The 124,818-nt window shown below is 40.4% G+C and overlaps 2 protein-coding genes and 3 long non-coding RNA genes across 24 annotated transcripts; 4 read left to right on the forward strand and 1 right to left on the reverse strand.

The window, feature by feature from the left end:
- Nucleotides 1-8,523: 8,523 nt before the first annotated feature.
- On the forward strand, nucleotides 8,524-8,951 carry LOC146501423 (uncharacterized). The gene is made up of 2 exons (XR_014869166.1): nucleotides 8,524-8,802; nucleotides 8,838-8,951. It is a non-coding gene; the product is annotated as an uncharacterized LOC146501423 (long non-coding RNA).
- A 15,256-nt stretch (nucleotides 8,952-24,207) lies between these two features.
- On the forward strand, nucleotides 24,208-30,867 carry LOC146501424 (uncharacterized). The gene is made up of 3 exons (XR_014869163.1): nucleotides 24,208-25,124; nucleotides 27,324-27,511; nucleotides 29,606-30,867. It is a non-coding gene; the product is annotated as an uncharacterized LOC146501424 (long non-coding RNA).
- epb41l2 (erythrocyte membrane protein band 4.1-like 2) lies at nucleotides 29,964-82,397 on the reverse strand. Of its 19 annotated transcripts, none has more exons than XM_085131831.1 (26): nucleotides 82,197-82,392; nucleotides 64,602-64,840; nucleotides 64,244-64,429; nucleotides 62,440-62,691; nucleotides 59,838-59,942; nucleotides 59,637-59,679; nucleotides 56,329-56,404; nucleotides 53,970-54,066; nucleotides 53,671-53,795; nucleotides 52,732-52,819; nucleotides 50,863-51,015; nucleotides 50,657-50,754; nucleotides 50,109-50,281; nucleotides 49,194-49,279; nucleotides 45,302-45,352; nucleotides 45,102-45,137; nucleotides 44,312-44,371; nucleotides 41,498-41,662; nucleotides 40,183-40,398; nucleotides 38,824-38,892; nucleotides 37,767-38,435; nucleotides 35,524-35,652; nucleotides 35,132-35,230; nucleotides 34,864-34,944; nucleotides 33,533-33,644; nucleotides 29,964-33,251 (listed from the first exon to the last, which is right to left on the reverse strand). In XM_085131831.1, the coding sequence occupies exons 2-25, from the start codon at nucleotides 64,824-64,826 to the stop codon at nucleotides 33,543-33,545; spliced, it is 3,384 nt and encodes a 1,127-aa protein (XP_084987957.1). In that variant the 5' UTR covers nucleotides 64,827-64,840; nucleotides 82,197-82,392; the 3' UTR covers nucleotides 29,964-33,251; nucleotides 33,533-33,542. The 19 variants fall into 19 exon arrangements, with proteins under 19 accessions (XP_084987957.1, XP_084987958.1, XP_084987959.1 ...); XM_085131832.1 differs by lacking the exon at nucleotides 82,197-82,392 and adding an exon at nucleotides 81,570-82,187; XM_085131833.1 differs by lacking the exon at nucleotides 82,197-82,392 and adding an exon at nucleotides 68,585-75,685.
- Nucleotides 35,973-37,445, forward strand: LOC146501426 (uncharacterized). Its single transcript, XR_014869165.1, has 2 exons — nucleotides 35,973-36,197; nucleotides 37,262-37,445. It is a non-coding gene; the product is annotated as an uncharacterized LOC146501426 (long non-coding RNA).
- A 3,254-nt stretch (nucleotides 82,398-85,651) lies between the features above and the next one.
- itpkb (inositol-trisphosphate 3-kinase B) lies at nucleotides 85,652-120,517 on the forward strand. Of its 2 annotated transcripts, none has more exons than XM_085131852.1 (12): nucleotides 85,652-85,757; nucleotides 97,649-97,821; nucleotides 98,168-98,318; nucleotides 98,670-98,954; nucleotides 99,987-100,910; nucleotides 113,613-113,712; nucleotides 114,962-114,999; nucleotides 115,146-115,321; nucleotides 116,043-116,247; nucleotides 118,148-118,249; nucleotides 118,815-118,886; nucleotides 119,448-120,517. In XM_085131852.1, exons 2-12 carry the CDS (start codon nucleotides 97,781-97,783, stop codon nucleotides 119,649-119,651), a joined length of 2,298 nt encoding a protein of 765 aa, XP_084987978.1. In that variant the 5' UTR covers nucleotides 85,652-85,757; nucleotides 97,649-97,780; the 3' UTR covers nucleotides 119,652-120,517. The 2 variants fall into 2 exon arrangements, with proteins under 2 accessions (XP_084987978.1, XP_084987977.1); XM_085131851.1 differs by lacking the exon at nucleotides 85,652-85,757 and adding an exon at nucleotides 93,031-93,733.
- Nucleotides 120,518-124,818: the final 4,301 nt, after the last annotated feature.

Raw genomic sequence — 124,818 nt, forward strand, 5'->3', positions numbered from 1 at the left:
ACACGATCACGAAGGATAACTTGATTTGTACATAAGACAGCCGTGAGCAAAATGATCACAATAAAATGACATGTGAGAATAGAGTGAGTTTGCACAAACAGAGTGAGGTTACAGCAACACACTATTATTAATAATCGCTAGAAAGAAGCATAGTCATAGCATCAAGCTGAGGCAATGACGATAACAATTAAAAAAGTACTACCCTGGATGTTACTGTGGAAACAAGGTAATGGACAAATGACATTGCTGTTATACTTCTTTGAAATCTGCTGCACAGTTGATGCAGCGTATTATGAAATATCTGAGACAAGTCTGAACAATTTCAATAATTAGCAGGCATCTCCACACAGACCCTTGTGCTCATTGTCTGATGACTTGGACACCACTCAGAACCAAGCAGACACCAGCAGACCCTTGTGGATTCACGGACACGCAAAGTATAATCGCAACTGAAATCAAGTTTCTTTGAACTGTTTTCCAGGGTGGAATGATTGCGTCCTATCTTCCTCCCCTCACCTCAACCCGTTGTGGCAGATGGCGGCCCTTCCCTGATTGTGCTTCTGCCAGACGTTTTTTTCCTTGTAAAAGGGAGGTTTTAGTTCCTGCCGTCACCAAAAGAGGGCATATGATTGTTGGGGTTTTTTCTGTGGGGTCTTTACCTTACAATATAAAGCACCTCGAGGCAACTCTTGTTGTGATTGGACGTTATATAAATAAAACTGAACTGAATTGAGTTAATTAGTATAGCAAACATCTTTAGTGAATAAAAACAAGGATTAGATGCACAAATTTGAATTTGATCATTTATCATGGATTTTCTCTAATGTACACAGGGTCAAAAGTATACATAGACCCCCTATCACAGTAAAGTTCTTTCCAGAAAGTGTCATCATTTTCCATGTATATAATCTGTAAAATCTGAGCTTCTGCACTGACTCATTGAAATGGTGATAAAAACCAACAAAGTTTGTACAACTGGGTACAACATTTGTACCCAGCCATGCAATGTTCATACAGAAAACTAACACGTAATGTGTGATACGTTATATATTTTTTTGATTAATTTACCTAAATCTGCTTTTGATGAGCATCGCAAAGGTGAGAATAGCGAGTAGAAACCAACCATAAGCATGCTCAGTACAGCAAACTTTAAAACTTAAAATGTCTTGTTAAAAAATGTCTGTTGATCATTTTGTTCTTTTTCTCCATATTTTTACTCACCAACAGCAAAAACAAGCGTATTTAAAATACATTAACTGAAGGTAAATTATTTGAAGTATGAAGTATGTTCACCATTAAAACCCAATTTCATTAAACATATGGCTCAATTTGAAAATCCAAGATGAAGCATATGTGATTCCATCATCAGAGCTACATTTCCCATCAACCAAAGTAAAAAAATAAATAAAAAATCCTAAAAATCCTAAAACATATCCCAATAACGAGAGAACTCAATTTACGGCTGAGCTTAAGCTATAATGGTTCATGATTTTTTAAATGTTTAAATGAAAACAAATGGTGACGTCATGATTTTGTCAAATGTGATAAAGACAAAAGCTGTGAATGAAATACATATTTTAAAAAGTATGTTTTTTAAACGTTCTTTGGTCTATTCATAAGGGGCTTGGGGGTTTTCTGTCTAACTGCTTTTAAAATAAGACATCTGAGCTCAGCAGTAGATTTTCTGTGGGCTGATATCATCAGGCTGGATCCACATTACACTGATGTTCAACACCTTTATCTGACACTTCCCTCTCAAGAAATACAACATTATTCACTGCAGTTGAGCTAATATTTTTTTAAAGAATCATGACACAAAGATAACAGGTAACAGAGTCGACAGCAGTCGCTGGGCGAAAAAAAGAAACACATTTTATTTCCTCTTTGTGTTCAGAATCAAGATCTGGTGCTGCTTCTCAGTAAAGGATAACCTCATCTCCCTAAAACATAAAACACTTTGTTTAATAGTGTACAGAGCACTACGGGTGAATGTAACGATTTAAATGAGCGCTCTGCGGTTTTCCAGCATTTTTTTGTGGATCGAATTACACAAATATCAGCAGGAACCCATCTGACTTATATCAAAATCGCTGTTTCATTGATACAAGCATTGCTTAAGGTAATACAGATGATGTTGAAAGCAAATGCTCCTTAATGAGATAGGAAAGTCTAGTATGAATGGATTTATCTATTCAGTATAATCTCTACGGTGCCTAGACAATATAATGGCGTTTATATCAGCTCCATCAATCCTTTCTAAACGTATCATGTGAATCACACGCTTTTATGTAATTACTATGCAAGTGTACTTAGTGTTGCATAGTTTACCATATACTTTTTGTATAATGATAATACTACAAATTATGATAATAATAATAATAGTTAAAGTTTTTAATTAAAAACAATGTATGTATAATCTATGACAATAGGCCTAAACCCTGAAACACACTGGCAACCCTGTTACCCAACTTTTACAGGGTTGCCAGGTAACAGATATTTTAGACCATTGTGGTAACTGCTAGATACTAACATGTCATCTCATGACCTTAATCAACTTGTGTTTAAAAAAAACGTTTACTTTTTAGTAAAATTAAAGGTTTGTGCAGACAAAGACAAATTATTGAAGGGAAGAAGAAACTTGATACATACTGCATTTAAAAATCTCCCCACCAAAACGCAGCTTTGGGGCAAACTGTTGCTGAATTATAGTGTTTCATAGGGGTCAGATTTCTCAGACACAGATAAAGGGGATAACTAAATTCATATTATTGACCCAAATAGTTAATGGTGAAATTTTAACATACAAAAACATGCATCTTAGTTTTAATTTGAACATTTAGAAAATCAGGCAACATTCAAAAAAAAAAAAGAAAAAAGCTAATCTTTGCATAGCATGTGCATTTTCTCCAACATAAATGTTAGAAGATGCAGACCTTTAAAACAAAATGTTCCCAAATATAAAACTGCTAATTGGTTGAAGCAGCTGTTGAGTAAAATTCATACATACAACCTGTGGACATGAAGCGTACGCCACATATGATCCAGTTTCACCAGATTGAAATTTGTAACAAGACAAGGAGTTTATAGCCATGCTGGATGCTGTGTGAGGCTGTGCTAAACAATAGTAGATGACATATGTTCACTGCTGTAATGTTTTCAGTAGCTTAGATTAGAGAGTTAATACGCTAACATGCTAAACTCCAAGTACAGCAGAGACTCGTAACAGATTCTCCGTTCTCATATCTGTTGCTCTACCTTGTTACTTATACATCGTCTTGGCCTTTCATCTTCACAGATGATCACAACGTTCAAAGAAGAGCTTCCTTGTTTTTGCTGCTCTCCTTTTCACCCGCTTCATCTTCCCACTCCGTCTGCTTCTCTGGTCTCTGCATTTAGGCGTCCTTCCTTCTCTCTCATCTCCTTTATTCCTAAAAATCCTCTAGCACCCCTCTGTAAATCCTCTGCCGAATTAGTAATAACTGAAACAGAGGATTAGAGACACTGTGATCCTCTGTTTAATCCTCAATTTATTCTTAAAGGGATACCTTCATTAGGGGGATGTTTCCAAAGCTTTCCATTTCAAAGGCTAAACGTAAGAAATCCATTTTCAAAAAAAAAGAGGGGAAAAAATGAAGGACAACTGAGGTGCGTGTGTGTTTTTGAACTTGCACAATATGGTTTCAATTCAACCACAGTGGTTCACCGGATGCTTCATCATTTAAGTGTTTGCAGTTACAGCTACACAAAGCCACATTTCATGCACGTTTCCAAAGAGAAATCAGAGACAGCTACTTGGAAAGCCACCTGGTTTCTACTGACTTAACAACACCAAGGGAATGTAAGCAATGAGAGGAGTAATGACGCGTACACGCAAAAAGAGCGATTGTACGCTTTCAAAGAAGCCGTGATTCATTAAAATAATGCGTTCATGGAAAGTAGTTGATATTTCACTCGTTGGCCTCATCGTCTCAGCACGTCGTGGACCTCAGCAGAGAAACATGTGTCTTACCATAGTATCAACAAACATGATTTCATCCTATGATTAAAAGACATCATTACTAAAACAATAACAACATAACTCATCTGTTTAACATCCAAATAAGTTCAAACAGGAACATCTAACATCTGCTAACATCTGTTTATGGCCCTTAATGTACAATAGTAGACTCCCATAATGTTTTAATGTTTTGTATTTATTCGTTTATTTTTGGTGAAATATAGCAACTCAAACATGAAATGACAAGGAGGAAGAAAGGAAACGAAGATGTCCCACTGTAGATAGGAGTCTTTCCTGACTTGGATCTATTATAATAATCAATAAAGGGTTCCCATCTTGCATAAAATAAATCAATTTTATTTTTTCTTGATGAGAATTTGATCTTTTCTGTAAGTGGTTTATTCACTTGATGAGCTGGTGGTTTCTTTTGTTTCCAGTTCAACGAAATGAGTCATCGCGCCAGCATAAACACAAATCAGACCAACATGTACTGATTGTTTGACAGTTTTCATGTGGCTGCTTTTACCCCAAATAGTGCCAGGACCAGGTCCAAAATAATCTGCTTCTAAAGAACCTCAGAAAAGGTCTCAAATGTTGAATTAGTATGATTTAGTCCAAAAGCTTGAAATGTTTGGGCAGTTCCAGAATGTATGAGCTACAGAGACTGATGTTTGTCCACACGTCTTTTGCACTTTTCTTTAAACTTCTTGTTTTTTTATCTTCTTCCTTTATAAGATCCTTACAGCAGATCATCTGCTTTTATCTTCTTCTGTCACACCAATCCTCTTCATGTCCTCCTTCATTAAATCTTTAAACCCCCTTTGTGGACTTCCTTTTTTCCTTCTGTCGGCAGCTCCATCTTCAACATCATTTTCCCAAATTATCCACCATCTCTTTCTTGTACACACCCAAACCATCTCTACCTTGCCTCTCTCACTTTGTCTCCAAATCACTGAACCTGACCGTCTCTCTGATGTCCTCATTTCCAATCCAGTTCATTCTGGTCACTCCCAATAAAACTCTCACATCATAGCAAGTCTCTGTACCGTCTTATAAACCTTCCCTTTCACTTTTGCTGTTTTCTCTTTCATTCATAAATCTCCCCAGGTACTCATCTCCACCCTATCAACCCTCCCTCCACTCATTTCTTAACTTCTCTTGTGCACTTTCTGTTGCTTTGATCTCTGGATAATCCCAGATATTTAAACTCATCAACCATTATTACCTGTTCTCCTTGCAACTTCAACTTTTCACCTATCTCTCTCTCTCTCATTCACACACATCTTTTCTCTCTTACTTAAACAGACTTTCATTCACTTTCTCTCCAGTGCATACCTCCAACTCTCCAGGCTGTCTTCCACCTGCTCCCTAACTCACCACAGTGTCATCTGCAAACATCATAGTGCATGGAAGATTCCTGCCTGACGTTATCTATCAACCTACCCATCTCCACTGCATATGAGTTATATTTTAGCAGCTAAAACATGCATGACACTACAGACAGACCTTTTGTCTATTATTATCTAAACCTGCCCCTGTAATTATTTAGGTGAGGATGGATCCTGATGATTTTAGTAATCTCTCTTTTTGCCTCTTTCTGTCAGCTGCTAACATTTTTGGTTTTTAATTAAATGTGCTGACAACTATTGAGCTTCTGCTCAGATTGCTACATCCCACAACTCAAACTCAGATAAATGGATGGATGGATGGATGGATGGATGGATGGAAGTTATATGTTCAGGAGTGATTCAAATGGCTCCATCCTGTTTATGCCAGCTTTTTTCTTCTCTTCTGGTGTTTGCGAACCCTGATTTTGCTGTACACAACAATAAACTCTTTTTTAAAGCACGATCATCGCTGTGATCATGTAAGCATACTGATCTTAGAGTGGGCCTGTTATGTTAATGTCTAACTCCACATTTCCCATCTTTCTCTTGTACACTAGCTTTGCATAATTCATAGTCCAGAGTAATCCATATTTATCTTCTCCAGGGCCTTGATCCAGTCTCTTTGTCAAGACATTTTAGCTCTCTTCCCCCCTCCCTTTAAGCCAACAATCTTCTGATTGGCTGCCTATTGTAAGCAGGCTTTTAACAATAGGCTGGTCGGGCTTCTGTGGTCTTTCCCGTAGCTGTGTCCCTGAGATGACTACATGAAAGATATCCACGCTCACTGACATCATACAGATCCAGGAATATTAAAACTGTCTGAAACTAAGTGTGTAATTCAGTGTAAAGCCAGAGTTTTTGTTTTAAACTTTAACCATGTTTAATAGCATATACATGACAAAAAATAAGGAAGCATCGCTGCCACATCATCCATAACTCGTTATCCAACATCTTGTCACTGAGTCTTCAACGTGGCAAAGCTTACATGGTGTCAAAGGCAAAGTCATGCTGGACAAACTGCCAGTCCACCACAAGCTGCGAGTCAGTGCTAACCATTGCTCCACTATGCCCCCCCTAGCTGTTCTCGCCTGCAGTGGTTGTTGCATAAAATTAATTTCAAATATGAACATAGTGTAAAACAGGCAGGGGGTAAAAGGACAACAGGGACTCAAATGGTGGATAAGAAGAGACAGGGAAACAAATGAAAGTGAAACTGAAACAATGGCGCGCTAAACCCATTTCCATTTTCCTCACCCTCTTTATCTCTCCTTGCTACCATTGTAACTTCCTCACTTCAGCTGGGAAACTCTTCCCTCCTCTCCCATAATACCCCTCGCTCCCCCCCTTTTGTCTGAGGTTCAATGACCCCACTCAGTACAAGAGCATCATCAGGGGGATGAGATAACCTTTTAGTCCATCCTTTTAATCTCTCTCACACATATCCTCTCTTTGTCTATGTATTTCTGTTTCCATCCATCCCCCTCACGCTTCTCAGTTCCTGCCCCACTGCGTGCGCATAAATGTACAGCAGACTCAAATGTCAGAGTAACTAATACAACAGAATTCAATTACAACCCACCTCTGCTCTCTCGCTGTCTGAGGTGAATTAATGTTCGTGCATATTAAATAAAATTTGTACGTAAAAGTTTTTTCTCTCACTATCTCACCCGTGTCCTCCCTCTCCTCCATAAAGAGCCTTCTTGGCTTCTTGGCAGTCGATGTGGCTGTGTCAGAAAAAAATATCAAAGTTACTGCAATCCTTAATGCAGCTTATTGTTTCTTTGTTTCTGGCAAGCAGCATGAGTCGTTTTGCTTTACACCTAAATGCCTTGTTAACCTTTCTGCTGTCAAGTCTCACAGGGGCACACACGCCCATTTATGCACAACTTTGTTCTCCTGCAATTGCTCTCCACATGCTGCCACTTAATATATGAAAAGAATAACTTTCTAAATTTAGGAAACCATGAGAAGTCAGGCCAGGGTTTCCCTAAATCTAGCTCCATGCGTACAGTTTATGAAAGGGGTGTAGCTGGTAAATGACCTGATGATCATAAACATGGATGCTAAGGGTACCTGCAGCAGAGTGGGCAATCTTAAAAAGATGAAAACTATGATATTAGAAAAAAAGATTATAGTAGTATATAACCGAACATTAGTTACAGTTATATACTACTATAAGTGTGCCGTTATGAGTGCATGTCTGATGCAGGGGCGTTAATACCTTTCTTATATCACCACTCTGAAGACTACGGAGCCCCGCAGGGGACATGGGAGAAAAAAAAAATTAAGACGGACTTTTGCGAGATCTCGCAAAACTAACTCGGGATCTCGCAAAACAAACTCGGGATCTCGCAAAACTTTTGCGAGATCTCGCAAACGTTTTAGCCGCATTCTTCGGACGCTGGCTCGAAGCCGACCGGGAGGTCGAGGCACGATGTGCCGGGAAAGCGGTGTTCCTCCCGGCTGTAGTAGGTCTCGACCTCCCGATAGCTCGAAGCTAACGGGACGTCTCGACCTCCCGTTAGCTTCTCGCAAAACTTTTGCGAGATCCCGAGTTTGTTTTGCGAGATCCCGAGTTTGTTTTGCGAGCTCTCGCAAAAGTTTTGCGAGATCCCGAGTTTGTTTTCCGAGCTCTCGCAAAACTTTTGCGAGATCCCGAGTTAGTTTTGCGAGATCTCGCAAAACTTTTGCGAGATCTCGCAAAAGTCCGTCTTAATTTTTTTTTCTCCCATGTCCCCTGCGGGGCTCCGTAGAAGACCGATGAGCGTTGTCAACACGTTTACTGACATTCAAAAGGGTAAAACTAAAAACAAGACAAAAAAATACAGTCATGACATACATATGTGCAGCATAATATACATTTATATACCACAATGCTACTACATAGCATATGTCTAATTGTGTAAACTTTTTAAACTACTACTGATGCTATCCCAGACGACCTCCAAAATCGCGGGTAACTAGCTTAACAAACAGACTAGCTTTACAGCCAAATACGGCATTAGCGGGCAACATATTGTATAAAAAACAAAGTTGCAATTTATACTTTAAGTACATACCGGCGATACAACCATAAACCAAAGATGTGGACAGTATTTTTTCCAACAGGACAGTATTTTTTCCAACAGGACACCATAAACTACGGAGCCCCGCAGGGGACATGGGAGAAAAAAAAATTAAGACGGACTTTTGCGAGATCTCGCAAAAGTTTTGCGAGATCTCGCAAAACAAACTCGGGATCTCGCAAAACTTTTGCGAGAGCTCGCAAAACAAACTCGGGATCTCGCAAAACAAACTCGGGATCTCGCAAAAGTTTTGCGAGATCTCGCAAAACAAACTCGGGATCTCGCAAAACTTTTGCGAGATCTCGCAAAAGTTTTAGCCGCATTCTTCCCATTAGCTTGAAGCTAACGGGAGGTCGAGACGTCCCGTTAGCTTCGAGCTATCGGGAGGTCGAGACCTACTACAGCCGGGAGGAACACCGCTTTCCCGGCACATCGTGCCTCGACCTCCCGGTCGGCTTCGAGCCAGCGTCCGAAGAATGCGGCTAAAATGTTTGCGAGATCTCGCAAAAGTTTTGCGAGATCCCGAGTTTGTTTTGCGAGATCTCGCAAAACTTTTGCGAGATCCCGAGTTTGTTTTGCGAGATCTCGCAAAACTTTTGCGAGATCCCGAGTTTGTTTTGCGAGCTCTCGCAAAAGTTTTGCGAGATCCCGAGTTTGTTTTCCGAGCTCTCACAAAACTTTTGCGAGATCCCGAGTTAGTTTTGCGAGATCTCGCAAAAGTCCGTCTTAATTTTTTTTTCTCCCATGTCCCCTGCGGGGCTCCGTAATAAACTGTGTGCCGATGTTTCCCTTCTTTTTGCTCACTTGCTTTTCTTGAGCCGACTTTCTGTTCAATAAAGTTGTTTCAAAATAAAGCCGTTTCTAAAGTGCATTACTTGAAGCAACCACAGAGGGCGTTGTAAACACATAATATCTGTGAAGGTTCTCAGTCATCCAGGTCATCGTAGTCAAAGGAGCTTGCAAAGAAAAGCGTCTGGACTTCTTTAAGTTACTTGAAGACGTTTCACCTCTCATCCGAGAAGCTTCTTCAGTTCTTAGGTCAAATGGTGGAGAGTCCCAGATATAACCCTATTGGGAGTGTCCCCCCACAGAGGGACAAAAGGACCCCCTGATGATCCTCTAATCGCCTGAGCCAAGGTGTGGAACTGGGTGTGGGTCCCAATCAGCCAGAGTTTCGGGTGATTTCATTGTGAAACCTGGCCCCACCTTATCATGCGAATTCCTGAGGTCAGATGGCCCAGGATGTGAGTGGGCCTTAAGGCGTCTGGGAAGGGATCTCAAAACTGGATTATAGATGGCAGAGAGTTGGTGTCGTAAACCACCGCCTCTGTTCAAAGATGGTCGCTCACAGTGGACATAGATGGCTTCTTTCACTCCTCTTTCAAACCATCTGTCCTCTCTGTCCAAAATGTGAACATTGGCATCCTCGAAAGAGTGTCCTTTATCCTTAAGATGCAGATGGACAGCTGAATCTTGTCCTGTGGAGGTCGCTCTTCTGTGTTGTGCCATGCGCTTGTGAAGTGGCTGTTTGGTCTCTCCAATGTAGAGGTCTGGGCATTCCTCGCTGCACTGTACGGCATACACCACATTGTTAAGTCTGTGTTTTGGCGTTTTGTCTTTCGGGTGAACCAGTTTTTGTCTGAGTGTGTTGCTGGGTCTGAAGTACACCGGGATGTCATGCTTGGAGAAAACCCTCCTGAGTTTCTCTGATACACCGGCTACATAGGGGATGACAATGTTGTTGCGCCTGTCCTTCTTATCCTCCCTCGCTGGTGTCTGATCTTCTTTTCTGTGCCTCTTTGCTGACTTTAAAAACGCCCAATTAGGATAGCCGCACGTTTTGAGTGCTTCCTTTACATGTGTGTGTTCCTTCTTTTTCCCTTCAGGCTTAGAGGGAACATGTTCTGCCCGGTGGTGTAGGGTCCTAATTACTCCAAGTTTGTGTTCCAGAGGGTGATGGGAGTCAAACAGGAGGTACTGGTCCGTGTGTGGGCTTCCGGTAAACTTCGATGTTGAGGTTGCCATTCTCTTCAATGTGCACAGCGCAGTCCAGGAAAGGCAAACAGTCATCCTTCGTGTCTTCCCTGGTGAACTTGATGTTTTTATCCACAGCGTTGATGTGCGCAGTGAAGGATTCCACTTCTTGTGTCTTGATTTTGACCCAGGTGTCGTCTACATATCTGTACCAGTGGCTGGGTACTCTTCCTTTGAAAGAGCCAAGAGCCTTCCTTTCCACTTCCTCCATGTAAAGGTTGGCTACAATAGGTGACACGGGGGAGCCCATAGCACAGCCATGTTTTTGTCTGTAATAGCCTTCGTTGTATTTGAAATATGTAGTGGTGAGGCAGAGGTCTAACAGTGTGCAAATCTGATCGGGTGTGAAGTTGGTCCTGTCCTCCAAGGAGATGTCTTCTTGTAGTCGTTTTCTGACAGTCTCCACTGCCGCCGTGGTGGGTATGCAAGTGAAGAGAGAGACTACATCAAAGGACACCATGGTTTCATCTGGATCCAGGGTAAGTTTCTGGACCTTGTCAGTGAAGTCGGTGGAGTTCTTGATGTGGTGTGGGGTGTTCCCCACGAGAGGAGCAAGGATGGTAGCAAGGTGTTTTGCAATGTTATAAGTGGCTGAGTTTATGCTACTGACTATGGGTCTGAGTGGGACAGCTTCCTTGTGGATTTTTGGAAGTCCGTAAATGCAGGGTATGGCATCCCCTGGGTAAAGGCGGTGATAAGTAAGGCGGTCAATGATTTTGTCCTTTTCCAAGTCTTGAAGGCAAGCTAGCCAACCTTTACATGGAGGAAGTGGAAAGGAAGGCTCTTGGCTCTTTCAAAGGAAGAGTACCCAGCCACTGGTACAGATATGTAGACGACACCTGGGTCAAAATCAAGACACAAGAAGTGGAATCCTTCACTGCGCACATCAACGCTGTGGATAAAAACATCAAGTTCACCAGGGAAGACACGAAGGATGACTGTTTGCCTTTCCTGGACTGCGCTGTGCACATTGAAGAGAATGGCAACCTCAACATCGAAGTTTACCGGAAGCCCACACACACGGACCAGTACCTCCTGTTTGACTCCCATCACCCTCTGGAACACAAACTTGGAGTAATTAGGACCCTACACCACCGGGCAGAACATGTTCCCTCTAAGCCTGAAGGGAAAAAGAAGGAACACACACATGTAAAGGAAGCACTCAAAACGTGCGGCTATCCTAAATGGGCGTTTTTAAAGTCAGCAAAGAGGCACAGAAAAGAAGATCGGACACCAGCGAGGGAGGATAAGAAGGACAGGCGCAACAACATTGTCATCCCCTATGTAGCCGGTGTATCAGAGAAACTCAGGAGGGTTTTCTCCAAGCATGACATCCCGGTGTACTTCAGACCCAGCAACACACTCAGACAAAAACTGGTTCACCCGAAAGACAAAACGCCAAAACACAGACTTAACAATGTGGTGTATGCCGTACAGTGCAGCGAGGAATGCCCAGACCTCTACATTGGAGAGACCAAACAGCCACTTCACAAGCGCATGGCACAACACAGAAGAGCGACCTCCACAGGACAAGATTCAGCTGTCCATCTGCATCTTAAGGATAAAGGACACTCTTTCGAGGATGCCAATGTTCACATTTTGGACAGAGAGGACAGATGGTTTGAAAGAGGAGTGAAAGAAGCATCTATGTCCACTGTGAGCGACCATCTTTGAACAGAGGCGGTGGTTTACGACACCAACTCTCTGCCATCTATAATCCAGTTTTGAGATCCCTTCCCAGACGCCTTAAGGCCCACTCACACCCTGGGCCATCTGACCTCAGGAATTCGCATGATAAGGTGGGGCCAGGTTTCACAATGAAATCACCCGAAACTCTGGCTGATTGGGACCCACACCCAGTTCCACACCTTGGCTCAGGCGATTAGAGGATCATCAGGGGGTCCTTTTGTCCCTCTGTGGGGGGACACTCCCAATAGGGTTATATCTGGGACTCTCCACCATTTGACCTAAGAACTGAAGAAGCTTCTCGGATGAGAGGTGAAACGTCTTCAAGTAACTTAAAGAAGTCCAGACGCTTTTCTTTGCAAGCTCCTTTGACTAAACACATAATAAATAACAACTGACTGAGAATGATATTTTAGTGATACAACATTTTAAAACTTTTAGTGATAACAGAACAATAAGACCCTCCAGTATTCCAGTAGTAAGACTAGGGGATCTTCGAGCAGTATAGTATTATGCTCTATATACTATGTACACAGTGTGAATGTGTGTGCAGTTTAAGCACTTTGGTCAGTAACACTGGAAAACGCAACTATAATAATACTGTTTAGCATTTTTGAAGACAGGAAAGAACACCATCAAAAATGGCAACTGTGATACTTATCTATAACAGCACTATGATTTACAAACAAGGCAATCTCATAGATTACGATCCTTATTTCATTAAATTAATGTTTAGCTCACAACGCCTTCTTTCAGCAGCAGCCATGGCGGTGTTTCACAGTCTGAAAGCAAGTGAAAAAATAAATATAAAAACAGAATTCAACACCAGGCTTAGTCTACATGCAAATGTAATATAAGGTTCACAAGCACAGATAGATTTCCTGTTTTGAAACAATTTTTTAATCCTTATAAACACGTTGCATAGTTATTTGTGGCCCGTGGACCAAAATCAAGGAATAAAGTTGTGTTTAAGAATCTATGTTCATTGCTATTTTCGGGAAAGAAAAAACATTTTAGATGCACTTAAAACCTTATGACTTTCTCAGCACTGAGGTCAGGAGATTTTCTAGGTATGGTGACGCCATTTTCCAGAGAACTGATTGGTCAGAAGGCTTTTTTTTGTTTTCATATCTTTTAACGAAAATCTCAAACATACCCTTCTCTGGAGCAGGATAGGTCTGCAGCATGAGTTACCATGGCAATGTACCCCAGTAAGAATGAAACGCCGCTGTGATACTGAAAACCAAGGGTTTATCCTGAAGTTACCTCCTTCATATTACAGGCCTCTGTAGTGGTGCGACAATGTATGGGCGGATGTTAGACGGAGGTACATGATTGCCCAGTGGCTAACTAAGGACACCTGATCAGATTCTTAAACCCAGCCCATCAGATTAGGTTCACCTTTCATCAGCTAAAACGTTTATTAAAACTAATCTGTACTTCAGCTTTCTCAGCAACTCACCATTAAAATACTGACCACATAGTTTGACTCAAGCAGACGTTAGCAGACTTACAGTTGCAGTAACTGTAACGCAGCCGATATGTTATGGCGATGCCGAACGCCATAAATCAAGGGCGTTCCTCGGTGTGTCAGCCAAAAGGCCACAGTTAGCATTTCATTTGGATTTTAGTGTTTTGTTTTGCTTTGGCTGACTTAACAGCTGATTTTTATTTGCATTTAAATCTACAGACATTTCAACAACCTGTTTCAGAGCAGCGAAAGAAACAAACAATAAAAAAGAAAAACAGGAGTTTGCAGACATGTTCGGTATTCTGAGCTGAAGCTTGAAGAAAACCTTCAGGAGCCATGTGAGAATTAAATAAAGGTGTAGTTTTGGGTGCAATGTGTCTTTGTAATCACTTTACAGTTTTCAGTAACGCAGCAATGTAATATGTTACTGCACTAAATGAACTAATCGCTGTACAGTTACAATTATGTGCTACAGTCAGCTGATTTTGGTTTGTGTGCGGAAGGAGGAAAATGGTGAAGCCGTCTAAAGCATGACCATGACTTTTATTTTTCATACAGAAAAAGACAAGAGAGGAACGGTTAAAGTGCAAACTCCATTCAGGATGAAATCAGCTGCATTATAACTAATGACACAACTTTATTGCAAGCACCTGCAGAGACAGCATGCTAACGCAAAGAACCCAGAGTGATGTTGAAGCCGAGTGTATGCAGACCCCAGCCCAGCAGCCAGAGCCTGAACTTCATCAGGTAACAAAGGCAGTGTTGGGAGGTCAGGTTCCAGCCTGTTTCTATCAGTTCATGATTTTAAGTAGCATCACCATGGAGATAGTTTTAAAGTCTCATGTCACGTTCACGTTGTATTCATACATAAGTACTAAAAGAAATATCTATTTGTGTCCTTATTATTAGGGATTTGTGTTGGTGTTTGGAACTGCAGCTTGTAAGTGATGATAATTACGTTACATCCTGGTCATTCAACAGAACGTCCTGTATTACTATTAAAAAAGGTAACGAGTAATGTGTAATACATGTTACCTTTACGTGATGAAGGAGCCATTAATACTTATTCATACAGTAAAAATACTTTTATAAATTCAGCAATCGAAGCGACACAGAACAATGGATCAGAATTGGGCAGTTTCTCATACCAGCTCATGCTGATCCATTTAAGACACACATATCTCCTCCACATCTCTCCCGGAGGCAATATTTCCATTGTTTCACATTTCCAGCCGGTATATTATATCCGTTTATCTGCGCCACAACTGTAATTAATCACAGCGATTAGAAGGCTGCAGCTCTGTGTCTACGAAGTGAAGCTTATAGGATTAAGTCGGAAATATGAAGTTCTAACTTCATCTCAGCTCTGAGGTGTTTTTGTGTTTGTGTGTTGAAACAATGGTAATGAGCTGATAAGGCGCGTCACCGCCTCCATGTTTGTGCATGTAAATATGATAAAGGACACTAGTTACTTTCAAGCTGCTCCTGATGCTAAATTATCAACAGTAGTGAGGATTAGCTGATATAATGGTTTTCTCTTCCTGCTTCCATCGTTGGTGTCAGCCTCTCCTTCTGTTTTATTACTCTCTGTCCTCACCTTTGTTCTCTCCTCACTTTTAATTCAATCTAAATGAGCTCCCCTAAACTAAAAAAGATGTATGAAAGTACACTCTCAGCCTCATCTCCTCCTCTCTAGTCTACTTTCCTCACTTCCAATTGTTTTCTCTCACCCCTACCTCCTCCAATTCTTTTTCCCTTGGGTCTATTTCATCACATCTCTCCTGCATCCACCCACCGAGTCTCTCTAACACTCGCATTCCCAGTCTTTCCTCGCTGTCTGGTCCAGCCTGTTCTGACTCCTCCTCCTGTCTCTCCTCTTGTCAATCACTTCCCTTTTTAAAAAACCAGCCTAATAAACACATTAATTACCTCCATCAGTTTTCTGTCTCTCTCTCGTTCCCCCACCCCATGACTGTGCGTTTGTCTCTCAGCGTCTCTGCCTGACAAAGCAATAAATTAAATTAGCAGAAGATAAAATGCCAAATATTCTCTGCATGTCGTTCATTTCATCTTCTTTCACTTCCATCACTTCTTCCTCTCACTCTGTCTCACACTTCCACCCACCATCGCCTCTTGGTTTTTTTTTTTCTTCTTGCTATTAGTCTGTGCTGCACATCTAATCTCTCTGAACACACTTCCTCAATCCTCTTTCCCATTACTGGTCATTGCCATATTAAAAAAAAAGAAATAATTTTCAGCGTGTTCTTTTTTGCATTTCCCTTGGACCTGTCTGTCCAACTGCAGACTAATTCTTGTGAAATATACCTTCATGCCACCGTTACATTAAAGCATCAAAAAACAAGAGCGACCGAGCAGTAATGAAATGACCTGGACTGTAGGTGTGTGTGTGTGCACGTTGGCAGGAATAGCTGCAGTATCTGTTATTTGTCGGAAAAACCATCACCCTGCATGACTTTGCTCTTACTATTTTTTATTTGTCTGACTGCTGCTGACTCGCCTCAATTTTCTTTCACTCTTTTCAATTCCGAAAGCCTGCTCCGCTCGCCTCTGCTCTTTTCTTCTTTCACACTCGGCTGAAAAACAGGCATCAATAACCAGAGGCAAAGCAGACAGTGTGTACAGTACGGTGTGAGATTTAAATAAAAACAACAAATGTACACTCCCCGGTGACTCCATTAGGTACATCCATACAGTGCATGAGGTAGTGAGCGGTGGTGTGGTACTGGACATGAATTAATCTCCCGCTCGGACATTTCAGTAAAAGCAAATATTATTGTTGTGAACATCGAACTAATGCCTGAGCTTGTATTTTGGATTTTGTTACACTGTATTTCTAAAGTAGCGACTGCTCAGCTTGCATGACTCAAAGACGTAACAGTCTCCGACTATGTATGTTTCACTCTGACAGGTAAGACGACGCCTGGACGATTTGAGCGATGTGATTTCATCTGTTTTCATCGCTAAAACATGGATAATCGCGTTCGGGATGGGAAAGCGGTTTGATCAGTGCAAGAAAATAACAAAGTGGAGCTACACCAAAATTGAAACAGATCAAAGAAGGGCGTTGATGAACGGCTGTCTCCACGGTGCTTGATGATGTAATTTGGGGGATTTTTCTTATCAAAGAGAAGGAAGTTATAACAGTGTCTGCAACCAGAAGGACAAGATGCAAAATAATAAAATCAGGGTACAGGTGACAGGGTTTAATAAGGCGTTCTAAAATCCCAACCACTGCATGACAGAGTTACCGGATATCCTTACTAAATGGGTCAAGCGCGGTGCAGTTTTATGGTCGGCAACAAGAAAACTGCACTCAGTTCATTTCCTTGCTTCACATCCATAACAGCGTCTTTAATACACAACGCAGGAGCAATTTAATCCTCTGCAGCTCCACAGGAACTGATGTTCACTGCCTCAAAACTGTAATCACAGTTTGGCGGCGATACTGAGGCAACAAGCGAAAAGCCACAAATACTGAGACTGGACTGTGGAGGTGGCTTGTGTGTTCTCAAAAATGTTAATAATGCCAGTGGAGATCCCATAAAGATATACTTAAATTTATCTTTGAAAATAATATGCAGTGTGACTCAGAAAAATATGTCGAGTATGTGTCAAAATAACTGTCAGGGAGGTCTTTTTTTTAGCTTAGTTAGAAAGCTGACAAACCAAGGCATTGCATCATGTTGATGCAAAAAAAAAAAAAATCTGCTCATCAGTAGTGCCCCCAAAGACACAATCAGACAAAAAGCACTACAAAAATCTCTCAGTGACACATTTGTGCTGTTAAGTCATTCGTGAACTCAGAAGTCAGAGGCTCAGTAATCTGTTCCTGAAATTTAAATATTGTGGTAATATGACAGTCGCCAAGTTAATTCCCGTGCCGGAGGGGTTCACATAAAGAGAGCGCCGTAACACCTTGATGCAGAAGCCTAAATCCATCTCAAGCCCATGAGGCTTTTCCTGGCAGCCGCACTACTGTTGATATTTGAAATCAGTGAGGTTGGTGTTATTTCCTCCCTTCTTTGTGTGCGTCAATACACATCGATATATTAGTGAATACACACTGCAGCGGAGTGATCCGAGGTAAATGTCACACATCTTACATAATGCCCGAAGCTTTGAATCTCATTAACAAAGCCCCAGTAACTATGGCGATGAGCATCATCGGAGACCCCCGATGTAACTTATGCTAAAAAGGCCAAGAGGTTGCCATGACAACTAGAACAAAAACAAGGGTGAGAAAGTTGGAGCTGGTTTATTGAAGCCACGATACGTACACAAACACACACACGGACACTCAAAGGCCTTTATGCTCAAATGGGCACTAATGTCAATAGTGTACAGAAAAAAACATGTTTAAGATGTTAGTCTTTTCCTTCCAGTTCCTTTTTATCATCATCATCACTCTCTGCTGAAGGCTCATCCCTCAGCATGTGAACACCCTCGCTCTCTCTCTCACACACACACACACACACACAGTGGGTCTGTAATGACAACCAGACTAGAGCTTGTTAGCACAAATTCACATGAATGTTAAACAGCATGAATATCACTACCAACGTGAGATCATATAAATACAGGATTATCTAAATATGACATGTTATGTCCTGTCATCTCAGTCAATTTATAACAACAACATTATGGCTCATGAAGGTTTTCACTACACTTAAATGCAGATCGACTTTAGACTGTATATAAAATATGAACACTGTGAAGCCAATCATTAGTTTGCTCTCTTTCCCGCTTTGTCATTTACTTTTTTTCCCAAGGCGGCTCCTTCGTGGTTTCCCTGCCACTCAGTGAGTTGCTCACCTGTCGGCATTCAGCTAGTCAACTCACCTGCAACTCATCAGTAGCTCTGGAAGCAGAGTATTTAAGAGTGAAGCACAGACTCAGTTATCAAAAAATCCTTGCATCAGCCAGGTAACATCCTTGCCCGCAGTCTGTTCCGTCCGTCCGTCCTAACCTGTTTCTCATTCCCTAAGCCGAAGATAAACCCATAAAAACTTTTCAATGCTCAGCATGTGGGTCCATCCTTCTATCCTTTTATGACAGATATGGCATACTAAACTACCCCATATGGGCAGATCTACTGGGCCACCTACAAAAGCTGTTCAGCCATGGAAACCCACGCCACAAAGCTCCCGGCTCACAGTTTTGGTGTTGATGTTAATGCCAGAAGAGGTTTGTAACTCTGCAGAGAGCTGATGACTTTCATGCAGTCTAAGACCTCGCTCGGTAACTTTAAGTGGTCTGAGATGAGATAAAGGAGGGAGAGAACTGTGTCCTTTCATAATAAACGGTAAATTGTAATGCTGCTACGCTGGTCATTTTAAACCACTTCAAGGTCACTTTAAATCATTCAACTGTAAATTGTAAATTTAGATTGTTATTGATCCTTTTACCTTTAATTTAAAGTGTATATTTATTTCTTACGCTTCTTATATTTATTGTTTTCTTTTGCACTGAATGGAACTGGAGCCTCCTCGTCTCATCTCTCTATATACTGTTCTGTATATAGCAGAGATGACAATAAAGTTTACTTTGATTTTAATAATGGAATGTAATCAAGCAAGCCATTATCTGCTAGAAACAGACTGTTGTGTGTTCCACCTAAATAAAGCCAACTCCACTCCATAGTTGAGCTGAACCTTAGCAGCTCGGTTCAAATATGATATGTCTAAAGTGAGACGCAAAGTGTTTTGAATTTTGCTCTTATGAAAATACATTATATTTAGTGATGTAAACTAATTGGTGGGGAAAATGAATGTAGAAAATCGATGGCATTAAATTACTGTAATGGATTCATAGACAGTAGAGGTCATTTAAAGTAAAATATCATTACAATGTTGGACATTAAATATTTACCACCTTTCTCTTTATTTTAATGCATTTATTTAACTGAATGAATACTTGAGTGGAAGATTGATGAATAATGACTAGCAACTTACCATTAGTGATTATTATAGTCAGTATTAACCCATACTGACTATGGGTGGCTCAAGAGTTGGGAGTTCGCCTTGTAATCGGAAGGTTGCCGGTTCGAGTTCAAGGCTCAGAGTCAAACTAGCTTCCAGAGGCAACAGGCACATCAAGGCAGCAATTCACTGGAAGGAAGTAAACAAGTGGGGGATGTGCAATATTGTAATATATCGGTTCACTTTTGAAGGGTTTAACTGATGTCTGCTTTTAGATTTCAAAGGGCAAGCACTGATTTCCTTGCTTTCCCACACTAAATGCAACTACATTGATCATTTGGCTGATCTCCTGGAACTGCAACAGAAAAGAGACACTGATGATAAGGTGCAATGATTAATCGTACTTTTTTTTTTTAAATTTCCAAACATCATTGCCAAAAGCAGCAATAATATCTGCTTTGTGCTCAATTCAGCCTCGAGGTTTAAATCTTACTTTTGTTTTAATGCCAAGGGGAGAAAAAAAACTGTGGGAGTTATTGTTCTCCCGGCATTGATTATGATAATATACTGTATACGCCTGACATCTTTATTCAGTTTGTCATGCATCTCTATGTTTTGTTACAGCAACAAAATCTCTGACTCATGTCTCCTCTCTTTACCTTCTGATGGGCGTTTGTTTTGTTTTGGATTTTTTAATCTATAAAACAACACTGGATTAACTTACAGTTTTTCTCAGTAACTTTCTCTGTATCAGCTTGAACAGTTACCAGCAACGCTCCTCCAAATGGTTGCTTTTAATGTGCCCAGGGTGTTGACAGATTTTCTTATTATGCACCTTGGACATAAAACACTGCAAAAAGATCAGAGCTTTTTTGTTTTGGATATATGCATATTGCATATCATGTTGTATGTTGCATTTTAAGTTGTTTGCATTTTTATTATGTTTGGAGTTTGTGTTTCTGCTGCCTTGGCTAGGTCTCCCTTGAGAAGGTGACCTCTGTGGGACCTAAATCAAGGTAAACAAATAAACGCTGGCCATGTAGTAAGCTGCGCGTCCACTAAAAGATCTTTCCACACAAGCAAGCATGTTACATAACACACAGAAAAACTTAGGAAAAGATATTGCAGATTTCAAATTGTAATGTTTTACACATCACGGTGAACTCAAACGATGTGTATGTGTGTTGTTCTTTTTGCCGTTTCCCTCCACTTGGCCTTAGCACAATGTGGCAGACGGGGAGAGATGACTTGGATTCATCTCACTGTACAATCAATGAAACACAGGATCCATTCCCACAGTGCTGACGACACAAACATGATCTTCCGCCCACACAAACAGATGCACACATCCAACTCCACTCATCAAAGTGGATGCTGCCTCATACCTACAGCAGCAATCAGACAAAGAGGTGAGGCAGGATTTCTCTTTTTTTCTGTGAATGTTGGTAACAAAAACACACTTTGCTGAAGGCTGACTTCAAAGTAGGCAGAAATAAAATCGCCAATCAGTGCTGTCCCAAAATCCCGACCCAGTGCAGAAGCCACATTTCTGGCAGCTCCCAGCCAGTTTCTGCTGATTACATTTGTTTAATCGAGTTTGGTCTTGTTTCTTGCTTGTGCGCATTTTCTTTCATTTCAGAATTTTATCTACGCTCACTTTGTCAGCAGCAGCACACAAGAGAAAATAAGAGACAATGAGAAAGAAACAAGACTGACTGAAGGGCTGGTTAGTTTGGCAGGAACAGTGGTGCTGGAAAAAAAAACAACCCTTCTTTTTCTTCTTTTCTGTTGCTTGTCTCAGTCCAGAGGAAATGGCAAAATGGCCCAAAATTCCTCCTGCGTGTCGAGGGAGGAAATGTTTAGCCAGGGTTATGGCTGCTTTCAGGAGATTTTTCAACAGATTATAAAACATAGTTTCAATTCCTCTTCTCACAAGAGCCACGTTAATGTTTTATCAGCCAGATCTAAATAGTAGTAACTTTTGCGTTCTCTTTTTTTGTTTCTCCACTTGATTTTTTCATTTGCCTAATTTAATTAAACATGCATGTATACATCCATGCATGATACATGCATCAAACTACCAGAAAAAAACAGAACGCTATACAAACTTCAAAGACGCCTCCGCCCTTCTTTCACAAGCCAGCTCCAAAAAGAAATCTTTACACTGATTAGTGAGAGGGTGGAAAATAAACTTAATAAGTTATATGTTGATGTTGATGGCAGCATCACACAGTTAACCTGAGTTCTTACTGGCTGTATCCAGATTGTGTCTGTGATTTCACCCAAAAATAATAAGGAAACATTGAAAACATACAACCCGTTGAGGGGACAGATAGGGTTGGGCAATTGAAAGGTTTTGTTTTGTTTAGCATAATTTTTTTTGTTATATTTTAGCTTTTAACATGGAACACGACTCTTTGGAGCTTCTCTCCTGATGCTACCCCGCCAAAAACCCATCTCCATAGAGACTGTGTCAGCTCCTAAACAGACAAAAACAAACTAAAAGCCAGCAATAAACAACTTAAACATAAACAATCACAAAGAAAGAACAATACAGAATCCACATCTGAAACAAAGAGTAAAACAGTGAAATGTGGATTATTAAATATTAGGTCTCTGTTATCTCACCCCAACCGGTCGCAGCAGATGGCCCCGCCCCTCCCTGAGCCTGGTTCTGCCAGAGGTTTCTTCCTGTTAAAAGGGAGTTTTTCCTTCCCACTGTCGCCAAAGTGCTTGCTCACAGGGGGTCATATGATTGTTGGGTTTTCTCTGTATCTATGAAGCGCCTTGAGGCGACTTTTGTTGTGATTTGGCGCTATATAAATAAAACTGAATTGGATTGAATTGAAGTACACTTAATGGGATAAATTAGGAATTATGTTGTGTTTCTTACAAAACACAAAAAGGGGGAGAACTGTCATGAAATCAATATCCTTAGTATTCTTATTTTCCTATTAGATTGTTTTATGTACTTTAATAATGAAGGCTTGTAGAGCAAGGCCACTTTTGACTCACAAACAAAGTGCTCAGCCAGACTAAAAAACAGGAAGTTTTAGAGCACAGGCATATTAATAGATAAGACTCAGAAAAGAGGAACTATAAGAGATATAAGACACATGTTGAGCTAAAAATGTTAGAAGTCCTGCAACTGGCGTTTGAGCTGTGCAGGGGTCTCTCTCTTCCGGAAGATGATTGAATAAAAAGAAATATAAAGGTTTTAACACACTATGAGTCGGTTTTCTCTGTTCTATCATGGGGACAAAAGAATCGGGGTTAATACAATGTTCTGTTTAAATGTTTGATGGGGAGACTGGAAGCAGAATGTCAAACTGCAAAAAGGACAAAAATACTTAAACTGTCACATACAAGCAAGGATACATCACTCAGCATAACATTATGACCACCTGCCTAATATTGTGTTGGTGCCCAAACAGCAACAAACAGTGATGCACTGTGTATTTTCTTGCCTTTCTATCAGATCCAGCATTACCTTCTTAGGCGATTTGAGTTACAGTAGCTCACCTGTTGGATTGAACCACAGGGGCCAACTTCGCTCCATGACCCTGTCACTGGTTCACCACTCTTCCTTTCTTCGACCACTATGGATACCGACTACTACACCCTACAAGAGCTCCCTCCATTCCACCACATCCCAAAGGTGCTGTATTGGACTGAGATCATGTTCAAGAAACTTAAAGAAACCAGAGTTCAGTAACACGGAGAATCTTGAATTATCCAATTTTGTTGAGACTGGATGAGTTATAGCCTCAGTTTCCTGTTCTTGGCTGAGAAGTTGAGTGTAGCCAGTGTGGTCGTCTGCTGCAATAGCTCATCTGCTGCAAGGTTTAATGTTTTGTACTATCACACATGCTCTTCTGCAGACCTTGGTTGTAATGAGTGGTTATTTGAGTTACTGTTCCCTTCCTATCAGCTCAAAGCCATCTATCCTCTGACACCAACAAGGTATTTTGACACAGGAAGCTGCCAATAACTGGATCTTTTTTTTTTTTTTTCAGACAGTTCTCTGTAAACCCCAGAGATATTTGTGTGGGGCAATCCCTGTAGATCAGCAGTCAGACCAATCTGTCTGGCATCAACCATGTGGCAGAACCGTGTCAGACTAAACAAAATCGCCTTTCTTCCCCCAATTTGTTGCTCAGTTTGAACTTCAGTGTTTTCTTTGACCATGTCTACATGCCTAAATACATTGGGTTGCTGCCATGTGACTGGCTAATTATATATTTGTTTGATCGAGCACCTGAATAGGTGTACCCAATAAAGTTTGTGGTGAGTGTGGTGTGACCTGTGAGCCAAGAAAAAAAACAAACTTGTGCCTGTGACTGATTACGGAGCTATATTGTATATGTCTAAGTAGCTAGATAAAATAAAAGATGAAACATCTTCACGAAATTTAAAGAAGTCCAGCTAGTTTCTTTCCAAGATCCTTAGACTACCATGACCTGGATGACCGAGAACCTACACAGATTGCATATGCATGCCATGTATCTCTGCATTTTAATGCAAACTGTCTGATTCAGTACTGCATTTTTTGTGATTTAGTGGCATGGTCAGCAGGCCACTGGTGTGAAAGTCTCTGAGCAACCATCAGAAACAGACTCCATGAGGGTGGCCTGAGGACCCAACATCTTCTAGTGGGCCCCGTGCTCACTGCCCAGCACTCTAGAGCCTGCTTGAGACGCTCCACCACCACAATCTTTATAAGGATAAGATAAAAAGAATGGATGGATGGATATGTTGTAGTGATATAGTCCAGATTACGGTTATCAGTTGTGTTTGAAACTAATCAGTGATGCCATCAACCAAAACGACATCAGTGTTTGTTGGTGCAGAGAGTGTTTGAAAGCAGAGAAAGTCAAAAGAGTTGAGAGAACGGCTGAAAAACTGCATGTGTTGTGAGTTTTTTTTTTATGACGCAGTAAGCACAAAGGTCCAAGGTTCAATGATCAAAACACTGCAGAAAGCCACAGTGCACACAAACAAGCACAGAAGCATAACATGTAAATTATTTCCCAGATTCAAACGGTTTAAGGATACCAGAGCATATAGTAACATGCACCAATCCTCTTACCACACACACACACACACACACACACACACACACACACACACACACACACACACACACACACACACACACACACACACACACACACACGGTCCAGTAAAACTAATCTTACTAATCACACGGTTCGACTGTTGAAACAGAACAAAGTTCACATTGTCAACAGCAGTGCTGTTTCTCCCAATCAAAGTGAGTCGGGAACAGAGGAACACAGGAAGCAAACACACTAAAAAGAAGAAACAAAGAACTGGACTTCTTTTAGCTCAATTTCTCACTGTGGAAATAAAAACACGAGATTTATTTTTCCTGCATAATCTCAGCGGCGTCAGTAGCAACTGACGGATTTCTTTAAAAGACAGCTGAACGTCAGGAAGGGCAAAACGCATTAATCTCTGGAGAACATCTGTTGGTCATTTCCACCTAAAGGCCTTCAAAACTGCATTTCTGGGGGCCTAAAAACCGTAAGTAGATTTGGTTGTAGTGTTAATGATAACTGTGAGTGTGATTCATGTTTTGTAGGTGATCCTGCTTTATCTGTACTGACTGTACACGTTTATATGGACAAAATGAGCACATGGTTTCATGGCCAAAGAGTGAAACAGTCACAAATGTGCAAGCTATTTGTCCGTGGACATGAACTGTGTGAACTGTACTTTAAGTGGAAGTACATTTCGTGCTTGCATCTTGCATGTTTTCAACGCTCCTTTGAGGGGACATGTAACCCAGGCAACCAAGAAAATGGAGCTTTTGAAAAAAAAAAGTGGTGAAACTGCCGTAAACTTTTGTATTTTAGTCTAAACCATGACCGACATCAAACAGTCATGTTCCTAATACAAAGCTTTTGGGAACATGCCACTTAGAGCGCATCTGGAAAGTACTCACAGCACCTCACATGACCACATGTTGTCATGTTACAGCCTTCTTCCAAAACAGATTTATTTTTTTATTTCACCCCATAATGAGAAAGTGGGAAAAAATAGCTTTAAACTGCAATTTCGTTAAAAAATCAAACACAACTTTATAACGTGTACATAAGCTGTCGCAGCCTTCCCTCGATACTTTGTTTAAAAAAAAGTAACAACTCTGCAGTGTGAATATTTTCCAAATGCACTGTGTGTACATGGACACAAGTGAATCCATAAAAGCACGTGTTCATGTGAATGAGGGAAATCACGTGCGAAGGAACTCGAACAATAGATTACATGTTACAATTATCATTTCATAACCTGCACTGAGACCGACAAGGCCGCTTGAAAGGGATGAAAACTATGATTCAAGTCTCAGCAAGGTTTCATTCTTATTCAGCTGAACCTGCAGGGAATTATTATTTTAAATGAATATCATTCCAAACTTTGTATCAAAACCAGTGTTTGAAACACAAAATATATAAATGTCATGACTGCAAAGGATTATCCATAATTTAGACTATAGAGGCTTTAACGCCAAGCATACATTGCTGCAAGTCTGGAGTGTTGCATTGTCACAGTTTACACTTCTAATCATATAGAAATACACATTTAAGCAATCACCCATCTGTGTAGTGTCCAGATGTCCATTCTTGGATGAGTACAGCCTGCAGCTGTGCAATGGTCATTGATTGTGGCTGCCTCTGATGAGCACACAGCATGTCCTAGGCAAGTTCAAAAGAAAACATATCAGGATTAAATGCTGATCAAAGACGTTTCCCGATATGTCCCTTTTTGTTGTGTTGTAGTTTTTAACCATACGGTGCAATGACAATACAGTTTATTCTGACTCTGATCCAAAGGGACAGCTACTCTGGTTGTGTATGTTCTAAGATCATTGGTTTGAGAATGTATGCAAGTTTATTTACTTTCAATAAAGAGATGATCAGTTCCACCCTTAACTAAAACCAATCAACCAGAAGCGAAAACTACACACAGAATGGTTGTACTGAGAAATCGATTTAAAAGAAACTTGGAAAACATGTTTCTCATTTGATGTCTGGTGTTTATTCCAACCTTTGATTGGCATACACACGCTTGGCTACTAAAAATAGTCTGCTTTTATTACCCCTTTAAAGCCCGAACCATGAAATAATTGCCAGACAATTGTAATTCTGAAAATAAAGTTCTATTTTCAATTCAATTTTATTTGAATTTTATTTTCTTTATATTGCAAGGTAGACCCTACAATAATAAAACAAAGAAACCCCCAACAATCACATGATCCCCTATGAGCAAGTACTTTGGCGACAGTGGGAAGGAAAAACTCCCAGGCTCAGGGAGAGGTGGCCAATTCACATATTTGAGTTTTAATTTATATCATATTTGTTGTTGGGTTTTGTTTTGGCAAAATATTTATTACTAAATTTATTTATTTTTATTTTTTTCAGAGGGGGTAGTCTCAAAAACTTATGTATCAAATATGGTACACTAGGTGTGGGGGGGTTAAGTTGGTACTTGCTAGTGTACGTTTCTTGTACAGTAAATGCTTTATACTACAAAAGCAGCTGCAGACCAAAGAGATTTTGGGCTTTAACTGAAAGAAAAGAAGTTGGCACTACTGTTACTTATTTGTTATTTAACCTAAAACTTAGCTGTTGTCGGTCCGACACATTAAAGTACTCACGTTGATGTGTTCTGTGATCATATCGCCACAGCAGACCTGATGTTCTCCCTGTTTCTGTTGCTTCGCAGGACTAACATGGCTGTGCTGACTTCCCCCTGGGCTGATCTGGCTCTGTTCCTGCAGGGAAGCATCACGATGTCAAACAGTGATGCAGGCAGCTTTTTTCCAGTGTGGCTGTTTGGACTGATGCTCTTCCTGTCTGTCTCTCTGCTGCTGCTAGCACTGATCATCCTCCTCAGTTGGAAACTCAGACAGGGTGGGCATTTTTCATACTCACTCATAGTATTATTTGAACAGTATATTACAACTCACGTAACCCACAGGTAAACAACAAAGAACCCAAACTAAACTACACTCTGACAATTAGTTACACTGGCCTGGTTTTTGTGGATGCGTAGTGAGAGAGGACTGCCACAGGCTTTAGATTACTCAACACATGAAAAACCTGGAAACATGCCTTTTCCTTCATCTGTATGTGTGCACAGGTGTTGCTTTTGTCGGCTAAATCTGACCCCTTTGTTCTTTGTGCGGCCGTAAAACATAGACATGTGCACACATCCTGTTATGATCATGGCTGTGCTTTCACCATCTGCTCTGGTCCAAAGTGGATATATTAATAAAAAGATTATTCATGTGTAGAAAAATCAATCATGGGGAACTCCAGCTGCTTTTTGAGAAAATTGGACTCTTTTGTGACCCGTTTTTAAAAGACAACCATGTGGGAATGACTGCTGGGCGTGATTGGGCATCAAAGCAAGAAAGTGTGAAATTTTTAGAGATTTTATATTGTCTGCTGTTTATTCGGATGCTAATTATAATCATTTACAGGTAATCAAACGCATACTGTTTGTCAGTGGTTGCTCAAATTACACAAAGCTTCTATTTATGTTGGTGAGAAACAAATCTTGGTTTGTGTTCTAGATGGCAAAACACAACAGTAGAAAGAGTTTTACAGACATTTTACAATTTGATGAAAAATATTAGCTCATTTTGAATTTAATGGCAGTAATGTGTGTCAAAGTTGGGGGAAAGTAAAAGAAACAGCCAGAGGAACATTTAGCAACTAATTAGGTTAATTGCCATCACTGTGTTAAAAACAGACATGATTTGGGCACGGAAACTACTTCATGGGCTCAGGAACACTTCCTGTAATCACTGTCTGTGGATACTGTGCCATCCACACATCGTGCCAAGGCGAAGCCATACGTGAACATGAACGCTGGACTGAGAGAGTGGAAAACTGTTCTGTGGTCAAAGTTTGAAATTCTTTTTGGAAAACACGGACACTGCATAAAAAGGTGAATTGTTGAGTGCCGAATTGTTATACGCACTCAGTTCAAAAGCCTGCATCTGAAATGGTATGGGGGTGAATTAGTGCCAACAGAACTGTCAAGTCACACAAGGTACCAGCATTGCTAAAAGATAAAAACAAAAAAAGGAAAGTGGCAGTGAGCGTCAGTTTCCTTGGTGAAAATGCCTTGTTGATGTTACAGAAGACTGGGCAGACTTCTTCAAGCAACATAAACTCAAATAGCCACTGGTTACAACCAAGGTATGCAGAAGAGCATCTCAGAACACGCAACCACACAGTGGCAGCACCGAGCACAGCAGGCAGTCCCTAAAACAAAAGAACTCGCAATAGAGGTGCAGAGAGCTCCACTCCCATCTCATTATCAATGGAGAATGGGTGGAATATGTCTCCACCTTCAGGTTTCTGGGCACCCACATCTCCACTGATCTCACCTGGACCCACAACACCAATGTTCTAGTAAGGAAGGGCCAACAGTGGCTGCACTTCCTCCATGTCCTCAGGAAGAACCACCTGGACCACAAGCTGCTGCCAGCCTTCTCACTTGCTTGAATGGAGAGCGTGCTCTCCTATAGTGCCTGGGTGTTTGATACTCAGTTGATAACTGAGGGGAAAAAGGCTGTGCACAGTGTAAATTAACACTGCCCAGAAAAACCATCTACTACCCTCTGCCACCCCTGGAGGCCATCCTTAAATCCTCCTGTCTCAGGACAACTAGGGTCATCACAGGTGACCATTTGCACCCCACCCACCCGTTTGCCCCACTGCCCTCTGGTCGGTGCCTCGGGTCAATCAGGTCCCACACCTGTCAACTGAAATGACGAGCCTGTGGCACCAAGATTTCAACTGATGAAAATAATGTCTAAATTAATTCAAAGTGGAATATATAAAACTTATATAAAATATAGTATAAATAACAAAATTAAACTTCATTCTAGTTACAATAGTAAATGTTAAAAAGACTAAAATATTACACATAGAGCTCATAATATTCCAGTTTTCTTCTGTTTTTAGTCTTCATCTCTAATCTTTCATCCACAGCTGACGCTGACCTGTTGAAGCTTGCGCAGGAGAGAAGCTCCATCAGCGCCACCCACAGGCATGCGCACAGAGGACGGCACAGAAGAAACGCTGGATCGCATTTCTGCGCCTGACAGTCATGAACGGACACATTTTAACACAAACGAAGGAACACACTCTGTATATGATACTATGTGCTCTCTCCTGAGGGGCCATATCATGCTGGACATTGAAGACACCGACGTCGTCTGCCTCACCCGACTGACATGAATTAAAAAGCATAATTTACACACGGATTTAAGTTTTAGGTATTATGTCTAAATAAATATGCTGCACACATTTTCAATCACACTTCCAAGGAAATGAATGAGGAAATGAAGCGAGTATAACAATCCTTTATTTAAACAGTGTTACACAGGGGGGGAGGAGTGGCTGTGTGGGGGGGAGATACAAGACATTTAAGCTGCTAGACAGAAAAAACCCTACTGGTGATCACTGGTTAGCTAACAGAGAGCAATGAGGCAGTTGGTAGGTTTTCCAAAATGAGTTTCTGTAAAGTTTCCTTTGTTTGTGTGAGTTTTATTTTATTAATAAAATATAAAAACTGTGCTGGTTTCCCGTTTCTCCAGAGTGTGAAACAAAGCCTGAGATTTAAGTGTTCAGAGGATCCTCCAATTATAACCTGCTATGACACCGTGTGGATTTAACGTTGTCTGATGTGGATTCACAGGCGTAGAGGTTGGTAAAACATTTCTTGGTGTAACCTAACGTAACGTGAAACATTTGGGAAAATCCGATTCCGCAGCCTCAAAGCTCATGTGATTGGTTAAGAGAGCCCAGAAGAACCCGGAAAAGCGGTTAAAGCTTGGGGCTAAACGTACAAAAAGGAAAACAGTGGCAGAAATTTCCATTTGTAGTGGTTTTCAAAAAAAAACAACGACACTGCAACAATTTTACAAATATGCAAGATGGAGGGGGAACAAGAAATCCCACCTTTAAACAACTAGATCACAGAGAAAAGATGAGAAATTATGAAAAAGAAAAATCTACATATGTGGTCACTGTGATATTACCAAAGGCTTTTTTTTCTGTTTGTTTGTTTTTTGGAACATCAAAAGCTTCCAAAGCTGCCTAGTGTTGCACGGTTTACATTTTTAAAAAGAAAAAAAAAAATGCTTTTCTGCTGCTTTGTCTCTTTACAAGAGGGTTCGAGGTTAAAGCTTCCCCCTCGTGGAATGTCATTTAACTGCATAGTAGAGCTCAGACCTGCGTTTCCTGATTTTGATGAGCACGCTTAACTACAAAAGTTTTAAAATGGGTCAAATTGGGCAGTGATTACTCATTGAGTTAAAAAGGTGATTAGCAGTTTTTTCTTCCTTTTTTATTTCTAAAAATGAAATAAAATATCCTTTTGTCTCCCGTTTAAAACACGTCCAGTCAAAGAGGGAGACGTAGATTAATCCAGACCAGTCTAAGGTGGAATGTTTATTATACTAAATCAGTGGCACTTCTTCACTTACAATCAGCTAAATTTCAGGAGAACATGACTTTGCCTTTTTTGCTGCTTATGCTAAAAATGCGCGTCAAAGTAAATGCACGAGACCAAGCGCCTAGCACATTTAATGCCCCCAATATTTACACAAAGCTACATTTTAGTTCACTTTCTTTTTTTGTTTTTTTGCAGAGTAAAAGGACAAAAAATGAATAAAACATAATGAGTTTCCATTTAGGGGGTGTCAAGAGCACTTCAAACCCTCTGATACACTTCCCTTTAAGCTGCATTTTGGCTGGTGCGTTGTAACTTTTGCTTTTTTTGTCTCAGTTTGAAGTGTGGTGACAGATTCAGAGCGTTGCGTTTTTTTGTGACGAACAACGTGGAAATCGGCTGAATGAAATGTAACCAAAATAAAAACAAAAAAGACATGCAGAGAAACGTTTAGCTGCAGTGAAACAGTTACAAAGCAGCCCGACGCGCTGTATGAGCAGAGATAGTCCACACTCTCTCAAACCAATTGACGTGGTAGCGTCCTACCTAGACTCACTCGAGACTCCTGGAAGATTAAACTGCGTGAAGACATGCTGAATTTAATCCCATACTCTATCATATCAAGCAGGTATGAAAAGAAGCCGGCGATGAACTGAGCTAAACTACGGCAGCAAACGGGCTCCTTGGCAGAGTTAGCAGGCTGCATTAATTTGAGTCTGAGCTGCTTTCAAGTCGTCCTCATTTTGGTACCTGTGCTAGTTGGAGCGCAAAACTCATTCTGAATAATTTAAATAGCAGTATTAATTTTGCATTATGCATTAAGCCTTCAGAATATTAAAATACTTCACCGTGGGATGCAAGAAAACATGCATTATTATTCAAATTCTCTTTTATTCCCTGGTACTTATCGGGCAATCTCCCAATTATCCTTACTTTACAGCTCTGGTCTCCCAATCCAAAGTCAGTTTATGTCTCCCTCGCTCCCCCTCAGGCCCAGCGGGAATGGTTAGTGTCGTACAGTGGACGAGCCTGGGGAGTGAAAAGCTGCTCCCATTGATAACCTTCATTTTTACTGTGCAGAAGTTGTCATTTTCAGTTCAAATCCACCTTCAGTTTAGCTTAAAAAAATTTAAAACTGTAAAATTGATGGAATTTATTCCACCTACATTTTCGAACTGCTGCTGAAGCTCGCCGACCCTATTTAAAATGTTCAAAACCCCGTCTCTTCTTCCAGTTTAGCAAAAAAAAGTGAATTGAATTGAAAACGCACTCACTCGGCTGCTAGTCACACACAAGGAATGTGGATGAATAATAACTATACAGGAAAAAAAAAAAGAAATAACAGAACCAAAAGACCTGGATGACTCTCCTGCAGATGTTGAAGTTACAGCTCCCGCTCTTCTCTAATGATCAGGAAGTAGAAGTGATAATGTGAGGTGCAACGTTTCTACCATTCACCCGTGAATATGTGGGAGTGAGTGTGTTATACTAAGTAAAAAAAAAAAAAAGAGCAGACCAAGTTGTGACACCCTGTTTCCTTCATGTTCCTTATAAACTATTATATTACTCTCCATTTACATCACCATGAAGCAAGAGGGGGAGCTGTAATTTAACAAGTTACCTTTCTATGCCAACGCACCGGAACCCAAGTACAGGTGCATAACTTCACTGTTATGATAAAAAGCTTTCTCTACTTGAGCATCTCAGCGTGCTGTTTTTGTAAGAAACTTTAGCTGAAGGTCATCAGTACTGGTACAAAATAATCAATGCAAGGATACAGTTTCATCCAGATTGGTTATCAGTGCATCCCTAGTTTCATCTTTGTGATAGAAGACAAACATGCTATCATCTGTTTATAAAACAGTTACAGAAAAAGCACAACTAAAAAAAAAATAATAAAAAGCTACAATTGTTATGCTAACAAAGTGGTTCTTTTTGTTCCCTCAGAAACAATGAGAGATTTTTTTTTTCTTTTTCTTGGTTTTGCAGTGAGGGATTTAGATCGCACCACAGACAATAAGAAAGGAAGAGAGTGGCAACTTCGGTCCATTTGTCAAACCCTTCTCTCCCTGTTCTTTAAGCTCCTCTTCTTCTCCTCCTCTCCCGTCAGTCAAGGCCGATCGTCGTGGGTGATGAAGGTTGTTCAACAGAGAAAAAACAGTCACGACGGGCCCTTCAGCTCTGGGGAAAAAGAGGGGGGGAGGGAGTGGGGGAGTAATCAGCCTGGGGCACTGCGATGATGAAACGACACTGGTTTCCTAATCAAAATGTTCTCCTTGTACTCCTTCCAAAATCTAATGCCTCTTTTCCCTTTTTCTCTTTTCAACTGTTGCAGCATGTGTGATGGCAGCTGGTTTCTTTAGCAGCTTCTCCATATGCACCGCTAAATAAACCTTTCCCCATCAAATATAAAAAGATTAATAATAATAATGATGATGATAAGCTACTATTTTTATCATTACCTGAGTTCAGTCAATCCTCCTCAGCCAGCTCAGTTTCTTTATGAACCACCACTCTGGTAACAGACATGTCAGGATGTTGCTCTTTGGCCTCCTTAATGGCCTGGGCCAGTGCCTGCAGTACCGATGGGCAACCACATGGTGGAAGCACCGAGCACAGCAGGCAGTGGAGGGGGAAGGAGGGGGGGGAAATGGTGGAGTTAAATGAAAAATAAAAGAAGAAGCAAACAGAAAAAGACATATGTGCTGGATTTACAGTCAGTGTGCCATTTTACTTCTTCGGATCAAGTAAAATGCATTTCGAAGCAGAATTCACTCAAATAAAACCCATCTCAGTGATATCCAAATCTGTTGCTTTTGTGTAAATCCAGCGAATTAAACCAGACAGGCAACTTAAACAAAAAGACGAGCATGCAAAGAGATGAAAGAGACATTTACTGTCCCAAACATTTCAGGGCTACATGCAGTTTGACATGAATTCCCATGAAGCTTACACAGGTGAAAAGATCTCACATGGAGTTTTCCATGTTATCTACCGGAGACCGTGGCAACCTGCTAGCAACCACTCTCAACAAATGTTGCGCTGCCTAAGTACCTGTATCGCTACACCCCAATATGGACAATGAGACTTTTGGTATTGCTTTTTAAGTATCTGAATCTGGCAAACAGTGTACAAAAAATTGCCAACCTCAGGGCCATGCATAATTAAGAGATGGCTCAAATTAAGGCTGGCAGAATGGATCAATTACTTTTGCTGGGGTCTTTAGGAAGCTAGTTTAAAGTATTTTTAAAAAAGATACATTTTCATAAATCTGGACTGGACTAACTGAGATGTGATCTCCTCTGTGCAGTGTGTATTTTACTGTACTCTGATTGTCACTGAGGAAATGTGACAATCACAGAAAAACATAGTATGTGAAATTAGTCGCTGCATGAGGGAAAAAAAGCAGTATACATGAAAAGATGTGGTGAAGAAGTCACAGCAGCAGATTCCAACAATGAGTGGAATATGGGTGGATCTGATGGCGTGTGTCAAATAAGTGATTCAAAAACAAAACGTAGCATTAAGACTGCAAGTAACATGATTGACATGTCCCAGGAACCCATCTATTCCCTTAAATCTTCTAAATTATTTCCTTATGAGTCAATCTGCAGAACAAGGATCTTAAATTTAAAGCTGCCAAGTTTGGACTCGGAAGTGGTTTATTTATCTAAGATGACTCTTTTAGAGACTTTCACACCATCACGTTTGGTGGGAAGAAAAGACCCCATTAGCCAAGTTGTTGGAACACGAGGCGAAGCAGAGGGGAAAGGCTGCGTCACTGAAAACTGACCTGGTCGTGGTCGATGTCACAGTCTCCAGTAATGACGATGCGTTTTTCAATCCTCGTCTCTGATAGACCGCCCTTTAGCGTCTGCAACAAAAGATCATCACGTTTCAAATTGGGCAGTTTGCAAATGGCTGCAGTACAGCATTTAAATTAAGATAGGGGACATAATTTCATTATGTTATGTCACAAAGACACAGGCTCAACAGAAATGAACGTGTGTGTGTGTGGTTTTTTTTTTTTTTTTTTTGGGGGGGGGGGTGTCTGTTTGTACCTTGGTAATATGTGTGGTTGTTGTAGTACACAAAGATTCAGAGGTGATTGTCTGAGCAGTCATCAACACTCCAGGCTCACCATCACCATTACCATCCAACTGAGAGAGACAAAAAGAGAACATTAGCTGATGTTTGAAATAAATAAATAAATAAATAAATAAATAAATAAATAAATAAATAAATAAATAAAACTTGTTTCCTGTAGGAGCAGAATGAAAAGATGGCGTCATGCACTGTAGCTAGAAAGGAAGCACTTTGGAACATGGAGTATGCTGACGTAGCAACGATCGGTCTAAATATTTCACACAAACAATATGAACCACGGATGGCGACACACATGGGGGAAAAACTAAACAAGCTTCTCCGTTTTTTTTCTCTCTCGTGTTTGCACCTGCGCAGCCTCGTATGTGATGGTCTTGGTTTCCGTATGTACGATGGGCACTTCTTTAGTGGCTATCTCGGTTTTCTGGGCTGCAAACGTGTCTGATATAGTCACCATTTCTGTCTTTACCACAGGCGGCTGGGGAGGGAGCAGAGAGAGGAGTGAGGAGGAGGGGGAGGGAAGAGAGTTAATATATTAAACATGAGGCAGACATGGGGGAAAAAATTTTATCTATGCAGTTGACAAATCTGTCTTCAAAATCATCTTTTATCATCATCATTTTGAAAATATTTTTGTGCAGGAAACACCAGTACATGTAGATGTAAACAGCACATGTGAGCCACTGCAGCAAAACTCATGCACAGAAGCAAGAGCTCCAAAAGCCATGCAGACAAAACCATGAGAAACACAAGTAAGACAACATCTGCAATGCAATGTAATAAAAAGAGCTACAGCAGAAGGACTATGGAGATATCTTTGGCGTTCACATGCAGCCTAACACTGTACCAACGTGCATAAACAAAATAAGCCAATATGACAAGCGGGACTCAAAGAGCTACTATAATGTAAACAAGATGCAAAGATGAGTGGTTGGCAATGATGATTTCCACAACACTGTCACTGTGATGACCACAACACGCCAATTAAACAGAAAGAGGAGCATCACTGCCAAACACGTGGAGGTAGGGCTGGGCGATATGACCCAAAATTCATATCTCGATATTTTTTACCTGGACGGCGATATAAGATATATATCTCGATATTTTTTTTAAAGCCATAAAGTAAGAACAAAAAGAGAGTTCTTAGTCAAAGCTGTGTCCCAGATGTCACACAGGCACTTTTATTAACATAGAGCATAGATGTACATAAAATTTATTCAAAAAATGATTAAATAATAATGCTCCATAAATAAAAGAAAACAATGTTGTTTTTGTGAGTAACAAAAAGCTCACAATTGTGCAGTCAAAATGTAAACTAAAAGACGCTGAGCATAGTAACAAAGACAGATTTCACAGCTGCTCTGTTCCCAACTTCTACTGTGTGACTGACAGTATTGAGTTTGAAATCCTCTTCGTAACCACGTCTCTTAACAGGTGCCATTTATGGTCCTTATACACAGTAGGGTAATGTTAAGTTGAAGCACAGTACGTATCACTCCGCGAGGCTCCTCGGTAGCCGTAATGTTCTGACAATCCATCAAGCGGTGCAGCACCGTAGCTTACCAAAGTCGTACTAAAACATTTTTTGACAGATTGCTGAGCGCCGTGTACCACATAAAATCGGTTCGCGGCCATCAAGCACAACCAGAATTCATACATAAGGCGCGCTGTAAACTTTTGAGAAAATGAAAGGATTTTAGGCTGTGCAGCGCCTCTGGGCTGCATGGCGTTAGCGTGGTTAGCTCGTTAGCGTGGTTAGCTAGCTAACACGTTGACGGCGTCCAGCCCCACGCACGGGGCGATGCGCAGTAACTCGTTAACGGAGATTTGCCGTGTCCATCTTGTCGCTGCAGGTGAAGCGATAGGGGAGGAGGGGGAGTTGTGTTCAGTGAAGGAGGGGCGAGGCAGAGTAACGTTGCGTAAAGACAACAGTGGACGAAAGAGAGGCAAACTTGCGGCTCCACAAGTATAGTTATAACGTAACATAGACTATATCGATATAAAGGATATTGTCACATCTTATATCTCGTATAAAAATATATCGATATTTTTTAAAAACTCGATATATCGCCCAGCTCTACGTGGAGGATACGCACATATCAAAATGCAGCATGCAAAGCAAAAAGAAAAAGAAAAGAAAACAAAAACACACCTAACAGCATCATGCATTTCCCACTTAGGCCCCATTTACTTCACAACACTAAAAAAAAAAGTAGCAACACACCACACTGCGTGGGAAATGGTAATGGTATGAATGGTATCTGACAACAGCAGATATGAAAGAAAGTCAAATGTATGTTTATGTAAATTAAAATAAGACTCAATATGAACACCAAAGCAATGGTGGTGAATTGTAACTTTAAAGCACTGCTCCTTGGTTTCGGCAGTTTTGAGCATACTAATATAAAGCTTTTATTTTCATAGGATGAAGACGAGTGTGAGGATGTACATGGGGCTTAAATATTCACACAAGCAGGAAGGAAACCGGCGCTCTCAAAAGCAGGGAAGGAAAAAAAGTGGGTGTTTCTATAGTTGGCAGGAGAGGGATCAAAGCCCGGGGAAGCTCCGCAGTCGGCCCAGTGAAGACTTTACCTCAGAGCAACAAATAACCTGTGGCAGCGGCTCTGCTTCAGTGAGCGAGGGCTCTCCATTCATTTTAGGCTCCTCCTCTTCTTCTGCACGAGCATCCATTACAGTCACACCCTCCTCAGGCAGGCTGAGGCCGTTAGGAGCTTCATCGGGCGTCACCATCGGATCATCTGTGCTCTCCTCAGTCTCACGCTCAACTTCTTTCTCTTCCCCGGCATTCGTTGTCTTCTCTGTCTCTGTGTCGTCCTCCTTCCTGGACTCCACTTCTTCCCGACGGGTTTCTTCTGCAGGCTGGATGACTTCAGCTGGAAGAGAAGCAGCATCAGAAGCCAACACCTGCAGCTCTGGCGTCTTATCTTCCTCTTGCTTCTCCTGCTCTTCTTCCTCTTCCTTCTCCTCAGGTATTTGTGTGTGAGAGATGGACACAGGGAAATATGGATGGTACTCTGCTTCTTCTTCACTCTCGCTCTCAGATGAAATGCTCTCTTCCTTCCTCGGCTTTGCTTCCTCAACTACCACCGCTTCCTCTTGAACTTTCACTTCCTGTTCCCTCATTTCCTGCTCTGCAGAAGGAGCAGCGGGGGTACTGGCTGCAACCGTGACAAGTCCAGGTTTGGGAGCTCTGGAAATCTCTTGGACGACAACAGTTTCCTCGATTTCAACCTCGGTTGTCTACACACAGACACACACACACACACAAGCACGCATGTACACCCGATTCACAGACACAAACACAATGAAGTGCGCAAACACACATGCGCACACACACACCACAACAACAAACGCATGGAGACAAGAAAACAAAAGAATAAAATGATCATTGAACATAAATGGGAAAAAAATAAGCTAAGTTAAAAGATAATAAAGTAACACCAAAACAGAAGAAGATGAAGAACTGTTGACAAAGAGACGAGAAAGGGAGGACAGATAATGAAGGGTGTAGCAGGAACAGAAAATTTAAGCTGCAAGTGGAAAATGAATGAAGGCATGAAGAAAGTAATGGATAAAAATTGTCATGAATGTAGGGTTGGAGGAATTAATAGAAGAAGGTCAGGACCACCTTTGCGGGTTCTTTGGTATCAGAGATCGTGTTATCAGCTGTTGCTGCTTCTGTTTGGGGCACACTGACCTGCGTGACAGAGAAGTTAGCATGACATTATTAATCACACACCATCAATGTTAGCAGTATTACGATGTCTGTTATTCACAGCATGTGGGAATGGGCTGCCTTTGTTATTTGTGCCCAATCCCCCTCACTTTTATTGGCTCTTATTCTGTGCCTGGTGGACTGTTTTTTCATGCAACCCCCCTAAAGCATAAGGTTCCCTGAAGCAGGGAAAAGAGACGGGATAAAAGGACCAAAAAGAAAAGGTAAAACAAAAAGATGAAAGATGGATTAAAGAGAATACCACATCAATAAATAAAAAAGATTATCTTCACATACATAAAAAGGCAAAAGAAGCGTGGTATTGAAGTCAGCAGTGTCTTTGAGACAACCACGAAAATACATCGTAATGGATTCAGTCCTCACTTGAAAACCTTTTTGTGTAGTTTTAAAAGCTCCTTTAAAAAAAAGTCACTAACCAAGCACATTATTTGGCTGCCATTTCAGCTTTTCTTTTTACATTACGAAAGCTGCTGCTTCAATACCTGCTGCTTTTAATATATCTATTTTTTAAGCACAGATCATAAAACGGAGCAGATTAGTACATTAGCATTAAATTCACACATATTTACAATCACCAGCAAAATAAAATAGGAAAAATAAATGTTAAAAAAAAAGCCATGCACCCATTCATAGATGAGTTGGTTTAGATTAAATGCATTATGGTCATTGTGTGCCCGTTCTTTTGGGATGAATGGAGCCGTCACAAACTAATTATCGCTACCATTCATCCGGCATCTACAGCAGGCATTATGGGCATCTTAAACCCCTTTAGTTTGTAAATGCATCTGGCAGGCATCCTTAGATACCTGAAGAATTACAAAGCGTCAGTTTACTTTCAAGTTAAACAGAAAGACGATTGGTTAAAGGTACAGGTGACCCTAAAATCCAAAATACATGTATTTCTTCTACATTGTAGTTTTATCTAGCCATATCACTGTGCAGAAGGAAGCATCTACCTTGCTTTGGTTGGCAGGTGTAGTTTGGTACAAAGAAAATGGCTCATAGAGTTCACATCCAGATGAGTAAATGTGTCATTATTACAATTTTGGTGTGTTGAGCAACTCAAGCCAAGTGCAGTTGATCTATTATATTCAAGAGGGCAGAAATCTTCACAGCTAAGACAAAGTAAACAGCACTACAGCCTAGAAAAAACATGTATATTTGATTCCCCTTTAACCAACAATCCTGAGTAGTTTATGTTTTTGAATTAAAGTAAAGCGACTCCTAAATGCTTGGTAGTAGCAGAAGCACCTCAGTGGCGGAGAGGGCGGTAGATAGGGTTGCAAGAGGCCTTTGTGGTGCAGACAAACTGCAGACAGCAGCGGAAGAAGAAGTAGCAGCTGAACTTGTAGTTTTAACAGCATCTAGTGGTGGTTCAGGAAAAATGCAGGCAGCCTTAGCAGTTGAATAAAGTCCAATGTCAGTGTGTCTACTGAAAAGAACTGATGCTATCTCCTCTGCAAGACTCTATAGCAACACACAATAAAAAGGACAGAGAGAAGACACAGCATGAACAAATGAGACGGACAATAAGATCTTATATAGGAGAAAAGCCAAAAGAAGAGAAATCATCCTCAAAAGCATACAGACGTACAAAGAAAAGCTTTATGATTACATAGTAGAGGTGTAACCGTTCTAGAAGTCACTTCTTATGATAGCCACAGGAGTAGCTAAGCTAGTAGCTGCTTCCTATGTGTATATTAGCCAAACTTCACAGTAAAGGTCTTTTTAAATAACTGTTTTGGCATGTGTAACAGCAGTTTTTGTATTGCTGTTATAAGGATGTGTAAATATAGGATGGGAAACAGCTGTTGAGCAACACTCTTAGTAAAGTGTGTGAAACTGTGGATGCTAAGACCTATTCAAAGTGTATATTAGAAGATAAGATCTTAAATAGGATAACCTGAGAAAAGAAGTTACTACTCTTTCATGACGTTAGCTAATGGGGATCCAAAAGTGCAAAGTAGGCACAAATCTGTGGATTTCAAGAATTGTTACACCACTATTACAGAGTAAACTAGAAACAAACAGAAATCAGAAAATTGGTTTTGAGTAGAACTGAAATGAAGTAGAAACCCATGTGTCAAAACCCATGTGTCAAAACTCCAACGTAACATCAGTCCTGCTGGGAGGGAATGAACAGTTATTGATGTTTGGTCAGTTTTCTTCAAAGGAACACCCAGAAATTATCGTTAAGTGATGGATGAGCTATAATGAACACGCTGTGGAAACACCACCACGGCACCAAGTAAAAGAGTGCAGATTAAAAATCTGCTGCCATAAAGTTGGCGCACTCCAAAAAACCCATTCAAATATAAGCGATAAAAAGAAAGCAGTAGGTGTAGTTATACAGACTGCGCTCCAAAACAAAAAGAAGAAAACTTTGAATTAGAAAAAAAGGTCAAAACATTTTTTCTTACTACAGGGACTGCAATGTTGTGTTTCTACAGCAAAAGACACAACTGAAATCCTCTGCATAACGCTCCATCGCCTGCACTATTGTTGTAGACTAAACTATCTGCAGTTCATGTGTCTTGCAGTGACAAAAACATCCAGACAGACGTACCACTTGTTGCTGTTGCAAACGTATCGTAGCAGGAGAGGAGGTGAGCCGTTTCTCCCACTGGTTGGGCTGAGGAGGAGAGGGAGGTGGAGCTTCCATAAAGGAGCGTTTTAGCTGGCTAATGCTAGCTTGGTGTTTCAGAACCTCTTCTTGGGTCTTATCATGGTCCTAATGGGGGGAGGGGGGGGGAGGAAAGGATAGGTATAAGGGGAAGGGGAGGTAGGAGGCAGGCAGAGAGTGAATGACATGAATGTGAGTGATGAAAGATCAGAAAGGTGGGAAACATGGGATGTAAGAGATGTGAGAAGTAAAGAGGAAAAGAGGAAGTAAAAGTAGAAGGAAAGTTTAAAAAAAAGGGAGAGCAAGATCAAGAGACAGAAAAATGATGGAAAAAGGACGGAAGGAAAAGAAGGAGGGGGATAGTGAAGGAGAAATGGGGACGGATAAAAGGAGAAAGGGACGGGGAGGGAAAAATTGTGGTCACAGGAACATTAGTCTGTCAATATGAAGGGAAACAAGATGGACACCGTGCTTCACTGCAACGTTGTTTAAAAAGCCTTGAAATCATATACATGACTTATCACTAGCGATGCACCCACATATCAGCCAATATCGGTGATTTTGATCATCCGACTGTATCAGACTATCAGCAAATTCTGTCACATCAAATCTGCGACAGGTTGAAATATAGTGTAAAAAAAGACCTATAAGACATTTAAACAGCTAAGTTGTCTTTTGATAATCACCGAATAACTAACAACCAAACTGATTTACTGGAGTTGTTTCACAATTGGTGCATGACGGCTGATTACTTATGAATGACAGCAAGCTGCAGTGAAACAAGGCCCACCATCTTGTAAGGACTTTTCCCTTAAAACAGACCAGGAATGGCATCTGCAGAGCATGGAGCTGGTAGTGCTAGTCTGCCTCTCTCTTACCCTTTATTCCTATCTGACTGCTTACTTATTATTAGTTTATTTGTTTAGTTTAGTATTAGTTTTCACTTTTCCATTTGACTTTAATGTCATTAGTAATAGTCGATTTGTTACACATCAGGTATCTTTTCCACCAGGTCTGCCTCCATCTGTTCCTCATCTCATTCACACAAGCATGGAGACATTTCATGAAATTGAGATAAATTAGACAAATTTTCTTAACGTACTGAGAAGGCTGCAGGATTTAATCCAACACAGAGACACTGGCACAACATACTGAGGAGAAAAATACTTGTTCAGTCTGCTCTAACCACGTTTAACGTTCCAGCTAACACTGATTAGTGTGTAGACTACTCTAGTGCAACGGATCACTATCAGCCCCATGCTTCACACGCAGGTTTTGGTGTTTTAGTATGTTATCACACCACAAATCACTTGACTTTTTGGCAGCCAATCACCAGAAAACAGGAAGAAAGCTCCTCGTGTGTTAGGGAGGCTGGATTAGTCAGGTTAGACACAGCTGCCTGGCAATAATCAAACTTCCGACCAATCGAGAATCCAGAATACAAGATAAAATTTAAAAAAAACTGCAATCAACATGCACAGAGCATGCATTTAAGTCACCATCAGTCCCATTCACAGAGCAGCCATTGTGAACACTCAGTCAGGGAAATTTTCTGCAAGGGCCCATTTCTGCTGTACTGTTGTGCAGATACAAAACTGACACAACTTCAACTAATTCCAAGGAGCAAGGAGAAGAATAAAGGTCTAAAGAGGCTGATGTTGCTGTTGTGCACATACGCAAATCTTTTCAGTGTTAACACCCTTAATCTCATCTCTATCCCTCAGACAACATTGGCTACAAACATAGCCATCACATAATACTTGGTTAGATTAATTCAAACTGTTGAGGACTACTGAGAATCAAATAACGGTTAAATGTTGTAAACAATCTCAGTAGTGCATTTAAAGCTCATTTTCTCATTGCGTTGTCCCAGTGACCAGACAAAAAATTTAATATTTGGCCATTACAACACTAACATTACATTACAACAACTAAGTGAGTGAAATAAAAGAAAAAAATTATTATGTAATACAAATGTTAAAAATATGTATTTATTTAAAGTCTTTCTTCATGTGGCAAAGGTTTCCAACTCAAACATCATAAGGACCAAATTCCTGTATTAGACTGAGTTAACTACCAACACAAAGTGTTGTTTCTAATGCAATATAATTTTTAACATTCCGACTAATATTACAGAATTTTAAAAGACCAAATCTGAAACTAACAACGAGAAAATGAAAGGACAAAAACTGCACAAAACTACAACTATTGTATGAAATGTGTGATCAGTCTTTCGGTTTCTTGTAGCTTGTTTTAGCATCCACTGCTGACAGATAAAGAAAGATACAGAAGCTCTTTTCTGTAAAACAGAGACCCCACAAATTCGAGAGCTGTGGAAACTACATTATCGAGCTGAAAGATGCCAAATATCGGAGTTGAATTGGGACAAATTAGGTGATGAATTGTGAGTTTTTCACATGTAGAAATGTTGATTGGATTCTTGTTTAGGTGACATTTGTGTTTTATCACAAATACAGTGAAATTTCCAAGTTGAGCTGTTCAAAGGAGCTGCCATGTGAATGAGGACAACTAGCACTGAAATGTTTTCAACTTTCCAAGATCATAACTGTTGATGTTACAGAGTACAGAGTTGATTAACAAACATACACACACACAAACACATGCGGGCATGCACGCAGAGCCTGAGAGTGCGAGAGGGCAGCAGTCTTGTACAGTATAGTTGTAGATCTGATGGCGTCAGAATACACAGAAACATGTAGGTCTCATTTTCAGCCATCGGACAATACCAGTACCAACCTCCAACATTAAATTACTGTGCCTCACATAAATATTGTCCCCATGCACTCTCAACGAACTCTGGAAGGCAGACATACAGCACACAATGAAAAAAATAAGAATTAATTCAAAAGAAATTAATAAATGTATGGTGAAAATTCAGTGCACAAATAAAATAAAACAAAACTAACAGAATAAAAACAACAAAAAAAATTACATATAACCCAAAAAAAAAGTGAGATGTTGACACCAAAAATGTCCCAAATGTCTCAGGTGAACGTTGGATGATGGGTACAAGCACAAATGTTTTCATTTTGGTATTCCTCATGAATGTGACCGTTGTTGATACTCGTACCCATGGTAAACATGCAAAATCCAAAGCATTCAAAACACCAACAGATGTTCACACAAACCATCAAAACCACACTGCGCTTTCAGGAAAACTCAAAAATAACGAAAAGAACCTCAGGTGCAAACCAGAAACCAGACTGAAACTGTAAGCCACAGCAGAGCATCTGAAAGTGAAAACAGTTGGGTGAAAGTGCCCAGGTCTATTTTTAAGAGTCAAACCCAATCTGGAATTCAAATGTAGAACGTATAATTTTAAATTAATGCAACATGAGTCAATAACTTTTTTTAAGGTTATAAAATTCCAGATTTGGTTCTTGTTTAAAAAAAGAAACCCCAAACTACCTCCATAGATTCAAGTCAGGGCAACTTCACCCTGGGAAAAGAATAAACCCAACCAGTAAACCAACCCACACGGGCCACAGGCCAATGCACAACCAAATAACCAATAAGATGAATGAACCTGAGGGGGGCCAAGTTCACTGGATCCAGGTGAGTGCTGGTGAGGTAAAGTCGAGGAGACAATAAGGACAGGTTTGCTCCATTGCAACATAAAACCAATGTTGTAAACACTTCACACTAGTTCTTAGCTGCATAATGTCAATTTATTCTGATCTCTTTAATATTTGCAAAGCATGCTGGGTAAAGACAGGCCTTACAGACCTGGGAGGGCATGGCCTCTGCATCGCCAGGGCTTACGTCCACCACCGTAACCTTCAGTGTCGTAGTCATGGTGATGGTAGTCAGGACAAAATGAAGGAGGCAAGGGCACGAAGAAAGGAAAGAGTGAAATGGATGATGGGAAAAGCTATTTTCTTCCACAGCAACCTTTAGTGTTAGGGAGTACTGCTGGTCATGTGACCTTAGCACCAAACCCATTGGAACAGTAGCAGGAAAGGATGCTGAGGTGGTCAAGATCTGGAGACAGGAGGTGCAACTAACTGCTTACAGTGTGTGTATACTTCTATCATATGACTGAAAGGCAGCCTTATATTTACAGCTTTACGTTTATACTTAGCTGCATAATGAGTTCAAAGTCCAAAATAGTGAAACTGTTAAAGGTTTACAAGATGGCTACTACAGAAACACTAGAAGAGTTTTGTCTAAAATGACTTGATCAATACAGAGAGGTAGAGGACAGAGTGCTGAACGTCAGGGATCAGGGCAGGTGTAACACTGTTTAGTCTTAATGTTTATTACGTATTATACACAAACGCACTAAGCTGCAGGTGCTATAGGCATCTGGAGGCAACTGTATGTACAAGTCTAACATGTGATCAACTATTAGTTATTCAGCATCACCCTTTCTATGCAAAACTACGCAACTGAAAATAACTTTTAAAAATAATCGATACTGCCTTAAAAGTGCACTTATGTAATTTCTATAATTACGTCACCACATCTGATTAGAGGGACATTAAGCAGTTTTATATTACACAGAGCAACCACAACAGAGCTCTACAATTAATAACCTCTAATCGCAGCTACTGACAATGATCTGAACATCACTAATCATTACCGTTGCCTTTTTTTAGTCTCTCTGCTTTCCTCTCAATTTCTGTACATTATTTTAAACTCTTAATAAAGTGACCTTTTCTCTATATTGGCAATGTACATATTTGTCTCTGTGCTATACATTTTTAATGTCTTCTCACTGTTCTAACTCTTAATTTAATCCTATTCTACTCTGTTTCTTCAAACAATACACTGGGGTTTGCAGGGTAAGGAATTAAGAGGTAGAAAAAAAAATATATCAGCTAGAGGAAGTGCTGGTGGGGGAAATGAACAAAAGGAGGTGACAGACATCATATGCATTCAAAAAGAGGTCAAACACAAAGTGAGGGAGTGGAATATGGGCCAGGAGGTGTATACATGTTGCTTTTATGCAGCTGGATCACACATCTCTTGCATCCAGGTGGCCTCTGTATTAGTGCGGTGCCTGATGCGAGGAGGTGTGTTTGTTGGTGTGAGAAGAGAAGCCTGCCTGTTGAAAACAGAGCTCAACTGATTCTCAGACTGATCATCGGGCCCGTCATCGAGAAACACTGGCAAAGCGGTTTTTCTTTGACTGGAGACAACTTTCTCCAAGTAGCACAGGGTCAGACCGAGGGGTGTGGCTAAAATCAGGGCTAAGACTACAGACTGGCTTGCTGTCAGCATCACTGCCAGGAGGAAGACGACTAACAGGCAAGGCAGAAACAGAGGGGAGGGATTCAGGAGGTAGCGATGTACAGATGCAATGAGGTTAGAGCAAGAGAAGGCAGGGAGAGAGCCGCAAGATGGAAAAGAAAAGGGGCGAGCAGGGAGAGAGGAGAGGGACGCAATGGTTGAGAGTATTGATGGATGGAGAGAAGATATGTTGGGTAAACTCAATTGAGCTGGACGAGAACATAAAGCAGCAACTGTATTACTGATCTTTGGAGGAAGATGCTGGGTAAGAAATGCTACCAAATGAGTCCATCTAAATGTCAAAATGTTAAGGATTTGATCCAATTTGGACATAATCATATTGGAGACTCTATGATTCCAGGCAGTGATGGTGCAAATATTTAATTTTGGAACCCACTTAGACATCATCATGAACAAAGCAGGAGAAAAAAGGTGCAGTTTCTTCATTAATCTTGAACATGCACCTGTGGCCAGACACATGTTTCCATTTCCTGAAACGGAGAGAAAGCCAAACACAAAAGAAACGTATTTAACCACACCCTTCAGAGAGAACCAGCTTCGCCAGTTTAGCAGTCCAGCTGTTGCTCTGGTTTGAGCCTGGCAGCTCTCCACAGATTTCAAAATCTCTGAGGAGCATGTTTGGGAGGATGATGGGTTTTGTGCGAGCTGCTCAAGATCTGCTAACTGCTGATCAGTGAAGAGGGACAGGGTGTTTGAGGGGAGGGTCCACAGCGTGTGTGCCGAGTCCACGTCGTCGATACGATCTTCATCTTCGGAGATATCTGAAAGGACGTGGTCAAGCTCGGAGATGGAGTCGAGGGAGGGTGGGATGGATGAAAGTGAGGATGATGAGGAGAAGGAGAGGGGGAACATGAAGATTGACTGATGGAGAGGGAAGAATTAAAGGACGACACAAGAGGAGAGGAAGAAAAAGCAGGAAATGAGGGAGGGCACAATATGACAAGAGAGCCAGAGAGTGGACAGGTGGGTGAGATCAAACAACGGCGAATACACACACCCGCAAAGTGAAGGAGCAAGCCATGAAGAAATGAAAATTAAATGACAAATCAAAATAATCGAGTGCAAAAATTAAAATTATTCAGATTTCATAAAATGGCAGCAACAAGTGGCAACATGCGAGAGAGGTGTGAGAACGGCAAAATAAAGAAATAAAAATTTTAAAAAGGGAGTGTGTGAAAGAAAAAAAAGAGAGAGGGAAAGAGACAAAACATTAGTCAGTGAACAACACGCCACAATCGCTTACAAGTGAACATAGCAGGGTAGAGCATAGGTGCAGAAAACAGTAGGCACAGGTGCTGGCAGAAAAAGTATCAACAGGGTGTGTCACCACTGAAAGGGCTAAGACAGGTGCCAAGTCCAGAGTGCTGGGATGTGAGCGAGGGTAAGGAGGAGACAGGGGGGGAGTGAGGAAAGGGAGCTGGAACAGGAGGCATGCACAGCAGCACACAGCAGTAATCTGTGTATACTCATATATTGTTCAGAGACGGGCTCGGGTTAGTAGTGAGCACTATGAGCACCTCAGTAGAGGACAGCAGTTAGGCCAATAGAGCAAAATGCTGGACTACTTGAAAAGCTGCTCTGTTAAGACTTGTTGTAGTTGATAAGAAAACCATTAAAAATTAAGACTGAAGACATGAGGCTTTCTTCGTTTTGTTGGTTTATGTACCTCTACCACTCCTGTATACATTCACATTTTGTGGAGGCAAATTAATAGCTGTCCTCTGGCCTTAGACAAAGTTGATATCGCAGTGTCTAAGTAGTCACTTATTCCTGATCACTAAATGGACAAAGAAAAATCTGTTTGAATTTGTAGCTGTAGATTCCAGTGAAAACCGTTGAAAAAGGCATAACTCTTGACTTTAATTGATCGAACCCACTTGCATATGAAATGAGTACCGGGGGACATGTAGAGTAGAAATAACAGACGTTGTTCACCTGCCACGGTTAAGAAGTCGTCGTCATCAGACACACATACAGAGTGGATGAGACTCGCCACAAATTATCAACAGTGATACGTAAATGGTTATGTTTACACATGATTAACTTCTAGTGTCACAGTTTTGCAAACCCAGAAAAGAAAGTACACATATTCATCATTTCACAAAAACATAAAGCAAGCAAACACTCCTATCTTACAACAGTAACAAGAAACAGCAGAAACTGTCTCTGGATTTATAGCTCTAAGTACATACTGTATTTCTATTTGATATAACACAGACCGTTTCCATGGGACAACATAGACTCACTGGTATAAATTAAAAAAACAACCAAAAAAAATAGAACTGAGCTACACACATTCTATTTTTATCTCGTATTACTGTTCTTGTACCTGCAAATGCTACATCTGATTTATGAACACACACACCTTTGAGTCAGAGTGGAGCTCCAGGTGAGGCTCGCGGCCGTTCTCAGCTGATTCCCTGCCAGCCTCAGTTATGCTGATCATTGGTGCTACGCAATCAGAAACAAAAGAAACGGCAATCACAGTTATGCAAGTTTTCAATAAGTAAATAACTATAACAAGTAAATAATTGCTAAAAAAAAAAGCTTTATTAAAAAGCTTTATTTAAAAAAAATAAAAATAAAACAAAATCAAAAACGTGTAGTAGAGTAAATGCACCAAAATAAACTCAAGTATAAAACATCAAGTTGCAGTAGAATAATGTACCCAGCAGGGGGCGATATCAGCTAACAGAATAACCACATGTTATACAGGGGTGCACAGTTGCATGAATTGGAATCTGGGATCTGGGAATCTTGAACCCCTCCATAACAAAGCAGAACTAAACAAATGTGTAGGCAAAGAAGGCAAAGCCAAAACCACATCACAGTTCTATAGACATAGAGAACATGCTGGTTTTATTACAGTTCTACATGAGATTACTACAGTTATTTTTAAATCTGATGTTAATGACGACTTTTGTGCTGACAAAATGTGAAGAATCTGCGTTTTCCTCTTCACTCTGCTGTTCTGTTGTAAGTTTTCATACTTTTGGATCCACAGAACGTTTATTCTTTTCAGCTCTTTCTTTCTCCCTCTCTGTCTCTCACTGTGTGACAGGAAACATATGCTCCAGCTATTTCCTGTATCTGGTCAGGCATCGAGCATTTACCATCAGTACAAACACAGACACGCACACGACCCTGCGCAATGCCTAAATCCATGACCCTACTTCCATCTGCCCCTCATTCCTTCCATCTGTCCATTCATTCGACGTAGTTCAGAATGAAGCTGAAATATCAAATAAGCCTCACTTTCAGTTGCATTCATGTGTGTTACCTCCATCCAAACTGCGGCTGATGCGTTTTGATGATGTGCGTTCAAAGCTGGGCGCCGGTCGGTCTATGAGGGAACTGGCCATGCGGGTTTGGGCCTGAGTTCGCCCGCTGTAACGAAACTTTGAGCCCAGAGTCAAAAAGCGGGCCTTGGTAGGAGGCTCTGGTGCATTTAACCTAGTGACAAAAAGAGGAGAGAGACATGACTTTTAAAGCTTATTCAGATAAATTTATTTTCGAATGAAACACTGATCATCACATTTATAAGTCTATGGGTAAGGAAAGCAAAATGCTTCCAGGCAACTCCTCCTTGAACAGGATATGAAAGAAATACTCGGGCATCTCTACAAACACAAACATACAAATGTGCAAACACGCAAAGCAAACACGGGCATCAGGCTTATCTATATGGGTGTTTCTGCTGTGTCTAAGGCAACAAATACGCACTTTGAGATACGCTTTCTTTACACACTTCCTGGGAAGATGCACAGCTTTTTTTTCAAGCAAAATAACACAAGTGACTCCACAGGCACTATGGATGCATCAGTCTACCTGAAGAAACTGTGATTCTCCACACAGACTTTCCACAGCCTTTTGGCAGCTCGGTGATTCTCGAGTTTGAATCCCACTGTACTCTCAAACTGCTCCGTCTATCAAGCACAATATCAGTGAGAAAAAAAATGTTTTCTTAACAGTAAAAAGGGCACATTAATAAAATAAATAGCTTAGGTAAACCTAATTCGTGTGTGCATACATACCTCTCCTGGTCTGATTTTAATGTAGAAGTTGTTCCTCTTGTATGAAATCTTGAGTATTTTGGGCCAAGCAAAGCGATTTATCCGAAGCCTGTCTTTATAGACTAAGAGTCCGTTGGCACACACACCAAGCATGATGTCCACACCCTCGGAATCCTGTGAGGATACAAATGTGCATAATATATATTAATTTGATTAATTATTTGTTGTAAACACCATCTATTTATCCAAGCCAGATCATACTGTGCATGGATTGATTTTTAAAGTAGACTGTTTAAGGTCACCATTACCACACACACAAACAGTGACACTCATTACAACTGTAACGCATTTGGCTGGCAGACTAACACACTGACAAAGCTTTTAAGGCTCCCAGACCATCTGCTAATGGTATTGATTACAGTAGTGAAGTAACACAGGAAAAATCTGTTGTACTAATGGAGAATGCAATATGCGGATAATGGACAGTTTTATCAGGACACATGCACACAAACATCACATGGCCTTGCCATGCTATTAGCTGCTCATCGATCTTTGACCTTGCGCTGCAGCTACATTCAAATATTTTGGCTGGTTACACTGACAGAGGGAATGTTAAAGCAAACTAGAAAAAGTTGCATTTCCTGCGAAAATGCAGTGTGAATGCCTTGTAGTGGAATCTGCTGAAAACAGCAGAAGTAAAACTATGTGCTGAAAATCATGCTGAGAATAGTTGAATTTTTTGCTGAAAAGAGGTGAAAAGCCATAAATTCTGCTGAAAGGGGGTGAAGAAGCTAAAATTTGTGCTGAAAAGAGGTGAAAAAGTTGAACTGTCTGCTGAAATGAAATGTTGCCATGAGCTGGGTGAACCTGGGCCTCCTGGTCTCAAGGATGCTACTCATCTCACTGAGCCAAACTGGTTGTCAGGTAACTGAAAAGAGGTGAAAAAGCTGATAATTGTGCTGAAAAGAGGTGAAGAAACTGAAATTTGTGCTGAGAACAGGTGAAAAAGCTGAACTTTCTGCTGAAAAGAGGTGAACTTGTAGAACTTTCTGCAAAAAGGAGATGAAAAAACTGAAAATTCCGCTGAAAACAGGCCAAGACACTGAAGATTCTGCTGAAAAGAATAATTCGTAATGAAAAAAAAATGTTGAACAAGGTGGAATCGAATCAAATGCATCTCTCTTTAGTGTCCATCTTTTCCTTTTCACAGCTAAAGTAATGAATTCCCTGAAATACTATTACTCAGTGTGTGTTACATTTGAGCTTTTAAAATGTTTTGACATCCAGTATTTGAAACAGTTCCTTTGTGGGCCCTGGGGATTCTGAGACTTGTGCAACAAATTAATGACACAGGACAGAAATAGATCAACTCCCTGAATTCCCACATCTTTGGTATGCCATAAAAAAATAAATAAAAAAAGGAAAAAAGATTTTCCGCATTTAAAGGCTCTCTCTGCTTTTCTATCTTTCCCTTGGTTCTCTGTGTTGCAAAAAGTGGAGCATGCCCCTTTCAAGTATTTGTCCCCATTTTACTCTGGCCTTATTTCTGTTCTCCATTTATTTCCCCTTCTCAATCTCTCATCCTTCCTTTCTATCTATAAGACTCTCATTTTTCTGCCTATACTGCATAAAGACACAAACATACTGAGACAAACATGAAAACATGCACGCAGTACACTGATGACCTGCTATCCCAGTGAGAAACACTGGTTGTTCCCATGGTAATGGCTCTCCGAGTGTTTGCACAGCTGACACACACACACACACACACACACACACACACACACACACACACAGGCCCACCAGCACCCTCTTCCTACATCAAAGAAACTGCTCAGCCACAGATGTTGACAACAATGGAGAGGACAGGGTTCATTCATTTATTCATACCTTAGCGTGGTGCAGGTCCACGCCATACATGGACAGCTTCTTGGCATTTTCAAGAAACTGGGTGTCGGCCTGTGCTGGTGTCATTCCCCTGAAAAGCAAAGAAAAGGCTCAGTTAATTCAAAATGCTCATATTTCTATATAGTGATAATTTTCTGCTTAAATGGTATTATAGCAAGTATTTTTTTATTCTAATTTTAACTTTAATGTACCGTCGTACCGTTTAAATGTACCGTTAAGACTCGAATCAAACTTACAAATGTAGAAGTCTTTGTTTATGAAAATAGTCTCTTAATGCCTTCCAATAGCTACACAACACAGTTCTTTATTGCGTATGTGAAATGTTTGAATATGAAAATCGGTTCTTATCCTTACCAGCCCTCCACTGTAGCAGTTCAGACACACTGAGCATAAATTTTACTCTAACATTGTAAAAATGAAAAAAAAAACCACTACTTCAAACCAGAAGATAATTTAATTTCAGCTGGAAATCTTTTCTGGAAAAAGATGAAGTAACACAGTCAATCGTCTACAGGCTGCCAAAAAGTCAGCGTGTTGTGTTGGAATGGTAAAGTGCTTTGCGCATCTCTTTCTACTCTATTAAAAATGTTGTGATGTAATGAGGACAGATAACATGAGCCTACAATCTGACTATGTTATCAAACTTCTACTGCTGTTACTTACTCTTGTTAGGTTTAGATAACCCCTGTTCCTAATCAGCTGGTATAAGGTCTTATTTCGATTACCCTCAAGTGGATTATTATCACTTTTACATGACAGACACTGTAAAACTGCTCTACGCTACGCAACGGAAGCTCCCTTGTACAAATCTGTGTGATGTCCAGTTGTGCAAATATAAACAGGAAATATAATTCTTTTAAAGCACAGCTGGAGACACATAAAACTCATATACAATACACTCAAAAGAACTTCCTAACTGACCTGTGGGACTTGTAGAGCTCAAGAATCTTCTCCTCCATTTCTTTGTTCTGATTTGGTGCGAAGGTCAACTGACTAATGAAGTCCAGAGGGCGAGGCTGGTCAGGTTCATAGTCGCCAATTTCTGCCTGTTTAAAAAAAAAAAAAAAAAAAGAACAAAAAAAGAAAAAGAACTTATGTATGAATTGGCTTTTTCCAAAAAAGACAGTTATGTATCCACCGGCTGCACATCACACACATGTGCATGTAAACGCAGATAAATAAATACACAGCATCCAATTACATAATTACACCTGCTGTACCTGCAACGTGTATGAGCCCAGCAGAGCGTGAGTTACAAATGAGCAAGGCAGCCGTCCAGAAGCCACATCTTCACGGAGCTGCAGACACAAAAGGTACCTACAAAAGAAGAAAGGGGGCAAACAAGGACGGATTACAAGTTGAAACCAAGTCAAGTATAAACAAGAACAAAACTTGTTCAAAGCTTTTTCTTTGGTTTCCTTTGAAGTGGAAGCACTTCTATTGTTCACAATAAATATTAAAGACATCCATGCTTCTTTTAAGCTTGAGAATAAGATCCTCTGGTATGGATTAAATTTCTTTGGTGTTTGCACAACTGCTGTTATACTTATCTATCATAATGTTTATATTTGCAGTTACTGACTTGTCTAACAGCCGTGTGGACTTAAACAGTGTAAGCTGTCCCCTCGATTAACCCTCTGGTCATGAATCCATTATCTAATGAAACGTCACTTCAAACAACCCAAAGACCCAAAGGTGCTATTCTGCCTAGGGATGGGTATCGTTTAGGTTTTATCCGATACCGGTGCCAAACCGGTACTTTTGAAACGGTGCCGGTGCTTAAACGGTGCTCAAACCGGTGCTTAAACAATGGAAAAAACAAACTTTGTGCAAAAACCTCTCATGTTTAACTGTTTTCCACTTTTTCTTTGGTCATTTTTGCCTTTTTGGCCAGGGTGAAGGGAGTATCTGCCATCAAACAAGAAGACAGCCTCATGTAGCTATGATGATGTTTGCTAGTTCACCTTACATACATTAATGTAATAACGTGGTTAGCCTACTCAACGTAAATTACACACGATCAACATTAAGCTACTCACGCAGAGAAGAACGGCTGCTGCTGCATCATCATCCTCATCATTTCTGCTACACTGGCAGGGCTAGGGGCCAGGACTCTCCTCTTTGGGTTTTTGGGGGATGTTGCTACTTTGGTCCGATAACAGGCACCACACCCACCGTAGATGTGCTCGGTGTGAGGTCTCGCAGCAAGCTATCAAATACGGCGCATTTTTCGGCTTTTAAAAAAAACCCGCTATGCGTCGCCAGGTGTTTCATCGGATTTCAGGTGTTACCTCCTTTGACAGTATCACAGTATCAGCTTAAAGCACTTGTTGCAGGCTGCTGAGTTTGCTTATTTTGCTGTGAAGTACAGCCAGACTTTGACCACTTTGCCTTGAGCATTTTTAATCTGTAGCTCTGCTCTAAAAGAACGTACGTCCCTGGACCCGCCTACTATCCTCGGAAACGTAAAATGATTGGCTAGAATTCAAAGTGTATGACAGCTCAGGAAAAAAAAAAAGCACCGAAATAAAGCACCGAAATGTGCGCGGCTTTTCGGTCTGGTTACTACCGTTTACGTCAGAACCGGTGCCATCATGGCACCGGACACCGGTACCCATCCCTAATTCTGCCTATTGAAAATGTCTTTCAAAGTCACTTTAAGCAGGATGGACACTTGCTGACAGGGAGGCTTAAAGCTCAGTCATCGAGTTACACAGCTCCCTGTTAACTAGGTCAATATAATGTCCCAGGACAATACTGCATTTTTCCATTCTAATATGGCTAATTAGATAATTAATGAATAGAAAATAGGTATTGGATACAGTCTGTGGAAAATCCTGTGGAATACAACTAGTGGACTGCACTGATTAGCAATCTGACTGTTAAAACTTAACAGGAGCTCCTTATAAATTTGCAGACTTACAGAGCCGAAGAACATTTAGGACTTTTTGCAGCAGGTCAACAGCAGTGTGAGTGTGTCCTTGTTTAGCCTTTAAGTGCAACCATCAGAGAAGCTATCCGCTCCATTAGACACAAACCTCAGTCTAAATGCTGTGTGCTTGAAGCATGCCTCTGTGCATGTGTGCCTATGTATAAATGCAAAAAGAAATAACGTGCACAAAGCCAACTTTTTTTTGGCCTAAATTTTTTTTTTTCGTTCAATTTTCTACTTTGCTCTTATTTGATATGTGGCCAGATAAGTGCTTTGATACCAGAGCTGCCTTTTTCCCCCATTTGTGATGTGTCATTTTAGTTATGTGTGATAGTGTGCTGGATTGTGGTGTTGGTGCTAGTTGCTATCCTGTGCTTTCTATTTCACTTTGCATGTTCATGCCCCTCAAGAAGCATCCCAACATGAGTTAATCAAACTAAAACTAAGGACAGACATAAGTCATCCCCTAAATGTCTGAAGGTCAACCCAAAATATTAGTATTTTTGGCACCCACTCTGAACCCAGAAACATTAATGATTATGCTACTTTTTTTTTAAATTTATGTTCAACACAAATAAAAAGTAATAAATTTAAGGGAATCACTGGGTGTTAGACCCTGATGTGTGTGTGTGTGTGTGTGTGTATACCTTGTAATGTCTTCAGTGAGGAGGGATGGGTCAGGAGGGTAGAACTTGACGTGGAATGCAAACTGCCAGTTGTTACCTGTAGACAGACAGGCAGAGAGATCATTATGTAGTAAAGCTAGAAAGTGAGAATTTTTTATATAACCTATTTTCTTAGCTTCATCAAATACCAAACTGAAATGTTGATTCACTGATCATAAACAAAGACCTAATCACGACCACCAACACATCCATCACCTTGTCATAGTGTGGTTTTCTGTTGAAGCACACAAATTTCATTTCAGTTCTAATTTTTCCAGTCATCTCTTTATTTTTACAGATTAGAAAAGATCGCGCCATCTGGAAAAGGCACACATCAGTGTAAAAACATTTCCTCCTCAAAGGTCATACATTGTAACAAACCCTTACGTCTGAATATCAACGTAAGAGAAATGTCCAGTAGTGACTGACTCTGTATGTTCTTTTGGCAACACTGAGCGCTTTAAAGGCGTTCTCTGACCATTTCATCCTCCAGCAGTCAACTTGTGCTCAGTTTTTCTTATGCAAACCATTTGTTTAAAATTATTATTTAATAAAAGGGAAAACAAATTTTTCCTTTGCTTAAATTCCAGTGACGCTTATGTGGGAGTAACAAGAGAACCACAACATTGATTTTAACTTTCTTATCTACCTGAGGCCACCTGCTTATCATCTACACTCACTAGCTAATTTATTAGTGTAAGCTAATGCCATTCTCATTGCATTAACTGAACTGGCTCCAAACGTACTAAGAATGCAAACAATATCACCAGACTGAGGCATCCAAAACTGTATATTTGATTTTGGACAAAATCTGAAAGCTGCCAAGTATCAACAGCCACACAAATGGGACGAGTTTACTGACTGGATTTTATCCAGAGTAGTGCTCTCTGCTTGATATTTTGCAACACTGATGTCAAAACTGAAAAGAAGAAAAAAAAATCTTCTCATTATTTCTCACAGTGAAATCGTTTAATTCTCAAAAGTCATAATCCGAAACTTAAGGACTGAAAATTTTACTGCTGGTTTTCTATTTGTGGTATCTGTTGCGATGGAAATCTTTTTACTTTAGACATCTGATTCTAGCCAGCTTCATATTTATGGGAGGACGAAGCTGTGTTTTTATTGGCTGAGACACATTAATGCACACGATGCCTCAGCCACTTGGAGTAAAATGAATTTCCCTGTTTTTACTTTTTCTTTTTTCTCCTTTGCAACTCTATCTGCACTTTCTGTAGCATTTTCTATTACATGCACTGTATCATGTTTTACTTTACTCTAGTAACTTATAATATCTCATTTTCTCTCTCTACAGTGTCAGCCCAGAAAACCATGCACACCCACACAACACCCATATTGTTAAAATAACCTGTACCGTAGGAAACACCCTCTTCATATGTTGCGTGTAACGTCAAGCTTCCTATTTAAGGTTACTGACAAGCATTAAGAGCTGACCATTTAATTCTTCAGAAATTTGTAAGAATGAAGTTTAACTTTTTGTCACAAGGACTGCAGAGACAGCAACATTTGAAAATATTTCAAGAACACGTTTAAAAAACAAAACAAAACAGAAAAAGGTTCAGTTACAATGTTTAGATCCCACCCCAGCATGCAGTGAAACAGTCACAGCTGAGTGTAAACTCCAGGCAGTTTAGAGCAGAGTTGTGCCAACCCTGTCATTTGCGTGGTGTTGTGTACGCACACAGGCAATATGAGTAACTCAAATGAACATCAGCCCACATGTACGGTCTCTCTCTCTCTGGCCATAAACATCCGTAGACAGCGGGAGAAACTCTGAGCACACAGCCAGATGCACAGCGCTCATCCACGAGCGACAGCCACACACACTTTGAACACACCCAGACATAACTACCTAACACGCACTAATTAAAAACATTTTATGTGCCTAAATGATATGTTCTCACTCTTAAAAGTGCAAATTCAAGTTTACGACAGTGTGTTAAAGCCTGTTTTGGTTATAGTGTAACAAGGAGAAGTAAGAAATGGACAGCAAACAAAAGGAAGTGAAGATTTTCAAACATTTGTGACTTTCAGAATTACAGAGTCGCACTCTGAATCAGTCCATGTGACTGTGTCGACTGATCCAACCGGCATGACAATATGAAACAGCAGTGTCTAGGTCAGGGGTGGGCAATTCCAGGCCCCGAGGACCGGTGTCCTGCAGGTTTTAGATCTCACCTTTGGTCAACACACCTGAATCACATGATTAGTTTGTTACCAGGCCTCTGGAGAACTTCAGGACATGTTGAGGAGCTAATTTAGCCATTTAAATCAGCTGTGTTGGTTCAAGGACACATCTAAAACCTGCAGGGACACCGGCCCTCGAGGCCTGGAGTTGCCCACGCCTGGTCTAGGTCCATTAAAATGCTGCAGGAGGACTGAGTATTACTCAATCTGCAATACTTAGTAATACTCAATTATGGCAAGCAATGTGCCACAATAAATATATTTTATATGCCCTTTACTTGGTTGCTTTCATCACCCCCAAGGCATTACTACTGAATGACCAAGAAAAATGTTGACCTGGCATTACTTCGTTGTCCACCACCCCAGTAAAACCAATTACAAATCAATGTCAACTTTAAATGTTAGATTTAGGTGGATATGATAGAGAAATGCTAGTACAAAACTGTATCTAAAAAATTAACTAACAAGGAAATAACACCAAATGAAAGTTCTTTTAACTGAAAAAAAAATGCAATGACAAACTACAGTAGCTGTGACTTGATGAGCTGATCTCCAGTTTGTCGTTAAGCTTCTCATTAAACTATAGACGCTGTCACAAATAGGGCATATTGTCCACTATCACAGACATACTGCATGCATGCAGTTATAAAACAAAGCGTTATACCCTTCGCTGCTCCGTACCACACCCTTAATGGCTGTCAGTCAACAAAAGATGAGATCCAACACCTCAGCCCCCTTTGATAAATGAACAACAGTCAATAAAGAGGTCAATAAATAATAAAGTAGAGCGATCACACCCTGGTAACCTCTGCCAGGGTGCCAGACTGCTGCTGTTTGGTCTCAAATATCTCTGGTGCCTTTGTTTGACTTAATTGTGATGCAGTTTGTTTTTCTTTTGATATGTGGACACTTGTCCCATTTTACTAGCTCAATATTTTATTCATTGCCTTTTGGCTGACATGATAACAAAGATGCTTGATAACCAAAGCCATCTTGTGTCATTAAGGCAGAGCGAAAGAGATGCACGGACGGATGGACTTGCGTGTCTTTATGTCAGCGTCCTGGAAAAAAAAAGTTTTACTTACTGCGTATCTGTCTTTTAATTTCTTTAGTGGGGTCCAACCAACACTAGAATGAGAAGGGAACAAGAGGAAAGAGAAAAAGAAGCTGTTACCTTCTGCCATATATACTACACAATATCAAAGCATCCATGTCTGCGGTTTCTTCATGAGGACATTATTAACTTATTTGTCACACCCTGAGTATGTGTGTCTATGGATACAAACCTTCTGGTCATGGTTATCCTTGTATGTCAGGCCAAAGTAGTCTTTTTCCAGTAGATTAAGGTGCTCACACACCTTAAAGAATAAGTACTGACCCTTGGCACGTTTCTGCAAAGAAACAAAACATTATATTTATTTTATTATTATAACTGCTGCTATTAAAACAATATTATAAACCACTCTAATATTTCCAGCTCCTTCTCCAAAATGTTCCAAACATCAAGCTTTAAGCTTATAAAATATTCCTGGAACCACACCAGACCCCTGATTAAGTTCATAACCTTTTCACTATGGCAAAATCAGACACTTGTAAAATTCCTGTTCACAGCTCTCTCACTCTCAGAGTCTCTCTTTTCCTTGTGTTTCATTTTCTTCTGTTTCATTATTGGTTTACACGCTCTCTCTCAGTCTCGCCATCTGGACCACACATTCCTTTAAAAGTCCAAAAAAACTGTTAGCGATAAAATCCTCCAGACTCAGCTATGACAATGACATTTAGCACACATCCATGCTTGCATGCTCAAGCGTGCACGCACACACACACACGCAACCTTTAAGCAGCAAAAGGTCAGACAGAAAGAGGGTGGACAGCTGGGGAAAAATGATGGGAAAGAATGAAATAATCAAATAACGCTTGTTTCTTTTCAGTTAGTCAGCCTCAGTGTAACACTGGTGCACAGACTGAGTGCTATTCGGCAGAGAGACGTATAGACTGGGCAGGGAGCGTGGTGAGAGTGAAAGGAAGGGGATGAAAGAGTGCATTTTTCTTCTTGTTCTGGGACGGCTGAAAACATCTGCGGTATTTTCCTAGACTCCGTCAAACACATGCGCAACGCACACGCAAATCTGAGAACGTGGCCTTTTAGAGTTCGTGAGTCTACACCAGAGTGCCTTCAAGCAAGGCACTGGCTGAGGTCAACTGGAATATCAACAGGCAGTCGTATAGATTATGTATTTAAGTTTATGTAAATGGGATTAGAGCCACAGTCATTTAAAAGAAGATGAATTACCTGTTTGTTTCTTGCTGCTCAATCATATTTCTAACTCAGTGATAAAAACTGAAACATCTGTACCTAATGAAATGCTATGAAACACTACAAACCACGTGATGCTAAAATCCTGCTGAAACCAACATTAAGTAAAATTCTTAGAATCGGCATTAAGCCCATGTGACACTAAGACTCCCCCTTTGAAACCCTCAACAAAGTCAGAAAATGTCTGGCTAGAGTTTTTATTCAGTGGTCTACAACTAATAAAATATGCATTAAGTTATTACTCGGGGATAAATTTGATGCCAGGGGTTAATAAATAGGACAGATGGATGATGGAAGAATGGACAGGGAGTGTGTGTGTGTGTGTGTCTGTGTGTTTATGTGTTGGAGGCCTGCTGGGCAAAACAGAAAATTTAATCTCTGGAATGCATTGTGCATCTCTCCCTCTCGCGATCCAGCATGTAGAGGGAGGCATGGATGGATATTTGTGTGAGTGCGTATGCGCGTGCATTATAGGACAATAGCAGTTAGTTGCCATATCAGCGTTATCTCTTGTGAAACAAAGCAGCTTCTATTCAAACAAGCGCACTCTCTCACTGGCACGCTGCTGGGCGTTGCCATACTGTAGATTAGGATGCAGGTTTGCCACACGGAGGCTACCGACAAAAGCCCTCAAGCCAAATGGGAAAATGTTGGCAAGGGAAATGGTCAGCGCTCTGTTCAGGGGTCGTTGAACCAAAGATTTAAGCGTTAACAGCTCCAGTGGTTCTGCACAGTGGCTATTCTGAGCAGCCTCCCGCTGAATGCGAGAGAGTGTGTGAATGTGAGGAGAGGAACGGCTAAAAAATGTGCATGCCTTTGGGTGAACATGTTATTAACCGTCATTTTTAGTGTTAAAAACTAGCAAAATACAAAAAACTCCTCTCTTACCCAACAGAAACACTATAAGGCTGATGCACGTGTGATGTATCTGTAATGAATATGTCCAACTGTGCATGTAGGGGGTCTAAGACACGTGCTTGTTAGGGAGGAACAGATGCCGAAAACTAATCTGCGAGACCCCATAATCTGGTGGGAGTGTGTGCGTACGTGCATGTGTTTTACTCCCCAGGCAAGCCCCTGCAGCTCGCTCTGCTTTGCGATGCATTTATCCCTCTGAACTACACCCTGAACAATATGAGCTGGTGCTTCTGCCATTACTGCACACTGAGTAAGGAAGTTAAATACTCAAATGCCCAGGCACACACAGACGTGCACACACACTCGATCTTACATCCTATTAGCGATTACATCATTGACAAACTGGCACTCACGTGACGCGCATAAGAACATGAGATGGACAATGTGTCGACCTGCTCTGTCAACAACTGGAGGAACCTCCTTACATCACAGAAACAAACTACATTTCGAAGGACAGTATTCAAAGGAAGCAAGAAACTGCTGATAGATATAGAAATGTGTGAGAAATCTTGTACCATGACAGGCAAACCTTTAGAATATTAAAGTGGAAACACTATATTTGGAGCCATAACATACTATCTTGATCTCACATGGTTACACTAGCCACGTTTTACACTGTGGTTGTATTGGTCTATGAATTTTATCAGTCTTACCTCCACCTCGCAGGTGAAGTCAGTCCCATCCAGCAGGGTCACGTGACACACCACCAACTTCATCTTGTTCTTTCTCACCAGACGAAGAGGAGACTGGAAAATGGAGGTCTGGCCTTCTCCTGCCTCCCCTTCAGCCTCCACTGCTCCCTCCTTCTCCTTCGTCTCCTCCTCGGCTCCTTCTCCCTCTGTTGTCTCCTTGGTCTCTTCTGGACTTTTCTCTGCACTCTCTTCCACCTTCTCTTCCTTTGCAGGCTAACGGGGTTTGCAAGAAATAAATAAATAAACTTGCAATCTTCTTAAAAACATAAAAATATCTTCATTACTTGTTGAGACCAAACTGTTTTCTTTCTGTGTGTAATTCCCCCTCTAGTCTGAATTTGCTCATAGAAAAGGCAGGCGTTTCTTTTGGCTTGATCACTGAAATGTTGATGTCACTGGGTGGGCCTGGGTGGCTTAATGTGATCAGTGGATGCAAGAGTCCGTGTGTGTGCATGTGCACAAGGGAGAAAGGAGTTTCTGTGTGTGTGTGCGCTCAAGTGTTTCTTTGTTGCTCTGGTAATTTAACAGCATTTTTATGCAGTTTGCCATAAACTGTCAATACACATCAACACTGTCTGAACATTGTAGAAAATATCACATCTCGTTGTTGGGTTTCTTACCATCTGTGTTTACCACAATATGTGGCTGGTTAACAAAAGCAGAATGCTGTTGGGGAGCTTTAATCACTCTGACCACTAAAGAATATGTTACAGGGTACAATAATACTGACACTGACCTTGTAGTCTGTCTAGTGTTTCCATGAGGGTTTGTAAATGACTATACTGATTTTTAATTTATTTACCACAGGCATAAGGAGACTGAAATGCAAAGCCATTCACTCAGCCCATCAGGTAAAGTACACACAATTCCCTGGTACAGACATGTATTCTGTTATTAGCGACGCATCTGCTGCAGGATACTTTTACTCCCATTTCATAGGTCTCCTTCTCTGACATAAAACAAGGTTGATACTAAAAGTCTGAATATAATATGTTACCTAAACTTTGTTTCCACTGACACTGTGTCAATGAGCTGATGTAGAGCTGTAAAGAACGTAGAGCTCATACCAGATTTTTAGCACCATTGTTTTTTTAGTGGAAAAAATCCATACAGAATACTGATACAGGAATAACAAATATCAATATTTTATTAAATAAAGTAAAAAAACTCTGGGAATACTCATCTCAGCTCATGCATCACCATCCTGAGATAACATTAGTCGAGCAAACTGACATTAAATCGGTCCAACTGAAAAACCATCCGACACTGGGGAAACTTGGCCTGACAAAGCTACCTCTCTATCAACCATATATCAAAATGTTAAAAATCACAATAATATCATATCACGAGTGAAGTGCTGTGATAATATTGTATCATGGCCGGTCTGGTGATTTCCACCTCTGGGGAACTGTGTTGAAACCATTACTGACTTGGCAGAAAACACGTATTAGTCAGATGTAGAAGTGGTGACAGACAGATTATGTTCCTTTGGACATAATCAAGGATTTTTTTTTATCTTTTCTTCAGTTTGCATGCTACATAGATATCTGAGTGTTATTGAGCTTTTCATCTGACAGAAAGAGATTTTGGATGAAGCAGGCATAGTTTAAAAAAATTAAAAAATAAGCTTAACCATTTTTTAAGGGATGTTTATATTTCTTTTTCTGAAATCACCATTATAACCTGACAGTACTAGATATCTTGTTTTCTGACTCTACTTTAAAGCATATGCTATGGAGTGGTGTAGTGAACCCGTGAGCAGTACCTCAGTGTCTGCACTGGCGTTGGAATGAGTTTCTGCTTCTTTTTCCTTCACTTGCTCAGACTTGACTTCCTCCTTCTCCTCTACTTCCTCAGCGTGACCGTTCACTTCTGGGGCAGGCCCTTCCTCTTCCTGTGTCACCTCGCTAACAGGTTCCTCTGTAGGGGGGTCCTCCTTCGTTGGGGAGGTCTTAGCAAAAAACCCAAATAAATCCAAATAAAATTAAAATCTAACATAAAAGTTCATTAATGCACCAGCAGTTACAATGAGCCTGAAAAACGATTGTTGCTAAATAATTTAAGTAAAATTCCCTACAGAGTTGTGACAATATAACATAACAACAGTGTGAACACAGTTTCACCTGGCTTTGAGACTTCTGCTTCTTAAGCCATGTTGGCAGGTATCGAGATATTCCTTTGCCTTCCTTCCCCTCTTTTTCCTTCACCTTTGCTCTTTCCTTCTCCTCTACTTCAGCGTTTGCTACTTCCTGGGAATCTTCCGTGGCCTTCTCCGATTGGTCGGGCTCAGCGGCTGACTCCTCAGCTTTCTCCTTCACCTCCGTCTCAGAGCCCGCTTCTGTTGTCATGGTGACAAATCAACCTGCAGCAAAAGTGACAGCGATGAAAGAGCGTTGAGTTAAAGTTTTAAAAGCAACACATTAAACAGATACTTACACGATAAATAGATCTTTAGTTTTAGCTTATTGGTTACGCCTTGCATTATACAAATTTTGTACATTACTGAAAAATTCTGAATAACCTGACCTAATTCAACCACTTATTTGGGCAAGAATATCAATTTTTCATGGCATGCAACATTTTCGTCATTTATAAATGAGCCACATGGTTCTGTGTTTCTTTTTCCTTTGAGAGGGATCAGTGCTTCTTCTACACTGGAGGTAAAACAGACTATAAAACAAAATAGAAAGCTCTTATGTCTGTAAACATGTCATAGGAAATAAATTGTATAAGTTAGCCGATTTTGGCTCACAGCTACTAATGAATGACATCAACTGTTTTTTTACACAAGTAAAGAAAAACACAAAAGTTTGGGAAGTCATTATGCAACACAATAAGTTTCATCTGGGTCAACAGCTGGATACAAACAATCACACAAACACACGCACACACACACAGAAAGAGAAAGAGGACGAATTTCTCAATCCCTTGTAATGTGAATCACTGGTTTTACCCTGCAGCTGTGGTCAGCACACACACTCGTCAACCCAAATATCTTTGACAGACTGTCCACACACACCCTATCACAAAACAGACACTTTCATTTGTGGTGACGCAAATTTTGTTAATAACACTATGTGGCGATGACACAAACAGTGAGGACATGTTAAGGTCAGGAATGTGGAAATCCATCCACACAGGGTGCCTACCTGGCTGCACACACAGCCTCCTTTAATCTAGTAGCTTCAGGCTAAAAGCTAACCATAAATCAAGCACTACGAAGTCATCATCGTTCACTGTGCTTTCAGTTGTTTGAATCTTTCCCAGCCTATTTTCTCCATCACCCAGACTAGGCTTTCCTGGCCTCATTCCTATGATTCTATTATTCATTACATCGTCTGCATTTTATTTTGTGACCATCTTACCCGCTCTCCGTCTTTCTTTTTTCTGCCCTGCCACCTTCAATAAGAGAGGACGTGCACACGCGCACACCCACCCACCCACCCACCCAGCACCAGTGGTGTGTAGGGAGGGGGCGGAGTAAAAATAGAACAGGTCTCCTTACGCATGATCGGCTAATGAGGTAGGGAAGGGAGAAGGAGGTGTATGTGTAGCATGCAAACGTCAGAAAGAATATAGACTCTAAGTTCCTGTGCAGTTCCATGTGTTTGACTTCTCCAGTGGTGAAGTACATTTATAAGATGGATTTTACACAAAAATAATACACAGATGACCTAATGAACAAGTTATGCTCTGATGTTTTCTTCCAATCCTCTCACAAAGCTGTTTTATTTTTTAGACAGATAACTTACTAAATTTTGACTATTTGTTTTATTTAAAAAAAAAAAACCTCAAACTTTAAGAAGTACACAATAAGATAAGTCAGTCTAAGTGCTGATAAACACAAATTTCTAATCAGCTACTCACATGGCAGTAAATTTAGGCATACAGACACTATCTGCTGAAGTTCAAGGTGAGCATCAGGAGCATCAGAATGGGTAAGAACATTGATTGAAGTGGTTTAAATATTTCACAAACTGCTAATCTACTGGGACTTTCTCACACAACTATTTCTATGGTTTACAGAGAATGGTCATAGATTTAAAAAAAGAAGGGGGGGGGGGGTTGGCATTGTAGGTGAAAAGGTCAAGTTGATATCAGAGGTCAGAGGAGAATGTTACATCTGCTTCAAGCTGATAGGAAGGCAACGGTAACTCAAATGACCACTTAAATTACCACCGGGGTATGCAGATGAGCATCTCTGAATACACAACACATCAAACTTCGAAGCAGATGGGATACAGCAGCAGAAGAGCACACCAGGTGCGACTCCTGTCAAGGAATAACAGGAAATTTGCGCTACAACTCACATGGGCTCACCAAAATTGGACAACATATAAGATTGGAATAATGTTTCCTGTCTGTTGAGTCTCCATCTCTACTACACTATTTGAGTTGTAGGGTCAGAAACTGGTGTAAACAACACGAAAGCATGGATCCATCCCATCTTTGCATCGGTTCAGGCTGGCAGTGATGATATAGTGTTGTGGGGAATATTTTACAAGCACCTACTTGGTTTGACTTGACTTTTAGATTTTCCATTAGGTGGAAATTCCTGGTACCAGCTGCTTTTTAGTACCTACTCCACCGGAGCACCATGTGATCTGAGCCACTAACTGGCCCGTCAGTGGGATTACTTGATGAGTCACGAAAGATGCTCCTACACAAAAAAAAAGTCTCAACCACCATTTTTTAACCTAGCAACCAGGATAATAGCTCCACACAAACCAACAATCTTGCTAATAATAATAATTGCTATCATCACCAATTTCACACTGGTTTCATGAACATGAGATCGAGTTCTCTGTACTCACATGGCCTCCACAGTCACCAGATATTATTCCAACAGAGCAATTTTGGGATATGAGGGAGCCGGAAGTATTACTTATAACATTTATTTGGATGTAGTTTCAGATGCAACGAGTAGCATCTACTGGAAAAGTCTATTTTAGAGTCGGTCGTCATTTAAAATAACGTGGTCAGTCTCACTAGACTAAACTATGACGGCAGAAAAGAAAAAAAAAATATGACCAGCGTACAATGCAAACCAAACAACCAAATAACTCTGTACCACACAGACACGAAGAGACTTTAAACCAATTTTGAGAGGCAACAGATCTATTTTTTCCACTATGTCAGTCATCACAACAGCTCTGTTACTACAGACCAACTGCAGTCCATACTCCTTTGAAACATTGTTTCTCAATGGGCCAGCTCTAAGTGTGCGTTTGTGTGAGCTGGCATTAGAGTGGAGCTTCGTCACGGCCACTTAGGCCTGCTTTAAACTTGCCCTCCTTATCCGCAACTGTTTAACACCAGCAACCTTGTTCTACCTCTCTCACAACTATCTAACTCACCCACTTCACAACTCTCTCTTCTGCTCTACAGTCCAGGGTGCCTCTTTCTCTTTTTCACTAAATCTCTGCACTCATCTCTCTCCTCTCTTCCTGGGGCCCCTTTCAATCCCCCCCCCCCCCCCCCCAAATCCCCCACTCGTATTATCTCCCTCTACACTCCTCCTGTTTCTCTCCTCTTCCCACAGTCCATATAAAAACACCAGTGACATTATAATCTCGCTTCATATACACAGACATATATACGCACTTGACAGTTTATGGCAGGAAACTGTGACCAAGTTTCTTATAAACGGGGTCAAATATGGGTTAAACACTCTGAGTCATAAACTCCTGTATAAGCAATCATCAGAAGATGTGTTTTGTTGCTTCATCAAGGACATTTTCATGCAGAATATGTCTAGCGGCATGTACTGAAATGCTTGGGTGCTGTGGTACATTTCATCCTATTTCACAGCCAATTAGTAGCGTTCAAATAACCCAGATGTCTAAAAAGGCACAAATAGCCTGCAGATTCATTGTAAACACAAACTCAGACACAGCACTGCCAGCTGCACACTTGAGAGAAATATGCTTTTCTGATTTTATTCAGCCTCATCTCTTTAATGTGACCTTCCTTCAACTAATTGATCTGCACAAGACCATCAAAGCAGTCTGCCAATAATAAAAATCCTCACTCAGCTTGTTACAGCTATTTTACAGATGAACGGTTGACTGAATGGCTGAATTAACTGACGAACTAATGACCTTACCTACTGTTGTTTCTGTTGCCTTCTTTCCCCCCTGCAACTCTCTTCCTTCTTCTGACGTCCTGTTTTACCCTCTGTTTGCACTTTCTTTTACTTTTTTCTGCCTCTGTTCTTCTATTCGTTTTCCTTTCCCTTCCCACCTCTTAGCAAATGCCTGCCCTACAAAATGTCATTGCCATTTTCTCTCCTACATCCTCTCCTCTCTTTCCCTCAGAGCTCTGCTTCCCCCGGGACGATTGCTCAGAGAAATGAGGGCAGAAAATGAGAGAGCATGGGAAGGTAGGGGGTGGAGATAGTCAAGAAAAGTGTGTGAGAAAAGAGCAGCAATGGAGATAGGCTGAAGAAGGATCCAAAAAGGAAAGAGAGAGAGAAAGAGGAGAGCGAACAATCTCACAGACATGCCTACTATGCTGGATTACTAATGGACATTAGCATGAAAACTGCATTTTCACAACACTGTTGTTCACATCTTTTGGCATGAAAACCATGCCTAAAAGCTCATACGAAGTTGTACTTTCAATCAATTCACAATCTTTCACTTCCTTCCTTCACAGTGTTTATCACTAAAAGGAAATTAAGCATCTTCCTTTCCAACAATGACATTTTAAAAACCATGAAAAAAAATGTGTTTCTCTCGCTTTCAAATTGAAAATCTTTTGTTGAAACACTAAAAACACTAAGCCTTTACTTTGTGTGCTTAGAAGGCCAAACCTTCCAGCTTCATTTTATATACAATACAAAGAAAGAGGAAAAAAAAGTAGTTAATGATGGCGACATCTCCAAGGAAAATGCTCCTACGTTACCTGCTTCTACCAAATTACCCATGCGCACATGTAGGTAGTTGGTGTTCTCACTAGACTGCTGTCACATGAGTCTCACACACACACACACACACACACACACACACACATTCTTCTCCACTTACAACTTTATTGCTGTCTGACTGGGTTTTAGGGTTGTCATCATAGTAACGACAACTTCCTGGCCTGGATTGTGGCCAAGAGATAAAAATTTACGACAGGCTGAAACAGGCGTGGGTGCTAAACTGTACAACAAGAGAGAAAAGAGAGCGTCGACCTAGTGCCTACACATTTCTGTTAACTTTCATCTGCTAAAGTAGATATGACAAGCCTCAATCTAATATAAAAACATACCCCGCTTCCTGATTCTATGGGCCATAATTGAAAGAATAAAGGGGACGAACCGGTTTCCATGGAAACCGCATTCATGCTCTACAACAATAAATCCCCATGGAGACAAGAGATTACCACAGCAAAAATACAGATTAGTGGACGGAGCTTACGTGACAATAGAGATTATGACCGTGTCTAAACCCGTTTCATAGCACATCAGACTAGCAGCTGATATTTCATGCTGGACCTACAACAACCGCAACAGCTACTTTTCTCCCCCTACTCCCACCATCACTGAACCAACAGCAACCCTTCAATGATACTACCACTGAAAAACACAAAGCATGCATCTAGGAAGCAGAGTTACTCAGATTCAGCAGATTCTGAAAGATGAGGAAGACTGAAACTTGCAACAGATACACCGACACACTGACTTAAGACTTTTCCACCTCTTCATGTGATTACTGTACTTGGCTTATATGGTCAGGCAATATTACTGAATTACAGCCTTTAAAATTTTTGATCGTATAATTTTTAATACCACCATGAAACTGAGGTCATATATTGTCGTGCATGGTACAAAAATGAACATTCAAGCGAGCTCTGTGACCTATGAAAGATTGCAAGCAGTACACGAAAATGTAGTAAGTAAAATGGTTGCGAGTGTTTCTGGTTTAGTCAGCCAACGCAAACGAAGCTCTGTGCACGACGCTTCTAAAAAGCTATGAGTAAAGAGAGTAAGCCTTCACTTTAGATCAATTTGCTGACATGCACATCTCTCCAGTGGTAGCAAATGTCACTGGGTCATCCAGCAAGCATCTAACATAGGGAACATAGAACATTGGGATGTCCTTGCTCACAATTTCGCTATTAGTCTAACTAACTTAAATTTAAAAAGTAAAAGTAAAACTTAAAAGGGTAGAACTCAGCTAATGCTAGCAAAGGGAGTACCAGCAGCCAACTTCTACCCGTGCAGGTTAAAATCCATACACGGCACTAATAATAATAATGATAATAATAAATACTGTTTTTCCACAATCTCATTTCTAGGCCCTGATAGCATCCTTAGCATTATTTTCATTCATTTCAGTGAATGTCAGGAAGTTACAAAGTTCTGTATTTTTTTAAAAGCAAAGACAAAAAAAACAAAACACTCATACCTATTAATCCTTTTTTGGATTACTGGAACAGTCCTGGCAGGATCTTCAACATGCTGACTGAATATTCTGGATAACTGCCCTGAGACCTACTGTTTCATCAAGGTATCAATCTAAACTTAATTTAAAATGAAAATAATAATCACAGCTGTTTAGTTTTGAGGTCCTGAGAACCATAAACTTTCTGTCACTATGAAGACAAAAAGTTTTAGTTTTATTCCTGTTGAACAGAATTAAACAAACCCTAAAAGCTGAAATCAGAAAAAGCTGCCAGGGTGGTGATCCTTCACCCATAAGAGCACAAATCCCTGAAGTGTTTGAAAACTTATTTTCTGCAGCACAGACAGTACTTTCAAAGCTTTGGTCTTTAGAGGTGGAAGCAGGGGTGCAGCACTATAAGGCAGCGGACCCAAATACGCACATATAGTGGAAGGTCAGTGAGAACCAGATTCCTCATTTAGCCAAAACTAGCTAGCTAAATACTACCTTGAAGTCTGCAGCATCTGTTGACCGTCAAAGGTTTTTTTTCTACTGCAGAGGACTTTGTCACAGCACAGAGGACAAACCTCCAGCTTTCCCCTTATCAGCTGCTGTAGTGCTGGATGAACAAAGGGCCCGTTTCTTGATTTGTTCTCACACTGAATTCTTGAATACTACAATGTCCATTTCATGTGTACCAGCTGAATGATAGTCACAGCTGCCAGGCGAAAGGGGCAAAAACATTCTTCTTATGTCTATTTGAACTCAGAAACACTGCAAATTATACCAAAGAGGAGCTTTTATGAGAGCAACAACGTATATTAAAATATGGTGAGTGCACCATATATTCTAGCTGCTTCATAAGATAATTAAGTAGAGATAATTCATTGAATCATTTTTTAATTTGGCCTGTTAGTAGGTGGGATACATCACACTGGCACCATGAATGTCAATAATAAATATCAGAACAATCATTCAAATGCTGGGCTGGGTTTTTCTAGACACAATGCTGCTCCAAAACCTACAAACTCTTCAGAGGTGTTATCTACATGTAAAACCTACTGTTTACATAGATGCAAAATGACTACCTTCATGTCAAAGCTGCATTGTTTCATTGTTTGAGTCAATGAGTGGTTCGCTCCCTTGTCTTGCTGTGCACTGAGAAATGTTTTCAAGCATTTCACTGAGCTCGCGAAGCTCGTTTCTGACAGAGTCAAATGGAGTCAAAAACACACAGTGCTGGAAATCAACGGACCTGCATGCAGCTGTGCCTATTGAATTAAAAAGTTGCAGATCGCTCTGGGTCATCCAAACAAGCTAAAAGCTTTCGAAACTATTCCGCCACAGCCGAACAGCTGATAGTTACAGAGCCCTGTTTTGAAATAACCAAACAGATACACAATCCTAATCTCTGCCGTTCTCTTGTATGATTTGTCAATCTGCCATCCAGTGACACATGCATACACAAACACACAAAGCAGATTCTTACACATATGTAAAAACATACTCTCAGCATCTCTAATAGAGACACGAGCTTTGAGTGTGTGATGACTACTGCTCTCTGACACACCCTCACACAGATGTACACACATACTGCTGGTGTGAAAATTCAGAACATGCCTGTTTCTGTACACTGCACTCTGACCCTCAAACTGGGGATTACACAGAGGATAATCCCTGTTTATGTTTGTGTGTCTGTCAGTCTCCCTGCCGGTCTGTCAGTCTATCCATTCATCTCTTCATCCAACTCTCTTTCTCTTCAACTGCACCTGATGTCAACCTCACTGGCTTGAAATAAACACAGGCATTGACACAATTGTTCCTTGATGCCTTTTTGCTTTTGGTTTGAGCTTAACAAATGAAAATTCACCTCCTGGGTGATTCTTAAGTGACCAATACTATGTCATTACTTTAGTCACTATATCATTACTGTCAAGTCTCATGTACTAAACTCTACTCTTCAACAGGTGCTAGTTCTCAGTCCATTACCTCTGTCTATGGATGTTATATGCCCCTGCAAATAATACTTACTTTAGGGTTTCATTTACATACATATAAATTATATTTTTCTTTATACAATGCTTAGAAACACCAGGAATATGCTTTTACTATACGGGGGTTGAAGCAGCATTGCCTAAGCAATTTAGAAACTGCAACCTGTGAATATCAGGCTTTTGTGCTGTCATTTTTGGCATTATTTAACTACTAACTAATGAAAATATTGTCTCATTTATTGCTTTATTATCATGACATATCAACAATTATGCAATAATGCCATAACACAGACTAACGATGCAATAAATTAATCATATTATATGGTATTTTTCATGCATCTACTCTTCCGGGGTTGAGCCTCTCTTTCTGTGTGGGGATGAGAATAATGGGTCAGCTCATAACTGCTATTGTGAAATGCTAAACTCCCCTATTCAGCGATTAAAGCAGTCAGGCGCAAGTGCCCAGTCTGTGTGAATGAGAGACAAAGGGAGAAAGTATGGGTGGGTCACACAAGTGCACATGAGAGGAGATACAATTTACTGTGTGTGTAAGAGAGGGGGAGAGGTGGGTGAAAAAGACAGAAAGGGAGAGGGGAAAAAGGTAGGCATTAGCTGGAAGGTGATAAAGAATGAGTGAAAGATGAAGAGAGTGAAACCGACGGTGAAACCGACGGTGAAACTGCGCGGCTCAACAAGCTGTGGGTGTGGTGTTGCTATGGCAATGTATATCCCATAGAGGGTGGTGACAACAGGTGCTCTGGCAAAACAAATGACTTCATGGTCATCAAGGCTCTTTGTTACGGTCGCCTTGTGTGACAAGCTGATTTAGATGGAGCGAAACACATCCTAGTCCTCTGCCAGAGCCTAAAGAGGATGCACGGCTCATCAAGTATTGATTAGAAAGACTCTAAAAGCCTTGCAGTCTGTCAGAAAACTATCAAAACATGCCATGCCTCAACCATTTAGTCTGTTTGGCACACATACTGGTTACATATGTTTGCCGATTTTTATTCTTCACACACTAATAAGAGCATAGTTTTACTGAGTTGCTCAGATAAAATAAGCAGTTTTTGGACTGTGATGAGAGGATTTTTTGGTATTTTATGATCACTTATAGACTAAAAAGACTATTGTGTGCATTAGGAAAGACAATTATCCACAGAATGACCGACAAGTAAAGTAATCAGCAGCCCTCGTCAGGAGTAATCAGCATGTTCTCCATTCATGCTACAGTGAGCATTCAGACCACTGCAACATGAGCACACACCACCATCACGGCTCCCTGCCATTCTTTTTCATAACTACTAACCTTAACCCTGAAATCTAAAATTAGCCATCCCTTTTGTGAACACTGTAAGATGTCCTCAATTTTCAGAAACATTGTGCCATTTTCCTCAATTACTGCAAGGCCGTGTTGCCTTTAAAGTGAAGACACATAGTCACCCATCTTTATGTGACCATCTCTTATTGTGCAAGCAAATGACATAACCCCGCAGATTATTTAGTCATCTTATATGAGCTAAATCTCAGATCAGTGACCTCTGACCTCCAACCAGGAAACAGGAAGTAACTCTTCTCCAATGTCCCCCTCCAACCGATCTCCCATACCTCTATCTTTTAATTTGCATTTTTGGCTACACAGCTCCCTGAGTACCTGTTTAGCGTATCCTACTTTCATCAGAAATCTACTACAAAATCTAAAAAAAAAATTACAAATAACAAAAAAACAAAACAGGAATTACTCAGAGCAAACATCCGTACATTCATGTGTGTCTGTGTTATGTCATACAGTTTTGTTTCCCTTGCAGTAATATTTTGGCAGTCACTGCTAGTACAGTATGACACAAAGGCTACATGTCAAAAAGGACCTCTGTTTCTTTCTTTATGAGAGGGTCATATTATGGGCTTTAAAAAAAACACTTATGCCCAAGACTATGAAAAGGGGGTAATATGTCATTTTAAAGAAGATTTAAAGATTAAAACTCCATTAGGATTTACATGGGTCAGATTGGAGGACTATAGTAGTAAGCTGTCTTCCAGAATTTATGGATGGTGTCTTGTATAAAGAAACTTCACTTCAGGCAGGTAGCTAGCAGAAAAGCAAGTGCAACAAAGTCTGAAACAACATGTATTTATGAATTTCTGATGCCACTTTCAGACGTCTTTTCCATTAAGCCTACTTTGTGGACCATCATCTGTATGTTGTAGTAGTGTACTGTCACCAGGGGGACGGTGTCAAAATCGTGTAAAACATCCAGTACAGTGGGATATTCTAAACACTCTAAACATGTGTTTGCACTGTTATTGGTCCTTTAACTTAGCCCCACTGACTGTATAGATGATTGACAACCAGGCTCCACTTCCTTTCCTGTACAACAGTGAAACCACACAATTGCAGGACCTGCTAGCTAACACGTAGGAGTCGGGGGTCATGACCGATACTATCCGATCGTTCAGTCTGACGTCACTAGTCGTGTCTGGGCCTAAACTCTGCTGCAGGTCCATATATCAAATGATCACTGTGGCATTACTGAGAGTTAAAACACTGTCTAAAGTCTTTCATCTTTAATAAAATTATCAGGGTTCTGCTCTACCAGGTGTAACAACTGAGTTTAACATCCAGGCATCCATGAAAACAGAATTTATGACATTTAACGGAGTTAGAAGTTAGCAGGAAGTTAGCTCGCTAGCTTCCATCTAAATACAATATAGCATGTCCTGACTGCGGCGGTTTGGAAACAAATTAAAACGTACAGCTTTGCTATCACTTCCAACATAAATGAAGAGAGAAAACTAAACAGCAGTGACGTTTGTAGGGCTACTGAAGTTTGGCTAGCTGGTATATAATGATGTTCTACGTCACCGCTAGCGACACAGCTATGTTAGCATAATATAAACAAGCTAACTTTTTTTCCACTCGATAAAAGTTAATGTAAGTGTTCTCAGTGGTCAGGAACAAATGTAATCGCATGGCAAGATGCTGTAAACTGACCAAACTTCAGCCAGGAGAACAACTGAGATAATCCATCCACAATACGAGGTTAGTCATTCATATACTGCTGCATGGGCTGTGCTGTAGTTACATCGTAAGGTTTTAAAAACTGAGCTTAAATAAATGATTAGCGGTAATAAAAGCCGACAGAGGTCAACGGTGATCACTGACTTTTTTAGGAGCTTTTTGAGATTAAATAGAAGAAAATACAAAGCATTAAACATGTTAACAACACAAAAGCCATATTAAATGCAGACTACTTTAGGACCGGAAGTAGGATGCATCACGTCATCACTTAATAATCGGATAGCCAAACAACCAGAGGCAGTTGACATGTTTTGGCTTCACTTTTGGTAACCTATGAGGTCATCCATATTTTCTACAGTCATGGTGAAGCCCCTGCCAAACAGAACAAAGATGTCATAAAAATCAATGAACTTCTTTGTCGTGATGCAAAATCAAATGGTAAAAACAACAGTCTGTGCTTCTAATGCTGTCTCCGCCCCCTTCTATGTGGTGAACTCCACCATCATTCTTTCCTGTTCAAACAAACTTTTCAACCAATCAGCATTCCCACCACACATGGCTGGATACCCATAGTCCTTCAGTTTGCATAGCCAAAGACCTACACAAATGTACACCAGCATGGGACCACAGATCCCACATTAACAACATCTGAATGGGTCAGGTTCATGTATAAATATACTGTTCATGTATAAATATACTATGCTGTATTACTAGAGTGGACCCAGTACTATTTCACTTTTAAACATATAGGGTGGGAGCAACTAGAGTCAAGGTTGGCAACTAAAACAAGACTCTTTCGTACATGGCAAATATGGCAGGTACATCACTAATGAAAGCAGCGATACTTGCTAGTGAAGTTAGTCATGCTGAAGTTAGTGAAGTTGTATAAAGAAACTTGACTGCAGGCACATAGCTAGCAGAAAAAGTAGGTGCTGACATCACAAAGATGCACACAAACAGACATTGTCAACTAGTCCTCACCATGTACATCCGTCAAGATAAGTCTTGATTATTAAGATCCCGAAAGAAAAATGGCAGATGCAATTTAAACAGCAAAGTATCAATAACTTAGATTAAGACTTTAGAAGTCTCATTACCTGAATATTTATGTACAAACTTGGTATTATGTTTGACTTTTGTTCGTTGCCAGTTTCGGAGCTCCTTACTACCACACTCTGTCACAAATACTTCTGGCTAATGAGAAAGACTACTGACCCTACTTTCTGTTATTTTCCCACAAATTCACAGTCAATGGGTTCAATCCGCTCTTTCCAAAATATTTTACAAACTTTTTACAAACCAGAGCATGTCAGTGGCTGCTAATGAGAACAAGTTAGTGTGGCTGCACTCACAGAAATAAACAAAGGAACATTTGATGATTAATATAACAGTACTCTTTAATCCATGTTCAGATTATTTACACAGCCCTAGGTCATCATGCATTATGCTACTTTGCTTGCCTTTTATACTTTTTCATTGAATAGATTTTTAGAGGACCTAACTACAGATGATGGAAGTGATCCCTGAGAAGATTAACCTGAAAAAAGCTTCAAGTTTCAACTGTCAAGTTTCAGGAAGCAATCCTGAGGATATGCCGCAAGATATGATATCAGTATCAAGAACATAATATTACCAGCCTTTTCTAGCTGATACTCTCAGTGCCAAGACTGTCTTGTGTTGTGACCCAAACTGTGGCTTTCAAAAGATGAAGGCACTGCCTCTGGTCTGTTCAGCCTCTCTCTGAGAATGTGACCCTCTGCTGATTAATCTCTTTTTAACTATGTCTGGCTCTGGGCCAGATCCACAGGCCCACGCTCTCTTTCTGTTTTTATTTTATCATTTCTTTCAGAGCTTGACACTTGCCAGGGAAGGCAGTTTGCCCTTTCTTTTTTCTTCTCTGATGTTGCCCTTCAACACAAGGGCGTCCTATTCTACTACAAGGGACGCTTGCATTTAAGAAAAGAAAATGTGACGTTTTTGACATTTAGGTGGCTGAACCTCAGAAAAACTACTTCGCCTTAACCTTTTGCCCTCTCCTTCAAACACGCCCTTTACTTCTCCATCCCTCATTCCCCTTCCGCACACTGCTCTACTCACCGTCTCCGTGGCGGTAATAAGCTGAACACTGCATTACAGTTTCCATTCATCCGTGCCTCTGTGATCTTCTCTGTGTGAATCGGAGTCCTGTGGTGCCTGTTGGCTGTGAAAGCTACAGAGGATAATACCTGCCTGTGGAGGCTGACTGCCACACTGTACAATATGTTCACCTTAATAACTGTTGTGACTGCCCCAAATGTCATTACACTCATGGAGAAGATGAAAGCCTCAGAGTGTGCTTTGTGGTTATAGTAACTACTTTCATTCACTGGAAAATGGGTAAGAAAATTGCAGTCACCTGGATGTGTGAAGGCCCCCCCAATATATGCTACTTCATAAAAACAACACGGCACAACTCATTCAAACTGATGAAGGACAGCAGGATTATCTGTGTGCGTCTGAGTTGATGTGACGAGTTCTGCTCCCGTTGAACCCACAGGGTCAGGATGAAAACACACATACGCACAAAAACACACACACATGGATGTTCCCATAGCCTTTCCGAATGGTTAAGCAATATCTTTCACTCTCTCTGGCACTCTCACCCTCTTTCTCCTCGTGTTTGACTCTTACTTCCTCACTACATGTGTCAGTGTTCCTTCATTTCGCCTTTCAACTTGCCCTCATACACAGTGGTGGACCATAGTTTATTGTAGTGACTATCTAAAAAGTGCTTACTTCCCCTGAGTCTGGTGTACACCCATCCTAAGTGAAGAGTAAGATTGCTTATTAGAGAGAGGTGCTAGCAAGCAACTGATAACAGTAGGGGATCGATAATGTGTACATTTTATTATATTTGCTACCAGATCTAATGCAACTGAAGTGGGCTAGTACTAAGTGATGTCAATGTGGGTCAGTTAAATAGGTTTTAGGGGTGTAAACTGACACAGAATGCACAAGACAGATATTCACAGGGTTGCGGAAGCAGCTAAAAAAACACAATCAAAAACAAAAGCCAAAGGAAATGCAAGGTTTCTGCACTCTGCACTCCAGCAAGCTCAGAGTTAAGTTCCAGCTAGATCTAATGAGCAGATTCTCCCACCAGAACAACCAATTAAGGCTTCTCATTAGTGGGTTTGACAGAGCTGCCACTGTTCTGCACATCCTGAGAGTCTGACAATGAACATGGCACCGATGATTATAGATAAAACTATACACGCAGCGAGGAGCCTGACAGGAAAAAACACACCCCAGAAACAGACACGCTTGCCTCTGGGCTTCCCTTTACAGCTTACAAAACATTGTCCTTCCTGTCTGCACCAAAATTTAAACTGAATGTGGACTAAAATATGTTCCACTGCACATTCCCATTAAAATGTGGCTTTGTGGCTGCTAATCATGAAAGCTTTAAAAACTCTAAGTGCGCAACATGTGCTGCTACACAACAATAACCTAAACACCTGCAAAGCAAAACAACATGCATCACCAAATACAATAATATTTTATTTCCTCAGATGCTTTTTTGATGTTGTACTAGGTTGGATTAAATTGTATAGGTGTCCGTTCTTAATTTGAGAACAGAAGCTCAGAAACTGCATTTAATTCTAAGAACACAGCTGTCTCATAAGAAAATCTTCAGCTGATAGGTAGCTCCAAAAACTCTTCTTGTTAATGTACAGTAGCTGTGTGCATGAGGACTGAACAAGCTCTTTGTTTTCAAACAGAGATACATAGCAACGGAAACAACATTACTGGAAAATCTACGTTCTGTTCATGATATTAGAATAACCACGCATGCCAAGTCAAATGAGGTGCGGCATCATCAGAGTCCACACATAGGGGTATTTTGTTTTTTTTTTAAATAACCGAAGAAAAGCCAGACATGCTGGTTGTTCTGCACGCAACCAACATGGATATGTATCAATATGTTAAAGTACAATCAGGACCCCTTTTCCAAAAAAAAAATAAATGAATGAAATTAAAAGATCCTCATACTGCCCTGCACAAGGGTTTTTGGGGGCTGGAAACAGGTACAAAGAATGATTGATCTGCATATCAATAGTTATAGAAATGTCTGACTAGGCAGGCCTGAATCTACTGAGAATCTATAGTGGTATGTCACCACACTAATATTTATGAAAGGGCAGAATTGGCCTGCTCTGCTCTAAAGTCCTCAAAGTCTTCTCTAGCCTACAAAATGAAACTGAACAAAAAAGACTTCACAGCTACATGGAAGTACAACAACTGTTGCAGCCTGGGAAATAAACTGATTTACTTTTAGAAACAACAATAGTTAGGCCTTTGATCCCAGTGTATGCATTAGGGGCACAGCCTGGGACTATCTACTGTCCATGACTTTATCTCTGTCCTGATGTCCTTCATTACTATCTGACCTACCTTCCTTTCACATAGAGAGCAGAACACCACAAGCGGAGTGGCGCTGATTAAGGTCATGGGTACTTGACATCACATACTATGGCGTCTGATTAGATTTAAGAGTGACACTTAGGAACCCAAGTACATGGCTAGATGTCCTAATATTAGTCGGTGTGTATTGCTCAAAGTTGTGGTACTTCGAAACATCAAACACAGATAGCCGTGGATATATTGGATGTGTTTTATGATCACAAGGAGACATTTAAAGAATAACTTCTAGAAAAGCAGCATACTTCATTAATGTTAACAGTGGCACTGAACACACAGACATGAACAGGTACGTTTGCTAGTTGCCACCAAGTTTTTACAAGTCAGCACGATCTTGGCTCTTTCCAGTCTGCCTGCATTTGTCTGTAAAGTAGCTACGTCCTTCCCATACGTCAAAGCACAGATTCTACGGTGCTGTCTAGAAAGCAAATAAGAAACACAAATACTGTTCTTCATGTAGACAGATTTATGTTACTACACCAATAGCACTTCTTCTTTAATATCCTGGTCATGAGAGCAACAATTGTATTTTGTCAAGCCAACATAGCCTAAACTAGAGACGTCAAGCTCATTTTACATCATGAGGAACATACATGTCACTTTGATATTAACTGGGCCATATAAGGTTATTGAAAATAAAAGTAATGGAAGCGGAATTTCAACAGTACCTCAGTTTTTCTACATGTAGTAAATGAAAGAAGTCTTTCAACACATCTCTTTGAGTTTAAACTGTAAGAAATAAATGTGTAAAACTGCACAAAAAGTTAACTGGTAACTCAATGTCCAGAGTGTCCTGTAATTAATTTAAATAAGTTGTATAATTTGTATTAAAAAAAAGAAAATTCCACAGTGGATTGTGAAAAAGCGTGAATTTTTTTTGTTTATCTTTTACTTAAGTACTTTAGAGTTGTTTAAATGACCACTAGGAGGGTATTTAGCCTGATGAAGTTCAAAATTTATCCCCACCTACACATTTTCCAAAGCTGTCCAAACGACCGGCTTGGAGTCGTTGCCGCGCCGATTCTGCCCCGGACCTTATGTTTAAAACCCCTGGTTAAAAACCTCTTTGAAATGCAGTAAACAAATAACTTGGACTGCGTTTCCCAGAGCGCTTTGTGAACCAGTCACGAACATGAAACTATATCAAACAAATACCAGTTATTTGAAAACGGTTTTAAAAGCACATGTCAGCACAGCCAAATGACTGGAGAAAAAAACAGAAAGAAAATTTAATTGCATACTCACTCTGAACAGCGTGGTGTTTTTAAATCTCCGTATACTACTTGTTAACTTAGCGGCAGGAAGGAGCTACACGTATTGTCCCGCAAAAACGAAGCCGGATGTTTGAATAGTCAACGATTACCATGGCGTGTTTAGACGAACCAACCGTTATTGTGAAGTTACCGTTACCTCAGCAGTAGCATTCACCTAACTGAAACCCAATGCAGCTACCACGAGTAAGGAAACTCGGTCTATTCATTTAGATAATCACTTTTTAATCAATGTAAGCTAGGCAGGTTTTTACCTGCTTCACAAACTCTTTGATGCTAACTACCTAAACACATCCGCGCGCGAGGAGCAAGGGGCATGAAGGTAGCTTAGGTGATAACAGGGATAATATGGAAGGAGATAGGCGCCATGAAGCGCCTCACAGCGAAGGTATGACCAGAACTCTAAATAACACCTTTCAGTAACAAACGCGGTGTTTGCTCTGCCTCATTAGAACAACTACGTCTGGTTACAATACGTACTTGCGCAGGTTAAGTACGCTACCGATATATTACGTACAAAATATCCCCAAAACGCGATGAATCATCTGCAGTAGCTGATGTAGAAATCACGTGATTTAAAGGAGGCCAAATTATTCGTTACCTGTTGTTAATCTCCAACGATGCGTATGACGAGACTTTCCCAAATGTGGACTCGCGCTCTGTTCTCCTCCAAAAAATAGCGAATGTCCCACTACCTCAGCCTCCAAAAATCTCAACTACAGTCCACACCGAAGATTTGGCTAGGGCGCAAAGCAGACGTATCCATCATCCACCAAGGCCCGCCCCATACAGTGAAAAACATCTTTTCGCAAGCTCCCATTGGCTTAGAGCCATTACTGTATTAGATCTTGATATGTGATTGGTCGCACGTATTGTCTTTTAGCGTCAGTGGGACGTTCAGTGCGGATATGGTAGTGCAAATGTAGCGGAGTAGCGCCCTCTCGAGGACGCAAATGTTAATGATATTTTTTACTTCTTTTTGGGGACTGGTTTAATTTTATTTAGACTTGACATTGAAGAGTGGACGAATTTTAGCTTAATATGTGAAAATAAAACAGTTTTAAACATTGAATAAAATGTAAATAAAGATTTAGTCAGCCAATGAGTTTAACAGTTTTTTTTATTGTGATTTAATTTATTTGAGTTGAAAATATACTTTGTTTTTTGCCAAATGCCATAAAGTAACAGGAAAATGCACAGACCTCTGTAAAGTCAGGTAATGCATATTTTTTTTTACTTAACTACACGTGGAGCACATATGAGTAGTCACACCTCAAGGACACAGGAAAAACCTGCAGATGCAAGTAGTAGTGGTAGTGAAGGCAGATGAGTTTAAAGACCTTGAGTCAACCATGCAAAGCAACAAGACAGTGCACGACAGGGGAGAAAGAGAGTGGAGTGGGTGGAGATCAGTCTCAGGGGTGATTTGTGAAAAAAGGATAGCAGCAAGAGTAAAAGAAAGTTTACAAAGGAATAGTGAGACCTGCTATGATGTATAGTTTGGTGATGGTGGTATATGTTTGACAAAATATATCGATGATGGAGCTGTCGGGCAGGAGAAAAAGAAGAAGACCTCAGAGTAGGTTCATAGAAGTAGTGATAGAGGACATGCAGAGGGTTGGTGTGGCAGAAGAGGATGCTAGAGAGAGGTATGATGGAGGGAGACTATCCACTTTGGCAACCCCTGAAGGGAGCAGCCAAAAGAATAAGATGATGCAATACGGGTTCAATATTGTTTCTAAAATCTTGCATGTGAGTTGGTCAAGACATGTTTTTCTGTGGCAAACTATTTATACAGACTATATTTTCAAGTTATGCATTTATTATTAACATGCTTAGCCTTGGGGTTTGCTTAGTTTATTTCTAATTATAGTTCCTCATGATTTCTAACCCATCCTACAGAAGTGACATCAAGCGCATTAGTTTTTAGCCTCCATTTCACTTTCATAAGCAGTTTATTTCCAATTCATGGGGGGGGGGGTCATTGCATAACATGAAGCACGGCTGCTAAACACACCCGTAAATAAACACCAACGCGCACACCCAGATTAACAAAGCTCAAGTAATTGGCTTATAGAGTAAGGCAGCATGCAGATTTGACATCTACAAAAAGAGGAGTAAACAGCCACACAAAGACAACAGTGATTTATAGCAGATTTTATACAACTAAAAGATAAAGCTGAATGATTAAAATATTAGTAACTGGTGAAAATAGTGTGACAAAAACTCTCTCAACAGGAAAAGATGACTGGATTTCCCAGTTAGGTAACTAAGAGGCGGGTGGAGTGTGTGCTTCAGTGGACTCACCATTGGCAAAGCAGCATTGATCCAGCAGCAAAGCAGTCCAGAGGAGCATGCACGATGAAACACGGAGAAGTTCAGTGCATCAGAAACTGCTTTAAAGCCCATGCATTATTTCACATCACAGCCACATGTTTATTTTATGAGCTACATCCACTACATTTGCACATGGATGCACTTAAAAAAAAGAAAATGAGTTCATGCTTTTATATGCATAGGTAAACTAGGTTTTTACACAACCCTGTTTCATTGAGTCTGCTCATCAGTGAAGGTGACACAGCTGATTCCTTTGCACCTATGAGTCATCCAGACCAGGGGAAAAAAGACCATACACAGCCCATCCCCTCACAGCATCGACAACGCAACAATTACTCACACTCTGTTAAAGTCACCTTCATTTGTGCCTAAAGTGTTCAACCTTTTTTATCTCGCGGCCCTGTAACAGACTACTAAAAGGCTGGTTTTGTCTCTGTGTAGTTTAATGTCAACATTTTTCTTGCTTCTAAGACATTTAAATTTGTGTGGCTCACCATTAAGACTAAGATCGCAATAAGAAAAACTACAGTAAACAGCAATTAGGTTTTCTATAGCTCTGAAGGCATATTAAAAGCTTGAAAAGTGTACCTGATTGTCAAAGGTCCCATGTTGCAGAAATAGATCCAGCATTGAGATTAAGACAATCTTATGACTTGAATCTGCACCTAATCAGCCTGACTCAATCTATGGTGCCTGTATCTCTCTCTCTCTCTCTCCTGGCACTCTCTCTTCTGTTGATTATCTCATCCCTTCCTGTTCTGTGCTACAGAAACCTCTCAGTGCATGGTGAGCACCCAGCAAAGCTGTGGACTCTTTGCTTTCTGCTCCTTAGAAAGGCTCACAGTGTGGATAGTTGTGTCCTCCCAGTAAACCTATAACTTGCGCTCTAATTTACACAATACAACGGTATTTACAATGAGAAAACTTCAGCATTTTCACAGCCAGGGAGCTACAGTAGGCTAGCTGTTTGGTTTCACATACAAACACGAGATCAAGCCAGTGCAGATTCTCTGGAGGATTAGTGGCGAGCCCTTCTAAGGAGAATTACTCTGACACAGCCATCTGGATAGTAAAACATTGCCCACTAGATCAACTATTGCCCTGCAGGTCTGTACGACGAGCCAGCTATGAGCCTGTCATCCTCAAATCCTAAACTGAGAAACATTTATCTCTGTAACCTTTAGAAACAAATCAGCCCCCTATCTTTATTAGTAAAAAAAAAAAAAAAAAAAGCTTGCTAAGTATTATTTAATGATTGGTGCATCCTTTCAGACTAATGATGTTCATGTAATTATCATCAGCAACAACTGTAAAGACAAAAAAAAGCTGGATTTTTCTTTTAATCCACCCCCCATGAAATTCAGTCCAAGATTTTTTTTAAATACAAGATCTTTATGATCTAATATCAGGTTACACTAGCTAAAACATCCTGAGTTTTCATCTCATTCGAGATGCCACATCTCATTTCTTTATATTTTACTTGAAATTTTACTACAATTTATGGAAAAGTGCAAAAATAAATGGAAATGCAGTATACAAATCAAAAACAGCTTATACAATCCTGAAATGTCCAAAGTCCATATTTTGTATGACCAGCTTTATTCTTCGTAACAGTAGGTCTTAGACAAGCTTTTTTCTCATCTCTTTTAGTAGTTTTCTGGAATAGTTTTCAACAGGATATTCAAAGCTCTTCTTTGGATGTTGACTGCTGTTTGTTCTGTTCACCATGCAGATGATTTCAGACTGCTTCAATAACGCTGATGTCCGGGTGCTGGGGAGGCCAATCCATAACTGATAGTGCTGCAATGTGTGTTTTTCTATCCAGGTATGTTTTTACTCCATTAGCAGTGTGTTTGAGATTCAGCTGTCCTGCTGGAAAATGAAGCTGTGGACAATCAGACGTTGTACAGATGGTTTTGTATGGCACACCAAAATCTAAAAGTACTTCTCTGTGTTTATAATTCCACCAGTTTTGACAAGATCCCCAACGCCACTGACTAAAATGCAGTCCAAACAACAATATAGACTCCACCGGATTCTACAGTTGGCTAGGGACACTCATTGCTATACCTCTCTCCTAACCTCCTCTGCGTATGAAAAACAGTTTAAAACTAAAAATGTGAAATTTAGATTCATCACTCTATCAGAACTTTCACACCAGTTCTTGTTTAATTTGGCATACCAGCTTTTTCTCTCTGTTGCCTTCCGTAGGAACGGGTTCTTGAAAGCCACCCTTCCACTGGGACCATTTCAGGTTTCAGTGAACAGTCGATGGATCATTTAAGGGGCCAGTTACATCACTCAGGTTCTGTGTGAGGGCTTTGCTGTATTACTTTCCTATTTCCCAAGAAAAGGACTTTCAGATAGTTTTGAGGCCTGCCAATTTCCTCCGATTTTTTAAGGACATGCTGCACACCATGCGTAGATATACCAAGATTTGAGTAATGGCTCTTTGGAAACCCCATTGTTGATACAAAAATACTATTCTAAGCCTGTCACACTGAGTTATATTTGACATTTGTTTTTGTTTCAGGCTGTAAGTAACAAAGCACCTAAAGTTACAATTTATAAACGGTTCATTAGTGACTAGTTTGTTATGTTGCAAAACTGTTTGATCCCCTAAGTTAGATGTTTTTTACGCTTGAATTGAATTTTATGCTTGATTCACAGGCCAGAGTTAAGTGGCTTAACAAACAAAAGAAGAAAAAAAAAGCCTCTGATAATGGTAAGGTACAAGGGCCAGACAGAAAATTAAAAAATAAAGTAAAGCAACCAATGAAAACCTTTGAAAGACCATCAGAAAGCCTGGAGAACTATTACCGGCTACTTGGAAGCAAAATATAAAGAAATGAGGGGTGGCTCAAGAGTATTGCATGGTACTGTTGCTGAATGTGATGCCATATATTTTAATCATTTCAAAAATCCTTCTCAATCATCAGTTGAAGAGTAGGAACAACACTTAGTTTATGATACTATGATATGTAAATATTATAAAAGCTGTCAAATGTGTCTTTTGTTCTGTAATGTCTATGAAAACTTCTCAGGGGTGATTTTTCAAATTTTAAAAGGTTTCATCCATGGCAACACAAATGGCAAATAAAACATGCACAAGGGGAATATAATACCTGTATTAGTCCTGAAGATTGCCAAGCATAGAAGGGGAAACACAATCACATTTAACAGAAATACACTAAAACACACCCCTACAATACCCCTGATTCACTGCAAACCATTTCTCGTTTTCACAGTCAGTGAAACATCTCTAAGCTAAATGGTATGCTGTCTATGCACCTCTGTTGCCTGCAGTCTACAAGCTGAAGAGATGTACAGCTTCTATGCTAAACACATGCTAAGACAGGACAGCACACCCACATTAGGCAAAAACACTGAGATGGATTTTACCTGACAAACAGCTGATAGGCGAGGATTGAGTGGACTGCAGAATTCCTTGATTAAGTCTACTTCTCTTGCTCTATCTTCAGCAAATACCTTAACACTGAACAAATACTTCTTTATCCATTCACACCTATTCGCTGTTATGTAAAGTTAGCCTTTAACTCTCTCGCTCCCTCACCCTGCCTCTTATTGTGTTTGTGTGTGGTAACTCTAAACTCCAGGATCAGGTGTCAGTCGAGGAAGGAAGAGAGAGAGAAAAAAAAACCTTTGAAAAGACAAACAACTTCATCTACAGATCAATAAAGAGCGGGAAGCCATGAACAGAAAGTTATGTTAAAATATATATGTACATTGATGGGAAGTAGTATGGGAATGCATGAAACATACAGAGAGAGCTTTCTCTGCAGAGTGGCCCATCATTAGCTTATCAGCAGCAATAACACACTTCAAGTGTCACCAAGCTACAGTCTAGAGTTTCAGCTCTGTGTTTGCACTTGTTTAATCACATAGAGGAAACATACCATACATCTGGGCACAGGTGTGCCACAGCACAGCAGCGAATTATATATTTTTGCACTTTGTACTCTGCTTTATTTATCTTAAAGCTGTAGCAACTAATCCTTTTGCATAAGTAAATGGTAATAAAAAATATGAATCTACCAGTAAATTATGCTTTAGTATTATATATAAAGCTACCCAGAAGAATATCAGCTACTTAAATTATCTACAAATGATCCTTAAAGTGATGTTTAGCTTTTTCGCGTGAGGGCTAACCAGCTTGTTATCAATGGACGTGCTGAATTTTTTAAAAATGCCTGCTGCTATCTTGGTATTTATTTTTAACCCCACTTTTAATATCCTTGTGGTTTTGCCTTTTCTCAAGTCACTGTTGTAAATAATTTAGTGTTCTTAATGACTTAAAGATACAGTCATTTTCTGAGTTTATTTAATAGAAAATGGCCTGTATTTGTATAGCGCTTCACTTAGTCCACCCATTCACACACTGGTGATGGCAAGCTACATTGTAGCCACAGCTGCCCTGGGGTGCACTGACAGAGGCGAGGCTGCCAGACACTGGCGCCACCGGGCCCTCTGACCACCACCAGTAGGCAACGGGTGAAGTGTCTTGCCCAAGGACACAACGACCGAGACTGTCGGAGCCGGGGCTCGAACCAGCAACCTTCTGATTACAAGACGAACTGCCAACTCTTGAGCCACGATCACCTAGAATATTGTACTCATAAATTTGTTTGTTTGTACTCATAAATATACAAACAAACAAATATACATCTTGTATTTACGTCTCCCAACAAACTCATGCGTTCTTCCTCCTCGCCTCAAGCCTAATTTCCTGAAGTGAAGTCAAGGCTCTAAAACATGAAAACATGATAACTATTCCCCCTATTGTCATCTTTACTTACTGTCAGCAGATCAGACATGCGACCTAAACAACAATACTTGGCTATAAGCTAACATCTTGTCAGCTAATGTTAGGCTCGAGTGTCCTAAAACTCAAACTTTCCCTCACATCGTGTGAGAGGTAATACACCAAGTCCAACAATGTTAGGAAAGTTTAGCTAACACCGGCTAACAGCAGCTAGCAACAGCGCTTAATGACAGAAGAGTTCAGGATATCCTTAATTACTCACCTCAGTATCGCTATCACTAGAGAGAAGTGAGCTTCACTGACTCATCAACTCGTGCTGGACTCAATTCACAAAGTTTAAAGCCTCCCAAACAGAATGATATGGACACCCGCTGAGGTTAACAGAATACGGACAGCCTACACTCACTACAAGTATTTTGTCCTACAGCAGTGAGAGGTTAAAAAATAAAAATGAAAAAATTCAGTTTACTGCAAGGCAAGATTTTACACAATTTACATTTAATAGGCTACTAACAGGCTATTCGGGCCCTGAACCAGGTGTAGGACTGTACTCTCCCACACACATCACTATAAGACTGGACTCTCACACACATCACATCACCACACGCACCACCACACATTTCCTATAATTTCCTATAATTTATAATCTTTATAATCTCTCTCTGCTGTTTGCACATTTTTATTTATTTTTATTTTTATTTTTACTGTAAATTCCTAAGTTAATTTGTAAATTTTGTAGTAAATTGTAAATACTGTAAATCTTTTTTCTGTCATTTAATGGTCGGGCACTGCGCAGCTACAAGCATTTCACCCCCATGTCATACTGTGTATGGTTGTGTGTGTGTGACAAATAAAATTTGAATTTGAATTTGAATTTGATTTGATTTAAACCTTACACTGTCTCACTGCATCATCTTGTGGTACAAAGTGGTATTACACAAAAGTACAGCCGAGTCCTAGTTATGCTACAGCCGTTATCTCTTCAACAAAATATAGACATTTTGAACATAAAGTCATAATCGTTGTTTCACATTTTGCTGACAGCTTTACTTGATCTTTGAAATGTCATAAACTGTTTCAAAGACAGAAATTTACAAGAGTGAACGATTATACAAAGCAATTGTCAGACTCTTGTGCAGTGCCATGTTTCTCGTGGGTCTATGTTCCATGTCATATCACCTGCATTATCCCAATTTTAAAGTTGTTACAACCCCAATCATTAAAAAGCTGTGGCACTGTGTAAAATGTAAATAAATACAGAATGCATTGATTTGTAAATCTCACAAACCCATATTTTATCCACAAGAGAACACGCAAAACGCAATACCTGGACTCTTCGACTCATCCTTGCACAAAAGGAGCAGATATCAGTCCTGCTGATGGGTTAAGGGCGTTCTATGGCCCTGTCCAGCTCTCCTAGAGTAACTGCCTGTCTCCTAGAACCTCCTCCACGCTCTTAAGAATATCCTGGGGGACACAGCAAACCTTCTGGCAGTGGCACGTATTGATGTGGCATCCTGGAGGAGTTAGACTACCTGTGGAAGCTCTGTAGGGTTGAGGTATCACCTTATGCTACCAGTAGTGACACTGACGCTATGCCAAATGCAAAAACAGTCAGGGAAAAATGTCTCATTTTTGCCACTCTAGTGCACCTGTTGTAAATATCATTTATACCAAAGCATCAGAAACTGATTAACAATCCCTTTCTTACTTAACTGATCAAATCAATATCTCAGAGGTTTACCTGACCTGATGCTATACTCTGATTAAAAAGTGTTCCTTTCATTTTGTATTTTTTACTTTTTGAGCAGTGTATGTACTCTTTACAGCCTAAGTCTGCTCCCATTTTGCAGATTACTTGCACACCACAAGAGGGCAGCACCTACTCTTTTATCACCAGTGTCACCTCTGACTTCATGTGGGATGAGAGAAGCTCTTTTAATATTGCTAGCCAAGTGTGAAAGCTTGAAAAACGTAGCCATGTTTTGGAAAGATGACTATTGTCCTAAACTAAATGCATTTATCTAAGATGACAGATTGTTTCCTCAAATGGAAACACGTTGGACTTGTTTGGGTTTTTCATTCTTCTGCACTCTACACAAAGTCCCACTTAAGCCTTCCTGGAAAAAATGTGAAATATTTCAAGCATTTCATACCAGGACAAGACTAGGATTAGGATAATAAACCTGTCTGACCACAGTTTGATACTGTGACCAATTATCTCTATAGGACACCCTAATCAACATTAATGTTTTCATACTACGCCCCTGTGATAAGAAAAAATGTTTAAAATTCTGGTACCTGACATCTGATTGTACTGATGGAAATCTATGTGTTGATGAACATCTTAGGAAGCTAATATGGAGCTTTGTTTTCACTTGGTTCAAGCTCAAGGCCAAATTATAGATATATTATATATTAAAACACAGCACAGCATTTTCCACCTCGCCCTGCATATTCCAACTAAGACAAGGTTAAACTGTAACTGGAAAAACTGGCAACAAACTAATGAGCTATTGAAATACTACAGCTACTGAGCCTTTATACTGATGGCTATCTGCAGTACATAGTTTTGTAGAGGTGTGTCAGTACTGATGGAATTCACAATCACAGCAGGACTCCCGATGAAACTGCCAAGCTGCTTGTTATCAGGATCTCAACCCGTTGATTAAAAACAACGACAACAAAACAATCTGGGAAAAGCAACATCTACTGCTGAAGGCCCATCCACACGCGACTTGTTGTTTAAAGTACAGATACTGCTGATCCTCTGAGCTACACATTCCTTCTACGGCATGGCAACATTAACTTCGGTATCAAACATAATGAGATATTTCTTAATTAACTGATTTTTCAATGTCTTGGTGAACTAAACTCTCGTGCTACCTCGGTCAATCACGGCGCTGCTGTATTGTCCTCTGTGGTTGGAGAATTCATTTGACTGCTCTTGCATCACCGGCCACATTCAAATCAACAATTTCCAGCACCACTCTTTATCCTGGCATCCAAACAGAGAGTAAACAGATTCACAACAGGCACAGAAACAACCCCATACATCCAAACAACTTCATCATCCCCTTTTTAACTGTTGCTACATTTCTAATAATGTCGCACGTGAGCACGAGTACAATGTTCATTAGATGAGACGGACTGATGAAGGGTCAGCTTGAGCTGCATAGGTACTTATTAGGTACACCTGTTAAACTGTTTGGTAATGCAAATATTTAGTCAGCCAATCCCACAGCAGCGACTCAATGCATTTAGGCACGTTGACATGGGGCAGACGAGCTGCTGAAGTTCAAACTGAGCATCACAGTGGGGATAACAGATGATTTAAATGGCATTGATTGTGTCGGATGAGTTAGTCTGAGTATTTCATGATGAAAATTCCTCATTGATACCAGAGACGTCAGAAGGGAAAGGTCAGTCTGCTTCAAATAACCAGTGGTTACAATCAAGGTATGCAGAAGAGCATCTCTGAACACACAACATTTTGAACCTTGAAACAGATGGACAACAGCAGCAGAAGACCACACCGGGTGCCTCTCCTGTTCGATGAGTCTTGAAATCCGCAGCAACAATCAGATAGTTGGGTCAGAATTTGGCATAAACAACATTAAAGCATGGATCCATCCTGGGTTGTATCACCGCTTCAGTGTGCTGCTGGTGGTGTATTAGTGTGGGAGATATTTTCTTGACACACTTAGTACCAACTGAGCATCATTTAAACACCACAGCCTGCCTGAGTATTGTTGCTTTATGACCACAGTGTAACCAGTTTCTGATGCCTACTGTCACTAAGCTCATATTGTACTTTCACAGTGCTTCCACCTCAGTCCAGCAGAGGTGGAATGGGAGCAGGCACTGTGTCATGCTACGATGTCAATATGGATCAAAATCTCGGAAGAATGTTTTCAGAACACTGTTGCATCTTTGCTATGAAGAAATGAGGCAGTTCTGAAGGCAATTCTAAGGGTTTACAACCCGGTGTACCTAATAAAGTGCCCAGCTTTAATAAAGTATCATTACCATAGTTTCGTAAAAAAAAACGGGTAGTAACACTAAAGGCCATATTATAATAATAGTACACTCTGATCAGGGTAATTCTGTCTGTGAACTGCAGCTAATTTTAGCTAGCTTACACATTTCACTATTGCCTGTTTTAATAACCACAAAACACTGGATTCCTAAATACTGCAGGCTACCTGCTTTGCTTGCGCAGTCATGCATGTCCTTAATCACTGTCAAGCCAAATAAAGCTCATTTGAATTAGATGGAAGAACCTACAAGATAACGACGACAGCCAGTGTCAGCAGTATCTCACTTTTAACTCGAACCACCGCTACTGCTACTTTTAATTAACTTTCAGCACGCGCGCTTGTGCGTGTTTATACGAGGGTTTCCCCGCAGGAGTGCACGTGCGTCCACAAAGCGAGAGAACACGGCTCGCGTTCGGCTTTTCAGTTTTTAGCCCTGCAGTGAACCGAGAGAGAGAGGGGGAGAGAGAGAGGGGGGGGGAGAGAGATACTCCGTGGTTGCTTCCGGCTTCAAGCACTCAGACAAACAGCGCTTTACTACGAGCAGCGAGGTGTCGAGCAACACATGACAACAGAAACCTCACCAGAAAGTGCTTATCCTGAGAGCAAAGCCGTGACGGGAATTCAACTGGACCGACTCTGAAATGCTTTAAAGTCTTCTTCACCAACAACCAGATGCTCACAGAAGAAAGGGACATTTAAAGTTTTTTTCCTTCTGTTGAAGAGGGGTTTTTTTTAATTTTTTTTTTTTGGTTTTTTTTTTGGTGAAAATGCGTTTGCGTCGAAGTTGGTTCATGGAAAAAAAGTCAAACCGCACGAGACAGGAGTAGAGACTGGTGCTGCCTTTGTGCGTTTGCTGTCGCGAGTGTCACACTCAGAGACAGCGAAGACTCATCATCGAGATATTGCTGCTGGTGATGACCGTGATATCACAGACTGATTAAAGCGTCCCGCGGCAGCTTTGGAGAGGACGGGGCTGAGGTAAGATAACACCGGCATGACCTCCATCACAACAACTGGATGTAGCTTTATTACAGTTTAATACCAGCACCTCGGTATGGAGAGGTAGCATCCTCTTTGGTGGCCAAGCCAACGTGGGGAAGCTTTCTTCTTTCTTTGCCCTTATTTTGTGTTTTATGCAGCGTCGTGCAGGCTAAAGTTGAGTTTTCAAACCTGGAGTTTTAGAACATTTTGTGGGAGCTGGATCCAGAAATGGACCCAATTATCAAAGCTGAATCATTGCAAATACCTTATCTAATCGCTTTGGACTGGCCTCCAATGACTGCAAGAGGTAACCATTCATGGAAAACTGAAATACAGCCACTGACTTTAAAAGTGGTTAAAGTCATTTTTTAAATAGACAAAATTCTAAAGTCTTTATATACACATTTCTGTGCCTTACATAGGCCAACCTTTAAATATCATTAACTGTTGCTTCTAAAATAAATCTAGAGCAGACAGATTAAAAAATATATATATAAATAATTTTATCAACTTGTACGAGATCCATAATTTGAGCGGCTGTATAACCCAATAGCTTGTATAATAGTAGATATTACGAGATAAATAATAGCATTAGATTATACAGTTTATTTCATTGCTGATTAATCTGTCTGCCTTCCCTTGAATATTTGCTTGGTGTAAATAAATGATTGTTTTGTCCCACCCAAGAGTCCAAAATCCCACATATTCACTTATCTTTGATGTGTAACAGTAAAATAACAAATCAGCATACTGGAGAAGCTGGTAGCAAAAGTTAAATTTTAAGAAATACCTTATTTTTAGAACAATTGCTGATCACTGGAGCTCAGTTTATTTATAATTTTTCCGACTCAAGCCCTTTGAAAATGAGATACTGAGTTCTGCGTGTTCCATCTGCTAGGAGTGTGTGATATGGACACTCTCATCTATCGTTCTATGTGCAGTTTTATTTAGAAAACCCATCTATCTGTTGATGTATTGTAAAGAGAAGCTGCTTATGTACTGCTTAATCCTTTTAAGCCAGTCACATAAACATTCAAAGTCACTATAAACTGTAGAAGTGTAACATTGCCCAGAATATCCTAATACACAAAGAGAGGTTTTAAAAGGGTAAACACTGCAAAGCTCACAAAGAAACAGATGTCACTGTAATATATCATCTTTTTGCCTTTGTTAACCCCATCCTTATAATATCTGCTTGTAAATTCCAAGGAGTGTTCATCGTCATCATCATCATCATGTTCCACACTTTTTTTCCCTTCAGCTGCCTTTTTATTAGTGTATTGTATGTAGGTTTATTGCCCACTTGTGTAGGCAAGCGGACAGTTTGAATGCTCGCACAGTCCCACTCAGTGTGTGTGTGTGAGACATTAGGCTGTGCTAAAGCACTGACAACACTCTGAAGTGGTTTAAGTGTGGTAATGCGAGTGTATTGTATTGAGTTTGTTTAAAGAAATAAAGTATGTTGTAGTGTAGCTGTCAAATTCATTTCTCTTCTGTTGAATGTTGTCTTTCAGGAAATGCCCTGCCCCTTTATTTAGGCCATTGTGGCACAATAGATGCATTTTGCTTTACATATGATCTGACTGATCTCATTTGAAGCACCTTCATCCACTTTATGAAGCGGTCAGTCAGTTGTTTAAGACTTTTTAATTTCTCTCTTAGTAACAGTCTAAATTTAAATGGTCCAAGCAGGGCAACAAACCCCACGAAGCTAAATATTCAAAACATTTTGAGTTGTCCTGAGATAGAGATAGATTTTTGGGTTTCAGCTACACATCTGCAAGTGTGAAAATGGTTCCTGGTGCCCAGTGCCTTTTCATTACTCACTCCGAGCTGTTTCATGGAAAGTAAATCCCCTACTTCTGCATGAGAGGTTCAGAAAAGACAACCAAAATAGCCCGTGAGCACCTCTCTTTCCCCCCTTTCTCTTCCTTCTTTTATCCATCCTGCACTGTCTCCGTGTCTCCCTCTCAGACTTCCCTCATCCCCTGTGGGCCTTTGTGTTGCTTCCACTAACACTAATGCACAGACAAGTGATTAAACAGTGTGAAAAAAGTAGGAGTGGTGGTTTTGTGAAGTACTCGAGAGGCGAGACATTCAGATTGTTTTCTGCCTCTATCTAACTGTGTCACAACCCAACGAGGAAATCCCATCTTTACCCCCTGGTTCATAAACTGCTGTCTAACTTACCAGGACTCAAAACTCATGCCAAGGCAGTTTTTGGCAAGGTGGCGAGAACAAGAATCCTGTTATGCTTGGGAGAAGCCAACTTGACTGAAAAGATTTGAAAAGCTCTATTGTTAATTATCTCGATTGTTAGAGATACAGGCTTCAGCTGGGTGTTCTTACCTGCAAACTAGTTGTTTGGTGTGAAAAATATACAGTGTGTTTCTGTCTCTTTTAAGCTATGTTACCTGGGCTGACCACATTCCATTTCACTGTTGCTAAAATATCTTGCTCAGCTGCAGAAGGAAACACACTTAATATCTACACTCATTTATCAGTCTCGCTTGAAGCTGAGAATTTGAAATTTAAAGTATGACGTTGAATCAAATAGAAACAAAGTAGGAGCCACTGAGAAATTAGACGTTTTTGAAAGCGCTGCGCAGTTGACCACTCCAAATCAAACACTTCTGTTGCACAGTATTTGCATGGCTTTTTTTCCACTGCGGGACATGGAACTACAAGCTGTTATGCAGCTTAACTGTATGCATTGAGGTGTATGTGAATGAAACAATAGATTATATAATAGAAAGCTTATTCTGTTCTTGAGTTCAAGGTTAACTGTGAGTTAATATATGCTAAGTCAGTATACTTAGTTGGCTTTGTCAGATGATTTTTACATTAGAAATAAAATAAAGTATTTGTATACAAATCTTTCATTTATTTTTTATGCGAAAAATATATCAAAATAAACCAGAAGATACACAGTTTCTGCAATATTGTAATGTTTTTATTATTTTTCGAATTTGGCCAATCAGAGTGCAGGACCAAAAACCAAAACCACTGCAAAAAGGGAAGTACTAATCGGTGACAGCACATTTCTGTGTGTCACATCATGATAATGGGATTTAAATAGGCTGAGCAGAATCAGCAGTAAAATATTGATTTATTTACAATAACATGTTTCTAAGTTAGTTTAAAATAATATGATTCTTTATAAATCATTTTAAAAAGAAGAGGAACTGAACTCTGGAAACACCTTTAATTAATTACTGTCAGGTAATAAGGGGACTATGCACAAGTGTTTTGGATTGTAACACTGACACCATCATTTTAAACTATAATTTCTCACTCTCCCACGTTGGCTGGTTTATATGTCTCCTCAGTTCAGCAATTTTTCTGCCTCTGCCTCAGGCCTCTCCCCTGAAGGAATGTCATGTCATGTTTACACTGCAGCTCATTTCTCAAATAAGTGTAAGTGCTGCAGCACCGAGAAGAGCAAAACAACAGTGAGAGATTGATTGGGAGGAATTTTGGCAGTTGTGGCGCCGGTCCTTTTATAACAAAGTTGTATACGGTAGCACGAAAACCTGGTGTAAAAAAGATCAGTGCCCTGAAGGATGAGCTGTGAACTCTGGAATAAATTGGCTTTTCAAATTTTGAAATGAGCACCATAAAAATCTCTGCAATTTTGTAACATTGACAGCCAAAACTGCAAATTTTATCCAGGGACTGAAATGTTTTATCTTGCAGCATTTATCCTTCATTTATCTGCTTCACTTTCTCTCTGTTTTATGCTTTTTGTCCATCACACAGTTACTAATGGAAAATCGGAGGCCCAGTGTTTGTCCTTTTTGGAAAGGGACTTTTATGTACAAAGGATTATCTTAAAGACTGTTTGTTATTTTGATTTTTATTCATAACAGGGCTTTGACATACTAAAACAAACTTCTCTGGACTTTTTTTTAGCGCTGGGTACAGATTTTTCTGTGACTATATGCAGAGGAACCACTGAAAGCTGATCTCCAGACCTCCCTGCAGCTTCAGGGGAGCTTGTCAAATGTGTACCCAGCACTCAAAGCCCCTGGCTTGGCCGTGGGGATGGCAGCCTCTGCCCTGAACCTAAACGGAGTCATGAACAGGTATGGGATTTCTCAAAAGTCTCATTTGCTTTTAACAGTTGAGAGAATACACAGATTTCCTACAAAGTTTTCGCATGGGAATTGTATACTTTAAACATATTTGGCTGCTGATGTAGCCGTTAAACCAGACCAACAGGATTTCTTTTGTTGTTTGTACTCCTTTAGAGAGCAATTAATAACTTTAAGGGGCACATACTTGTGTGCTGTCAATGAATGCCATCTTTATTTCAAGTCTAGGTTTCACTGATGTGTCCTATTTAGTTACTAATATAATTACAACCTATTGAAGCACATTAACCTAAAAATAAACCCTCTCTTATCGTCTCTCCATATCACATCTCCACAGTGGTAATCAGTTTCATACCCAGCCAGGCTCCTCTAGTGCCAGCTCTCGAGCCCGAATCACACCAGCCGCCCGACCTGTGCTGCCAGTTCCAGATCGGAGCACCTACTGCCAGTTACTGGGAGGAGGTCTCTACAGCCCAACGAGTCCACAGGTAGCCTGTTCATCACATCCACCAAAATCTGAATAGACTGTTCATGTATTTTCCAACTTTTTTCTAGTAGATTATTGTCTAGACAAAAACACTAGAGCAATAGTAAAACACCTTGAAAGCTAATGCCAGTAAGATAATAGTGGTATGCAACTGAGATTGATTAATTATCTCACTGAAACTACACTAGGTTTACCTTGATGCTACAATTTCTACTTGTTGTAGTTCAGTATGGGAATGCGAAATAGAAACTGCTTAGATTATTTATCTTTTTATATATTGTACAGCTCATATTGTTTGACATCTCCTGTTTAGTAATCCCATGTTGTTTTATTTTGTATTTTTTCCTTTTAGACAAGCCCTCGTGGCTTGGGTCAAACCTTTATCTTCCCTTCTTCACCCTTGCGCTCGCCTAGCCCCACACCTCGCGCTCGCTCCCCCTCGCCGCGAAGCCCGGAGCTCCTAGGAGTCAATGTGGGCCAGCGAGTCCGACGCCTGAGCTCGCCTGGCGGTGAAGATAGAGGGGACGAAGACGGCCACGAGGAGAGGGGACGAGAGACAGGAGGAGGAGAGAAGCGAGAGGAGAGGAGACGCCAAGCGCAGCTGCTGCAGATTCACAGAGAGCTGCAGAACGTTGAGGTGATCAGACCTGTGCTTTTCAATTGTGTACATCCTCATTCTCAGCAGGTTTTATCAGCTTTTTAAAAATACTTGCTACATCAACCACCATTTCTGTCTGCATCCAAAAAATGCAGTTATGCAACAAAGCAATTAAATAAAAAGTTTTCCTGGTTTAATTTGATTTGCTGGGGCAGTCACGTCAATGCCACCATAGCTACTCTTATACAGCTGTAGGTGATGACGGTGAAAAGTAAAAGGTAGGCCACATGCATTTTCAGCTGTTTCTTTCTGTGTTTTTATGTGGTTTTATGTGTATAGAAAAGCTGTCTGCATGTCATTCAGTAAAACAGTTACAGGATTATCGTCAGGTCTTCCTGAAAACAGAAGTTGCAAAACTTAGTGGGATTTACTAAAACAAATACAGCTTTTATGTAATATAATCCACTTCCATTTATTGGTTTTCATCATGCATAAACTATTAAAGAAAATAGGCACTCTATATATGTTGAGACTTGTGAGTTAACTCAACTTGGCTTCTTTAGAGGTTGCTGTGCACTGAATAAACAAAAGAGGGACCAGAATTAGATTTCTTTCAGTTTGATTTCAATACAAATTTAACAAAAGTGCTTTTGTTGATTTAAATTCATCCTGACATTTATGCTCCCTCACCCTCTTTCTCCTTATTCTTACTGAGGGGAATGCCAACATACTTTAGAACTGACTGTGAAACTGCAGATAGTCACACACTGAAGTTGTAGCGTGCCAGTGGCCTATTTCTCAAGTACTCTGTTTAATGCCAGGCAATGGAAAATTTGAGCGCCGTGGGCCATTCCTGCTGTGTTTTCTTAATATTGGTGTTTTTTGTTATGATATTTTTTTCAATTGCTTCTTCTCTGTTTATTTTTCTGACATTTTCTAAAGCTCTGCTACACCTGTGAAATCCTAAACTATTTAAACCAAATACTGAAAACACAAATATGCATCAAAGCATAATTCTCTGCAGTAAGACCAAGAAAATCAAACCGTAGTTTCAATGTTCTCTCTGTGCAGGTGAGGGGAAAAGTTGGCATTTTTGAGGCCCACATTTCCGGGATCCGTGCCCAGGTACTTAATAGTGAGCTCCAGCGCAGCCCTCGGTCTCCCAGACGAGTGACTCAACAAACTCCTTCTGATCCTGGCAAAGGAAACACCGCTCTGGATCACCTAATGACTCACCCACAAGAAATTAAAGCCCCCTCTGTTGTCCAAAATGGGAGAGAAAGGGATGAAGAAACAAAGGACGGAGAAAGAAGCGAAGGAGGAAAGAGTGATGGTGAGAGGGACAGCAGCAGCACTAAATCAAATACAGACAACAAGACACTGATTAAACAAAATGACTGCCTTTCAGAAACATTAAAGCAAACTCCCTGTTTAGATGGACTGTTTGATAAAGGTTTTCTTGAGACATTTGATAAAGATCGAATGACAGACACAGAGAAAAAAGAGGGAGAAGTACTGATGGACATGGAAACAGAGAGCAAGCAACTGTTCGGAGATGAAAGAGATCTGATGGATAAGAAAGAGGACCTGTTGTGTACTAAAATGCTGCTCCAGCCAGAACGACACACGTTGGAGGTTAATCCTGAAATGTCCCAGGCACAAAGCAGCGAGAGCACCCCTTGTTTGCTCGACATGACCGAGCACACCTCAAATCACTCTTCCATCCCTGCCGTCATAGTAACTGACCACGGTTTGGAAAACCAGCCTCAAACTTCTGAAGGCTCCTGCTCAGACCAGGGGCGAAGCTGCTCGCCTAGCCCCAGTTCTAGCCCCGTGCCAAACTCCGCTCGTTCTCTCAGGAAGCTGTCATCGTCCTCTGCCTCCTCAGCCGGTTTCTCCTCTTCGTGGGAGGAGTCGGAGGAGGATATTTCCAGTGATACGGAGAAAGGAGAACAGCTTCTCAACCCTGCATTCCTCAGTTCTCAGCAGAAAGCAGTAAGTGGATTCAAAATCTGAGATTTGAGCTTGTTTGTCACTGTATCTACAACCTGCTGGCTATTCAGTGGACCCGATTTAATTGGAAACTTCTAATAAGATTGTCGCATGAAATGCACACAGGAAATGTCAGGGATGGGTTCTTCTTGAAAGCTAGGGAACAGATAATAATGTTCTTCCTCTCAAAGAACCAACATACTTACAGCCATATCACAATTAATACAAGTGGCGCCATCATTTTAATGACTTTCCAACCATTCAGAGGCTCGCTGGTTTTGGTTATTTGAAGCATGCTTCAAAGAGCTTGAGTTTCCTAGCTAATGCATCATAATGGAACAAACATCTTGAGCGCTAAAATTGAAGTGTGATCTGTGAACTGAAGGTCTGACCACAGAGATTGTCCATTCATGTAGCGCTGCATACAGAAGCTGTATGCACAAAAGGAAACCAAAAGACTTGCCTGGCATGTTGTAAGATGGTGTTGTAAGTTTATGGAAGTTGTGTTGTTGACCTCACAGTGGAGTATGATCTTAACTAGCTCATAACCACAGCATTCTTTCATGTCAGGGTCTCATAACCATTGGATGAGCTAAGCTGGAAAGTCTGCACTTTTCTCAACAACTATATATAGCTGTATCAGTAAGTGACGATGACAAGAAATGCAAAACTTACTGATGAGGAGGAGAGGATACTGTAGGATGTAGGATTATGAACTGTTGACTGACAAACAGCAGCTGGTGGTGTAGCTGTAGCATGCCAGACTTTGTTGAGAAAATGTTGGAAAAATGTAGTATCCCCCGCCCTCAGTTTCTTACTTTTGTTGAGAGTAAATGGTTTGCAATGGCGCTAACTCTGCACACCTTTCTTTTAACAGATTGTCTTTGAACTTTTGAGCTTTTGAAATTAAGTTGCTGTTAAGCGTCATGTGTGGTCAGCTTCACTCCCATCAGACTTACAGATGTTTGGGGTTGGTGCCGCTTTGGCTTTAGGCTAATTAAAACTTGTTCAGCAACAATTATTGTGGTCGAGTCGACAATTTCTGATTAGCTCCGTTGTTGCTTTCTGCTTGCCCCCTCACACACACATGAAACACACACACTGTAATAGACGAGAAACTATGAAAGAAACTGGCACAGTAATTAAGGATTGCAGAATGAGAACAAAGACTCGTAGTTTGCCGACAAGTTCAAACTAATTAGGTAAATAACTATAAAAAAATAAATAACTATTTTGTCCCTTTTTGGCTTCTTGCAGGGGGGCAGAGATTTTTTTAAAATCAGGTTAAGCAGTAAATTTTATGTTGTGTGAATAATATGAACATTTCATAAAAAAAAATTGAAAATAATGGAAAAGCTAAAGTTTTTGTAACATTTTTGATAAATGACTGTCACTAATAAAATAATAAGACTGTATCAACAAAGATAATCTCAAAATATTTTTAAGCCATGCCAGGAGTAGCACTGTGGTAATGCTGGGTGCATCTATTGGTCTGCTTTTTTTTGTTGTTTTTGTTGTTTTGTTTTGTTTTTTTGTTGTTGTTTTTTTTTTTCAGATCAAGCATCAAGCTGGTTGTTGTGAAATTTTTCCAGATTTGAGACTTTAGTAAAATAAATACAGTCCTTTGTATGATAGGAAACACTGTAAGCATACTACTTTTTTAATATTAGCATGTGAGCATCTGCTCCACCGTGTAGTTTCCTTTTCCTTCTTTTTTAATGGAAGTCCAACAGGTTACGAAACACTAAACCTGCTGATGTGATGTTATAACTTATCTTTTCCTGAAGGAGTTTGTCTCTTCGAGACTCTCTAATACCAACTGTCCTGAAAAATGATGCTTATCAGTGTGCTTTTTCCCCAAATCTTTATACAAGCCTGTAGTAAACAATCACTGCGTACAGCGATCATCATCGGCTCCCACCGAATGATGCAATCACTACATTCACAATACAGTAACAGAAAAAATGGCACATTGGATCAGCGTTAGTCATCAAAAGAAGAAAACATCATCATTGCTGACTGTGCATTTGGCTTCACACAAAGGCAACTTTATAACTCGGGTGTTGCAGTGCAATTAAAATATGCCTGTATGAAAGCAAAGGGGCCCGTGAGTGCGACCTTAAACCAGAAGCCTCTCATTGTATGGCTCATTTTGTGCACCTCAATGTGCCTGTGCATGTTGCTCTGTGCTTCTGTATCAATTGGCCTGTGCTCGCTGCCTGAGTAATTTTTTGACAAAGCTACCTCTGTGCCCCAACCTGTGTCTGTGTGTGTGTGGTGGTGGGGGGGGGGGGGGATCAAAATGAGGGAAAGCTGGAGAAGTTGCTAGTCACACACACTTAGGCTTTTCCTGCACTTGGATGTAGTTCTGAGAGGAGGCTGAGGCCTGATTGGGTATGTAGTGTGAGTGTAGGTGGGTGGGCGGATGTGTTTTTATTTGTAGCCAGCAAAGGTTCACAAGGCCATCTCACTTCTGCTTTGAAACACGACTTAACGAAGGATTGTATAACTGCTTTTAATATTTCTTACACAGTGTGCCAGTCCCAGAGCTGGCTCTTGTTTAGCACTTAATAAGTGCTAAAAATCGGTTTCTGGCTTTCAGAAAGAAGTGCTTATATTAAAAACAGAAACAGCAACAGAAAAACTACTGAAATATTCAGTGTATAGCCATATTACCGCATGAAATCGATGAGATGGTAGATTGACCAAAGATTTTTCACTTGCAAATACGTTCTTTTTTCTTGCATATTTAACGAATGACCCCACCCGAAACCAATATCCTAGCTCTCACCAGCCGACTCGCATTACAAACGATTTGTTTAAGTGATCTTGGCTTATGGATTTGAATATTGTTTGTATTGCTCTTTGCATATTTCCGGTCATGTTTTTTGGTTTTATCCAGGCAGAGAAAGAGACAGAAGCTCTTCATGGCGCAGATATGTCAAACGTGTGGGTTATTCATGTTTTTGTCACAGTTCCTGATCCGTACAGTTTTAAGGAAACCTGGTGAGTGTGTGCAAGAGGCAAACGTGCAGAAACACATAAAGCATGCTCGCTTGTGTGGGAGGTATGTAGGAGAGAGGAGAGGGAGAGAGAGAAGAGGAGTGATACTGTGAGAATAAGAAAAAACGAAAAACAAAGTGAGCTCGACAGTAAAACTGGCAGAGAGACAGAGCAGAAAAAAAGGGCACGACAGGAAAAGTTGTACAAAGTGTACTGCATATTAGCCATGTTGCTTTCAGCTGGCTTTACAGGGAAAATAGTTTTTAGCCTTCTTCTAATGGCAGCTTGGCGCAGGGATACACATTGTGTGGCATTTTCCAAAGGAAACGACACTGCACGGATATTGTTTGGGGATATTATTAATAAAGAATTTGAAACCCTAATAGGAAATTCATAGATTCAGAGTTAAATGTAGCACCAGCACTGCTAGATCTACAAAAATAGATTTTTTTAAATGATAAAATTTCATGCGTGCTTTTTAAAAATGAAAGTTTGTGTGTGACACAAATGTGCTCCCCTTGAATAGATTAACCCCAGATAAAGTTTATGCTCTGTATTCAAATGTAGCTGTATTTGTTTTCTTCACCACTGATTTCACCTTTGTTTTCATTAATACGTGCTTCTGCTGTTAGCTTTTGGATTATATGAAGTCAGTTCACGCTTAACTGGTAGGGGTTGGAACCTGAACAGAGCCATATATAGACACTGTTTGGCTGATCTTTTCGCTGGTGGGCATCTCTCCAAGGTGAGAAGACACACACTGCAGGCGCTGCCAGCGTTGCCATAGCTTTACTTAACTTCTCACAAAAGGACACCTGCCATAGATTAGCATCAGCACCTTTTTTCTTTCTGTAAGATTTCAGTTGAGCTCTGTGGAATAAAAAATTAAGCCAGCAGTGACTTACTTCGGGTAGCAGTCAGTCATTTGCTTCTCTTTAAAAATCCACACTAGAGTAGTTTAAACCTAAACAGATCTTGATAGACTTGCATGTAAGTGAAAACTAACTAGTTTGGTTAAATAGCGTTAAACTGAAATTGTGTGCATCAATAAGAATCATGGCATCGATTTAGACACCGCTTGATATTACAACAGCTACAGAAAAGTAAAACCCTGCTATTTTGGTCAGGGTAAAAGTTAAATATTTACATTGTTTATTAATCATTAAACATTTTGAATGTTCCTGCTTCTAAAAGATTTTCGGCCATCTTTGATATCACAACAAAATTAAAAACAAAATACTGTTTGGCTGTTTGGAGTGTAATTTCACTCTTTTGTTTTTCTTTTCTTAAATGGAAAGCAGCTTCATTGTTAGTGGCAGGCCTAAAAACTTTTACCAGTCCACAGCTTTAAATTGCCGGTTATTCTGAGAGTAAGATGGCAGATAAACTATGCAGCATGTTGCCGTGTTTACTGTTACTGTGAAGTTTTAAAGTTTGGGCGTCTTTTGTTTTTCACAGCTGTATTTAAATTTGCAAAATTACCTTTGACACACACAAATGTTTTCATTTTTTCCCCCCATTTTTTAATAAAATAGGAGCTTCAGTTTTGTTAAAGCTGTAGAGAACACTCCAGCCTCAGCTTCTGTAAAGCCTGATGTAAGACACTAACGTTAAGTGGAGCAGAAGCTACAGCGGAACGGAAGTGGGGCAGGACTTATGAAAGTCACACTTTAAATGATGCAGACAGTGTGTTGTCACTCATGGTGCGTTTTTACTTTCTGTAAAGCTCTGACTGCATCATATTTTTTTACCACAGTCCTCATTTGCTGAAAAGGTGTAGCAATTAAACAGATCAATCATGCAAACAAACATGTCTTTTTGAATGAAGACTACGCCCATGCTGCTGTATCTGTAAACTGTTAAACACACACACAGATACAGCTACACACACACATGTACATGCACTGATGCTATAATCGACACACCCTCTGTACACACTACACACTGCAAATTCTTCTGGCTGATACAAGCTGTACATACTTTTCATGCAACACTGTGCACTCTTTTTTTTCTTCTTCACAAGCCTACCTTAAACTAACTTTAACTTGATGCTTTAAAGTGCTGTCACACTCTGACCCAAACATTAATTTTTCCCATGCCAGGTTAATCCAACCTTGAATCTAAACTCACTCCCAATACCAAAAAACAAAACCCCTAAACTTTTGTTTTTATGTGTTGGACTGCACTGAAAGAAAATACATTTCTGTGTCCACAACTGTAACTCAATTTGATTGGCACGCACACATACTGAGCCACACACACACACACACACACACACACACACACACACACACACACACACAGTGTTTGTACTGCAGTGGAAAATCTTCACAACCACGGCGGCAAGTTTCCTAGCAACCCTGTGACGTCAAACCGAGTTTCCCTCTCACAGCTGTACAGTGTGTGTGTGTGTTTGGCAGAGACTGTAAGTTTGGTGTGTGCTGCAGAATGCCTGCCTGGTTAAGTCTGAGAGGGGAAACACCGGTCAATTCTTTATTTGGAGCTTTTTGTGAGAGTGAAAGAGCATGCATGTGCAGACTTGATTTGCTCCAGGCAGTGGAGGAGAGGTCAGACTCCTCTTACCGATGCTGACATTTGGGCTCAGAGCGTTATCGTCAGCTTTGGATACCAGCACACTGGGGAACCCCTGCTGGTTGTGACACATGATTAGAAAAGGGATGTAGAGCACACCTCATAAAGGAGTACTTGTAGATTTGATACTTGCATACAAACCATGTTTTCATAAGCAAACTGAGAACCCCCCCCCCTCCCAAAAAAAAAGAAAAAAAAACATTTTGAGGTGTTTCACAGTGAAGCCTAGATCTAGAGTCAGATATGCTTTTTAATGTTCCATACTGACCTCAATTTGGAAATAAGTCTCCTTATCTGTCTGCAGCATTCAGTTACAACACAGCTGAACAGCATCAAGCCTTTCTTTTTCTTTTAGGTGTCCCTTTTTCCTCGCCTTTGTCTCACTGTCAGTTTTGCAAAGCTGTTGTTCCACTGGCCAGCCTCGGTTGCTAAGATATTTATCATGCTCTCTCCAAGCATGTTGTTTTGCCTGCATCACACTCTGAACAGTTTAATTTTGTGAGTGTGATTGTGGTGTTTGTGTGTGTCTGTGTGTGCCTCTAAAGTTTGCAGACTCAGACAGCTAGAGTGTTTGTATCTGCAGGGGACCTTGTGGTGAGCGATATCAGGCTTGTTATTTCCTCAGTGCCTCTCCGTTGAAAACATCAGCATGCATCAGTGTTTCCCCTGCTTCTTCACATTACACATTTGTAACCCAGAGTCACCCTTTGCCCCCAAGGCTTTTTTTAAAATCACTCTCCACCCTTCTTTCTGTACTCCCTGCATGCAAATGAGTGATATCTGGTTGCCTTATATAACCTTGGGCCTCCTGATCGAGGCAAAAATATCAAATTTCCACGTCATCTATGCGTATGGTTTGCAACAACAATTGTTTTAATACTGCGTGTAATAATTTTCCAGCTGTAGAATCTATAGGAGTCACTCGCCTAATGCGAATTTTGCACAAGAGCATATCTGCACGCATGTGCTGAGGAACGTGATGCACATTTTGTAGGCATGATAATCAAGAGGCCAATAAAACGTCCATGCGTTTACAGAGGGCAAGGCCATTTTTTTCTGTCGCTTTTTGTTTGTAGTCAGCGGCGGATGTGGAAAATACTGTCGCTGAGGCAAGCGGCAACCCCCCCACTTCCTGTCTGCAAGAAGTTCCTTCGCTTACCATTTCCCCTATCTCTCTCTCTCTCTCCCTCTCTCTCTCTTTCTGTCTCTCTCAATGGAAACTTCACTAGTTCTCCCTCTCTCCCCTTGTCATCCAGCTGGTCTGGGGACAGGAGATAGGAGAGAGAGTGAGAAGAAGATGAGCGTGTTGACTCTCAGGGAGGTTTTTGAGCAGAGAGGGTAGCATTTGGCAAGCAGCACACATCTTCATTTTCCTTATTTTTTTTTTAAATGCAAACTTAAACAAATTAAGTGCAAGTACTTTTTCAAACAGCCAGAGGCAAGCATGGGAACACTTGGAAACTCGTAGCAAACCCATAGGTTGTGTTTATTAACACGGGTGTAACAATGTGCACAGTTTGTTTTGGTTTATTGCATCTCATGCTTTGGTGTAATACATAGGCCAAATTTAGCATCTATAGCTAAATTCATTATTTAACACAACAAACTGCTTATAAAACATGAGTGGAGATTTTGATGGAAAGTGTTGGGAGATGTTTTCTTTGTACCAGTAATCTTTAATCATTTTAAGAACTCACTTAAGCTGTTATGATGACTCAAGAGATCAGCTCAAGTTTCCCCTTACAGCTCCTGCTTTTATTTAAATTTGTGTAGGAACTTTGCCTTTAAGTTCGTGTATGTCCACAGGATCCATTATTTCCAGCCTTCCCATTGCCAGTTAATTTGCGGAGCCATCCGTGCAACGCATTCTGGTTAAGCGCCAAAGCGTTCAGTCACTGCAGTCCCCATTCCCACAAAGTTAAGATCTCTGGAAATTGCCGAGCAACATTTGAACTGGCTGATGTTCATTTAAAGTAGAGAGAAATTCAGCAACTTTAAAACTTATTTTGCTGAAGTATTTTCATAAAATAGGAGAGCAGACAGCTCATGCAAGGCATTCATCCAATCAGGTTGAAGAAGACAGAGAGTACTTGATAATCATCTTGCCCAACATGCATCCAGTTTCTTAGTAATGGGTGATCCTCTCCACGAAAACACACTCCTGTGAATGCTTATCTTTAGACAGCGAATTCTGACCTGAAATGTAGGAAGGGAGAGCAAAGGGGAGCAACATGTAGTAACATGTTGCACGGGGATGGTCATCAACACATTTACTGACTGCAGTCATGGTGCTAGAACTTTCAAGACAGCTCAGGATGGAGGTTGGTGGGTTGATGTTTGGCTGTTCCAATCTGCATGCTAAAGTGTCGCTGGGCCGAGTTTCTCCACTTTGCATTCATCGACGTGTGAATGTTAGATAGAAAGCACTTAGACGTAGATAAAAGCATGACTGCAAATGAGACATGTTGTATAAGTGCTTCGATTGTTTGAGTAGAAAAGAGCTATATAAGCGCCAGTGCATACTTAAGTAAAGCCATTTTATTAAACAATAGTGATAATTAAACATTATGTCAAACGCGGGTTGCAGTTAGTTAAAAATACTAACTTTGAGAATCGTGCCTTTCCTAGAGGATTTATGCATTTCTTCCAGTACATATCTGGAGACTGGCAATTTGCATATAAGCATGAAACAATGTGCGGAAAACCACACACATACAAAACAGAACAAAAAACCAGAGACACCGACACTACCAGATGAATGCTTCATGTATTAATAGATCACATACAGTCATCAGAGGAGTTTCAAAGCCTGTCGAAAGTGGTCGTCATAGTGTTTAAACAATGAAGCTCTAAAGTAGGTAGGACAGTTTGCAGACTATTTGCTATAAAGGGACGACAGTGTAAATGTGGTGTAGCAATTAGGAAGATACAAATTAATCAACTGTGTAAGTCAGGGATGTCAAACTCACTTTACACTCATTTACAGGCTCACTTTCGTCTTAAGTGGGCCAGACTAGTGAAACTTCCCTTCCTATCAGAAGTTTAACTGCACATTTAATTACATTTAATGTACTTTAACTTACTCGTTAATAAATTAAACTGCATAGTTTTACAACATGATAATTGATTCTTTGGGATAAAAGTGTAAACTTACAGAAAAGGTTCAGGTAGCTCGTTGCTCAGACTGTCCTGTAATTATAAAGCAGAAAGTTCTAGTTCATTCACAAAAATCGTTCTGTTTTTGTTTATTTATTTATTTTACAGTGGACACATTTTAAAAAGCAGACATTTCTGTAGTAGATAGTGGATAACAGGAACTTTTTTGCCATTTAATTGTTAATGTATTACTTTGGTGTGATATAAATGGCCTTGGAGGTCTTTATTAGCAGGAAAGCTGTAAAATTCATGAAAATACAGTTGACAGTCTATACCATTCTGGCTCCTGTGCCTTATGTTTGACACCCCTGGTGTAAATGATCAGCCCTGAAAAAAAAAAACAATAAAGAAAAAGCCAAACATTTTGGAGGTTAATCTGTATCTGTTATGTTTTTATTGGTTGTAATTTTTTTTATTGTTTTACTGTCAGTGAGACAGTTTCACTATTTCAGGAAACAGTTAACTTATTAATTAAAAATATAATAGTTTTGTAAAGTAACTCTTTCTAAATAGCTTATAAAAAGTGATATTCATCTGTCAGCTGGTAAGTTATTGTTTCAGAAGATAATCACAGACAGAGAATGTCCAGATTTATTTACATGCTCGTGTTTTCTTTTTACTAGCCATGTAAAATTCAAATGTGACACTCTGCTGCACCCAATAGTGCTGAGTTACAGGATGAAGGTGCACTGCAGTAGCTTCAGCGGCTCGGCGCAGAGTGTGTGGGAGCTGCTGTTTAGGATGCTTCCTTTAGTTTATTTTAGCCCTTGTTGCAGCTTCTGTCACAATCTTTCTTTGTGTCATCCTCAAGACAAGCGTAGAGGTTTACGCAATGACGCGTTCAGACACATGTAACAACTAAAAGCAGATAAACACCAACGCGCAGGTTTATTTTGAATTTCCACGAAACCTCTCCGCATTTCCAGGACTTTGCCCTCGGACTCTCTTCCAATCACGCACACTCCTTTGCAACCTTTGTGGGTATTTGCATGTCCAGATTATGTTTGTCCTCTGTTTTGCTAAACAAATGATCTACAAGTGTTTATCCCCACACACACACACACACTCAGACATATATGTGTACATCTTGTGGGGGCACGAGTAGAACGAGGAGTATGCAAGCCTGAGGTGCTCGGTTTTTCGGCACAGAGAGCTCAAGTTTGGGCGTGTTGTGGGAGAGCCGGACGGATAATCGTTCTCGAGGGTTTTTCCAGCTGAGTGGCACATGATTGGTCATGATGTGGTCTACATGGCTGTATTCGGTATGGAGTGTTATTTTGTCAGTTGGAGCCATCTGTATTATTGCCATCATCCACCGCCGCCACAAACGGCAGCAGGTACTCTCACCTATGCAGCCTCTTTTTGAGTAAAGGCTTTCTGCAGAATGCTCTCATAGCTGGACCTAGTTCATGTTTTGTGATGCTTGACAGCTCTACTCCACTTTTAAACTTTATTGTGCAATAATATACCTGCACTATCACTGTGATAGCTGCAGGCTGAAGTTTGTTTTTAGTCTTACAGACCTCCCTCTCCTCTTCTGATGAAATTCAAATGTCTGTAGCTCGTAAATCTGCACACGGTGACCATATCTGTTATTACTCACACTTGAGTTGCTCCAGACTTTCTCCTTCTTGCTCGCTCTCTCTTGCCCTCTACAGCTCGCACACACAAAGCTGTCAGTGGGCAACGTGGTAGAAAGATGTCACGGAGAAAAATGCAGATCTTTGCTACTTATGAGCTGGAGCCCGACACCGCAGCTCACTCGCTAACTGGCTAAAAGTGTGGGAAAAAAAGGAGATGGGGACTATCATTCTGTTTGGCGTTTGCTGGTGGTCTGCAAAGTGCAGGCCACCAAGTTTGTTCCTGATTATTAATGTTCTTTTACCCATTTTTCTGAAGTTGACAGTCTAGTCATACTTACATATCCTGACACATGCAGAGTTCTGTTCGATGTCACCTTTAGTCTGCTTTGAATCATACTGAGGCTTTTCCATTTTTCTTTAAATTGCACAACACACTGAAATGGCTAAACCTCGCTACTAAACCTTCTGCTGCATAAAGTCTCATCGTGCTGATGATGACTCAAGCCTTGCTGCTCTCTTCAGAGTCATTTCGGCTGACCTGCACACATGTGAATGTGTGAAAGTTGTACTTTTAGTGGGAGTGAGGTTATTTCTTTTTCTTGATCCTCCACTGGTGCAGAGCAAAAACCCCTCATGTGACTCGTCGCTGCCTCGGACAGTAAGGCCAGGAGGGAGGGAGAAAGTGTGTGCGCCTGAAGTTGTGTGTGTCCGTGCATCTAACCATAGATAGTCATGCTATCAGCTGATGAATTTTCATCGGGTCGAGATTATGTGACATGGGGTTATATATCTCCTTCTATGGTCTTCTTCTCTCTTATCTTATCCTTCTCCTTACTTCTCCTGCCTTTCTCTTCTTCTCCTCTCCAGTTATTTGTTGACACAAGATTATTTCCTCCCTTCACAGACCAGTTTGAGCTCTCTTGTGTGAGAGAGGACACATCTTTACCAGTGGAACGTTTTCAGTTTTTTTGTGTTATTTCTTAAAACTAAGCATCTTATCATAGAAGGTTATTTATCTGAGAATAGGCTGTTTGTACTGCGTTTGAAGAGATGCCATAAAAACCTTTGGCTTTTTTTTGCCGCGTCTCTCTGTTACTCTCTCGGTGTGGTACAGCCAAGCGTTGTTCAAACCCACAGAACAAGACGTGGAATTTTTCCATCTGATGTAATGCTGCAAGCATAAAAGATTGTACTCAGCCAGAGTTCGTAATTTCAGTGAGGTGCAACAGGCTGCAAGTTTAGCACATCTACTTGAGTGTAAGAGGACAAGAAATGAAGAGTAGTTTAGTCAAATCTATGCTCAAATGGATTTGAGAGGTTTGGTTAAGAGTGCCGTTTAAAGTGACAATAACCTGTGGTTTATTTACTCGTAAAGTATTTCTTGTAATTTCCCTTGTTTGGCCTTAATACCACTCTTTGACATGTTTCTACATGGCTACTTCTTCTACTGAAATATGGATGTTGCTGTTGAAAGGAAGACATTTTTTTATCACAAAGATTAAGAGCTAGAGAAAGGGAACGATGGACATGAATCAGATCAGAGAAAACATATTTATGTTGAGAAAGCTGTGTGTGTTTGTGTGTGTGTGTGTGTGTGTGTGTGTGTGTGTGTGTGTGTGTGTGTGTGTGTGTGTGTGTGTGTGTGTGTGTCAGAGACAGAAGGCCTCATTTTGTGAATGAGTGTCCGTGTGTGTGTGTGTGTTTCTATGTGTGGCAGGAGTCCCGCAGTTCAATGTGTCCTTGCCAAGGACAGGGAGAGCCTTTGGAGAAACACTGTGTGTTTGTGTGTGTGTGTGTGTGTGTCTGTGTGTGTGTGTTACTAGGGGAAACCCCGGGCCAATCCTCCAGAGTTTAGATAAAATGTTCTAAAACACTGCAGTAAAAAAAATATAACAGCGAGTGTGGGAGAACCATGCAGCTCCCCCAGGGTCAGGGATACCCGCCTGTGTGTGTGCGTGTGTGTGTGTGCGTGTGGTATGTGTGCACATATGTGTGATTTAAAGTCTTGTTTTTCTCACGGTCATTAAACACTGGATCACCCGAAAGGTTTAGAGGAGAACCTGCAGTACAGTCCCTCTGAGACTGAAGTAGACTGAAGTTGATGTTTTACAAAAGTTGCATAAGCAGAAGAGCAAATATTAATATTGCACTCACTCATTTTACAAACAGTGGAGTTCGGTTTAAACGGGTTGAGGTCGGAGAGCCTTGAGCTAGTGATCATGAATAGCTTAACTAAAATAAAGAACTTAGGCAGGCAGCTTTATGGTACACAAGTCATTTGTGGCAGAGCTTATGGCTGAATTCCTCCTGAACGTGACAGCAACACATCCAAGTAAGTAATAGTCAACAATGTACATCTTTGTGTTTGCAGCACAAGTCTTGGAAAAAGATTAAAAACATGGTCCACTGGTCGCCGTTTGTCATGTCCTTCAAGAAGAAATATCCATGGATTCAACTGGCAGGGCATGCAGGTAGGACACACACACACACAAGCCTGTTCAGCTATCTTAGTGAGGACCTTCATTGACATAATGGTTTCCCTAGCCCCTTACCCTAACCATTAAAAATGAATGCCTAACCCTGACCCTGACCCTAACCATAACCTAATTGTAACCCTGACACTAAAACCACATTTTGAGCCTCAAAAAGGCCTTCAAACTTGTGACTGTTGGTTCTTACAAGTATAGTAGAATGCAGATTTCGGTCCTCACAAAGATAGCTAGACAGGAACACACACACACACACAGGTTTCTCTGAATAAATACAGAGCTAAAACAGCAAACTCATCGGGGGCTTGTATGACATCAGCACTTCTAGAATACAACTTTCATCAGGCATACTATTTGTTTCTATTCGGAAACTGCAGTATAGCAAGTGAATCAGATTACTGTAGAGATTTTTTTTTTAATAAAATTTGGCTTCATATAGTTTTAATTTTGGGGATTCTCTTTCACACGCTGTCATACGTACTTGTTGGTGGTCAGCTGGCCAGGGGATTTTTGGCTCGGTGGTGGGCTCAGACGCAGTTTTTCTTAGAAAATATGTAGACAGGCAGGTCTGTCTTTGTTGGAGCCGGCTCTTTGTGGTCAGGGCCCTCAGGGGAGTCTGTGGGAATACTTGTGGGAATAGAGATCGTGCACAACGTGTCATTCCTAAAACTAGGCTAGTGGAGGGGAAAACGTGGGCACGCAGTAAACATCTGAAGGCTAAAATGGTAACAAAATACATGTAGCTGGCTATATTTGTGCTGATTAAGTTATAAAAATATGCCAGCCTAAAACTGACATTTGGCAAAATCATTACCACAACAGTAGGAAGCAGCATTCTCATTCTCAGGCTTTCCCATCTCAGTTTTTTTCTCATTAAAGGTTAAAGATTTTGATTTGGTAATTTATAAAACTTTGGTCTGGGTTTCCTATTGCTCCTGCATCCCTGTACACTGCAGCTTTTAGGGATTGTTCCTTTTTTTTTTTTTTTTCTTTGCTATTTGACAGAAGAGGCAACTTCACAAAGCCAATAATTGTTTTCTCCTCCAGGGTGAGTGGGACTTAATTGCACTCTGTCTCTACTGGAAACATCTGTAAACATCTTTTTGAACTGTCTTGCACATTCACTTGTAAAAAGAGTCACAGCTTCTACTCTCACTTACTCCTGATGACCTACAGCAAGTTACTCAGGACTCTTTCTGCACATTTACAATGAATTTCTGTCTTTTCACAGGGAGTTTCAAGGCGGGAGCAAATGGACGCATATTAAAAGTAAGCAACCATTTAGCTGCCCCTTAAGCAGCTCTGTGTCACTGCGCAAAAATCTGCTTAAAATCCACTCTGACTTTAAAAGTCTTCATACTGAATGATCTGCAGCGCAGAGCATAAAACGCTGATTCCTTAATGGTATCTTTTAGAAACACTGTGAATGTGAGCAGCGCTGCTTGTCCCTCCTGATGAAGGACGTGCTTCGCCCCTACGTCCCTGGTTACCATGGAGACGTAGAGAAAGACGGCCAGAAATACAACCAGATGGAGGATCTGCTGGCTGAGTTTGACTACCCATGTGTGATGGACTGTAAGATGGGAGTAAGGTGAGAGAACACATTAATGCATGGTGACACAGTCATCCTTACACAACACGGCGGCTGAGAGGATAAAGCGATTAATTATATTTCACGTACATAAGTAACTGTGATGACTTTAACGCTGTGGCCTGTTTGTGAGGGTTATTTGAACCTTACATATATATCCATCCATATATATCTAAACTGTATCAGTTTAGAGATACAGTTATAAATGGTTAATGTTGTAGCAGGTTATTATAACCTTTATACTTACAAAATAACAACTGTATTAGGTTGTAACACCATCAGAAATATCTGTAATGCTCCCTTTTTGTACACAAAGTCTGATCAGTTGGTTTAATTTTACCATTTCTCTTCCTTTTTTATTTTTCAATAGGTTTGGCTAACCATGGTTGTTTTTTATATAAATGAGATCATTTCAATTAAAGAGCTCCTGTTTCTTCACAAAAAGGGCTAATGTGTCAATGATTCTTGCAGATGTCAAGTGTTTATAACCCTTGGAAAGTAAAATGACAGATAAGGCTGATGAAAAACAAGATATCAGCTGTAAATTTTGCTGCAAATATCTGTGAGGAAAACTCCTTCCAAACAGCTGTGTCATGTTATTTGGAAACAGACCATCATCCTCCTCTCTTTTTTGCCGCCTACCTCTCATCTCTCGCCTACCTATCTCCTCCTCTTCCTTTCACCACTCATCACCTGTGCTGTGTTTTTTTTTGTGCTTCAGGACCTACCTTGAGGAAGAGCTGACCAAGGCTCGCAAGAAACCCTCTCCAAGACCTGACATGTATCAGAAAATGATTGAAGTTGATCCTGCTGCACCTACAATTGAGGAAAATGACAAGAAGGCAGTGACCAAACCCAGATACATGCAGTGGAGAGAGACTATTAGCTCAACAGCAACCCTGGGATTTAGGATAGAGGGGGTCAAGGTAAGACTGTGTGTGGGTGTGCGTGGGTGTGCGTGTGAGACTGGGGGGGGTGGGCTTCCTTCCCTCTTTTCTTCCAGTTCTCTGTGTGTTTCTATTTTAGGATCTTGTGTGCGTCTATCTCCCAGGGTCATGATCTAACTTCCTGTTTGACCAGAAACTTCCTCTCAAGTATATGTTTGTGCATGAATGCCTTTGTTGCACATACGGCCTGTCTGTGACAGCTGTATAGGCCTTGGCATCTGGAAGTGACATTGTATGAGCTCAAACACACACACGCGCGCACACACAAACACACACACACACACTCACACAAATCTTTGTCTCCTTGAGGGATGTGGCTATATAAGGACATTCACAGCCTCCCGGTGGTCTGTTGCCATGACTCTAAGGGCTATCCCCCAGAAACAGAAATGTGTGTGTGTGTGTGTGTGTGTGTGTGTGTGTGTGTGTGTGTGTGTGTGTGTGTGTGTGTGTGTGTGTGTGTGTGTGTGCTAGAAGTACTGCATGTGACTGCGCTTCACAGCCTCTCTTTGCAAATGGGAATGTGTCCGTGTCAACTTGTCTCTATTAAATATGTGAAAATGGGATAATTAGGTATAGTGTGTGTGTGTGTGTGTGTGTGTGTGTGTGTGTGTGTGTGTGTGTGTGTGTGTGTGTGTTCTGTACTCAGACTTGAACAGTAAAGGGAAAAGAAGTTTTGTCTCTAAATAGTATCTTGTTGCCTGGCAGCAAGCGAAATAAGAAAAAGCTAATTTATTCCTAACTTAACAAACTGGTTGATCTTCTTCTACAGACTTTACTACTGCAAAAGCTGAACAAAAATGTTTGATGTGTGCATTTCTCCTTTGCGGCTCTCAGTTCATGTGCAGAATTCTTAAACTGGCAGTCAGAACTGCAGCTTGTATGTGACTACATAAAGGTAAAGGTTGTAATAGCTGACACAATTATTTAATCGGTCGACCAACAGAAAATTAGTGCGTGGCAGTTTTTTAGATGTCTTTTTTTTTTTAGCTTGCAACAAACCACATCGCCACCTTCCACTCCCCCCAACGCTGCTGCCCCCAGAAAAGACTATTTTTAAATAGAAGCTTGTGTTTTAGCCTGTGACTTTCAAAAACCCACAAATGGCAGTTAAAAAGCAACTTAAATGGAAAGAGCACAAATTATCTAAGTAGTTGGTTTACCCATCAGGTTTCATATGCAGTGACATAAAAGTACATACTGAAAGTGAAGCTTACCCTCAAGAAATATTCACACACAAAATGCTGACTTTAAGTAACTGGATTACATTTAATTTTCCATCGGTACAGTGTAAAATGTTATGTTTAATGTAATCAAATTAATTTTACTTAATTGGTATACATTGAATTTACACTTTGATTTTATAGATTTTTGTTACTTTTATTCAAAATTGTTGCTTCAGTTTCATGAGAGCAAACTGGATGACTGTTACAGGTCATTTGTCACATGTTCATGAGAGTGTGTGGATTTAGAAGAATTGTTAAATTAACTGAAACATTATTTGTTGCTGTATTGTTTGTCAAACAACTCCAGAAATTGCGCTAAGAGGGTTTTTCTCCAAAGACTCAAAGACCTTTTGCTACTTTAAGGTTAAGCCTCTATAAATATCCCACTGCTTCCTTTCCTCCGCAGATTGTTTGCTCTGCTTTTCTTGTCCATCCTTTCCTCCGTCCCCTCCTTTCATCCCTTTCTTTCATCTCCTGTGCGCCTTTCTTCCCTTCAGTACGTCTAGAAGTTCAGTATTGGATAGAAAAGTCAGCTTAAACAGTTTATCTTGTATTTTCCCCAAAAGTTTTTTGTCATATGCTATTAATGCTAATAAAACTAATGTCGAACTTTTTCATTAAGCCAGTTTTCATGCTAACCCTCTCCTCTGCAGAAGGAGGACGGGACGGTGAACAGAGATTTTAAGAAAACAAAGACGAGAGAACAAGTTACCGCGGCCTTCCACGACTTTGTAAAAGGAAACAAGGATATACTGGTGAGTGTGTTTGTCTGGTTTACTGAATGTGCATCAGTGGCCTTGAATACTGTTTAATTACCACATGGGTAATACTCACACACTCACGCATCACTGCAGAGGGCATAACATTGACTTACATTCATTTCCTGGAATCTTACCAAAACCATAACCACAATGTAAACCTAACCTTAAACCAAGCAGTAAAACACATAACCAGCCCGAGCATTTTTTAATTCAAGACTAGAGGTTACATAGAAATGTGCGCACAATACCCACAACAGCTTACTAAACAATTAAAAGCAGGTATTAGACTGTACATCGCTCCATATTCTGCACTTCTTCCCACTTTGTTTCGATATGTAACTGAATCAGAATAGCCGAAGCGATATTGAAGTGTATTTTGCTTTATTTTGTATTGCACTTTTTTTCGTTTCTGTCCTAAATGTACTTCTGTATATTGTTTACATCATTGAAATAAACTGAACACATACAAACACAGCTCAGATCTGCCAGATAAAAAATACTAACGGTTTGTTGGAACGTGCCATTAAAGCTTGTTTTTTTTTTTTCTTCTGTTTTTCAGAATATTTATCTGTCCCGGCTGCAGGAAGTAAGAGCCACTCTGGAGATGTCCCCATTCTTCAAAACTCATGAGGTAAGGGCACACTAGTTAGTTTATTTGTATACATTTTTTCATATACAAACATGTGAGTTCTGAGTGCATATACATTTATTTATGGTGTTTTCTATTGCCTGCACTATGTATTTGTTTATTCTGTAAGGAATTTTATGATCAAAAAGCAAGAAATTCTGAACAAAATGTACTAACATGTACTAACTAACATAATAAAGCTGTAAACAGGTTGGGTTTGTCACACTCAATTTGTGTAAATGTCCAAGTTCAGACATGTTCAGATGTCACGTAGCTCATACTTTCAGATTGGCTACTCCAGTCCTGTATTTGATTTTACGTTCAATCTTAGCTTGAATTATTAAGGAAACATGACTGCTCAATCTCTCACACACATACACACCCAAATTCAAATATAAATACTAGCTGACATGAAGGACACTGATGTCACAAAACAGGAAGTGAGATTTCTAAAAGATGTAAACAAACACGTAGGGTGTTAAGAAAAGAAGAAACTTGTTTGCATTTATTTATTTCCTGTATTCTCATCTCATTCATCTCTGTGCCTCTCTGTGTGTTTGCCAGGTCATCGGCAGTTCCTTGTTGTTCGTTCACGACCGTAACGGACGGGCCAAAGTCTGGATGATTGACTTTGGGAAAACCACACCTCTCCCCGAGGGGAAGGAACTGACCCACCGAGCTTCCTGGGTGGAGGGGAACAGAGAAGACGGCTACCTTTTTGGACTCGATAGTTTGCTGGATATCATTTCATCCATGGTGAACTCATAAAGCTTGGGAGATTTCCTTTAATCAAGACGGGACACACAACCACTTCAACTCATTCGTCAGTCCTCGGGGGAACACTTCTGGGGACCTCCTCAAGAACTCTTTCACAGAAACTTGTTCTCATGTTGGAAACACAATTATTAAAAAACCAAAACATGGCCGGATCCATACATAACCTTCAGAACGTCAACAGTTTAGTCTTCTATTTTGTTGTCCTCGCCTTCTTAAGAGGTCTTAATAGTGCATTTGACAGAAAAAGCACAAGTGGAACTCATGACATTAACAACGTCTCAGTTCCTCATAAACCAGAAAACACGGTATCATTAACGTTCTCTGTTACACCTGAGGTTTTCTGCTAAACGTTACTATGTAAAAGATCGAATTTTATATTTACAAAGGACCCTAAAACATTTTTTAACTAAATGAATTCTCAGTTTTTAAAGAATTATGGATCTATCTATCAATTAAATTTCTTTAGAGGTGATTTTCCATATCTCTGTGCTCTGAACGAATTCCCCTTAAAGGCCGGCATTAGTTACGTGCTATTTTCTCTTCCAGTACTTCCAGACTGGACAAGAGCACAGAGAAAATTCTTATGCCCTAAATCTTTCTGGCTTTGTTCCTTTAAATTGTGGTTATTGCTACAAGAATTTATATAAATATATGATAAAGAGGGTTATCCTTTTGTGTGAGGAATGTGAGGAATTTAAAAATGTCTGACATTGACGCCCCCTGGTGAAGGTTTTAATTTTTTTTCCCAGTTGTTTGAGAGATGCTGTAATAACATAACAACTGTAGTGGCTTTAAAAATGTCCACATTTCACCTTTAAAGCCTTGATTTGGCTGTAGTTTAAGATAAATTGCTTTTCGTCTTAACACAGTTAAGGTCACTTTCACAGGATTTTCTTTTTACACGTTTGACCACAACTTCATCACATTGCCATTCCTTTGAAAATATTCCCTTCATTACACTTTCAAGTAGTAGGAATTACATAGTTAAGAGTGTTTTTACTCATCAGATCACAGTTTTAAGATGTGTGGAAAGAATAAAAGTAGTACTTTTAGCTGGTTCACTCTTCAGAATAACCCGTTACACACGAAGCCTTAGAGAGGATTTAGATCATGTAGGCTGCTCGCATAAGTTTCAGTGGCAGCCTTGCCAGTTATTGCCGGATTATCCACAATAATCCGGCAATAACAGGCAATCGGGTGGAGCTAAACAATTCATCTCACAGCAGAAAGTAATGCAACAGAGGATATTGTTTCATATGTAACATAACATTAGTTCATTTGACTTCAGTGGCCAAACACTTATCAGCCTTCTCACTCTGTACAGTAAGATTTATTTTGTTTGATGTAGTTTTAACTTTTTTCCATTTTTTTTTAATTGTAACATTATTTTAGTTGACTCCTGTTGAACACTTAACAGCCATGAACAATCTTATTTAAGCTATATAGTGCCTTAATATTACAAATCCAAGTCAGACGAGTGAAAATCTGTTCTTTTTAAGCGTTGTTTTGCTCTTAGTCTTAAATGTGGGCTTCTGTGCTTTCGCCTCTCACGGGTGCATGTTTATTATCCCTTTGAAAGGTTTGTTCTTAAGTTGTAGCTTGTTCTGTTTCTATTTAAATCTTTGTTTTAAATCACTGGATACCATGACATTTTGAAATTTATGACTGTTTTTGGGTTTTGTCCTCAAGCTTGTGTTGCATTATGAGTCAATCAAATCAAACTGTAGGGCAGACTGCTGACATTGTTGACAACCTATATTTAAACTTGAAAAGGGTTTATAGTATCTGACTAAGTGAACCATGTCCTCCTGAGGGGGAATACCGTCATACCAGATGAGGACGAAAGAGAAAAAATGTCTTATAATGTAACACATTCATGATGAAAAGTAATACTTAATCAGTTTGTGGGTTTTTACTGTACCGTGAATTTAAAATGCCATGGTTTTCAGTTAAGGTTTGCAGTGAAAGTAGATGAGGAAAGAGACTACAATCCTAATGCAGTGCCTTCTTAAAGAAATAGTTGGGCATGTGGGGAAATGTTGTTATGTAGTTGAGGAGGAGATGGACACCACTCTCTGTTTGTGTGCTAAATGTGAAAATGTCTACCAGCAGTTGGCTAGTGTAGCTTAGCAAAAAAACTGGAAATAGGGGAAAATGTTCCTTGGTTAAACAATCAAGATTAAGATAAAACTTGTGTGTTTGTCAGTTTTAGATGTTGCCGTTTTTGCACAGGGATGAGACGAGCTGTTCTTTTTCCTTTTGCTAAGCTAAGCTAACTAGCTGCCAAAAAGGGCCAGCAACTATTCCTTTAAGACCATCTAAACTATTGCTTTTGCTCCCCTTTGTGCACCTACAGTCATTTGTAAGTAGGCATCCTATTGTTCTGGCTTTGCCGGCTTCTGTATTTATTTGGGTTGTTCTTTTGAAAAATGAATTTTTTGGTGAAAGAACAATGTGTCCATGTGTGATTTCTATTAATCTTTGTAAGCCTATCTATCTATCTATCTATCTATCTATCTATCATCTATATATATATATATCTGCGACTCATTGGGGTGAGGGTAGGGAGACAGGTCAAAAGACACTCTCTCTATCTGCCTATCTATGGCAAGTATGCTATGGGTTGGTATGTAAGCTGACAGCACAAGGATACAAGGATAGATTTTCCTGTGGCCCAGACCTGAGGAAGCCAACAGCAACCTCAAGCTGCTGGTTCTCTTTGACCACATTAATTGTTGTGTTTGCATGAGGGTAATTTGCCATTCAAATCACACCTGTCCACAACAGCAGCCACGTCTGGAGCTGGTGGGAAAGAAAGGCAATGATTCATGGGATCTTCTGAACAGAGAGAGGTTGATGTGGGGGTTTCCCCCCTTCCACTTTTATTAAGGTTAGGGGTGAAAAAGATAAGCCTCTGTGAGTCTTCTTTTTTCAATTCTTTTAAAACTTCTGGGACATAAAATTCTTTCCTTGCATTTGTTGTGTATCTGTCATAAAATCTGGCTTGAGTTTCACAGCAAGCTTATTTCCCATATTCCGCACTGGAATGCAAGATGGAAAATTTAATTTGTCTACATCCTGGTCTCATATATCATATGTTCACTATAGAGGACAAGTGAATTTATCGAGTCTAGGAAAGTGGTTACAATTTATAAAACCTTTACAGTCACACGAGCTGTGTAGCTCTGCGGTGCCCTCTGCTGTCCCAATATCGAAACTGCAGGGAAAACAATAACAAGAAACGTGCGTGTACATGTTTTTGTTTGGGTTTGTGTCGTTATTGCTGTTGTGAGTAAAGACTGCTTCGAAGTTATTTTCTTCTGCTAGACATTTCAATGTAATGGTCCAATCAGAACATTTTTAATTTAATTAAACATGGCCGCTCCACCGTTCTCTTACCAACAGTAGAGGGAAGCACAGGCCCATTTCACCATCGAGGGCTGTATTTTTGTTTATATAGCTGACACCTTTGTGGAATTAGTCTTTTATCCACACCGTTTACGATTTTATTGTGTCAATTATCGCCACCACGCCTTGTAAAAATTAAACTTGTTATCAGTAAACTCAGCTACAAATCAGGCGGTGGTCACATCTAATCGTATGCTGGAGTAAACACCCGGAAGAGAGCAAAGAGACGCGTGCTGGGATTTGTAGTTTCTGCGAGCTCCTCAAAAGATGTTGGCTCATCACGGGAAGTGGGCTGGTCTTTCATGCTATCGTTTAATGCCTGAAAAACACAGTGCTTATCTGACCAGCTGATCTCAGTGGCGGCAGTACGAAAATCTCAGGAAATCTGTCACGTTTCGGCGGCCCTGACGGAGGCTAAGCAATCGCCAAGCCGAGCTGCCCTCAGGAATGGGATAGGCAAATGTTCTCTTGAATTCACCCAGAAACACATCATAGCGGCAGAACGACAGGCTGTAGAGCTTGAAAGTAGACTGTAATTTTGCCTCTTCATCTGAGCGAGATTTGACCTGTGCCAAAAGGAGCTTAAGAGTCTGTTCGTGACTGCCTAAAATGGCACCCTTCTTTGAAATAACGATCCGTGCTGCATCTTTATTATTATTTTTTATTTAACCAGGAAGATCCCATTGAGATTAAAACCCTCTTTTTCAAGGGAGACCTGGCCAAGGTCATGCAGTTTCTGTGCACTCCAACATCTTCTGTTCCATGTGAGGGGATTTTCTTAAAGGCAGGAGAAATTATCTCCAAGAGAAGAAACAAACTCTGCCATCGCACGCTGGAACAAATTCTCTTCTTAAACAAAAAGGGTTACCTTAAATGCATCATGTTTTTAATTTGGAAGTTCATAAGCATTTTTCCTTTCCAGATCATAATAAATTCTACCCCCAGATCAAAAATATAAGAAAACCGGCCTAATATCATATTATTTATAAACCTACCTGTCCAGCTGTCCAGTGAGTGATTAATTGCATAAGTACACGGAGGAAGGACCTCACATAAGAAGCATCTAATGCATATAATGTGTTGCACATTATGATATGTATATTATATGTATTTTTCACTTATTGTATTTACCACCACCAAGACGTCACAAGTTAAGACCACACCATGGCGCATGTTTAAACAAGGAAAGTTTATTGAAAATTGTTTATTAAACAAAAACAAAACAAAACTATATGTTCAAAGCAACACAATGGTGACCCGATATCAAACAGAACTCCACTCTGTAGAGTAGGCAATCATAATGATTTATTTTGTAGATTCAAGCTGCTCTTCATATTTTTGGCCACCAGATGTCACCAGAGAAGACTGTGTTGAAAATCTTCGATTAATGAACCGTTTTTCAACACAAGCTTCTATGCTTCAGAAAGCTTCGTTTGGCCATCACTAGAAGCATGTAGGCAGGCAGGTGCGAGGAGCAAGCAAGCCGTGACTGTGAAAGTGTAAAGAGGTCTATTGTCACTCGCAAAGTTCAAACCTTCGTAGAAAAATAAGTCCAGTATTATAGAAAGAAACCAAAGATCAAACCCTGTTTTCAGGTCCAGAACATGGGAATAGAGCAGCTGCCAGAGAATTCAAAATTAATGAATCAACGGTACAGAAGCAGAGGAAGCAAGTAGAATGAGTTGAGTAAAGTTTGATTTATCTGACTGTTTTGTTTTGCTTAATGCACCTTATAATCCAGTGTGCCTTA

The sequence above is a fragment of the Neolamprologus multifasciatus genome, chromosome 15 (genome assembly GCF_963576455.1).
Source record: "Neolamprologus multifasciatus chromosome 15, fNeoMul1.2, whole genome shotgun sequence".
NCBI classification, from domain to species: domain Eukaryota; kingdom Metazoa; phylum Chordata; class Actinopteri; order Cichliformes; family Cichlidae; genus Neolamprologus; species Neolamprologus multifasciatus.

Excerpts from the sequence above, each read along its gene's own strand:
- epb41l2 (XM_085131831.1), bottom strand. The coding sequence starts at position 64,826 with ATGACAACAGAAGCGGGCTCTGAGACGGAGGTGAAGGAGAAAGCTGAG. Across the intron at positions 64,430-64,601 it reads AGCAGAAGTCTCAAAGCCAG|ACCTCCCCAACGAAGGAGGA; the intron begins GTGAAACTGTGT and ends TTTTTTGCTAAG. Across the intron at positions 62,692-64,243 it reads ACGCCAGTGCAGACACTGAG|CCTGCAAAGGAAGAGAAGGT; the intron begins GTACTGCTCACG and ends AAACCCCGTTAG.
- itpkb (XM_085131852.1), top strand. The coding sequence starts at position 97,781 with ATGGCAGCCTCTGCCCTGAACCTAAACGGAGTCATGAACAG. Across the intron at positions 116,248-118,147 it reads TTAGGATAGAGGGGGTCAAG|AAGGAGGACGGGACGGTGAA; the intron begins GTAAGACTGTGT and ends TCTCCTCTGCAG. Across the intron at positions 118,250-118,814 it reads AAGGAAACAAGGATATACTG|AATATTTATCTGTCCCGGCT; the intron begins GTGAGTGTGTTT and ends TCTGTTTTTCAG.